The sequence below is a fragment of the Globicephala melas genome, chromosome 10 (assembly GCF_963455315.2).
Source record: "Globicephala melas chromosome 10, mGloMel1.2, whole genome shotgun sequence".
In the NCBI taxonomy this organism is placed as follows: Eukaryota; Metazoa; Chordata; class Mammalia; order Artiodactyla; family Delphinidae; genus Globicephala; species Globicephala melas.
Genome location: NC_083323.1, coordinates 16,743,971 through 16,871,170, shown reverse-complemented (window position 1 = coordinate 16,871,170; position 127,200 = coordinate 16,743,971). Strand labels below are relative to the sequence as shown.

The 127,200-nt window shown below is 38.5% G+C and overlaps 2 protein-coding genes across 5 annotated transcripts; one reads left to right on the top strand and one right to left on the bottom strand.

Annotated features, from left to right (window-relative positions):
- Nucleotides 1-11,370: 11,370 nt before the first annotated feature.
- WASHC4 (WASH complex subunit 4) lies at nucleotides 11,371-63,744 on the top strand. Of its 3 annotated transcripts, none has more exons than XM_030856190.3 (34): nucleotides 11,371-11,586; nucleotides 14,801-14,940; nucleotides 15,878-15,931; nucleotides 16,028-16,093; nucleotides 16,849-16,894; nucleotides 17,362-17,429; nucleotides 20,638-20,720; nucleotides 22,349-22,391; nucleotides 22,837-22,940; nucleotides 23,532-23,652; nucleotides 25,073-25,196; nucleotides 25,301-25,428; nucleotides 26,269-26,429; nucleotides 31,288-31,414; nucleotides 35,341-35,466; nucleotides 37,497-37,604; nucleotides 38,117-38,263; nucleotides 38,388-38,467; nucleotides 39,809-39,914; nucleotides 40,470-40,586; nucleotides 41,739-41,907; nucleotides 42,185-42,339; nucleotides 44,043-44,117; nucleotides 45,815-45,919; nucleotides 48,496-48,630; nucleotides 50,527-50,635; nucleotides 52,734-52,800; nucleotides 53,301-53,387; nucleotides 55,318-55,465; nucleotides 57,755-57,851; nucleotides 58,438-58,634; nucleotides 58,978-59,077; nucleotides 61,017-61,092; nucleotides 62,325-63,744. In XM_030856190.3, the coding sequence occupies exons 1-33, from the start codon at nucleotides 11,526-11,528 to the stop codon at nucleotides 61,082-61,084; spliced, it is 3,522 nt and encodes a 1,173-aa protein (XP_030712050.1). In that variant the 5' UTR covers nucleotides 11,371-11,525; the 3' UTR covers nucleotides 61,085-61,092; nucleotides 62,325-63,744. The 3 variants fall into 3 exon arrangements, 2 of the variants coding, with proteins under 2 accessions (XP_030712050.1, XP_030712049.1); XM_030856189.3 differs by having other exon boundaries at nucleotides 61,431-63,742; XR_004039304.3 differs by having other exon boundaries at nucleotides 11,372-11,586; nucleotides 61,017-61,588.
- Nucleotides 63,745-69,846: 6,102 nt separating this feature from the next.
- On the bottom strand, nucleotides 69,847-122,729 carry APPL2 (adaptor protein, phosphotyrosine interacting with PH domain and leucine zipper 2). Of its 2 annotated transcripts, none has more exons than XM_030856187.2 (21): nucleotides 122,483-122,729; nucleotides 115,895-115,993; nucleotides 105,288-105,347; nucleotides 104,668-104,739; nucleotides 99,832-99,919; nucleotides 96,269-96,310; nucleotides 96,094-96,152; nucleotides 94,845-94,991; nucleotides 91,424-91,506; nucleotides 87,649-87,807; nucleotides 85,982-86,170; nucleotides 84,812-84,854; nucleotides 84,672-84,728; nucleotides 84,483-84,571; nucleotides 79,190-79,345; nucleotides 78,975-79,027; nucleotides 77,154-77,328; nucleotides 73,448-73,484; nucleotides 73,092-73,232; nucleotides 72,246-72,293; nucleotides 69,847-70,968 (listed from the first exon to the last, which is right to left on the bottom strand). In XM_030856187.2, the coding sequence occupies exons 1-21, from the start codon at nucleotides 122,534-122,536 to the stop codon at nucleotides 70,834-70,836; spliced, it is 1,986 nt and encodes a 661-aa protein (XP_030712047.1). In that variant the 5' UTR covers nucleotides 122,537-122,729; the 3' UTR covers nucleotides 69,847-70,833. The 2 variants fall into 2 exon arrangements, with proteins under 2 accessions (XP_030712047.1, XP_069902502.1); XM_070046401.1 differs by lacking the exon at nucleotides 122,483-122,729 and adding an exon at nucleotides 121,432-121,550.
- Nucleotides 122,730-127,200: the final 4,471 nt, after the last annotated feature.

The following is a 127,200-nucleotide window of genomic DNA, read 5'->3' as shown; positions in this document are numbered from 1 at the left end:
TTTTTTTTTTTTTTGCGATTTTCAAACTATTTATTTGCTTATTACTCGTGGCAGAAACCTTTCTGAATGGAAATCTTAGGCAGAGGCTCAATCCATGAAAGAAATAAAAGAGATCCTGAGATGGTGAGTCAGGGCTTCCTTCTTACCCTCCCCTGAAGGCCCCAGCAGCACAGCTGGAAAACCTAGCATTGGGGAGCTTAGCATAGTTCTTGACACATGGAATGTATGTTTATGGAACACAGAAATAAATGAATCTAGTGACTGGATAGAGGCTGAGGAACAGAGAAAGGAGTGACTAGCTCAGTTTCACATCATAAGGGAGGATTTCACAAAAGATTTACCACCCTGCCCACTCTGACCCCCCTCACTCTAAAAGGTAAGTTTTGAAGAGGAAGAGTTTACCAAAAGATAAAGGTGGAAACAGCATCAGAGGTACAAGAAACAGCAAGTAAAAGTAATGAAGGAGAGAAAGAGCACGGTAAGATCAGAAAATGCTTTCTTGATGGTAACTGGGATAACCACTTTTAAACCTTTAATTAGAAGCAAAATACATTTTTTAAAGGAAATATCATGAAAAAGCCCAATACATTAAGAAATAAAAGACAGAGGCAAGGGGATCCTCTGAGTGAAGGAGAGCCTTTAATCCCCTGCTGTGACCTCCAAGGCACTTCCAGGAAGAGACTTTGTTAAGTTCATTTTGTAAGCCACTGGTCTAGAAAGAGTATTCACTGGAGTCAGGGGGAGTAGGCCAAGATGGAGAGGTGGTGTGGGGTCTCATAGGGCCTGTATACCATGCTAAGTAGGTGATGGAAAGCATTGAATCTTTTTCTTCCGCTCATTACTAAATATTGTAAAATGCCCAAATGTATAAGAACAAAAACATCAAATCATCAATCCCACGGTTCAAGGATAACTACTCAACATCTGGGTGTTTTTCCTCACTGAAGCATAGTTAAGCAATACGGGGAGGAAATTCCATTGCATTTTAGGAAAATGCTTTTCTTAACAGTATGCAAGGTGGTAAGTGACACCGGAGGCCGTTTAGGAGAAACTGTAATAGGCCAAACAAGTCATCCCCATTACAGTGGGAAGGACAGAAGGGATCAATTTGAAAGACGTTGTTAAAGTCAGCTGAACCCTGTGACTGATGGATGGAGGGAGAATGAGGGCTTCTGTGGGAAATGAAACCATTTACTAAGACATGGACTGCATACAGGATGAGAAGCAGGTTTTGGAGTGGAAGCTCATGAGTTCACTTGTAGGCGAATTGAATTGGATAAGATGCCTGTGGGAAGTTCCTGTGGAGATATCTAGCTGACTACAGAAAAATCATGAGGGATACACCTAACACCATTGTGAATCTCAAACTTTGGTGATAGAGAAAACTTTCCTTCACACTCCTGAGGTTCTCCAAACCATATTCCTGCCAAGAGAATTTCTTATTTAAATCATCACCCTTCAAACTGATCACCTTTCAAATTTCCCCCCCAGTTTTTTCTCTCTTTTGATAATCTTCATTTTGATTAGAGAAAACAGTTAATTGCATAATTCCTTTGAGAACCTGTAATAAATTATTAAAATCTTAGAAGTTCTTTTATCCTGGAGCCTAAACATATGAAGCATCTAAATAATGAAATTGTTCTAAAAGGAATTTTGAAATGATCTTTTTTAAAAAAAATCATCCTACTGTAATAATCAAATAATTATTTGCTCTAGTACCTGGCAAATAGTGACAGTGTGGTCTGCTTGACTGCAAATGACCAAATTGCTGTTTAATGTAATGGCCATGTAATGCTTTTGCCTCCCGCCATCTAAGCCCTCATCTTGGGATAACAGTACTCTGGTTTTCATGTGAGGATCTATTTCTCCTCCTGTCTTAGGCCATCTGGTTTCTATGAAGTTACCTCTTCCCCTAAACCCCCTTGGAGCCAGGGGTGGAGCACATGATCTACACTAAGCCAATCAGGGCATCCCTCTCACTCTCTTAATTACAATGATTGGTTAAAAATGTGCAAAGTATCCTAGTAAGGCTAGTCAAGGCCTACAAGACAATTCTGGGACTTCTCTTTGAGCTATCAGTTAAGCATGCTCTTTATCTCTCCTTTGCTAGATGTGACATTGTGCTGATATGAGCCTGAAGTTGCCAAGGGCTAGCATATGCAACCTGAAGAATGTAGCAAAATCTGCAAGAGATGGAAGAGAAACTGAAAAGTCAAGACCTGACATCATTTGAATCCTAGAACCAGATGCACAAGAAGGCCAGTCCCACCACTACATTTTAAAATTAACATACAGTAAAATTGACTTTATTTTTGGTATACAGTTCTATAAGTTTTAGCATATGTATAGATTTTGTATAAGGAACACCACAATCAGGATACAGAATAGTTCCATTCCCCTAACACCCCCCCCCAAATTCTTGCCCTATCCCTTTGTAGTCATGTCTACCAACCACCCCTGAACACTGATAACCACTGACATGCTGTCTATCCCTGTTGTTTTATCTTTTCAAGAATGTCAAATAAATGGACTCATGTAGTATGTAAGTTATTAGACTGGTTTTCTTCATTCAGCATAATGCCCTTGAGATTCATGCTAATATTTAGAAATTTTCCATTGTGGTCAGAGAATATAACTGTAACATTTCAATCCATTTAAATGTACTGAGACTTGTTTTATGGCCTAGCATGTGGCCTGTCTTGCTGGGTATTCCTTGTATACCTGGAAAAAAAGTCTATTTTGCTGTTTTGGGGTGAAATGTTTTATAAATATCAATCAAGACAAGCTGGTTAAGAGTATTTTTCAGTTCTATATTCTGTCTACTTGTTATATCAAATACTGAGAGGGACATGTTAAAATTTGCAACTATAATTATTTTATCTATTTCTTCTTTCTAATTCTGTCAGATTTTAGTCAGTTAAAATTTACCACTTGTTGTAAAAAAAAAAAAGTAAGTTCACTGACATTCTGGATTCTGTTACATTCTTAAGAAAATTATTGTGGCTTTAATTTAGAAAGAAGTGAATTTGCCTGGACTCAAACCCTGTAGAGTGTAGTAGCTTATATTTCTGCTTAGTTCTCCATTTAAACAAAGATTTGGCCAATGTTTTTGCTCAGATTATGGGGTTCACCCTCTTCGCTGTTCCCCTAATGATCAGTTTTCCCTTCTAAATGTCAAGCTACTCTCTCTGCTAGCCCTGTCTCTGTTCTCTGCTATCTTAAACCCACAGGGCTTCAGCTTTTGCTGCCTGAGGTGCACATCTGTTGGGGAATATATGTTGTCAGAGGGCAGCAAACACACCTCTCACCCAATGCTATTGTTTTCCAAGGACTCCTGACTGCTATTGCTATATTTCAGCAGGTCCTGCACATGTAGTTGAATGCAGCCAAGGGTTTTGGCAGAGTTTTTACTCGGATTTTGGATCTTTTCCCTTCTGTGGGTCCTTTGTTTCAGGACTCCCTCCCAAGTTTCCAGGTTCTCTTCTAACAACCTTGAACTTAGTTTGCTACCACCTTGAGCCAATAAGACTTCAGTGTTGGGACTTCCCTGGTGGTGCAGTGGTTAAGAATCCTCCTGCCAATGCAGGGGACACGGGTTTGATCCCTGGTCTGGGAAGATCCCACATGCCGTAGAGCAGCTAAGCCCATGCACCACAACTACCAAGCCTGCGCTCTAGAGCCTGTGAGCCACAACTACTGAGCCCGTGAGCCACAACTACTGAGCCCGCATGCCATAACTACTGAAGCCTGCGTGCCTAGAGCCAATGCTCCATAACAAGAGAACCCACCGCAATGAGAAGCCCGCGCACCACAAGGAAGAGTAGCCCCTGCTCGCCGCCACTAGAGAAAGCCTGCATGCAGCAACAAAGATCCAACACAGCCAAAAATAAATAAATAAACATATATACATATTAAAAAAAAGACTGCAGTGTTTCACTCCTGTATTTGAAGGGGTGAGGGACACTGTCAGGTAAAAAGCCACAGATTCATAATTATCACCAGTTGCTGAGTAAATTCTGTGGTTTCTGCCTAAATTCATTGTCTTTCAGATCTTTAAAAAGTTATCTTTATTATATTTTGTCTACTTTTCTTTGTTATTAGCTGCACGTGGGTTCACGTGACTGCTTTAGGCTGCCACCAGTGCCTCTTGAGAAGGACACAGAAGTATCTTTGTGGATTACTTTAATATGTTGATTATAAGATTTTTCTAAGGTAGTTATTTTTTTTAATTAGGTTATTTCAACCCGGTCTGTAAACTAAAACTTATGTAGAAAAACATATATATGTATGTGTGTATATGTATATTGTTCATTTTGCTCTTTTGGAGTTAAAACAAGGGTTGGCAAACTTTTTCTTAAAGGGCCAGATAGATATTTTAGGCTTGTGGGCCGTATGGTCACTGTTGCAACCACTCAACCCTGCCATTGTATTGTGAAGTAGCCATAGACAAAAATGCAAATAAATGGGCATGACTGTGTTCCAAAAAAAACTTTATTTACAAAAGCAGATAGTGGATCTGCTGACTGTACTTTGCTACTCCCTAACTAAAATTATCTTAATAATATATCTTATCAGACAACTGGGCTCTTTGGAAGATTTTAGTCACTATGGTGTATCAAACAGAGAAGGTCCTGATTAAATACTGGTGGAAGAAGTGACTAATTTAAAAAGCCACTTTATTAAGTGATTTTTTTTTTCCACTTACACATTCTTTAACCAACAATGCCACCTCCTGACTAAGAGGAAATAATTTTCCTGTAAAATGAATATTATAGAGCAATTGAAAAAATAATTATTGGTTTATTCTTTCAACAAATATATATAAATATATATAGTATACCAAGCGCTATACTTGGCATTGAACTGTATCAAAGAGACATGGATGTTTATAGAGTTTATAATCTAGTGAGAGAGATAAGCAAAGATTAAGCAAGTAACCCCCAAATAAATAATCCAAAGTTTTGATGAGAGCTACAAAGGAAAGAAGTATACAGTGAATTTCATATAATAGAAGTACCTATTTGGGCTTGTGTAGTCAGGGATGTCCTCACTAAGGAAGTGATATTTAATCTGAGATATCAAAGATAACTGGAAGATAGCCAGTGGGGGGTAGAACTTTCCAGGCAAAAAGAGGGCACAGTATGTGTACAGGCCTTCATGTGAAAAAGAGCTCAGTTTGTTGGAGGAACTAAAAGACCAATGTGGCTGGATCAAAATGAGTGAAAAAGAAAGAGCCTGAAGAGGATGCTGGCGAGGTAGACAGGTTTTTCCTATAGATGCTGTATCTTATTGTAGGCACAATTGGAAGCCACTGATAGTTTTTTAAACAAAGGAGTAGAATACTCTGATTATATTTTAAAAATCAAGCTCTGACTACTAAGTCAAGAATTAGCTAGAGGGGGAAAAGAATGGAAACAGGGAAGTAAACAACTTTATTAGAAACAAAAATAGAAAAGCCTTCATGGCTTCTGGCTATGACTGCCTAGCTTATGTCAGAACAACCCTCTTGCTGAGAACAACTAGAAGGGCTGGTAAAATATATTTTAAAATCTTTCCGGGGGGAGAATTTTTAATTGTGGTAAAAAGCACATAACATAAAAGTTACGTTTTTAAGTGTACAGTTAAGCAGTGTTAACTATATTCGCATTGCTGTGTAACAGATCTCTAGATTTTTTTTTTTTTTTTTCTGCGGTACGCGAGCCTCTCACAGCCGTGGCCTCTCCCGTGCGGAGCACAGGCTCCGGACGCGCAGGCTCAGCGGCCATGGCTCACAGGCTCAGCAGCCATGGCTCACGGGCCCAGCCACTCCGCGGCATGTGGGATCCTCCCGGACCGGGGCACGAACCCGCGTCCCCTGCATCGGCAGGCGGACCCTCAACCACTGTGCCACCAGGGAAGCCCACTTTTTTTTTTTTTTTTAATGGTAGAATTGTAGCAGCTCTTTGTATATACTGGATATTAACCCCTTATCAGATAGATGATTTGCAATTATTTTCTCCCATTCCATAAGTTGCCTTTTAACTCTGTTGATCGTTTCCTTTAACGTGCATAGGCTTTTAAGTTTGGTGTAGTCTCATCTGTCCATTTTTGCTTTTGTCGCTAAAAATCTTTTTGAAGGCATTGGAGACTTAGGTAGGTGAGGATTTGAGAAATCGAGATTCAGGAGAGAAGGTCCAGAGAGGTGAACCTCAAGGTATTTGCTGATTTTTAAGTACCAGAAAGCAGCAGCTGCGAGGTTGAAAAGCTGAGCAGAGGTTTGGCAGGACTTGCCCAGCACCCCTGCAGAGCTACATCCTGGGATTAAGATGCTACAGAAATAGACCAGCCCTCACAAAGACAAAAACCCAGTTTGGAATCAGAACAGTCTAGACTGGGTTAAAGTAGTCTGCCCCTACTCTAATAACCTTCCAGAAGAGATAGTAATCCGCTCCGGAGGAAGATAACACCATCCAGATCCTCAACTTATCTCTGTAATTTTTCATACTTAAAGACCAGGATGCACTAAAAAATTTATCAGCCTTATCAGGAAACAAGACCAAATGGTGGAAAACCAAGAGGGGGAAAAAAAAACCCCACACACATACCAAACAACAGAGTAGAGACATACAGATAAATCCAAATATTGGAATTATCAGAAAAGATGTACTATATGTACAGACGTGAATAATAGACTTCCAAATATGTCTATGTCCTAATTTCCAAACCTATGTTTATGATAACCTATGATTATGTTACCTTACCTGTTTAAAGGGACTCTGTGGATGTGATTAAGTTAAGGTTCTTGAGAAAGGGAGATTATCGTGGATTGTCTGGATGGGCCCAGTGTAATTGCAAGGGTCCTTAGAAGAGGAAGTCAGGAGAATCAGTGTCACTAGTAGATGTGATGGCAGGAGAGACTGGAATAATGCATGGAAGCCAAAAAAGGCAGGAAAGTGGATTCTCCCCTCAGTGTCTCCAGGAGGGACCAGCCCGGCCAAGACCTTGATTTTAGCATGGTGAGATTCATGTTGGACTTCCAATCTCCCCAGGTGTAAGATAATAAATCCGTGCTGTTTTAAGCCACTGAGTTTGTGGCAATTTTTTACAGCCATAATAGGAAAATAGTACATAGCCTAACAGGGGATACAGTTATACAAACATACAATTTCAAAATAAATACTGTGGAGGCACAGGGCTGGAGTGCTCAGTGCAACCCGGGATCCACAGAATCAGGTATGATGGTAACCTACACGATCCCATAATCATTGGTCATCCATGAGTATAGGAATCCAAAAACCCAGCTGAATGGCAGATTTTTGGAATAATCAGGAGGCTGAAACAAAACTTCATTGTATCTCTAATTAAGAAGTTTGATTTGATGAACATAGTACTCTGCATTCAATACTTAAAGAACACCTCTTTTTTTTCAGGCTCACATCCATTTTCTCACTTCACCACTTATTAGGCTACAAATTAGGATATAAAGGAAGTCTCATAATATTTGAAAGAATCGATATCACACAGACCATCATCTCTGACCATATGAAATTGGGTTAGATATCAATTTTGAATGATAAATCAAAAATCCCCATGCATTTGGAAATTGAAAAACACATTCAAAAGCACAATAAAAATAATTACTATGTCAAAGAAAAACATTTAATGAATATTGAACTTAATAAAAATGTCCAGATGGTAGTGAGCTAGAAAGCTCTAGGAGCCGTCTGTAGGATGATGAAATTAATGGAGCACCTCAGGCATCTGAACATCCTGAGAGGAAATTTAGACAATTGGTGAAGACTTTCAGGTTGAATTGGTAAAAACAAAACTAAGCAAACAACATTAAAAAAACCCCAAAATAATTATGCCAGGAAAAACAAAAAGCTTTGCACGGAAAAAATATCATAGTCTACTACATGGCTCAACTATGAGTTGCGTTAATAGAGTCATAACACTGAATATTGACCTACCAAAATTATTATATAACTATATTGGAAAAAGGGTGGGATGGCAGAGATATGGATGGTGGGGTGAGGGGATAAAGATAGTTACATACTCATCTCCCATAGTGGGAAGACAATATATAATTCTCAAAGTTGAAAATTAAAGAATATTGTCATTATGCTATTTAGAGAAACGGAAGTAAGTATTAAAATAATCAACTAAGAGAGATAGAAGTGGTTGCCTTTGGGGACAGGAAAATGGGGGAGGGGGTGGGTGAGACTTTGCTGTTTTTCATAATAAACTTTGTACAACTGTATGATTCTAGACCAGGGGTTGGCAAATCTTTTCTGTAAAGGACTAGACAGTAAACATTCTAGGCTTTGCAGGCCGTATGTTCTCTGTTGCAGATTGGAAAAAGCCTTGTATTCCATCCTATGAAGTGTAAACTCCATGCCAAGGACAATGGAATTCATTGATGGACTTAAAGTGGGGCATTCCCTGATCAGATAGGTTTTGAGAAACTTCACTCAGTGGTGTGGACAATGCAAAGAAAAGATCTGTCATGATAGGTTTAGGAAGACTCAGACTCCTGTCCAGGTGAGAGATTATTTTGTAAAGAAATATATGAATTACCATATTAGGTATCTTTTTGACAGATACACATAGGACTCTGACAAATTACTAAGAGAAATGCCTTTAGTGAATTATTACCATAGATTTTCTATTGTAGGAAACATACTTTAAATGTATATTAAGAAACAAGTTCACCAAGACCTTAGCACTGTTTTATACACACACACACACACACACACACACACACACACACACACACACTCACTATGTTTTGGTACAGAATAAACTGGTACTTAAGTTGTGGGTATAAGGGTTAACGGCAAGGTGCCAGAGGGCAGGCACATTCTGAAGGCAACTGTTCTAAAGTTCTTTGAAGCTCTCAAAATAGCACAATACTTCCCCTTCTAGTTCCAAGCTTGCCTTTCAGAAAGTACTGTTAAGAATGAAGAAAAGTAGAAAGAAGGATATTTAATTTTTCAAAATGATTATTTGCCTTTGATAGCCTAGGCCTGGGAAATATAGAACATCTGTTGTAATAAATAACTTTCAGAGAGCACATTTCAGTTTATAGTGAATGTGCTTTATTTATTTATTTAGGATGTGGACCGTTTTTAATATTTATTTTTATTATTTATTTATTTAGGCTGCGCTGGGTCTTAGCTGCAGCACATGGGATCTCCGTTGCGGCATGTGGGATCTTTAGTTGCAACATGCGAATTCTTAGTTGAGGCATGCATGTGGGATCTAGTTCCCCAACCAGGGATTGAACCCAGGCCCCCCGCGGAGTCTTACCTACTGGACCACTAGGGAAGTCCCTGAATGTGCTTTAGATTTAGTATCTAACTTGTAATTCTCTCATACATTTGTAAATTCTAGGCATGGAATTTGATTTAAAGATATGTAAGTTCAAGACAGGCAATCCCTGACATGTCCACATTGCTATATTTAATATGGATAACCAACTGAGGACCTACTGTATAGCACAGGGGACTCTGCTCAATAATATGTAATGGCCTAGATGGGAAAAAAATTAGAAAAAGAACAGATACCTGTATATGTGTAACTGAGTCACTTTGCTGTATACCTGCAACTATCACAACATTATTAATCAACTATACTCCAATATAAAATAAAAAGTTAAAAAAAGAGGCAATCCCTGAGATTTCTTTTAAAATTAAGGATATGATGAGTCAGAACAGCAAACATTTCTATAGTATGTGGCTGGCACTGCTCTATGCCTCTTACATGTATGAACTAAATTAGTCCTCATAACAATCCTATGAGGAGTTTACTATTATTATTCCCACTTTACAAATGAGGAAATTGAAGCAGAGGTTAAATTACTTGGCCCAAAACCCCATGGCTAGTAAGTGGCAGAGCTATGATTTGGACCTACACAATTTGACTGTAGAAACTTGTGTTTTTGATTATTACATGACACTGCCTCTTGCACTGATTTAATAGATTAGTGGATATGCAGATTCAAATTGCTCTGACCTGTAATTTCAATGTATCATAATGAGCTATTGGGAGATTAATTACAGTGATTAACACAAATGTGAAGAATACAGCAAAGTCAAACTCATGATCACACATAAGTAAAAGGAAAAATGTCTGCCAACCGTGAGGCACTGATGTTACCTGTCATTTTCAAGTTGCCTTTCTTTTTTCCTTTCTAAAATGCCCACTAAGACTGCAAGCACCATAGGGGTGGGACCCACCTTTCTTGTCTGTTTTTTCATAATAATCTCTGCATCTAGCATGGTACCTGGTACCTAGTGGGCACTCAAATATTTGACCTACTGCAGATTCAAGGGCCTCAGGGAATGCTCTTTCAAGAGGCCGTTTACTATCTTTGATTAAGTTAGTTATTTTTGGTCCTTTTTAAGACTACAGAAGACCTTCATAAATTCTCACTGTTAAAGATTTAAAAACATGTAAGTAGACACAATAAAACTTGAAAATTCACTTTCTAATCACCAACACATACTCTTTTCCAGTTGACAACTGTCCTGTTTGGTGTGATCTGAGTTCTCTTTCTATGCATCTACATGCACATATGCCAGTACACGTTTATATAAATATACAAATGTAACCACAAATACACATTTTTCTCCTGTCAGTTTCTCATGTCTCTATAAACCTACTTCATTTCTTTTAACAGTTATCTAGTATTTCGTAGTATGGCCATATTAAACTTTATGTAATTACTCCCTACTCATGGACGTTTACCTGGATTCTTACTAGTATCTATTAAAAACCATGCAGCAATGAACACTGCTGTGCAAATACTTGTAGACACGTAGCCTTACTGGGTAACACGGATCCTTGTTCACCGAAAAGCCAGTTAGTGGGTAGGTACCTTTTAGAACCCACTTAAACAGCGCTTCTTCTTCCCCCCTGCCTTTTTAAGAAGAGGTGGGTAGAGAGCCGGTGAGCGCAATATTAGCAGAGAAGTAAAATTCCTCGCTTAAGGTGTTCGTAAAGTAAACTCCTCCTCTTGCACACGGCTTTTTTTCTCAAGAACAATCTGCATAAGGCGTGCAGAACAAGAGGTCGGACGGTGACTACCGGGAAGACGTAGGATAAACGGGCTTCTGGGAAGAAGCGCCTGGACGGCGACGTTCTAGAGAACCGCGTCTGCTGAGCCCCGACCCCATCAATTTTGCCCTTTTTAGGCTAGACTGAGGGAGCACTTCTCCTAGTATTAAAAATGGCCCGAAGATAGCAGAGCGAAATTGAAGGTATTGATGTGGCGTGAAAAGTGAACTGAACAGTGGCGAGGCCCAAACAGCAACGGGAGGACACCGCGAGGACCACCGCCGGCGCCGCGGCAGCCTCCTCGAGCCACCACGGAGGACTCACTTTCCCAGCGGCCCCCGCGACCCGCCGGGGCAACGAGCCCGGCCGGCCCTCGCGAGTGGGGGCGGGACTGAAGCCGGAAGTCACGTGCGGTTACAGCCGCCCGGGTGAGGCCGCCGTCGTCGCCAAGGCTGTTTGGGGCTGTGACTGTGGGAGGCACCGGAGTGATGGCCGTGGAGACTCTGTCCCCGGACTGGGAGTTCGACCGCGTTGACGACGGCTCACAGAGTAAGGGAGCGGCAGGCAAGGGTTGAGGGTGGACGCTCCCCGGCCCGCCTCAGCCCTGGCAGCGCTCCTGCGGGAGGGCTCTGCGTCGCTGTGGGCGCGCAGCCGTCCGCTTCGGGACATTTTCTGCGCCTCGGGGTGTGAGAGGGACGCGCTCGCGAACCTAACTTTCCGGGTTGGGATCCCCGGCGATGCTGGGTCAGTCCCGGCCACGGCTCGGCCTTCGGGGCGGTGACTGTCCTGGGGAGCCCGCTGTGGCCCGGGGGGGCGCGGCGTCCACTTCGTGCAGCCGGGGGCTCGGGCGGGGCGCGCCCGGGGAGGGCCCGCAGCCCGGGGAGCGGAGGCTGCCTTGTCTCTGGCCGCCCGGGGCTTTCGCCAGATCTTCAAAGCGTGCAGTGGTAGGTGAGGCTGAGGTCCAGGTTCCTGTTTCGGTTTCCTGTCTTTCTTCGTTTTCCTCCCAAACCAACTTTTGGAAGTTTGAGTGTTTTTACCTTCATATTCATATGCTTATCTTCTCTAGAAGATAGCGAAAAAGAACTCATTTCGCGGTAAAAAAATAAACACGTGAATGTCAAGTTTATCTCCTCCCATGCCTTTTATTTACGTTAAGTGGTATTTTTCAAAAGTGATGTCCTGTAGTTTCCAGCGCACCTAAAAAGGTTTCAGAAATTACAGCAAATCTGCTTCCGATTTTACTTAATAAAATTGGATTGTCTCATTTTAACCTAGCAAATTCAGTTCCACGCAGCAAAATTTAGAGGCCAAACTATTTCAGTGAAACTTTACCTAAGATGAATGCAAATTGGTGATCTGTTTCTGACCTTTGGTGATATGAATCTGCATAGGTGATATAAGAGAGATTGGAACATACTGCTTGTGAATTTGTTTTTTTAATGTAGTTTTCTCAAAAGGCGAATGTAATTTTTAAAAATTAGGGGTAGGGCTTCCCTGGTGGTGCAGTGGTTAAGAATCTGCCTGCCAATGCAGGGGACACTGGTTCCATCCCTGGTCCGGGAAGATCCCATATGCCGCAGAGCAACTAAGCCCGTGCGCCACAAGTACTGAGCCTGCGCTCCAGAGCCCGCGAGCCACAACTACTGAAGCCTGCGCGCCACAACTATTGAAGCCCGCGCGCCTAGAGCCCGTGCTCTGTAGCAAGAGAAGCCACTGCAGTGAGAAGCCCACACACCGCAACGAAGAAGAGTAGCCCCCCGCTTGCTGCAACTAGAGAAAGCCTGCGCGCAGCAACGAAGACCCATTGCAGCCCAAAATAATAATAAAATAAATAAATTTATTCTAAAAAATTACGTGTAAATTTTGCATAATTTTACAAAAGACAGGCACATTAGATGTAATTAGGTTTTATTAGCCTTTCAAAGAAGCATGAGCTTAATTCAGGATGGTTAGCAGTTTTTCACAAAACATTCCATAAGTTATAAGTTCCTATGCAGCATGAAAAAATGATCCTGGTGGTATCAAATCTTTCAACTTGTTTACAGAGAAGATAACTGTACTTACTGTAAAAGTGAACTGCACCTTGTCATGTATGAAGTTTTATGGACAGAGGTTCCCTACTTTAGTATCTGCAAAATATTGGAATGAAAATATGTTTTGGGTTTGAAAAATGGTTCAATCAGAATGATCTGATTCACTCAAAAGACTTTTTCCACATGCCAGGAACTGTGGTAGGTATTAGGGATACAAAGATAAAACAAGGAATTAAGTCTGTTGGAAGAGATAAGCATGTAAATAGGTTTTTGCATTTTTTACTCTTGAAGAATCATTATGGAGTTCTTATTTCAAATCTTTTTAACTTTTACCAACTTAAAAATTTATCAGCAAGGAATGTTAATGTTATTACAGGTTTTCTCTTGCCTGCTACTTTATGAATTTCCAAACAGACTAAATGAATAATTCATTGGCATGTTTTTCTAGCATTGCCATTAAGAACTCATTTGCTGTTTAAACGCAGCTTTGGTCATTTCCCACGTAACTGAAAATTAGACATGTACTTGGGATTTCGAGAATCTTAATGCAGTTTTAAAAATTTAAGCTGTAGGGAAGAGAGGACTTCTCTGTGCCTTGTTTTCATTAATTTTTGGAATATGAATCATATCTAGACTAATTTTTTTCCAGAATTGCCTAGATTAATACTATAATGAGATGGGAACCATAATGAACTAATTGATCCACCTGATTTGGAGCATTAGTTGCAAAATAGGGGAGAATGTGAAGCCAGGTCTTTATCCTTAATGAGTTAGAACATACCTTATCTTAGAGTTGCTTGGCATTGCTAATTTGAGGAGAGAAAATTTTTACTTTTTTTTAGAAGACAGCGATGGAATAAAGTAATTCACATCAATAAAAGAAACTGAGTTGGAGTTGAATTTGCTGCCTTTGGAATGAGTAATGAATTCTTATGTTTAATTCTTTATGTTTAATTCTTACGTTTAAAACCTTATGTTTAAGGTGGAATATTTACTGTCATTAACTTCGCTGAGTAGGCAAACTTTTATTGTCCAGTTTATTCCAGTAAGTTCTTAGAGTCATCTATTAATGTGTAAATTCTGTAAATATCAGCACAGTATTCTGTACTCACTGTCCTTTAGTGGCTTTTCCAATTCTGTTATGATAGTTAAATAATTAAAACAAAATATCTTGGTAAATTTGAGGCATTACAGGAATAATATGATGAAGCAGGTCTAAAACCATTTAAAAAACAATATTTAGGTGTATTTTTAGATGTAGTTTACTGTGTAATTAAGCATTACATTTTAAAATTTTGCTTCTATGACAACACAGATTTTTGCACCTAAATCAGGTCATGATTTTTTTTTTTTTTTGCACAAAAAAGTTGTTTATGACTGAAACATAGAATCAGGACATTGAATTGTCTAAGGCATTATTCACATATTTTAGATTTTGGAGTAAACGGTATAGTAACTTTTTCATAGTATTTTAAAGTTGCAGTTTTAAGATGATATCTCTAAGTGGTAACATCTACTGTTTTTTACAATTATCGTATCTGTTTGGAAAAGATTGAAAGTTCAGTTATTGTTTAACTTTAAAACTTTATTTTCAAGAAGTCCAGACATTCCGAAGTGATACATTAACAATGCTTAGTATCTACTTTGCTGTGACTTTTGAGATTATTTGAAGTAAATGTCTTGTAATTCATTACTTATACTTCTTACAAACTTTTAAAATTTAAATTTAGAAATTCATGCTGAAGTCCAGCTTAAGAATTATGGGAAATTTCTTGAGGAGTATACCTCTCAGTTGAGAAGAATTGAGGACGCACTGGATGATTCAATTGGAGATGTTTGGGATTTCAATCTTGATCCTATAGCATTAAAGGTTTGATTTTGTTTTTTTTTTAATTTATGTATACTTTTTAAGGACATACTGTATCTTGAAAACAGTTTTCAAAATTGGGATATGTATTTTTATTATTTGGAATCTAAAAGAACTAAAATAAACTTGGAGAAAAATGGTTAATTTCCGTTTCTCTAAGCCATGCATGTGTTTTTGTTTTCCTTTTTAAAGAATGACACAAACTCAAAGTCTTCAGTGTCAAAGAATGACACGAACTCCAACTCTTTGAGCTAACTTGTTTTTCATTATCAAGAAAATGAAGAGGATTGGAATAGCATATTGAAGCTTTACTTGTTTTTTTTATTGAGGTTATTTTACATACAGTGAGAAGCATAGATTTAAAATACTGTTCAGTGAATTTTACCAAGCACCTATTCCCATGTATCTCATATCCCAATCAAGATACTGAATATTTCCATGATTTCCCAAAAGCTCCCTTATGCTATTTAGGGGACCTTAATATGGGAGTGATTTTTTTAAAATATAAAATAAGTCACTCCTGCTCTGTTCCATTTTGAGGTAGTTCTGTTTTATCTTTGAAACTGTTGGCGCTTAAGTCATAGCTAACATTTATTGAGTACTTATTATGTGCTAGACAACTGTCCTAAGTCGCATGTTGACTTACTTTAATAACAGCTTTCCTGAGATGTAATTCATATATCGTACAATTCTTTGGTTTTTACTGTATTCATAGAATTGTGTCACCATCACCAGAGTCAACTTTAGAACATTTTCACCAGCCCAAAAAGAAATCCCATAGCCATTAGCAGTCACTGCCCATCTGGTGTGGTGCTAGTGCTGAGTACAGGGTCGAACACAAATTTCCGTAGAAGAGAGATAGTCTCTCAGTTTGTGTATTTAGAATTTTCATGATTTTTTTCAAATTAAAAAGAAATTTTATTTTCCTTTGTTTCTATAGCTTTTGCCTTATGAACAGTCTTCCCTTTTGGAACTCATAAAGACTGAAAACAAGGTACAGATTCCTAAACCTAAAAATTTATTTTTAAAATGCTTTAGTTATCTGCTATAATTTACTTTTTTCCTTTTGTGTTTTTACTCATGAAACTAGGTCTTAAACAAAGTCATCACTGTTTATGCTGCACTTTGTTGTGAAATCAAGAAATTAAAATATGAGGTAATTATTTGTACTCTTAAGACCTTAAAAACATGATTTAAAAGCAAATATGTGCTTATATGTGTACAGTGTGCATAAATATTTAGTGAATGTTGAATGAACTGTATATTTATAATAGTAGTAATAATGAGTACCATTCACTGGGTGTTTACTGTGTACCAAACATCATGCTAACCCCGTTAATGCTAATAACCACCCAGGAGGTACGTGAGGAATAGATGAGGAAACCGAAGCTGAAAGAGTGTCACTCAACCTAACATTTTACTGGTAATAATGGTTTGAGTCTGGGTCTGCGTTCCTTCTGTGTTACTTGTCATATATAATGGCTTTCTGGATATAACTGATTTTTTTTTAAAGCTTTGCATTTTTAATATGTTCTGTGTTTCCTCACCCATGAGCCATTAAAACTCTGGTAGAAGATGGTAAACTTCATCTTTTTTTCTCTACCTTTTTGATACTATGTGGTTGCTTTTTCTCTCATGAACTAGTGGGAGGATGTGGGAAATTACAGAGTGGTCAGATAAGACAAAGTAAAGGCTAAAGAAATCAAGAAATAAGGTTGAGTATCAGTAAGATCTTTGGTACTCTAAAGATAAATTACATTTACCTATATTGCAAGCAGTTTTTGAATTTAAGTGAATTTATGTATGTGATGTAGTCATCTGCTTACTATTAAATAGGGATAACTAAGAGAGCTTAGGAATTTAAAAACAAAATAGCAACCTTATAAAATTATTTTAATTTTTTTTAAACAGGCTGAAACTAAATTTTACAATGGTCTCTTGTTTTATGGAGAAGGAGGTAAGTTTTAAAATTTCACATTGTAATGTTGTGATGCTTTTTTTTGCGATTGAAATGAACAAAAAGTTAACTGGCAATTCTAGGACTGTCATGATCATGTGAAGTATTAGTGTGAGAAAATTAACATTCAGATTTTTTGTCGGTTTATATTTTTGTTTGGTAAACAGGTAAAAAAAACCTCAGTGATGAAGCAGCAGCAAATTCTGTATGAAGTTTATTTTGATATTTTTATAAATTACAAAGCACTGTAGCTAGATGAGGATTTTCCTTGAATTCATTAAATAGTGAAACAGATGGTTACTTTTAATTGTGTGATTAATGATTGTTTCATTTTTCTCTTCAGTGTAAAAATTCTGTTTTCAATACTATGCAGATTAGAAGATGTCCTAATGAATAAAAATCACATTTTTTCTTTTGGTGTTGATTAAAATAAAAAATTGAAATATTCTTCATGTTGCCTTTTAAAGCTACAGATTCCAGCATGGTGGAAGGCGATTGCCAAATTCAGATGGGGAGATTTATTTCATTCTTACAGGTAAATGGTTTTTACTTTTTATTGAGCCTTTTCTTTGAAAAGTTTGAGTAAATCACACATAATCAGAAAAGAGTTATGAAACCTTCAAATGCTAAGAATGTGTACTGTGAGGGTAAGATACTTAGTTGGAGATGGATTAAATTGATAGTTAAGGAGATTGTAATTCCTGGAAGATTTTCATAGCATTTTTAGTAAGATAAGCTATCAAAATAAGTTTCTTTGTATAATTTCATTTATGGACAGTTTATCACCATGCCTTTTAAAATAATTTAAATTTTGTACCTGGTAGGAAAGGATACTTTATGTTCGAAAAAGTTGTTAATGGAGATCATTAAGCTGTTATGTGAGCTATGATGAGGTTTAAAAGCAGCAGCACATGATGCTTCTAACCAGATGTTTCAGTTTAGATATGCTTTTCATCACTGCAAAGTTTTAGTTATTCTAGGTCTTTTGGTTTATCAAAAGAATGAAATAACTTCTGTTTCTCTGTTATAAAAGCAATGCTTATATAATATGAAAAAGGCAAAAATCGGAGATAAGGGAACAGTACTCATAATCTCACTTACCTTTTGATGGTTGGATATAAGATTTGATATATTTCATTGAATCACGCATGCTACTATATTCAAATCTTTTATATCTTTACTACTTTTTTTGGTCTTCTTACCTAACAGAGCATTTTGTTGAAAGTATCCTCTATGATGGTTTGTGTCAGTCAGGGTTCAGTCCAGAAAACAAATCACATGAGGTAGGGGAGATTTAATAGAGCTACCATATGATCCAGCAATGCCACTCCTGGGCATATATTCTGAAAGACAGAAACTCTAATTCAAAAAGATACATGCACCCCAGTGATACAGCATTATTTATAATTGCCAAGTTATGAAAGCAACCTAAGTGTCCATCAACAGATGAATGGATAAAGAAGATGTGGTACATATATACAAAAATGGAATAATACTCATCCATAGAAAAGAGTGAAATAATGCCATTTGCAGCAACAGAGCTGGACCTAGAGATTTTCATACTAAGTGAAGTAAGTCAGACAGAGAGAGACAAATATTATGTGATATCACTTATATGTGGAACCTAAAAAATAATACAAATGAATTTGTTTACAAAACTGAAACAAACTCACAAACAGAAAACAAACTTATGGTTGCCAAAGGGGAAAGGTGGTGGGGAGCGATAAATTAGGAGCTTGGGATTAACAGATACACAATACTATACATAAAATAGGTAAACAACAAGGATTTACTGTATAGCACAGGGAACTATACTCAATCTTTTGTAATAACCTATAATGGAAGAGAATCTGAAAAAAATATATATAATTGAATCACTTTGCTGTACATCTGAAACTAACAGTATTATAAATCAACTATACTTCAATTAAAGAAAGAGAAAAAAAAAAGGAGGAGATTTAATATAGAGAATTGGTTCCATAAGAATTGGAGGGCTGAAAGAAAAAACAGTGAGGTAAGCCAGAGGAAGCAGATATCACCTCTACATCTAGGGTAAAAAAGGGAAAAGGTTCGGGTTGCCAGAGTCTGGGAGCTATAGGAGGAGGAGCCCTAGGGAATTAGTATCATACCTCTGAGGAAGCAGTGCTGCCTGGTTGCTGCTGGTAGAGTTTAAAATTGAAGATTGGTTCTGTAGTGCTGAAAGAAGGAGGAGCCTGGGGCAAGCTGCCATTGCTGGGGTGAACTGCTTCTGCCTGGATTACGTTGATAAAAACAGCAAGAAATAGGAAGGATGTCCATTTCCTGCCTTCTAGTCTGCTTTTAATGCCACCTGTTGGCAGAACCTAACAGGAAGTCTGCTGGGCAGGAGTCTAAGAAATGTTAATTTACAAGGTTGAAGTGAATGTGTCAGTTTCTCTAGTTTTGTCAAATTTTGCATTTCTTATTTTGAGGATGTTTTATTTGGTGCATACAAGTTTATAATTGTTCATAATTTCCAGTAAATGGAATCTTTTATTGTGTGGTGATCTTCTTAAGCTGTGATAATAATTATGTAGGTAATATATAGTTACATATATGGTCATTAGCTATAGTAATGCTAATAAAATCTGTTTGATATTAATATCATTGCCCCAGCTCTGTTTTAGTTAGCATTTTTTTTTAAATTCTTTTTATTCTTTCAGCCTTTCAGTGTCATTATGTTTTAGTTGTGTTTCTTTAAAACTGCATCTATCTGGATTTTGCTTTTTTATATAATCTGAAAATTTCTGTGTTTTAATTGGTTAATTCTATTTCTATTTCTGTCTTATATAAATAGTGTATTATGTATCTGGACTTATTTCTGCCTTTTTGTTTTGTGCTATTTGTCCTGCATTTTCTGTTCTTTCCTCTGCTTTTATTAGACTTTTAGAAGTTTAATAAGAAATGTAAAACTAGAGCTGTTTAAATAAAATTGAAATGTATTATTTTCACTTTCAAAAAATTTAAACTGTGGATCTAACAGCTGCATATGATTCCATTTTTAAACATTCAACAAATGTTTTATGAGCCTAGCATATGTTGGAAACTGTTCTTGGTGCTCTGGATACTGCAGTGCACAAAACCAACAGAAATTTCTGCCCTCATAGAGCTTACAGTTTAGAGCAGCCATAAGTTTAATTAGGTTCTAAATATTTTAGGATAGATGTGAGTTAACTAATGACAAACATATTCCTGGGATAATTAATATTTCACTTGATGTGTGCCAAGCCTGTTCATAGATAAGGTTCAAGGTAATAAACATTTGAAGTTATTTCAGAGTGACTTCTGAAGACCCCTTCCCCTCATTGTCATACTTTCTAAACTGGCAGCTTCTGAGCTTCTTCATTCATTCAGATGTTCACTCATTTATTCATTTAATAGGCAGACATTTATTGAGAAGCAGTTGAGGGTTAGCCACCATACTGGGCAGTGGCCATTCAAAGAAGGAATAAGACAGTCTCTGTCAGTTAGGAGTTATATGAGTAATGAAAACAAGACTTAAAATAGAAGGATGAATGAAATGCTGTAGGGGCAAAGAGGTAGAAATAACGTTGGGAGGTGAATTAAGAACTGATTGCTTGAAGGATGCTTGAAGTTGTCTTTCTGCAGGTTAACTGGAGATTTTTAGTAGAAAACTATTTTGTTTAGCATTGTTACCATAAAAATTCAGTCAGAAATAGTGACATTTACTCAACTTGTAACATATACTCAACTTGTCATTTCAGGAACTGTCTTGTTTTGTTACGAGGTGCTATGAAGTGGTGATGAATGTAGTCCATCAGTTGGCTGCCCTCTATATCAGTAACAAGTAATGGATTTTAGAAATGTTTTTACATTTTTAATAGAGATGCAGGAAATGTTTTTCTTAAACTAGCTAAATATCTGAAAGTTTTTCATTTGTTCACTCACTTATTCACTCATTCCTTCATTCACTTATTCAGCGTTCTTTGAACACTCATGATGTTTTAAACACTACTTGATGTGTGTAATCCATAGGTTAGTAAGACAGTTTCTGCCATGGTGAATGAACCCATTATCTGTCTGAACGAGAATGTTGACAGAATAATCTTAAAGAAATCTGATTGTATAGAAAAGGCTAATATAGAATTAGTATATGTACCAAGTTGTCTCTACTTATTTCCTCTTTCCTTTACATTGAAGGGTCCTTGGATTAGAATCATGTGACACTTTTCTTAAACTACAGAATCTTGGGGAGTGGGGCTAGGTAATCTACCCTGAAAAATTTTTGTGAGTAATTCTAATGCTCTTCCAAGTTTGGAGACCACTGCCCTAAATCAAGAAAAAGACCACATTTTCATAGAGCCCTTAGTATTCTTAACCACCACAAAGTAATATCTTGCATTTGATTAAAACTGTATGTTTAAAAATTTTCCCATTTATTACTTAATTATAATGTTACAAAACTTTGTTGAGGTATATGACTAGGGAGTCTTAATTATGAGAAGAGAGATAACTGAAGCCCAAAGGAATTATTTGCCAAGATTCCATAGCAAGTTAGGTACTGCTTTTTTGGTCACCAGTCCATTCATTGTTGTTCTTACTATACCATGCTGCATCTCAACTCTCTTTATAAAGTGAAAGACTGTGTTAACTGTTTCTCATTCTCATGTTTTTCCAGTCAGTCAGTTATTTATTTTATGTTCGTGCTCTCACTGAAGTTCTCCTCATGGCAGAAGCGAATGAGAGCACAGCTCCCCCCAACCCCTGCTGTACTTGGTGTGTAATTCAAAGAGACTCCCCACTACCACACTGCTGCCCTTGAAAGAGGAAATTTGTCTGAATTTTGTGTTTAATTTTTTAAATATTCTATCTTGTGGGATATTTATATATGCTTTGATAAGTATTAATTTATTTACTGTTGAGTAGATTGACTCTCTAGGAAGTAAAATTGAATTATCCTGGGGCTTTTGACTTTGGTATAATCCCATTTGTATGCATTGTTTTTTCAGTAGGAATGAGAATGCTAGCAGTAAATCCAACTGAACAGAGGTCTAGTTCCCAAATGCCAGTTTGGGTGGGATAAAGATTCTAGTTGAAAATTGCGAAATTCTGATAGTTTAGAAAGAAATAAATACCAGTTTTGTTATTTCTTTAGCTCCATCCCAAGTTAGATCCTTTAGGTTTGAATGGCTAAGGGTTATTCATGGGCTGCCTATTGACATATACCTACCCACTGAGGAGTTGGGTGTAGGCAAGGAGAGCCCAGACTCTGTATGTACAAGTTATCTGCTTGGGAAAGTGGAATACGATAATAATTCTTTGGGTCGTGTAAATTTTAGTGACTAAAGCCTAAATAAAAATAAATACATATTAAAATTCCAAGAGCTTCTGCTGTTATGTGTTTTCCTTAAACATGAACTGTGACAAAAAAGGAGATTTTTTTTTTTTTTTAACTTGGGTGTTATTTTATTACAGGATTGCACCCAAAATTATAGAGACAACTGGAGTTCATTTTCAGGTAAAAGTAATTTAACTTGACCTGTAAAATTGTAATTTTTAGTATATTTTACTTTGGAGTTTGTATGATTGGGGAGTACAACAATTATTGCAAGGCTCTTAAAGGAGTTCTTTTTTTTGCTTTTGTTCTCTTTTATCTGTGAAGTTGATGAAGCATTACTGACCCACTATCAGTGTAACTCTTCCTAGTATTGGCCCAATGCAGACTCTCCAGGTGGTCTCTTCAGAGAATCTACAGTATCACGATCAAGGATGAAATATTGGGTGAAGGGTTTCCCAATTTAAGGTTGATGGTTCCATCTGAGGATTAACAGTTTCATCTGTAGTTTAATTTACCCACTGCTTTAATTTAGTAATTAGCCCAAGTGTGTTTAACTTAAAAAATCCACATGAAGCTTAACTTCTAACTAGTGATTAAATGATAATCATTTAAGGTTTTTTGACAGACTATGTATGAGCACTTGGGAGAGCTGCTAACAGTTCTGCTTACCCTGGATGAAATTATTGACAATCATATCACACTGAAAGACCACTGGACTATGTACAAAAGGTGAACCAATTACAATGTTTAAAATACTCTTACTTTGTATAGGTAATGTATTAGTAAAAAATAAATAAATATAAATAGTACAGATCGGTTAGGAGACCTGAAGATCTGTACTTAGAAGAATCTCATGTCAGATTTTCTTTGAAGACAGTAACCATTCTTTTAATTTCAGGTAGGCTTTTTGAGCGTATGATATACTTGTACAAAGCATCCTAATTCTTAAAGTGTAGTTGTTAATTTGACTATCTTAGGACTCAGATTCATTTTTTCCTTGTTCTATACGAATGATAGTTGTTTATTCTCCACTTGGTTTTATTTTATACTCCAGAACTTTTAAAAGTCAAGGCATTTTGTTTTATTCAATCTATAAGCATTCACTAAATGTCTTATCTAGAGAGCACCAGATATCTGAATTTAAGATGATATAAAAAGGTATGATTAGAAAACTAAATATGTTAGGATTGTTTTTGTTCAAATTTTCAAATGTGTAGAGCCAAACAAGTGATACAAATATAAAACTTTGATTTCTGGGAATATTTTTAATACAATAATTTATTAGGCAAATCAAAGGTCTTTCTCCTACTTTTCTACAAGGTTACTGAAATCTGTCCATCACAACCCTTCAAAATTTGGAATTCAGGAAGAAAAACTAAAGCCATTTGAAAAGTTCTTGCTGAAGCTAGAAGGACAGTTACTTGATGGAATGATATTTCAGGTATGAGTGCTGTATCAGGCTATAGTAAATGGGCTTATATTAGTAGACCCATCTCAGAATTGTTGTGGGTCACTTTTATAGCATATTGTTGTGACTATATTTTTCTTTAAAAGTGCTTAGGCTTAAAACATGGTTAATGTACTAAAATATAGTTATATCAGTATCTAGTAGGAAATGAAATTAATAGTATACTGGTTGTATTTGTGATAAGGGTTTTTTAAATTACTTAAAAGGATAAAACTGTTCAAGGGTTAGTATCTGAGTAGTTGTGTCAAGCATTTTGTTTATTGTTAACCTCTAGATTCAGGTTTGTAAGACAGCCTTTTATAAGTCTGTTTTAATTTCCTACTCGGAATATAATTTGCATCTGCACAATCCAGGTAGCTTCTAACCACGTGTGGCTGTTTAAATGTAAATTAATTAAAAAAATAAAAATTCATTTCTTCTGCTACACTAGCAACATGTCAAATTCTTAATAGCTGCATGTAATCTCATTATCACACTGTGCACCTTAAACTTATATATGTTATATGCCAGTGATATCTCAGTAAAGCTGGGAGAAAAGCCAGCTGTGGCTAACAATCATATCAGACAGCACAGATATAAAACATTTTCATCATCACAGAAAGTTCTGTTGGATGGCACAGCTTTGGGTAGTATCCACCAGAAATTGCATTACAGTACCCTTGAACAATATGGGTTTGAACTGCACAGGTCCACTTAAATATGTGTATTTTTCAATAGTAAACGCTATAGTATTACACAGTCCACGGTTGGCTGAATGCAAGTGTGCGGAGAAACCATGGATGCAGAGGGCTAGCTCTAAATTATACGGGGATTAACCCCCACTTGTTCAAGGGTCAACTGTGTGTTCCATTTAAAATCTGATTCAAGGTTACCTTTAATTTATATTTTAGATGATCACAGTTTTTACAGAATGATCACAACTCTTGTTTATACCAACTTAACTGTTAATCTGTTAATTTCAGAAGAATTTTTTTGTTGATTCTTTTTCCAGGAGCCATTTCTACACATAATGTAATAAAGTGTTAGGAAAGTAATTGTAAACAGAAAAAGTCTCCTCTTAAAATTGCAAATTAAAATAATAAAGCATGCTTTCCCATGCTTCATCAGATACACCTTCTGTAATCACTTGTGTGTATCTCTTCATGTAGAATTATAGATTTTGGTTCAGTTTTATTACTTTCACATAAGGGGTACTCAAATATGTAAGTACATATACATTTCCCATTCAGAAGGATTTAGATATTAGGTTAAGGTTAAAAACCTGAGCCTCAGTGTTAGTAAAATCAAAATGATGAATGTAGGAGTTTATCACTCTATATTTAAATCTGTTTAAAGCATATTAAGTCATAATAGCTTATGAGAGTGTAAATTTCTCTAAATGTTTCCTGTCTAGGCCTGTATAGAACAGCAGTTTGATTCTCTCAATGGAGGAGTATCTGTGTCAAAAAATAGCACTTTTGCTGAAGAATTTGCACATAGTATTCGCTCAATTTTTGCAAATGTAGAAGCCAAACTTGGTAATGTAACATGCATTTTTTGGTTTTCATTTAAAAGTTTTAATTTCCTTTAAAGCAGAATTTTAAGTATATTCTGTTTTTCTCTCATGTTATTGTTTTATAAGGCGAACCTTCTGAAATTGACCAGAGAGACAAGTATGTAGGAATTTGTGGACTCTTTGTATTGCACTTTCAAATTTTTCGAACGGTTGATAAAAAGTTTTACAAGTCTTTATTGGACATTTGTAAGAAGGTAAGAACTTGGAACTTCTATTTTTTTCAATTTGAATAGATGGAAAAGATTTGGGATAAAATTGGGTATTTTAAAATGTATTTTATTCCTGCTTACAAAAATAATAATTTTTATAATACTTTGTAATAATAATTACAAAAATAATATCAATATTCATTTTAAAGAATATTTAAAATATTTAAGCATTCCAGAAATAAGTAACATAGTAAATGAAAATACCCCATAATTCCACATTGTATAAATACATATTAGTGGATGCTTTTCCACATTTTTTCCTGTACATTAACTTGCTATTACTACTTTTTCCTCTTTCTTTTCCTTCGCTTTCTCTTCTTGCCACCCATTCTCATTATTGAAGTAGGAAGAAATTCAAAACAATTTTTTTCTCTGTCTTTGCTGTTTCCATGATGTGGCACCTGTTTTCAAAATTGAAAATTTAGATGGTTTATATAATCAAGTGATATATGACCATGAGAACCCAGCCATCTTGGATATTTATTTTGTATTTTTTCACTAAAATAGAGTGAAAGTAAAGGTCATGAAGACTCAAGTTTCTGTTTAATTTTTGCATATTTTTGTTCATCTGAAAATCTGTGAGAGTGTGTGTGTGTTGTTTAATATTTAGACAGAATAAAATTAGTGTCATGCTCCACACCAGATATAGGAATGCCTTTACTCTGTGCCACATTAACATAATTTATCTCGTATTTTAATGAGTATCTTTTTATCATTATTTTTCTTGAAATAGGTTGTTTTCCATTGCATGTTGTAGGATTATTAAACAGTTTGTTGCTTAACCTGCATTTAATGATTTTCCTCCTCTTTCATTTCCTGTTTCAGGTACCAGCCATCACTCTGACTGCTAATATTATTTGGTTTCCTGACAATTTTTTGATCCAGAAAATACCAGCAGCTGCCAAACTTCTGGATAGAAAAAGTCTTCAAGCCATTAAAATCTACAGAGATACTTTCCTACAGCAGAAAGCTCAGTCCCTTACCAAGTAGGTTTTATAAGTACCCATAATGTAAATATTTAGATAGTTTATATTTTCAAATTTTATACTGATTCTAAATATGCAGAAAGCATTTGAATTATAAGATCAGACATAGTTACTCATTACCAGAGAAAACGTTGGGCAGTCTCAAGGAGATTTATTTTCTAGGAGTGTTTTTTGTTTTAAATGTTGTAGGCTTAAACTCAATTTAAGATGTAGGCAAATTATACTTTATGGAAACATAGATATGTATGCATACATTCATGTACTTTTTGTCAGGTGCATTAAATATTTTTGTGTGTAAAGTGAAGTCTCTGCAGTAGATGCCAGTTGATGACATTTAGAACATTGTGTGTACATGACTCAATGTTGATTTTTGCAGGAGTTGACTTTAGTTTAATGCACTCCTTTTTTTTATTTTTATGAAAGTAATGTATGCACATATTTAAGAAGTTAAGAAGTACTAAAGGTTCAGAGGAAAAAAATGATTGTCCTCTGCCCCATTCCCCCCTGTGCCTTCGTCCTGCTTCCTAAAAGAACACTTTTAACTCTTAGTTTCTTCTGATACTTACATCTTTTAGCTTATCTTACTGTGTAAAATTTCAGATATACACAAAATAGAGAAAATAGTATAATGAGCCCCCATGTTCTCATCACATAGCCTTAACAATTAAATTTACTGTACATTGTCACTTGAGTATACTGTTAAAATTTCACGTTGACTGGGATGAAGATTTTAAGTGAAGCGACACAGGACTCTGCCAGTGGCCCTATACTGGACAGTTTTTAACTGTAACATGGTTAAAGGGTAATAGGGATATTTACCTACTTTCTGTTAATCTTGACTATTGAGGGGAAATTGGGTCACTCCTGTACAGTGGGGCAAAGAGGAGTATATCTGGAATATACGAGATCCCCTAAAGCACCTCTTAGTACTCCCAAGTCCTATAATTAAAGTAGGTGGAGAGTGACAAGTCAATTCAGGCAGGACTACTCATGGCAGAGATTTCAGGGCTCTCCAATACACTCTGAAACAGAGTTGAGGAGGGATAAAGACATAAGTTTGGATTTAGATTAAAGAGATGAGCTCAGTAGGATGGAGAGACAGGACCAGGCTTGGTAGCAGTAATTTTAAAAAAGATGTGTATGTTTTAGTTATCAGAGACTTCATATTCTTTAACAGTATGATGCAGTTGCTAAAACTGTCAGTTTGTACTTAGATTACATTAATAACTATACCCAAGTTATGGAAGCTAGTAGTTATAATATCTAGGCTAGGGGAATTGGTAGTTCCATTAAATTCTTATTGGTCAGATTATAATGAGTGTTTGGTGGTGCCACATTTTAAGAGTGTCACAAACGGTAGCATCTTCAGATGAACCTGATCAGGATGTTAGATCTGAGAACCATGACCTTTGAAGACTCACTGAAAAGTCTCTATATAGTTTGGCCTTTAAAAGAGAAATCTGACGAATGATGTTTTAGATTTCTTTAAATATTTGAAGGGCATTCAGGTTGAAGAGGGAACAGATTTGATCTCTGTGGCTCCAGGAAGTTGAATTAGAACCAAAAGATGAATGTGACAGATATTAATAATAATTGCCAACATTATCAAGCTTGTAACTATGTAGTAGGCATTATGCTAAAGCTTTAAACACATTGTCTTTTGTAAACCCTGTAACAGTCTTCTCATATGGGAAATAACAAAGTCACAACTAGTATTTACCCTATGCTTTCTATAAGCCAATAACTATTCCAGGAACTTCATGTGTATCATCTTTTTTAATCATCAGAAAATCCTATGAGGTAGGTACTGTTGTCATGTCCATTTTATAGGTGAGAAAATTGAGACACAGAGGGATTGAACTTACCCAAATTGAAACAACTAATATGTGGCAGAGCTGGGAAGTCTAACTCTAGAGCACAAGCTCTTAACACTACCCTATAGTGTTTCTCTATATTTTTATCCCATTTTCAGGTAAGGAAAATGAGGCTTAGAGAAATGAACTTTGCCAGGTCACACAGCTGGGTACGTATCAGAGCAGGCATGCAAACCCACGCCCGTCCTGCTCTAGAGCCTTTGCGACAGAGTTGTGTAGGCTGCCCCGAGAGGTAATGTACCCTTTCACTAGAGCTACGCAGGCAGAATAGAGATGACCATCAGTCCAGGGTGCTGGAGGAACTGAGTCTTATTATGTAAAAGATTGAATAAGTTGACTTTCAAAGACACCCCTCCCTCCCCCGTGTGATAACATTTCAATATTTCTAAATTCTTTAATTTCAAAAACATACCTCTCTGCAGTCACTATAGAGCTCCTTTGAGCTGAAGAGGGCAATGTCTTTTTCATTCTCCTCATTAACTTCCAAAGAAACCTAAAATTCACAACACTAAAATGCAACCCAGGAGAGAGGAGATGGTGTGATCAGCATGAGCTTTGTCTGACATTTTAGAAGAAGTTGAGGAAGTGACTAAGGGCTGTCCCAGTCAGGCTCCAGAGTTCATTATGGAGGAAGAGGAAACAGTGGGGGACAGTTTTGCTGCCTCCGCACCATACATTAGACCCCACGTGGCCAAGTGCCCCCAGCCACCTCTTTGACTAGGGTCCAAGGTTTGTAGGTTGCTGCATTTTGCTTTTTGTTCACAACCATTTTGATGCTGGGGATACTGCCCTTGGAGGGTAGAGGTATGAACCTTTGTTTCAAACCCCCAGTTGACGTACAAGTGTTGACACTGTTGAGTGCTTTATATTAGGACAGGAGATTTGTTCTTTCTCCCTAGTGTTAGTCCTGTTTGTACTTTGAAATGAAGCTGACAATCTGACAGGACCCTTTTTGGACTCACTTTGTCAATTAACTTGGCTTTTTAAAACTTGAAGCAGTTTCATTTTTATATATTTACAGGAGATAAAGATTATCTGGTGTCTGGATGTAGGAATGATGGGTGGAGTGACAGACCTCTGCTTTATCCCGTGTAGTGTGACCTAAAACTCAGTGATTCTTGACTGCCCTTGACTGTGTATTAGCCTTCTTCTTAATGTTACTGACTGGATTGCCATCAACTTGATTGCTGTTGTATAGGCCTCTTCCTTCTGTCCCTGCTTGTGACTTTACTGTTCCCTTCTGTACATGGTATCCCTGCTTGGGTCCTGATCACAGCCTCTTCCTTAAAGTGCAGGCATTGCCCTAAGACTCTGCTCTTACTCTGCATTCCAGACTTCTAAATCAAATCATCCACAAGTCAAATAATACATTTTAGTGCCATTTGAGGCAAAGCCAGAAGTGCAGCTATTGGTTTCTTTTGTATAATGGAATCCTGGCTCAGAAGAAATAATTTTTATCAGATTTGATTGAATTAATTAAAATTAAACTTAATTTTTTTTTTTTTTTTGCGGTATGCGGGCTTCTCACTGCTGTGGCCCCTCCCGTCATGGAGCACAGTCTCCGGACACGCAGGCTCAGCGGCCATGGCCCATGGGCCCAGCCGCTCCGCGGCATGTGGGATCCTCCCGGACCGGGGCACGAACCCGTGTCCCCTGCATCGGCAGGCGGACTCCCAACCACTGCGCCGCCAGGGAAGCCCAAACTTAATTGTTTTTAAAATAAAAGAAGTATAGCTTAAACAGCTTGTGGGCTAAAAGTTCTCATCTTGAGTAATTTGAAATGCATTGATACAGTGATTTAGTGTTAGTAAGCAGCCTGCATAGTAGAATTATATTATTGATTTAGTTTTTCCACGATGGGAAAGCTTCCTAGGTTTGGGCTGAAGTCCTGGCTCGGCTGTGACCTAGTTATATGATGTTGGGCACATTACTTCTCTGTGTGTCAGTTTCCTCTTCTGTAAAATGGAGATCGTAATACTTAACCTCATAAGGTTAATGTGAGGATTTAATGAGTTAATTTGTGTAAAGTGCTTATAACAGTGGCTGGGCATACAGTAAGCATTCAGTAAATGTTAGCTTTTATATTCAGATTCTGACAGCTTCCATTCATCTCTGGTTCAAGCTGTCATCCCCTTTTTCCTGCATTATCACAGGAGCTTCCTAAGTGGTTTTCCTGCTTTTACCATTGTCCCCTTTATAGTTTATTTTCAACATACCAGTCAAAGTGATATTGATCCTCTTCAGAGTTAGAGTAGGTCACTCTGCCCAAATCCTCTAGAGGCTTTCCACTGAAGTCCTTACTGCCCTACCAGGCATTACACAAACCCCCTTTCCACTCTCCACTTTCCTATTCCTCCACCCTCGCCAACCCCTGTATCTCTTTGATCTTTTCTGTTCTCATCTCTGCCCTCTGTGCTCCTGTGATACTGACTTCTTTGTTATTACTTGAACATGCCAGACAGACTGCTGTTTTGGGATGATTGCATTTGTTATTTACTTTCCTAAAATTCTCCTATATATTTGCATGGATTACTTATTCAACTTCAAATCTTGACTCAAAATCAGCTTTACAATAGGCCTACTTTGATCACTGTGTTTAAAATTGTACTTACCACCCCAGTGGCTCTTTTCCCTGCTATATTTTTTCCATAGCACATATCTGACATCTTACAGATTTCAGTTTCTGATTTCTTTATTATACAAGTCTCCTTTCTAGAATGTAAGCTTCGTGGGGGCAGAGATTTTTGTTTATTGTGTTTACTGCCCTTTTTTGTTTTTAGTACTGAGAAACAGTGCCTGGCATGTATAGGCATTCAGTAAATATTTGCTGCTTAAGTAAATTATATTTGTATATATGATATATGTATATATTGAAAACCAGAAAGATGAAGTGGCTGCTGCAGAGAAATACTCCATCCAGTATGAAGAAATGGAAGTAAATTTTCTTTCCTATGCTGAATAACCTCAATATTTTCCTTTGTTAGAGATGTACAGTCTTACTACGTCTTTGTGAGCTCATGGATGATGAAAATGGAATCTATTTTATCTAAAGAGCAGAGAATGGATAAATTTGCTGAAGACCTTACCAATAGATGTAATGTTTTTATACAGGTAGTTGCATCTTCTTACTTAGAATATTTGGGGGGGGGTCATTTCTTTGTTAATCCAGTGTATAGAAGGTGCACTTAGAAAAAACTGTAAAGGGTAGGATGTGTTTTTGTTTTTAAAACTGAAAATTGATTTGGTTATGTATGTTTGGATCTGTTTGACTTTAATTAATGAATTTAGATTTTCTAATATATGCATTTAAATCTCTACACTCCCTCCAAGGCATGACTTTTTTGCTGTATCCCATAAGTTTTTTTTTGTTTTTTTTTTATCCCATAAGTTTTGATGTGTTGTATTTTTATTATTCTTTAGTTCAGAATATTAAAAAACATTTATTGTGATTTTTACTTTGCTCTCTTGGTAATTTTGAAATAGAATTCTTAGTTTCTAAATGCATGAGGGTTTCCTAGTTATCTTTTTATTATTGATTTCTAGCAGTACTAAGATACTTGCAGTATTTTGAAGTTTGTTGAGGCCCATTGTGGCCCAGCCTATGGACAGCTTTGGCAAACATTTCATGTATACTTAAAAAGAATGTAATTTGCTTTTTGTTGGTTGTGGTGTTATATATATATCAAGTAGGGTCATGTTTGTTAATGATTTTGTCTGAATATTCTATCAGTTACTGAGACAGCTGGGTTAGAATCTCCCACTATTATTGTGGATTTTTCTATTTATCCTTCGTAGCTTTGTCAGCTTTTGTTTTATATATTTTGAGACGAAGTAAGTGCATAACATTTAGAATTGTTATAGTTTACTGGTGAGTCAAACCTTTTATCATTGTGACATGTCCCTTTTTATCTCTAGTAATGCTTTTTGTCATAGGTCTTTTGTGTGTGATAGTAACATAGCTGTACCAGTTTTCTTTTAATTAAGGTCTATATGGTCCATCTGTTGTCATCCTTTTACTTGCAGCCTGTTTGACTTCTTTATTTAATGTGTGTCTCCTATAAGCAGCCTGTATTTCTCCCCAATAAAACCGTTTTCTGTATATGTCAATACTGATATTTAGATTTAAAATTAGCACCTGATTAGTTGTTTTCTATTTGTCTCACTTGTTCTGTGTCCCTATCCTTTTCCTTTCTTGCTCTCTTTTGAATTATTTTTATTACTTCATTCTTCCTTCTATTGGTTTGTTAATTCAGTATTTTACTCTTTTTTTAGTGGTTAATGTAGAGATATTAAGATGCATTATTGAACATTCAACTCCAATATAAATTAGTAGTTTCACCACTTTCCAGACAGTATAAGGATCTTAAGCCACTTGAATTCTATTTATCCCTCTCTCACCTGTGCTGCTGCTGTGTATTTTGATTCTGTATATATTTTAAATCTTATAAGGCATTGTTGCTGTTGTTTTTAATAGTATTCATTTAGATTTACCCATGTATTTACCCATTCTGTTGTTTTTTATCCTTCCTGCATCTCCTCATCTTTCTACTTGCAGTATACCTGTTAGTATTTCATTTAATTTTGTTTTTGTTGAGAAGTCAGCTGTCAGTTTTGTTGCTTTTTCAATATGTGTCTTTGTGTAATTGCTTATAAGATTTACTTTTTGGTTTTTAGTGATATTATTACTTTGATGAACCTATGTGTGGTTTTCTTTGTGTTTGTGCTGCTTGGGATTTGTAGAGCTTCTGGAAAATTCTCAGTCATTAACTCTTTAAGTACTATTTCTGTTCTCTTTCTGTTCTAATTATTTTTTCAGTTACATCTAACCTGCTATTAAACCCATCTGCTGACTTATTTTTTTCTGAGTTCTTAATTTTAATTATTTTACTTTTCAGTTTGTTTCTTTTTTATAGTTTCCAGTTGTTTTCTGAAATAATTTTGTGTTTTATTTCTTCAGCATATTCAACATAACTATTTTGAAGCCCATGTCTAATAATTTCATTATCTAGGTCTTTCTGTTATCTATTTTTTGTTGTTGTTTGTTTTTGGATATGTCTTATATCTTTGTATGCCTTGTTATTTTTAATAACGCATGTTGTACATGGAAAAACTGTAGATATAATTGAGGATCTGGGTATTGTTTTTCTTCCTCCAGAGAGGATTTAATTTTTGCTTCTGATACACAGCTAGTCTAGGACAAGCAGCACCCAGATCACCTCAGCCCAGTCATAGATTGAGATGACTTAAAGTGGGACCTAAATTCTATGATGGCTGTCTTTTCTAGTTCATGCTTACTTTCTAGGGGGAGTTTTTAAGAACCCAACTCAGAGCCTAGGTGATTTGCCAGGACCCCGTCCCCTCCTTGATGGGCCATGGACTCATATTTTTACCCTCCTTCCCTTGTGGGTTTGGCTTCTGTCTTTACTACTCTCTTTGGGAATGGGCAGATGCCTCTGTGGGAAAGCAGCCACAAATGGCAGGCTCATGTCTTTGGGTTTCTGTCTTCTCCCAGGTCTTGGCCTTGTATTTTCTTATTTTCTTGATAGCTCTTTGATGCTTTTCAAGAGATTTTAAAAATGTTTTGCCCAGATTTCCTAGTTGTTTTCTGTGGAAAGGTTGGTCCAAATTATTCTGCAGTTAACGGAAACAGACCCCAGACCTTCCCGCTCCCCATTTAGATGTTTAAAATACATCTTTTGTCAATGTCCTTCACAAATTAATGACCATCAAGGAATGGTGTGGTATTGGCCCGTGAGTTCTCTGCCCCCTTTCCCCCACAAAAAAGAAACTCTCTTTTTTTTTTACCTGCCTTAGAGTTATACTTTTGCTGTTCCTTGTCTCTGCTTTTTAACTTTTCCCAGTGCTGCGCTAGGGCAGAGTCTGGTGTAATAGTCCTGTAGCTGACAAGGTAAGACTTGTGGCTCTTTCCTGCATGTATGCCCCAAGCTTTGGTCTTATTGTCACCTCTTAGGATGCTACCTTCTCTCTCATTTCTTAGTTCTCTTAATTTTATCACATCTCTTCACCACAGAGCTATTACTGGTTCACAAAAATCCCCTCTCCCCCCATTGGGTATCACTCCTTTAGTGAGCCATTGTTACTGACGGTAGAGCAGGAGAAAAAGGTTGAGAATCACTGGCATATAGCTTCTGCCCTGGCTCATTGGATATATTCACAATAACGTAGTTCATCTCTAAACTGTACATGTATCTTTTTTTGGTCCTTCTTTATAAACCTAAAGAATCTCCATCGTTATGTTTCTCTGTGTCCTTTTTGGATCTAAATGAAAATATATGTGAGAGGTAATACCCTTTTTCCTGTTTTGTATTCTATACTGTTTCCCTGGGTTTACTAGCACTAAATTTTTTTTTTTAAACCTTAGAAGACCTGTGGCTTCCTTCATAAATAGAAGGATAGGAGAGAATCTGTTCTTATTGGGCTGGAAAGAGAGAAAGACTGAATAGCACCAGCATAGCAGGGACATGGTAGCAGATGGCTAGTAGAGATTGTCCTGGGTGAAAAAGAAACGGGGATTCGCTTGGAACTGAGAAATACTGTTGGATGTCTGTACTGGCCAGAGAGCAGCTCTCTTTCTCCTTCTCATTTTTCAATTCCTACTTCCTTAGAGTCCTCAGCTCTTGTCTTAAGCTGCAGCAGATAGGAGTCTTTATCCTCTTGCCTGGCAGGTAAGATAAGGATGAATAGATATCTTCCTGACATCCAAATCGTTCCTCTGAAAGTCTTGTTTTAATGGAAAGATTCTTTAACTGTGGTTATATGCTGTAATGTCAACCTTACTAAACTTCTGGTAAGTGATAGGTTACATAACTTTTAAGGGCTGCTTTGAAACTTAACAACCATGTATAACATTGTGTAAGAAAGAATATTTCAGAATCTTAAGAGCTGACTTTAAAATGAACTTTAAAAACACTAGTTATTGGCAAGTTGAAGAATTATTATTACATAGAGAATGAACTCTTGAAGAAATGAAACCTTTTCTTGTGATTATAATCAATGTTTTATATTATTTTTTATAGGGCTTTTTATATGCATACAGTATTAGTACCATTATTAAAACCACAATGAATCTCTACATGTCCATGCAAAAGCCAATGACCAAAACATCAGTTAAGGCATTATGCAGGCTTGTTGAACTTCTCAAGGTAGGTTTTAGATTATTTTACCTTGCCATTATAATTGAGAAATGACCCGAGCTTAAAGCAGGATTTTTTCTTTTGGTTAAGATTTGACTTCTTGATTATGAGAATAAAAAAATTATGGAAAAGTGTACTCATCTCTCAGTTGGATAACGGAACTAGCCACTGAAAGAAATTTCTGAGTAGTTTTCTATGAATGGCCAATAAACTTTATTAAAAGTTAACATGTAGTGAAAGAGAAAAGAAGGAAAATGAAAAGGTATTAGCCTAAGTATTGGTAAAGTTTTACTCACGGAAGTTTTAAGCATGTTGCATGAGTTTTAAAAATACATGAGACAGGCTTCCCTGGTGGCGCAGTGGTTGAGAGTCCGCCTGCCGATGCAGGGGACGCGGGTTCGTGCCCCAGTCCGGGAAGATCCCACATGCCGCGGAGCGGCTGGGCCCGTGAGCCATGGCTGCTGAGCCTGCGCATCCGGAGCCTGTGCTCCGCAACGGGAGAGGCCACAACAGTGAGAGGCCTGCATACCGCAAAGAAAAGAAAAAAAAAAATGAGACGTTAATATTATTCTATAGTATTCTAATGCATATGAGGCTAGTCAGCAGAGGCTGTTTATTTTGTAATTTAGAGAAAGTGTTATAATTTTGGGATTTGAATACTTTTGAAAATGTGGTAAAATGCTTCTTAGCATACTCTGTATAAATAAAAAAAAGAAACTCCTTACAGGCAGGAGAGCCCACTTTTAACCTTTTGTAGAAACTGAAATAAAGATTTGCTAGTAAATTTCTGCTAATAGTGGCTTTAGATTTGCTTAGGAAATAAAGATAGTTTGGAGATTGTGTCTTTAGATTTTTAGCATTTTTTTCTTTAAGGTATTACCAGTTATATTTATTTTTTATGAAATACAAATACAGAAGTATATATATGTATAGATGCATATATATCTTATATCTAATATATAAGCATAATTTTAAAAATAATAAACACTTAAAAACCTATCATCCCACTTAGGAAATAGAATGTTACCAATATTTTCAAAGCCCCTGTGTTGTCCCTCCCTGATCGCATCCTATCCTACCTCCTCAGAGGAACCACAGTCCTGAATTTTATCATTCCCTTGTTTCTTTTTAGTTTGCCACATATGAATGAATCTGTCAACCATTCATTGTTTAGTTATGTTTTTGAAATTTGTATTAATGTATTCTTTGGCTTGGTTCATTTTACTCAAAATTTTTTATTTGAACTTAACCATGTTGGGATGAATAGCTGTAGTTCATTAATTTTCTTTACTGTGTAGCTTTCCTGGGGATGGACTTTTGGGTTTTTTTCCAGTTTTTGCTATTATAAAAATGTTGCCATTTTTGTATGTCTCTTGGTGTAATTGTGCAGAAGTTTTTCTGAAGTATTGTATATCTGTGAGTGGATTGCTGGGTTCTGTGATATGTACATAATCAGCTTTTCAAGATGATGCCAGATTGTTTTCCCAAGTAGTTCTATCAGTTTACACACCTTCCACAATATATTAGACTTCCCATTGTTCCCTAACTGACCAACATTGGTATCGTCGGCCTTTTGTGTGTGTGTGCACGTGCACATTGGTGTTTATAAATGATTTTATACTTAACATTCATTTCTCTGATTGTTAATGATGGTGTCTTGTCTAATACTGTTAACTGTGTTTCTTTTGTGAAAAATATATTCATGTCTTTTGTTCAGTTATCTATTGAAATTTTTGCCTTTTTTAAAAAAAAGTGTTTAATTTGTTTGGTGTCTTTACATATTCTGTGTACTAATCCCTTGTGTGTGGCAGATATTTTCTCATACGTTGGCTTGTCTTTTAATTTTCTTTATAGTGACTTTTGATAAATAGAAATCATTAATTTAATATAGTTGAATTTACCAGTCTTATCCTTTATGGTAGTGCTTTTTGCATCTCATTTACAAATGTCTTACCTAGCTCAAGGTTATAAAGATATGCTATAATTTTACCTAAACGTTTTGAGTTGATTTTCATAAAATCACTTGTGATTCTTTTTAGGCGATAGAACATATGTTCTACAGGAGAAGCCTGGTTGTGGCTGATTCAGTCTCACATATAACACAGCACCTTCAGCATCAGGCTCTTAATTCTATTTCCGTGGCCAAGGTATGAAAGTTCGTATGTATTCAGCATAATTATATCATCTTTCTTTTGCCCTTCCTGGTGTTTTATTTGTGTTTTCTAGTTAAACCTGTGTACTCCATTTCTTCAAACACAGTATTCTTGGTTATTATCTCCATGGTATTTTATGATTTTGCTTAGAGTGATCAGGGTTATCTTTACTCTGAACTTGTAGCATTAATACAGTTCTATTAAAAAATGACATATTATGCATTTTTAAAATATGATGCATCTTCTTTTAAGAAATGATTTTCTTATTACATCAATACGGTAATTTTGAAGTATGCCTAGTAATTTGCTGTCCCTGACAGTGCTCAGCGATAATGTTATGGCAGTAAAGCATCTAACATTATCACAAGAAGCTGAACGGGGAAAGTATTTGTCTAAGTGCTCTTAAATTGAATCATGGAAAAGATAACTGAGAAATTTTTCTTCTGCATCTTTTGTTATTGCCTCGGATTTAAAGCTGATATTTCCTGTTTTCTTTTATCTTTAAGAAAAGAGTAATTTCTGACAAAAAATATAGTGAACAGCGTCTTGATGTGCTCTCTGCTCTAGTTTTGGCTGAAAACACTCTAAATGGACCAAGCACAAAGCAACGACGACTTATTGTTTCTTTGGCACTAAGTGTTGGCACACAAATGGTAAGTGTATTGCTATTATTTATGGAATAAAAGTGAGATCTGAGGTTTCACACTTCCCTTATTACTGACCTAAGAAACCTGTCTTACAAGTGCAATTTCTCTGCCTTTTTCCCCTCCCTGATAGAAAACATTTAAAGATGAAGAACTCTTTCCGCTTCAAGTAGTCATGAAAAAGCTGGATCTTATCAGTGAACTTAGAGAAAGGTAAGTAGGTATATGTAATGATACTCAAAAGATAGGGGTAATGGAAACATCAGGGCTTTTTTTTTTTTTAAGGATAGCAAGACAAGGAATATAACTTAGGTAGACCATTAGTTCCTTTTCATAACTTCTTTAGCGTGACTAAAAGTAGACTGTGACAAGCGATCATATTTCTTTAACTTTGCTTCTACAGTAAGGATGTAGCTTTTGGAAGAACTCACATGAGAAAATATGATATAGCCCTTAGAGCATCCGGCAGACCCTGGAACATTATTGTGATTGTTGTGATGTGTATCTGTGATGGACTTAAAATTGCTGCTTTATAACAAGACTTCATCTATTTGTGAGAGACTTAGAGCCATCTGACATAGTCTTCTGTAATTTTATTTGGGGCATGAATTTGAATTACATTGTTGGGTAGCCAATCACTAAGATGAATTAGGTTTTGGAAGCGTTATTTATATAGCTCCTGTGGCTTTATTGTTTTCTTTTTATTAAGCAAGCAGTAAGTTTCTTAATGGGAAAGTGGGTCTTCTGAATTTTGATTCCCAGCCGAATTAAGGTTTCAGCACAATTTGTATTTAATGCTCATATTTGTAACATGATGTTTTTGTTGTTCTGAGAAGCTCAGATTTTTGTAGTTAGTGGCATTTAACTTTCCACCCTTGGTAGAAATACTGAGCCTTCTTTACTCTAAGATACTTAATGATCATTTTGTTGCCTGATAATGTGTGAGATAGTCACTTAGCACAGATTATAGACAGGTTGAGTGCGACTGGTTTTTGTTGTTGTTGTCATTGTTTTGGTCACAGTTTTTTGAAAAGTCTCCGTTTCAGCTTTGAGACAGGTGCATGTGATGCAGGTCTTGTAAGTCTAGTCATATCAAATAATATTGAAAATAAATTTATTTTAAACTCAAAGTTATCTGTATATATTTTTTAATACCTTTATTGGAGTATAATTGCTTTACAATGTTGTGTTAGTTTCTGCTGCACAACAAAGTGAAAGAGCTGTAAGTATACATATATCTCCATATCCCCTCCCTCTTTAGCCTCCCTCCCACTCTCCCTATCCCACCCTATATTGTTTCTTAAGTATGCTTTAAAACTGAAGTGTATTTGCAGAATTCTGACAGTGTCGGGTATTGGAGTGTTTTGTTACTGTTGTTCAATTTGAAAAATACTTATTTTGTGGCTTTTCTATACTAATTTTGGGTTAAATGATGTAAGGAAAACAAAAGAGTAAGACAGAGCTTTTACCCTTATGATACATAATGTCATTCCTCTTATTATTTTTTGGGGTTACTTCAATTTTGGTACCACTAATTATTACTTTACATTGTAGAGTACAAACACAATGTGACTGTTGTTTTTTATACTGGCATCGAGCTGTCTTCCCAATTTATTTAGACGATGTATATGAAAATGCTGTTGATGCAGCCAGATTACATGTAAGTAAAGAATAATGTAAAGAATAAACCCATCATTTTTTTTGTCACTGTGTAAACCACTTTAATTAATTTTAAAATAGATCATTTAATAAACTTTTAAAACTGCTGATGCTGTTTTTTAATAGTGCTATGCATATTCAATAAAATTTATATAGTCTTAGATAAATTTTATATTACTACTAATGAATTAATATATATTTCACTCTTCTCATATTCCTAATCATTCTCATTGCACTGGGTTTTAGTTTGTGTCAAAATAATATGACTTATTTGTCAGTAAGTTATATGTTGTTCAGATCTTTCCATTTCTTTATGGAAATGAGTGTATTTGAATGATCAAGGTAGGAAAAGGATAAGTTAATGTGCATTTTTTGTATACTTAAAGTATATGCTTCTGAGAATAAAATTTAGCTCTTACTTAGGAAAGTAAGATAGTCATGTGTAAAAAAGCCTTCAGATTGAGGTTTTGTCTTTTAAGGCAGGTGATTAACCTTTGTAATATAATTTAGAAATGTAATTTTTCTAAATTCATGTACATTCTACTTTTCATCTTAGTACATGTTCAGTGCTTTACGTGACTGTGTACCTGCTATGATGCATGCAAGGCATTTAGAGTCCTATGAAGTACTTCTGGATTGCTATGACAAGGAAATCATGGAAATTTTAAATGAGGTAACATATTTTGAGATTGAAAAGCTTAAAACATGTCTAGAATGCAATGTTTAGAAAAACTTTTTGGATTGAAGCAGGCTTTCACAAATTTAAGATTATTATTGTAAATCACAAAGGAACTATCACTATTGTGCTAAATTGGTCTTTAATTCCTAATTTTTAATATAGAAATCCAGGAATTTGGAAAACTTTTTTTTACTTTAGTAAGTAGTATATTTGAATTTAAAGTTCTGTTTGTTAGAAGAATACAAATGGAAAAGTTGGTTTGACTATTGTCTGCAGCTAATAGTCATATAGTTAAGGTAACTTAACTATTAATGTTTTATTGAATTTCATTTGGAAAGCTAATGACTGAAATATTTTATCTTTAAAAGTATAAAGCCTATTACTTGTGTAACAGATAATTTGCAATATAGTACATCCGTCCCTGTTTTAATGAAGTGTGTATTATAAACACTGATATCTTTAAAATTAAATTTCCAACTAGCAGTATTTTTATATGGAGGGAGGAATTAAAAATGAGTAAACTTCACAATATAAACCTTATATAGGTTTGATAAAATTGTGCAATTTTTAAATATAATTTCTCATATTAAATACTTGTATTTAGAAAATAAGATACATGTCTGGCCAGTACTTAGAACCCCGTGGTACACCAGAAAAAATGATTAATTTCATTGCCTTTAGCTCAATGAGTTTTGTGATTTTTTTTTAATGATTATTACAAGGAAGCTTTAAAAAATTTTTCTCTCTTGCATATTCTCAGGACCTTTCCTCCTTTGTTGCCAGTTTCTATAAATTTTTTGCTTCAAATTGTATATTCATGTTCCTTGTAATGAAGCCATCCGACGTTAGCTTTTGATTTCTTTTTCAAGGGTGTTATACTTAAAATACTAATGAATTCATTAGAACTCATCTAACTGCTCCCTGGTCAAAAATAATCATTGATTTCAATAGATAGCAAAATAATTTCACTCTCCCAATAAAATAATATTTTACCATAGAGTATTTAGACTCTTAAACCAGTTTGACACATTTTTTCATCATTGCACAGATATTAAAACTCTAACAGTGAGAACATAGACACCTAGAAGAATAATACAATTAGAATATTACTTTGAAAAATTAAGATAGCAATTCTTTTGTGAATAGCATTTGCTGGACAAGTTGTGCAAAGAAATAGAGAAGGACCTGCGACTTTCTGTGCATACTCATTTAAAGCTGGATGACAGAAACCCTTTCAAAGTTGGCATGAAAGACCTGGCCCTTTTTTTCTCTCTGAATCCAATTCGGTTTTTCAATCGTTTCATTGACATTCGAGGTGAGTGTTCTGGTTTCCTTCTTAGGGTCATATTCTATATCTGTTTGCCCTGTTAAAGAGCAAATAACAAAAACGAAACCTTGAGAAAATCTTTCTTTGTATTAGTGCATTTATTCTTGAATTCCTTTTTGTTTCTTCATTTTTATTTTCCTAGCACCTTATTTTAAAGGAAGAAATTTAATGTTCAAAGACAGGTTGTTTCCTTTTTAGTTTCATTTCTCTTCCTTTCCTGCTGTTCATGAATCAGAAAAGTTTTGATTGGTTTTTTTTTTTTAAGCTTATGTAACTCACTACCTAGACAAGACTTTCTACAATCTAACGACAGTAGCTCTTCACGACTGGGCCACTTACAGTGAAATGAGAAATTTAGCTACTCAGCGTTATGGATTGGTTATGACCGAGGCACATCTTCCTAGTCAGACTTTGGAACAGGTATAGTATAAACTGTTCTTGGTATAGTCTGATTGTAGCATGATAACAGTATTTCTCTAAGAAAAATTCTTTCTTCTTATTTTATTTAGTACATGTTTATATTCCAAGAAAAAACCTCACACTTGAGAAGAATAAAAAATTAGATGGTGCTAAATTGCTTTATGAAAGAATTTACCACAGCCTTCCAAATGTTTATACTTTTCCTTTTGTTGAAAATTTGAAATATACATAGATTTATATACAGCTTTTCGGAAACGTGTCGGGATAGTGAAGTGACTTCTGCCGAATTCTAAAAAGTTTAATCAAGGTGACAGTTAAGGATTTTAAACCTAAATACAATATATAAGCTTTAATGTCTTAGAAAATTGGTTAAATTTATGTAATTGTATTTGTCTTAAAATGAGGAGTGCAAACAAGTATTTAGGTTTACTAATTCAATAAGCTGATTTACAGTATGGCAGTATGTCATGAGTGCAAAGGTTTGTTTTCAGTTAATGTGCATGTAATTCTTTCTAAGATAATCCAGATAATATTTACCAAGAAATCGTAATTCAGTTCCAAAAGTTGAAGATCATAATTTTTCATTCATCTTACTGCATATATAGGGACCAATTGCAGGATCAGTTTGTATATCCTTTCATTCATTTATTTATAAATTTAATATTTACTGAAAACATGCTAGACACTGAACTACATTTAGGGATACAAAAATAAATAAAAACAGTCTCAGCTCATGTGGGAGAAAAAAAATGAGTAAATGAATTTTTAGATTAAAACATGAGAAAATTTATAATAAAAGCTTAATCAAAGGGGTATTGTGATATTACTTTGACCCCCAATTAGAAAAGCTGTGGAACAGTTTGTATGATACCATTAGGTATTAGAGTAATAACTGAAGAAAGAAGGATTCTTGTTAGGTAACTTGTATATTAAAAGTGGTCTAGTATGATTAAAAGAAGCATAAGGATTTGGAATTAGATTTTTTTAAATCCCTGGGTTCTGCCTCTTGCTAGTTTCCTTGCGGAACTCCCTTAGCTTCATTTTCTTCAGCTGTGGAATTAAGAATAATACCTTATATTGGCGAATTCCATATAAAGAACCTTGCACAATGCCTGAAAAATAGTATATATTTTATAAATGTATACTGTTTATATATAATACACATATTCTGGCTATTACATATAGAATAATAGCCAGAATCTGGCTGTTATTTTAGAATCTTTTAGAATCTAAAATAGAATTCTAAAATAATTAGAATTCTAAAATAGAATTTTAAAATAATTAGAATTCTAAAATAGAATTCTAAAATTCTAAAATCTAAAATAGATTCTAAAATCTATTTTTATAATCTGGTCGTTAGTTTACTTTGCAAAAAATATAGAAAAGATCCTTGGGAAGACAAATATTCTCAAGAGTGGTGGCAAAATGATTGTGAGTCATGGATCTTTGAAATTTTAAATTTAACTGTTCCTGTCTACACAAAAGGAATAAGATAACAAGCAGTCAGATTTCCCCAAGCAGATAGTCCTAACTGTACATGTCTGAAGGCTCTTTTTAACCTTTGGTTGTACTTTTTGTATAGTTGTTCTTTAAAATAATTTTAAAATATTGGGAGACTTGATATAAGCAGTAAGTCACTATGTTGATATGTCTGATTACTTTAAACTAATAATAATAGAACTTCTTTGTGGATTGTTTTATAGGGCCTGGATGTCTTGGAAATTATGAGAAACATTCATATATTTGTGTCTCGATACCTCTATAATCTCAACAATCAAGTGAGTGAGTTTCAGAAAAAAATTTTTTTATATCTTTATTGGAGTATAATTGCTTTACAATGTTGTGTTAGTTTCTGCTATACAGCAAAGTCAATCAGCTATGTGTATACATATATCCCCATATCCCCTCCCTCTTTAGCCTCCCTCCCACCCTCCCTATCCCACCCCTCTAGGTTGTCACAAAGCATTGAGGTGATCTCCCTGTGCTATGCACCAGCTTCCCACTAGCCATCCATTTTACATTTGGTAGTGTATATATGTCAGTGCTACTCTCTCACTTTGTCCCAGCTTCCCCTTCCCCCCACACCCATGTCCTCAAGTCCATTCTCTACGTCTGTGTCTTTATTCCTGCCCTGCCACTAGGTTCATCAGTACCATTTTTTTAGATTCCATATATGTGCATTGGCATATGCTATTTGTTTTTCTCTTTCTGACTGACTTCACTCTGTATGACAGAGTCTAGGTCCACCCACCTCATTACAAATAACCCAGTTTTGTTCCTTTTTACAACTGAATAATAGTCCATTGTATAAATGTGCCACATCTTCTTTATCTATTCATCTGTTGATGGAGATTTAGGTTGCTTCCATGACCTGGCTATTGTAAATAGTGCTGCAGTGAGCATTGTGGTACATGACTCTTTTTGAATTACGGTTTTCTCAGGGTATATGCCCAGTACTGGGATTGCTGGGTCATATGGTAGTTCTACTTTTAATTTTTTAAGGAACCTCCATACTGTTCTCCATAGTGGCTGTATCAATTTACATTCCCACCAACAGTGCAGGAGAGTTCCCTCCCTTTTCTCCACACCCTCTCCAGCATTTTTTGTTTGTAGATTTTTTGATGATGGCCATTCTGACTGGTGTGAGGTGATACCTCACTGTGGTTTTGATTAGCATTTCTCTGATGATTAGTGATGTTGAGCATCCTTCCATGTGTTTGTTGGCAATCTGTATATCTTCTTTGGAGAAATGTCTATTTAGGTCTTCTACCCATTTTTGGATTTGGTTGTTTGTTTTTTTGATATTGAGCTGCATGAGCTGCTTGTATATTTTGGAGATTAATCCTTTGTCAGTTGCTTTGTTTGCAAATATTTTCTCCCATTCTGCGGGTTGTCTTTTTGTCTTGTTTATGGTTTCGTTTGCGGTGCAAAAGCTTTTAAGTTTCATTAGGTCCCATTTGTTTATTTTTGGTTTTGTTTCCATTACTCTAGGAGGTGGGTCAAAAAGGATCTTGCTGTGATTTATGTCACAGAGTGTTTTCCTCTACGAGTTTTATAGTGTCTGGCCTTACATTTAGGTCTTTAATCCATTTTAAGTTTATTTTTGTGTATGGTGTTAGGAAGTGTTCTAATTTCATTCTTTTACATGTAGCTGCACCACTTATTGAAGAGGCTGTCTTTTCTCCATTGTGTATTCTTGCCTCCTTTGTCAAGGATAAGGTGACCATAATGTGCGTGCAAGAAAAATTTTTTTAATGTAGAAAGGCTGAGGGGCAAAGAATTGATTCTCAATAGTGCAAGTTAGTAAAATAAAGAAGACAAAAAATAATTGTTTAGAGATCATCTTGTTTATTCTTTTGCTTTGACTGTATTATCATTTTGAATGACTTTTCAATTATCTTTAATAAAATAAAATTGTAAAATTCTTGGGTTAACTGGCCAGTGTTTGCTACTGATTGTGTTTGTTTCATTACAGATTTTTATTGAACGAACAAGCAATAACAAACATTTGAACACTATTAACATTCGGCATATTGCTAATTCAATTCGAACACATGGCACAGGAATCATGAATACAACAGTAAGAACCTTCTGGGAGGGAGGTTGTGTGGGTAATAGACCCCTGTTGAATTTGGTAGTTTGAAAAGTAGTTTTTTTCATCAAATATTCTGGTAAATATACATTATTGCTTGTTTATATTATACCTTAATCTCCATTTTTCTGTTTGGTATAATTAAAATGTCTGTCACTGAAATTGTGTTAGATGTCATGGAAGCTTTGTAATTCAAAAGGCACCTTAGGGACTTCCTTGGCGGGCCAGTGGCTAAGACTTCTCCTTCCAATGCAGGTGGTGTGAGTTTGATCCCTGGTCGGGGAGCTAAGATGCCACATGCCTCGCAGCCAAAAAATCCAAAACATAAAACAGAAGCAGTATTGTAACAAATTCAATAAAGACTTTAAAAATGGTCCACATCAAAAAAATCTTAAAAACAAAAAAAGGCACTTTAGAATGTTTTACTGTCTTAAGATCATCATTATAAATAACATTGGAGATTTGAGGACATCAGCATTAAGTATATATCTGGGTGGATTGTTTGATATTTTCTGTAAGTTGCTTCTGAAAGCAAATCATTGATAGTTTATTTAACATCAGTCATGTTCTTTTTTTGGGAGGGCGTTTACTAGTTATTTGATATCTATAAAAATAGCAATTTTCTGAAAAAATATCTTGAATCTTCTTAGAAATGGGCATTCAGTCACTTGCAAGAATCATTTGAGCTTATATGCTATGTTTCCTTCAATGGAAAAAGAGAAGTCTTTAAATTTACCTGGTTTTCAGGCCACAGTTTCTCCTTGAGGAAAGAAGAATGCAAATGTTTAAACAGTAAAGTGTTCTTAAGCATATTTGAGTAAGGGAATAGGAAGAAGTTACATGACTGGAAAGTTACATAGGGACCATTTTAGTGTAGTGGGGAAGCCATTGAAGTCTTTGAGCTGATAAGTAATGTGATTGGAGCTCTGTTAGTGGTTATCAATAGAGGAAGGGGCCATAGGTAGTCAGAGTTTCAAATTTAAAACAAGGAGTTATCCATGTAGAGATGTCTGAGCCTTTCAGGATGAATAAACTCTGAACCTTTAAGGATCAAACTCTTCTTTGACCTCATCTGTCAAACACTCATTCATGTAACAGATATAATTACGCTCATATTTTATGTGTCTCAGGCACTGTGCTGGGCACTGGGATAAGAAAAACAGACATTTCCTGCTGTCATAGTAATTGTACTCTAGCAGGAAAAACAGTTGTTAATCAGTTAACCACACTAATGAATGTAAATTCCTGATGTCTGGTGATGATGAGGTGAGCATAGAAGAAATAAGAGTTACCTGGCAGAGTTACCCACTCTTAAGAATGGAAAGGGTATGGGCTTCCCTGGTGGCGCAGTGCTTAAGAATCTGCCTGCCAGTGCAGGAGACACAGGTTCGAGCCCTGGTCTGGGAAGATCCCACACGCCGCGGAGCAACTAAGCCCGTGCACCACAACTACTGAAGCCCATGCACCACAACTAGTGAAGCCCACGCACCATAGAGCCCGTGCTCGGCAACAAGAGAAGCCACCACAATGAGAAGCCTGCGCACCACAACGAAGCGTAGCCCCCGTTCGCCGCAACTAGAGAGAGCCCGTGCAGCAACAAAGACCCAACGCAGCCATGAATGAATAAATAAATAAGTGTATGGAAAAGAATGGAAAGGGTAAAGAAGAGACTACTAAGACTACTACTGCTGAGGAGATCAAGAAAAAGCAATGTTTAAGCCACAAGAAAAGTTCTGAGAAAGCACACATTTATATAACTGGGTGATGAAGACTGTTACAAAGGGCATACTTGTGCAAAAATAATTAGTAATATTTGAGGGTGGTGGGGATGGAAATTAGTACAAGGCTTTCATCTATAGGTCAGAATTAATCTTGTTATTTTGACTTTAATCTCAGCTCCAATCCTACTTTTTCCAGTGTTTTCTGAGTCTAGGTCAGGGCCTTTTAACCCATTCTCAGAACACCTATACTTCTCATTTTAGAAATTATTGCAGTTGAGATATAATAGTTTATTTAACATATACTTGTCTTAAAATGCCTGTCCTGCTAGAATATACACTTCATGATGATGACCATGTCTAGCATGAGAGCAGGTACATTGCCTTGTACATAAGAGGTGCTCAAAATATTTATGGATAAATAATTGAATGTTTACCCTCTTCCTTCAGGAAAGGTCTCTTGCACCATGTTTCTTACTTTAGTATCGTTTTAGACATGTAGATTAGTAATAAGTAATCTTATGAATGGTGGAACATAGAAGCTTCTGAGTGTGGTTTATGACTTGAAAACTAGAGCGTCAAATCTGGTTTATGATTCTCACTATAGCTCTTAGTCTTATTATGAAAGTATTTTCCATTTTTTTAATTTCTTTTTTCCTTTTGTGTCATAAAAATAAGGGGAGCTTTTAGAAAGCTCTGTAAACTTGGGCAAAAAAAACTTCATTTATTTAAATAATTCAGGTCCAACATGAATTAGACTTTATAAATAGATTATTTTATTCAGTAATATTGATTTGAAATTAATTTTCATAACATTCTCCAATTTTTGAAATTTTAATTTTATAGGTTAATTTCACCTACCAGTTTTTGAAAAAGAAGTTCTATATATTTAGCCAATTTATGTATGATGAACATATCAAATCCAGATTGATTAAAGATATTCGGTTTTTCAGGGAAATCAAGGACCAAAATGATCATAAGGTATTTTTATGTCTTCTTTTTAAGGTAGTTTGATTTAACTGTTGAGTATATAAGCATACCTTACATTACTGTGCTCTGCTTTATTGTGCTTCTCAGATACTGCCTTTCTTACAAATTTGTTTGTGGCAAACCTGTGTTTTCAGATGATGGTTAGCATTTTTTAGTAATAAAGTATTTTTAAATTAAGGCATGTACATTTTTTTACACATAATGGTATTGCACACTTAATAGACTGCAGTGCAATGTAAACATAACTTTTATATGCACTGGGAAACCAAAAAATTCATGTTACTTTATTGCGATATTTGCTTCATTGTGGTGGTCTTGAACCAAACCTGCAGTATCTCCAAGGTTTGCCTGTATGGCAAATGTTTATGCTAAAATTCATTTTGGGTTTTTCTTCTCTTGGGTTGTTTTTTTCTTTATTATTTTTCACATAACGTCTCCTTGATTTGGCTTCCTATTTTCTATATTTTCCCTTGCAATTTCTTACTCTTTGCATTCACTGTAAACAAAAGTGTAAGGAAAAATTAAATGATCAATGTAGTCAGGTGTTACCTTTCTTTCTTTTAAAGTAATACACAAGCAGAACATACTCATTTTGAAACATTTAGGCAATATAGAGTGCATAAACTAAATCTCCTCCTTCATTTCTCTTTCCTTCCAGTTCCATTTTCTGGAGGCAGTTGCTATTAACAGTGTCATGTGATGCCCTCCAGATGTCTGTGTGATAAACATGTATTTGTGCATTACAAATACTGCTTTTTTTTCTTAACAAAAATGGACTAAAACTAAACATACTGTTTTGCGGTGTGCTTATCACATGTCAGTACCTATAGGTGTACCTCATTCTTTTAAAGAGTTGATAGTAAAGATGTATACTGTAACTCCTTTAACCTTCTCCTACTGAGTGGATATTTAGTTTTTTCTGTGTTACAAATGGTGCTACACATAACATCTTCGAACATTTATCTGTGTGTTCAAATATTTTTGAAAGATTCCTTGAAGAGGAAAAGGGCAAAGAATATGAGTATTTAAAATTCTGATACATATTGCCAAGTACTCTAAAAATACTGTACCAACTGACAGTCCCATCTATAATTTATAAGAATGTCATTTTCCCTTCACCCTCAGGGCTAAGTTTTCCCATAGTGAAATGAAGAATTGCAAGTGGTAACAGTACAGAGGCATATAGCCATGTGGATGGAGAACCAACAGGCTTAGATGGATCTTAACGTTTGATGTGCCGCATCCAGAACTGTCTTAAGCATCACCTAGTTCCAGGCCTTTTATACACTAGTTTAGTTCTTTTCAGTGTCAGAGCGGCAAAATATTACTTTCTGGTGAAATAATTATTAAAATTACAGATTACAGTTATCAGTACAAAATTATATTCACTCATCTTTATTGGAACAGAAGTTACTAGTGTTTAGAGAAATAAATAATAATACTGTTGTTGGATAAGTATTGTTTCCATTTTTTATTAATATAAAATGATTAATTTTCTAAATCTTTTAATGGGCTAAGACTTGAAAAATTATAAACCCCTGATACTTCTCAGGCCATGGAAACTTGGTCACACATTTCTGAACAAATGTTTCTAGGAGGAATTGATTTCTTTTATCTATCTGACAGAGTTGTTGGGTCTAGGGAGACAAATAATGTTGGTGGAAAACCTAAAGTTGGTGGCATTAATAATTATTCTCCTTATTTAATTTGTATTTACCTTGAATATTGGTAGTTTTGTGCTATAAATTTTTTGTCATTAGACTTCAGTGACTTTTTTTAAGCACAATGGAAATACAAAATTAGAAAGGACAGTGGTATTGTCATGGTAGGCATTTTATGTTTTAGGGGTCTTTGTTAATAATGGTAGTCTTCAAATTATCTCTCTAGTATCCTTTTGAAAGAGCAGAAAAATTCAATCGAGGCATCAGAAAACTTGGAATAACCCCAGAGGGACAAAGCTACCTTGATCAGTTCAGGCAGCTCATCAGCCAGATTGGTAAGTTATTGTAAAAGTGTTGTTGGGAAATAAAGTACAAACCCCAAGAATCTATCGCATATTTTAAGTATCTCATACGAATAAACTTCAGTATGTGAGTGCCTGAGTTCAGCTTTATCCCACTAATAATTTCCTTTTCTTACTAAAAGTTTTTCAAGTATGATTAGACTGTTGGTGCATAATAATTAAGAGATTGTGGATTAATTTAAATAAATGAAATATTTATAAATAAAATAATATAAATATTTTTGTGGATAAGCTCTTCAGTTAAATTAAAAATATAATAACTAACTCATCTCAAAGGCCATACTCATGGTAAATAGTCAACTGGTAACTATTTATTGGGTACCTACTCTGTTCAAGGCACTGTTTTAGACTTTTTAAAGTTAAGCCTAAATGCAAAGGTGTAAAATGTTTATGTGAAAAGTTAACTAATAATTTTTCTATGCTACATCATTTCATATTTATATATAATTTCTTGAGTTGTCCTTCTGCTTACAAGTAGAACTTGTCTTCTGAAATGTGTAATACTATATTTAAAAACAAGAACTGCATTTAAAAATAATCCTAGATTAAAAAAACTTTATGCTTACTAGAGCTTTTCACATGTATTATCTCTATTAATATCCACACAGTAACCCTTGAGATTGGCACGTAGTCATGTTTTTAAAGATGAAAAAAGAGAAACACAAGAGAGATAAGTGGCTTTGCTGGGACTTTTTTGGCTCCAAGTCCAAAGGTGTTTTGTATTCTTCACAGTTGCAGACACCAAGCAGTTAGTAAATTCTTACTGACTATAATTTGGTAAAATTGTGCCTCCTGAGATTCATTCATTCATTTATCAAACATTTATAAAGGCTCTGTTATACCAGATATTTTTCTAGATGCTGAGAATACAAATAGCCTTTGTTCTAAGGGGCTTTAAGTTTACTAGTGGGAAGGGTGTTATAAGCATTTAGCTAGGTAGTAAAGTCAGTGAGCACTAGCTTAAGTTTTATAAATTAATTGGTTTACATATTAGGCCTTTCTATTTTGTATTAGTACAAGAACTTAGAGAATTTTACCTTAGTAAATTTTTAATTTTAAACAATTTAATAATGAAGTCAAATAAGTACTTTTTTATTCATAGTAATATTTGATGACATATTAGATTGTAAACGCTTGGAGCAATAGTTTTTAACCCTTTCTGAGAATCTGATGAAAACTCTGGATTGATTTTTGTTTTTCCCAGAACAATGCCCATATGCACGTTCACGTACATTTTTGAGTATAGTATACTGGAGTTCAGATGCTCAAAGTCAGAGTCCATGGGCCTCAAATTAAGAGCTGTTTTTCTGGAGCAGTGTTACTTAAAACTTCACTTAATTCGTACACCAGTATGAGTTTTTTCCCCCATGTGAATACTGCCTGGTTGGATTCTGGCTACATTTTGAAGGTAGAGCCAACATAATTTGCCCATTGATTAGATATAAAGTGTGAGAGAAGGGAAAGAGTCAGGGATGACTTCAGCGCATTTGGCCTGAGCTACTGGAAGGATAGAATTGTCAGTTTCTAAGGTAGAAAATATAATTGGGGGTGAAGATCTTGAGTTTGAGTTGAACTTACTAAATTAAAATTTCTCTTAGACATGTAGGTGTAGGCATTGGATAAAAAAGCCTAGAGGAGTAGCCCAGGTTGGAGATATTAGTTTGGGAGGCATCAAATAAGGATTTCTGAATATCACTTCCATCTGTGTGTGTGTATGAGAGTGAGAGAGAGACACAAACACATACTTAATGTGAGTGAAGAAATTATTGATATAGTAATATATTAAAGTGATTTTTTAAAATGTAGTCAGCATTTAATGACTTTACAAGTGAAAGTTACATTTATTTTAAAAATATTTAATATAGATGTATATATATACCTTTATATTTTAAGTGCACAAATATGTAAGTTTTATTTTTATGGAGCAAAAACTGAAGTGTAAAATACAGCAAAATCTCTTGCTACTTAGGAGTGGAAACCTTGTAATTGCTATAAATAACTGTATTCCTGATTATTAGAACTTAGAGTTATTTGTATAAACATCTGATGTTTTTTGTGTGTGGTTTTTAAGGTAATGCTATGGGCTATGTACGGATGATAAGATCTGGTGGGCTTCATTGTAGCAGCAATGCCATTAGGTATGGATGCAAACATATTTTTGCCTTGTTTATGCCATTTAGAAATTTTATGTCATTTAAATATGTCTTTTTTATAAGTAATATTGTAGAGAGGGTTTTTTTCTTTTTTGTTGATACATTTTGAGGTCAAATATGGAAGAAAATCATTAGTTGTACTAGTTAAATTTTTTCTCAAATTTTAAGACTACAGCAGACTGTTGAAAAGCTTTATTTAGTTAACTTATAAATAAAGCTTATAGTTAACTTAAAGTTATAATTTCTTTTATTGGTACAGTTTGTGAATGGTTCTATAGATTACATGATTTTTAAGGATAATTTGATTATTCATATATCTAAAATTCAATTGTGGAACTAAAGTGGTTATATTAATAATATAACTGAAATGCAAAATTCTTTCCAAAGATACAGTTGAAAAATTTAGAGTCTTACAGTACTGCGTTCATATCTGTGCCAGTTGCACATATTTAACTTAATAAATTCCTTCCCAAATTCTTATGTAGATTTGTACCTGATCTTGAAGATATTGTAAATTTTGAAGAACTAGTAAAAGAAGAAGGTCTTGCAGAAGAAACATTAAAAGCAGCTAGGTAATCTAATTTTGGAATAATTTAAATTTGGAGATTTGAAAAGTATATGTTCATTTAAGTGTTAAAGACAAGACTAGAGGGTAATATATAAACTTATATGTCAGTGTTTTTACTCTGCAAGTAATGGTCTCAGTTTATGAAATATAATTTTTTCAAGACTACAGTATTCTGATGCCTTTCCAACTTCCCTAAAAGGAATCTTCTAGACCATGGGTTTCTAATACATGTGACTGTTGAACACTTGACACGTGGCTAGTCCGAATTGAAATGTGCTAAAGTGTAAAGTTCATAACTGATTTTGACGATTTAGTGTTTAAAAAAGAATGCCAAATATCTCATTAATAAAATTCATTTCACTTATTTCTTTTTACTCTTTTTAAATATTTCTATTTGCCAACTAGTATTTCTAGAATACTAGTCCTTCCTTTCATGTAATCTGTAGCAGCAGTGTCCAGTACAGTAGTCACTACCACATGTAGCTGTTGAATACTGGAAATAGGGCTAATGGGACTAGGGAACTGAATTAAAATTTTTATTTCATTTAAATTTAAATAGCTAATGACTATCTTATTGGACAGTGCAGATCTACAGACTATGAGTAAATGGTGATTTTGGTAAACAATTTAAAACTTGAGAGAGGCATGCAGAATTGTTAAGAAAGTCTTTAGAAAACTAAGTTGTAGTATTAATAATTGTAACACTTATTGAGTCAGGCATGAAAGAGCACCACTGGGCAAAGTGGAGACAATTTGAATATCAAAAAGAATAATGGTAGAAATTGCTTATAATACATTGAATTTAAAAAAGAAACCGTGAGTATAGTGATAATAAGAAAAGTTGGAGAAGCAGAGGGAAAGTTCCTTTTTACAGTGCTAGCCAGCTAGTAAATACAGAAGGGATGAGAAAATTTAGGAAAAAAAACAGTTTTGCAACCATCACTGTAATACTTGAAATGAGACAAATCGTCAGTGGGTTCTCAAACATTTTTGGAGAACAGAGTATTCATTCACTATGAAAAAATTATCTCAGAAATTGATTATTAATCACAAAGGGAAAAAACATCTTCACAATGCAGAGACTGATGTATTCCACCTTAACCAAGTGATCAAACTTAGCATCACCAGTAACAGGACATGCTGACATTACAGGGCCCCCTGATGTAATGTAATGGCAAGTACCTATTTTGTATTCTCGCCCAAAATATTTACTCATCAAGTGAAGGAAAGTTCATGGCAGGTGAAGTCATGGAGTTATGAGGTTATGATAATGAATTGATTATCTAAGTGGACATTAAGTCTTCCAGAATGATGAGGAGAACTGGAGTAGGTCTCATAGTCCAAGATAAACACATGTAGAGCAGTGGTTAAAACTGTTATAGATGCCTGCTTTCAGGAGGGGGTAGTTGGGTATAGTTGGATCATGAGTCTCAAAGGAGAGATTTCTAAGACCGTCTAGTGGTGGGGGAATAATAATTTGAAAGTGGTAATAGCTATACATAAGGGATGTAGGAGAAAAAGCAGTTAATGTTTCTGAAGGTTAAGTGGGAAGCTAAGTTCTTCAAAAGGAGATGGGTTTCAGTTGAGGTAAGGAGGTATAGAAGAAGTGTTAGTGAAGAGATTTAAGATGAAAACGAACTTATTCACAATGAAATGGAATTCTACAGGGCTCATTGTGAGAAGAAGAAATAGAAAATTCTATAAAGTTCCAAGAGGCCCTACATATTCTGTTTTAGGGACTAAGTTAATTAAATCATTGATTAGCCTCTGTCCATAAAAAAATGAGTTCATTCTGAACCCCAAGGAAGTTTACTTAGAGATGTCTTATATTTCACATTTTTGAGTGCTCTCATCTAAACTAATGAGAAGTGGATTTTAAAAGCCACATCTTCTTTTGAGAAAGGAACCAAGTAAATAATTTTTTTGCATTTTAGGCATTTGGATTCCGTCCTCAGTGATCACACACGAAATTCTGCCGAAGGCACAGAGTATTTCAAAATGCTTGTGGATGTTTTTGCTCCAGAATTTCGAAGGCCGAAGAATATACATCTCCGAAATTTCTATATCATTGTTCCACCTCTGGTGAGTATTTTAGTACCCAAAATGAATTTTTTGAAAAAGTATTAATAAATAGATCCAGTTTTTATTACAGCAGGAAATGCAAACAGACTATATTGTTGACTTTCTGGTTGTAGATAAAACTAAATGTGGTCTCAGTGAATGCGGCCTAGAATTTTTACTTATTAGCTATGTAGAATGAGACTTATTCATAGTTCAGATAGATTCTTATTTGTTCATAACAGCCAGAGAAATCCTAGTGTGATTTAAATTACTTGAGCATACACTATTTTATACACACACACACACACACACACACACATATATAATCTTTGGGCTGAATTATACCATATAGTCATTTTAAGTGATTAGTGTAGACTGTTACAATATGAAGTATTTCTTAAAAGCATACTATTTGAGGACAACTTCTTTCTTTTTGGTAGTAAATACGAACATCTAAGCTAAAATTTTAGTGCTTTCTTGTTGTAGTATATGGTATGTTTTGCTCTAATTCTGTAGTTGGCATCTTAAAAATAGCTCAAGTTAACCAAAATCGCAATATAAAAACAATTGTCACAGTGGGGAAAATGGAGTTAAGAGATGAGAGAGGTAATATATAGCAATAAGAGTTATTTTTCTATAAAGGTTTCTATAACAAAGCTCTTAAAAAATTTGTAAATGGATAGCTCTAAAATCTAAATATCACTGAGCAGACGTAGCTTTTGATTACATCTAACTTTGATCTAGTTATAACTTTTCACGTTGCTGCCTGAATTAACACATATGTTCTAACATATTTGAACCATTATTATCCATTGAAAGCAGCTGATGGTCTATGGACAGCTTTTTTCTTCACGCATTTTCCTTTCTACTGTTTTTTTTTTATACGTTAATTGTTAATGCTCTCTTATAATAATTGTTACGTAGCAAAAATGTCCACAGTTATCTGATAGGCATTATCTTTTCACCTTCAGATATGAATAGAAGTGTCAGATTGGAGGCGAGTCTATCTTAGTTATACTTTGATAATAGTGTAGTTGACTCATGGTGAGTTCTCACCATCTTTCTTTAATTTGAAGTCATGGTAAACAGCAATGGCAAACCGTTGTGGGATTGAGGAAGAGTCTAGTTTTGCAGAGCTGCTGTCAGATTTCAGTTAGTGATGGAGAAAACAAGAGGGATTACGAACACTACAAAGAAGAGAAGTATAGGACACTATTCTTGTGTCCTTGAGTTTATAATCTAATTCCAGAAAGAAGACAAACATAAATGAGATATCTAAAGATTTGAGTAACAGTTGACAAAGATTTTATAAAATGTCATTAATTGCCAAGTAAGTTTTACAGGCAAAATAAGTGGAACTTGATAATCTTGTTTACAGTGTAGGCTATTATAGTACTTACCACACTGTACCATAATTATTTTTAAACAGGTCTCTCTATATCCCAGTGCTGTGCTATCCTTTTGTAGCCCCTAATGGCTACTTAAATGTAAATTAGTTAAAATTTTATGAAGAAATTCAGTTCAGTTCCTAAGTTTTACTATACACATTTCAAGTGCACAGTGGCCACATGTGGCTGGTGGCTTACTGTATCGGACAGTGTAGATACACAGCATTTCTGTCATTGCCAGGAGTGCTGCTCTGTAGAGTGTGAACTCTTTGATGGTATTCATTTTTTTATTGTAATTATTTAATAATGCCTGGTATTATTATTAAGTTTCAGTAAATATTTGTTGAATAAATGCTATGATTAGATAAGGTATTTCAGAGGAGCTAAACTTTTAGGGAAGTGCTATTTTTGGGGGGAATTTGTTTATCCAAATGACTACTAAGCCTTTTAAACTGAGAATATGGTAAGAACTACTATTGTAAAATGAATTGGGTGGGCAGAAGTAAGGACTGCCATGCTTAAGAGTGCTTAAGCTTTTAAGTAAAGCAGGCCTACTTTTCTGACTACAACCTTGATTTAGAGTATGACTTTAGGCAAGTTACTAAACCACTCAAGTCTCAGTGCCTTCATTTGTTAAATGTGCATAATATTTTAGAATGAACCATACACAAAAGCGCTGTGCTTGGGTTAAGTGGTGATTGAGGGAGTGCTCATATTTAAAGGACTTGGAAAGAAGAGCCATTAAGAGATACTTACACAGATTATGACCTCACCAAGAGGCTATTTATATGAGGGAAATGTTTCAAACCAAAAGGACAGGAGCTTAGAAGAGATCCTGTTTATAATTTTTGAAATGTCTGTTTTAGGAACTGAAGATTTTTTAGCACAATTCTTTCTCTAATATGTTGTTGTATCTTTTTAGACCCTCAACTTCGTAGAGCATTCCATTAGTTGCAAGGAGAAATTGAATAAAAAAAATAAAATTGGAGCTGCCTTTACTGATGATGGCTTTGCCATGGGTAAGCTTAGTGGAATTGTTTTCTCATGAATTTTATGTTTACCTTACAATGGATTTTTCAGAATGTTTGCTTGAGAATAGAGCTGTGTGCTCTTTGTAGATTTGTTTTTCATGAGCAGTGTTTACTGTATTTTTTGGCTGGGTCATCTGATTGACCATTATTTATACTGTTGTTCATGCTCCTTTGGTATTGCTAATCACTTAGAGTGGTTGGACCTAATTATTTAGGCTTTGTTTTTGTTGTGGTTTTATTTACAGTTTGAGCATCTTGTATTTAGTTTCCTGTAGCTTCCTAGTTGTTGTCTATTCAGCAGTGGAAGTTTTTCCCCACCTTTACAGCCATATGTTATCTCCAGGTGATTTTCATAGCCATGTTATTTCTTCTTGATTGGCCTTTTTTTTAGTTCTTTATATGTTTTTAAGGAGGAATTAAGCCATGTTGCTAAACTTATTCATTTGTGCTGTAAAATGTAATTTGAAAGAGGATTAATTCAAAATGGTTAGCTTAATTTTAGGAATTATTGGTGGAGTAGAATATAACTTGTCTACACATTGTAATTTCGTTTTGGTTTTGCTGGTGACTCTAGGTGTGGCTTATATTCTGAAGCTTTTGGATCAGTACCAGGAATTTGACTCACTTCACTGGTTCCAGTCTGTTAGAGAGAAGTACCTGAAGGAGATAAGAGCAGTTGCTAAGCAACAGAATGTGCAGTCAACTAGTCAGGATGAAAAACTACTACAAACCATGAATCTCACTCAGAAGCGACTGGATGTTTATCTACAGGTAGACGAGAGTAACAGTCAGATCTGCTTTGACTTCTTTTTTTTTTTTTTGCTTTGACTTTTTAATATCCATTACTTGATCATTGAAGAAACATAAATCATATTGAAACTCCCATTTTAACAAGTGAGATGAATAGTGGTCATAAGAGTATATTTTTAAATGAATGGTATTTGGAAGCCATTTGACTCATATCTTAAAAAATGGGTGGATTACACAGTTCAGTTTCTGTATTTGCGATTTGCACTCACTAGAGCTTTTTAGAAATAATGAGATATTAAATATAAATTTGATGTTTTACTAAAGTATTTTCAGCTTTTATTTCTAATTTTTTTAATTTACTTAGGAATTTGAATTGCTCTGTTTCTCACTGAGCAGTGCAAGAATTTTCTTCAGAGCTGACAAGACTGCAGCTGAAGAAAACCAAGAAAAGAAAGAGAAAGAAGGTCAGTGAGTGGCTTAAATTTGGAAAGACCAATAAATCTGTCTTTAGTAGTAGACACGAATACCCCATTTTATCTAGTCAGACTTTTATTTTTGAAAAATAATATAGACCTAGAAATGTCTTTTTAAAGAAGTAAAGCCTAAGGGGATCATTTGTGAAACTGAAAAGAAATGTAACATAGATTATGCATTTCATTCTGAGATAACTCTTTATTCAGTTCATCTCTTAATTAAAAAAAATTTACCAAGTTTAGGGTTTTTTCTTTCACCCTTCAACTGTATCAGATAAGAAGGAACAAATTAGAGGAGGAGACTAAATGTTGGCTTAAGTCAGAGCTGCTGATGACTAGACACTGACTGAATGTATGGGACAGGTGATTAAGGAGACATAAAATAGTCAGGGCCATTTTAGTGTCACAGTAATAACCTCCTGTGCTCCTCCATAGCCATGCCTTGGAGAATTAGAGAGCAGTAGAGCCATAATAGCTGATAGTCATTAAGGAGAGGATTCTGTCCGTTATATTCTTTGTGGGTGTAAATCGTTCAGCATTTCATACTCAAGGGTCCCTCATGGTACATTTCTCTCAAATTTGAAATTTAGCAACAATTGTCTTCCCTGAAGAATGGATATTTCCTTTTTTCTGTTATGGAAATTATGTAACTTAGGTTTCCTCTTTGGAAGCTTAAAACTAGGTACAGCAACATGACAGGTTTCATGTTTGCTCTTTTTCCTTTTTCTTACTTGTATTTCACAAATCAAGAATAAAAGATACTTCATAAAACATGATGTTTTTATTAATCTTATTTTGCCAGTTAGATTTTAAAATAAATATGTTTTTCACACTGAATAGAGGTGATTCATTTGGGTAGACCACTTATATCAGTTACCCTATTCCCTGTTGATAATGTTCCATCAGTATTACTTATTAGCATGTGCAGGCATTTTTGGAATCTAGACTGAATAATAATCGTGTTCTTGAAGAATGACTGCCGGCTGTTACCTGGAAGATACTAAATATTTATTAAATAAAAAAATATATGTGTTATGTTTGGGTTCATTTAAAAATAATATTTAGCAAAGCCATCTGGAAGAATCTGAGTCAGTATAATCTAAATTGTGAAGAAACTGAGTTATTGCTTACGTTCTGCTCAGGCCTTTCATGATGCCAGAACCTTGTCTCCAGCCTAGGTAACTGGGAATATTCTGCAGGTGGATTGGCCATTTACTTTAAGGCCTAAAGCATTAAGACAAAACAGACATTTCAGTCTCAGTGGAGCTCCTTGCTTTGGACTGCTGTTCTTAAGGAGCTTTCTAGGGTTTTGGGTAATGTATGTCACCCACGTGCCTGATGCTGGGTGGTGGTTCTGTTTTAGGACTCTATTTTAGCTAAAGTTTGCTCAGAGATGTTGTCAAAGTTGCTGAAAACATTAGTTTTTCTCTGTTAATGAAATATATATATATATATGACATTTTTCACAAAAGGCAGAAATTCATTTTATTACAGTCATAATAAAAACTGCATTTAAAAATAAATTATAAATACAGTTGGAAAGTTATTCATTCTGGACAATTTTATATGTGAATTTGTAACCATGTTTCTATCAATAATAGCACTACAATTTCTTGGCCCAGCTGGGGGAAGGTGCAGTGTGAAACCCACCTCAGATGCAGTTTTGCTCTCTCACAATTCTCTACCACTATTACAAACCAGTCAAAACAATTACATTTGCAATATTTAGCCTAGATTTCTAAAAAATTAAGGTAAATAAACTACATATAATTTGTGATATTAGAGAAACATTTGGTGGATGTAGCATTTTCTTAATTTGAAATTTAGCAGTATAGTCCTTCTTAATTTTTTTTTTTAGTCCTTCTTATTTACTTAATTCACTTTTTAAAATGAACATAAATATGTCCATTATTTTCACTCATGCTTCCAGAAGAGACTAAAACAAGCAACGGAGACCTGTCCGACAGCACTGTGTCTGCAGATCCTGTTGTCAAATGATACTGATGGTATGCGTTGCCCCTATGAAATCATCAGAATTGTATATGAAATGGATGTTAATAAGCTAATAACCAAGTGTTTCCTGGGTCACATCTCTGGGAAATATTTAGATGCTGCAACTCTCTAAGGCAGTGCTCTAAAGTTAAGTCCATTCTTCTTCTGAAGGCTCTACTTTTCAAAGGTTGAGAATGAGATTTTAAAATCAGATTTTTGTCTGGACTTTGGCTAGATGTACCTGGGAACAGTTATTTGAAATGAAGTTTTAGAAGGGTTAACTTAAATTCCTAAACTGCCACCTCAGACCTCTTGTAATCTACATGAATGTTTATAATTTGTATTTGTATAGGTCTTTGATCCATATTTGTCTCAGTCATTGGAAATTCAGTGCATATACTATGTACAGCCAGTAATGTTTAAACAAAAGGAATTGAGCCTGAAATTCATGAAGCATACATATCAATATTCTTATAAAAGGGATATATGAAGATGGTTTTGATACTAGAGGTGAGGCATAAGTGTTATGTACCCTTTTTGTACAGTGTGAACTGATTCATTGTTAATTTCATGTGGCTCACTAGAGCTGCTGCTGTCTGTGGTGAGATATTTTATAACTAGTTTACATTGCTTTGAGAACATTTAACCTCCAAAAACTGCTTTAAATTTAAGATTTACTTAATACTCAAGGGGGAAGAAAATACAGATAAAGCCATAGAGTCCTGCTTGAAGCTTTACTTTTGGCTGAAGGCATTATGTATGATAGCAGAGAAAATTGAATGAATTCTTATTTCTACATCCAAACTCAGGTTTCTTCTACATTAGGTTGAACTGAAGTCTTGATGATGGTTTGGGCAGACTTTTTCTTTAAACCAAGTATAATCTAAGAAATCAGATTAAGCACTGTGCAGGCTTTTAAAAAATTACCACTGTGAGAATAAAGTTCTAATAAACTAAACCACTTACTGATTTAAAAGGTACAGAAAGATTTTGAGTAAATTTAGTTCCTGGCAAGCTATTAGCTTTATTTTTGTAAAGATTATATCAGTTAAATGGTTAATCATGGCCTATAATCTTTTAATATAATACAGTGATACCTTTACAGTGAAAACAAAAAGGTTTAAAACTTTATGTGTAATACTAACATCATTTTAGGAAATACTTGATTTTTCCATTGCACTTGCCTATTAAGCATTTCTTTGGGTAAATCCTGCAAGTAATTCTAACATTGTTGTTTGATTTCCAGCTTTTGGAACGGGTGTACAATGCCCTGTCTGTATTCATTGATCACGGTCAGGGTAACTTTCCCAGCTCAAGATAACACTTTCACTGTTAAAATTCAGAAGAAACAGAATAGGTAGGAAGTGTTTTTTGTTTATTATGTAAACATGATTTACAGAGTTATGTACAATGGATGGATTAAAGGCATTTAATATTTGTAATATGTACTAACTGTAGAAATGGCCCTAAAGCATGCTGCATAATTAATAATTTATATTTTCATTATTGTAAATGTTTATATTAATGATCTTGCATTTGATTGTATCAAATTGGTCACCATTTCATAGCAACAGTATTGTTTTTTCTGTTTTTCTTCTCTAACTTCCCTAAAATCATCTCCTTTAATAGAGATAGAAATTCTAAATAGAAGAGAATCAGATGTCTCTGTCATTATCCCCACACTTGTCAGTTATTTTATCAATACTAGATAGAGTTCACATGCTGACTGCTTGGATACCTACAATTGAGAAAAATGTGACAGATTATTATTTTGCCTTTAGTTCAAAATAATGTCACTGCAGTCTGGATGAGGTATAATAAGTTTACTTATTTGAAATAAAATCTCTGAAAAGATTAAGCATATTTAAATGCTGTTAAAAGTGCAGAGCAACAGGGCTTGAGTGTTTTACACCTAAGTTGATGTACACATTTAGATGACAGTTTTCCTTGCTGATGTATTGTTAATATTCTCATTTTTTTCAGACATACTGCAGTTTAAAAATCAGTGTGAGCATTTGTTGTAAACTCACAGAAAACTTAATGTTCAAATTCTCAGGAATTAAGGACTAACCATAACATTGTCAGTTCTAATTAAATTTTATAAAAGATGGCAAGTTTGTTATCTCCGTTAAGTGGGGCTTTCCTCTTCCCCAGTTCTAAGAGAATACAATATGCATTGATATAATAGAACATTAATAAATATAATTTCAAAAATTTACTTCCTCTGGATGTTTATGTTCAAAATTGAATGTCTTAACCCCAGTAGTTCTTATATTGATCTTTTTGGAGTTCCTTTTATCTAATAGTGTGTGGAATCTCTTTAAAAAAATACTTGCGTGCACATAGGCAAAATTTCAAGTATAAAACTGGTACTGGCTCCTCTTTGTGTATCCCAGGTGGACTTTCGTTTTCTTTCCTTTTTATATTCTTAATCTTTCTGTTGCTTGCTATTTTCAAATAAAAGAACCCACATGAATGTTTAATTTTAAATCTTAATCCTGGGAAGGGATCTTTAGTTTGCAATGCTGTAGTGCCATTTGCAGTCATGACTTGAACTGAAACAGTCGTAATAAAGGAAAGCCTTTTAAATACTGTGCTGGAGAAAAATGTTCTTGCTCAGAAAGTCTGATTGCTGCTCCTTCTGAGGAGAAAAGTTTGTAAGGTTGTGGGAAAGATGAGACAATACCATCACATACATTGTCACGTTACTCTTTTCTGTTGGATTGGCCAAACGTAAAAGGTAGACTTTAACCAATTTTAATAATTTTAGTTCTTCTTCCAGCTTAAGGTGCAGAAGTTTCAGACTGATGGTATACCTTTTCTTAACAGAGACTTAATGCTACAGTTTTTTGTTTTTAGATATTAGGAACAATTTAACAGGTTGTCAAAGACTTCAGTTTTAAAAAAGGAATCCAGAATAAGTGGGTCTATAGAGATTACATGAAGTCATAGGACTGTGCAGTGAACTCAGAGATGGTGACAGTAAAAGGAGAGTTTGGTTTATACGAGAAGTTCCTATGTACTGTATGAAAGGTCGATTTGGACAAGTATATGGATATTTCCCTCTATTGTAATAGTTTGGTTCTTCTTTACCACCTAGTTTACCGGATAGCGCCGGTTGTTCCTATGAGTGGAGACATACTCAGGAAAGTAGATGAAATTTATCTCCCAATCAGTGCAGATCTGATGTCGTAATTCTGGGACCACCTTTAAGGACTGTACATTCTGTAGTGCAGGTAAGATCTGTGTGTATTGACACATTCTTTGGTAGTGCCCTCATTGTTATTAACGTGAGGGAAAAAAAGTTAGCACTTCTGTACCCAGAAGCACCAACTATATAAAATTAGTATTACAGTAATCATTTCAGAATGTGTACAAAAGGTAATAAGGCATTAAAGATGCACTTTTAAGTTGATGTGATTACTGAATATCAGAATAATCTTCAAAGATTAATGTATTGAGAGAAGCATTTGGAGATCGCTTTGTCTCTGGTTTTCTCTGTGTGCTAGTAGTATAGCACATAGTGGTTAGAAGTGTAGATTTTGGAGCCAGACTGATTTGAATCCTGATTTGCTGCTTACAAGGTTACTTAACCTTTCTGTGCTTCATTTCCTCAGGCATAAAATGGTGTAATAATATAGCTCACAGATTGTTTGAGGATTTAATTTGTATAAAGTACTTTATTAGGAAACTACTATAAATATTAGCTATTATTATGATTGCTCTTACAAGCAGAAATACACTTGGCATATAATTATTAGCTGTTGAAAAGTTTGAAGATAAACTGTCTGTATTTGAGTTGGTCTCATAAAAACTATTTCTTTTTAAATGGCTCAGCTAAGTGTTGACAATGTAAGGCAGGTCCTGCTCTTCCCTAACGGTAATTCTGACAGGTGGCTAAACAACCAAAGGCAATGCTGGGAAATGAAAATTGGTGAGGCTAGCTTATTTATCCCAGGGATGCAAGGATTCTTCAATATATGCAAATCAGTCAATGTGATACACCATATTAACAAACTGAAGGAATAAAAACCATATGATCATCTCAATAGACGCAGAAAAAGCTTTTGACAAAATTCAACACCCATTTATGATAAAAACTCTCCAGAAAATGGGCAAAGAGGGAACCTAAACATAATAAAGGCCGTATATGACAAACCCACAGCAAGCATAATATTCAGTGGTGAAAAACTGGAAGCATGTCCACTAAGATCAGGAACAAGACAAGGATGTCCACTTTCACCATTCTTATTCAACATAGGTTTGGAAGTCCCCTAGCCACAGCAATCAGAAGAAAAAAATAAAAGGAATACAAATTGGAAAAGAAGAACTGTCACTGTTTGCAGATGACATGATACCATACATAGACAATCCTAAAGATGCCACCAGAAAACTACTAGAACTAATCAATGAATTTGGTAAAGTTGCAGGATACAAAATTAATGCACAGAAATCTGGCATTCCTATACACCAACAACGAAAAATCAGAAAGAGAAATTAAGGAAACACTACCATTTACCATTGCAACAAAAAGAATAAAATACCTAGGAATAAACCTGCCTAAGGAGGCAAAAGACTTGTACTCAGAAAACTATAAAACACTGATGAAAGAAATCAAAGATGACATAAACAGATGGAGAAATACACCATGTTCTTGGATTGGAAGAATCAATATTGTGAAAATGACTATACTACCCAAAGCAATCTACAGATTCAATGCAACCCCTATCAAACTACCAATGGCATTCTTCACAGAATTAGAACAAAAAAATTTCCAATTCGTATGGAAACACGAAAGACACCCCAAATAGCCAGAGCAATCTTGTGAAAGAAAAATGGAGTTGGAGGAATCAGGCTCCCTGACTTCAAACTATACCACAAAGCTACAGTAATCAAGACAGCATGGTACTGGCACAAAAACAGAAATATAGATCAATGGTACAGGATAGAAAGCCCAGAGATAAACCCACACACGTATGGGCACCTAATTTACAACAAAGGAGGCAAGAACATACAATGGAGGAAAAACTGCGTCTTCAATAAGTGGTGCTGGGAAAACTGGACCAGCTACATGTAAAAGAATGAAATTAGAACACTCCCTGACACCATACACAAAAATAAATTCCAAATGGATTAAAGACTTAAATATAAGACCAGACACTATAAAACTCTTAATTAGAGGAAAGCATAGGAAGAACACTCTTTGACATAAATCACAGCAGCGAGATCTTTTTTGATCCACCTCCTAGAGTAATGGAAATAAAAACAAAAATAAACAAATGGGACTTAGTTAAACTTAAAATCTTTTGCACAGCAAAAGAAACCATAAACAAGACAAAAACACAACCCTCAGAATGGGAGGAAATGTTTGCAAATGAAACAATAGACAAAGGATTAATCTCCAAAATATACAAACAGCTCATGGAGTTCAATATCAAAAAAACAAAAAATCCAGTTAAAAAACGGGCAGAGGACCTAAATAGACATTTCACCAAGGAAGACACACAGATGGCCAAGAGGCACATGAAAAGATGCTCAACATCACTTATTACTAGTGAAATGCAAATCAAAACTACCATGAGGTATTACCTCATGTCGGTCGGAATGGCCATTATCAAAAAATCTAGAAACAATAAATGCTGGAAAGGGTGTGGTGAAAAGGGAACCCTCCTGCACTGTTGGTGGGAATGTAAATTGATACAGCCACTTTGGAAAACAGTATGGAGGTTCCTTATAAAAACTAGAAATAGAACTACCATATGACCCAGCAATCCCACTACTGGGCATACACCCTGAGAAAACCATAACTGAAAAAGAGTCACGTACCACAATGTCTGTGCAGCACTATTTACAATAGCCAGGACATGGAAACAACCTAAATGTCCACCAACAGATGAATGGATAAAGAAGATGTGGCACATGTATACAATGGAATATTACTCAGCCATAAAAAGAAACGAAATTGAGTTATTTGTAGTGAGGTGGATGGACCTAGAGTCTATACAGAGTGAAGTCAGTCAGAAAGAGAAAAACAAATACCGTATGCTAACACATATATATGGAATCTAAAAAAAAAAGGCTCTGATGAACCTAGGGGCAGGACAGGAATAAAGGGGTAGATGTAGAGAATGGACTTGAGGACATGGGGAGTGGGAAGGGGAAGCTGGGGCGAAGTGAGAGGGTAGCACTGACATACATACACTACCAAATGTAAAATGAATGGCTAGCGGGAAGCTGGTGCATAGCAGAGGGAGATCAGCTCCGTGCTTTGTGATGACCTGGAGGGTGGGAGGGAGGGAGGCTCGAGGGAGGAGATATGGGGACGTGTGTGCATATGGCTGATTCGCTTTGTTGTGCAACAGAAACTAACAGTATTGTGAAGCAATTATACTCCAATAAAGAAAGATCTATTAAAAATAAAATGCATGCTTAAGTCTTCAAAAAACTCATTTTCCACCCTCCCACCTTTCATTTACATGGCACTTATCTTCAGAGGGCCTTAATGTGCATTAACACACATTTCAGTTAAGTTGAAAGTCACGCAGTCTTTCTAAACTTAAAAATTTTATTTAAAAACATGATGCATGTACAAGAGTATATAATATGTACTGTTTAGGGAATGAAAATAGAATGCTTGTGTAGACACCAGGTAGGTTAAGAGCTTATTGCTACCACCTTAGGTGCTGCCATCATTCCTCCTCAGGTCTCGGCTCCCCTTTCTACTGCAGAGGAAACCACAGTGCACTGGGCTTTTCTTGGGGGTTACAACCATCTATATTTTTAAAAACAATATGATGGTGTTTTGCATGTTTTTGTAAAGTTAATATAAATGTATTCTGACTTAATTCATTGTCATTTTTTAAATTCATCAGTGTTGATGCATATAGCTATATAGTTTATTTAGCTGTATTTCCCTCATATTGTGTTACATGAATACACAGATATTTAGTCTGTAGGTAAGATTTGGGTTATTTCCAAATTTGGGATACTATGAATAGTGCTGCTGTAATCGTCATTGTACATGTCTCTGGGTACGTGTGTTGAGTTTCTGCAGTGTGTGTCACAAGTGAATCTCCTAGGTGGTAGGGCCAGGTGTACCTGCAAGGTCGTTGGAGAGAATGCAAAACCGTGCTCCCATCCCAGCAGTAGGTGAGGTTATTCCTCATTGTTCCATCCCTACCAGCAGCTTAATTTCTGCAGTCTGTAGTCAGTATCTGTGTGGTTTTAATTTGCATTTCCTTGATTTTTATATGATTGAACATATTTCTGTTTAAGAGCCTTTTTTATTCTATAAAATGCCTTCATGACTTCTATTTTTCTTTCAATTTATCTTTTTCTTACTAATTGTAGGAATATTTTGTATATTCTGGATACTAATTGTTGTTGGTCATATGTGCTTGCTGAATATGCTGTTAATTTTGTGTTTTCATTGTGTTTTTTTGTGAAGTTAGTTTTAATGTATTGGATTTCAGTCTTTTGATTTTTCATGATTTGCAGGCTTTGTGGCTTAGTTAAGCCACAGTTTTGTTTTTTTTTTGGTAATACAGTCGATTTACAATATTGTGCTAGTTTCAGGTGTACAGCAAAGTGATTCATTTATATATATCAATTTTTTTTCAAATTATTTTCCATTATAGGTTATTACAAGGTATTGAATATAGTTCCCTGTGCTATACAGTAAATCCTTGCTGCTTATCTATTTTACATATAGTAGTTATATATATATACTAGTATTTGTTATTCCCATATTCCTAATTTGTCTACCCCACCCCGCCTTCTCCTTCGGTAAAGTTTGTTTTCTTGTCTTAGTCTTTTTCTGTTTATAGATTTATTTTTTAGATTCCACATATAAGTGATACCATATGATATTTGTCTTTCTCTGACTGACTTCACTAAGTATAATATCATCTGGGTCCATCCATGTTGCTGCAAATGCCAATATTTCATTCTTTTTTATGACCGAATAATATTCCACTGTGTGTGTGTGTATTTATATATATGCACACCACATCTTTCTAAGCCAGTTGTCTGTTGATGGCACCTGCGTTGTTTCCATGTCTTGGCTATTGAAAATAGTGCTGGCACCTGCGTTGTTTCCATGTCTTGGCTATTGAAAATAGTGCTGGCTGCATGTATTTTCTAAAATTAGTTTCCATCTTTTCCAGATATATACTCAGGAGTGGGATTGCTGGATCATATGGTAGCTCTGTTTGTTTAGTCTTTTTGTTTTCCATAGGCCACACATTATTAAAATTTTTTTAATTAAAAAAACTGATTGTAGTTTCTAACAATGTTGTTCTCCTCCCATCCTGAACAATCCTAAGCAAGAATTCAGGGGACTGTGGCTCTTGAAGCCTGTCAGAACTTACTGATCTACTGTGATTACGATATAGAAATTTATAAGATATTAGTTAACACCGAACTGATGATTTTATGGTGTATAATTTCATACTGTTTTGACTAGCTCACTGTGTCTCTGACAGTGCATACATTATAGAAGTGGATTCCTCAGTTAAACCCTTTAACCTAATTTTGAATTGCAAAAGTTATTAATCCACCATTTTAAGAGCAGCACCTTTTAAAAACTTGGCATTGAGATCACATTATTCCACTCATGTTGCATAGTACATCCCCTCTGCTGTGATTTCATTATGATGTCCTGGTTTTCTTTTGGGAATTAACTGTTAAAGGTACAGAACCAACTTTAGTTTTTTTTTCAGGGATGTTCCAGAAAATAACCGCAAAAAGCAAAAGAAACAGAAAGACAGTTTTTATTTGCTAGCTTTTATTGCTAGGTTAATTTATTACAAAGAAAGTGATATTACTGTTGAACTTCATTATAATTAAACATACTGTACCAATTAAAGATCATTATACTTGTTTCCTAGTGGGCTGGGATGCCTGGAACCGTCTATGTCAGGATGGAAATTGGAACTTTTATACCAAGCCCCATGGCCAGCTGTGCTTCAAGTGAGTTTTAAAGTTAATTGATCCCTTCTTTAAGGAGGGTCTGGCTCAGAAGAAACAGGAATTGGTAGAGCTGCACCCTGTCCATGGTGATCCACCCCTAAAAACAGTATCTAAAGGACCATGAACTTCTGAATGCTGGTTCATTAAGGTTCCACTGTAAAACTAAACATCTTTTGTGGTACTCATCTGCTTGTCTTTTTATTGCATGATGTTTGGACAATTACCAAAACTAGACCTGCATTTCTGCTAGTGCTTGAGCCTCAAAGCACAGGGCTCATCACCTAACTGCACAAATTAATGCTGTTAGGTCCAATTATGAGACAGACTTGATTATAAATATACAATTTTCAGAATGACAGGCACTTAAAGCTCATTAAGTAAAATACAAAAATAGATTATATTAATAGGAAATATTTAGTGTTTATCAAATTATAAATCTAGGCTTTTACCATTTTTTGAAAAGATACTGGAAACTGAAAAGAGATGACACTGAAATAAAGTGAACAATGCATTTTTCCCATAGCTTTCATTCTGAGCGCTGAACAATGCAATCTAAGAAAAGGACTTACCACAAAGCACCTAAAATAACATTTGTAGATGGGTATGTTGTCAACCATTTCTTACTGTTTCCCTCCCAAGTCTCAGTATCAAGGCATCAATAGTACGTTCCACAAGCAGCTGTCAGCATTCTGAAACCAAGTGGTGCGCCTGTATCAGAGAAGTTGAAAACCCTTAAGGAGGTAGCTCTCCTTCCTGGGTGCTCTTCACCCAAAGGCGCAAGAAGGTTATGCTTCAGATTCTGCGCCTCTGTTTTCACTTGGACTTCCATCATTGTCATCTGGTTGATCGTTTAACAGTACATATTTTCCATCATTGGTTAGTGGTATGGACAGCATTAATTGAGCCAATGCTTCTGGATCCTGAAGTTATGGGAGTTTAAGAAGGAGAAAAGAAAATGCTTAAAATGCACTTAAAACCCCTTTGGCTTGGCTGTCATTATGTTCTGTAATCTAGCCTCATCCCTTCTGACTCGTCTATGTGCGCCTTCAGGTGGGTCTCCTTGAATCTCTAAAGAAACCCTCAGTTGAATTACTTCCTCCAGAAACTAGGCCAAGTTTCTACCTCTCAGCCAAAATATCATTACAGAGCCAGCTCAGAATCATCTTTCTGGAAAGAGTCCAGAGAGGAACTTCCCTCACAACTTTGACCTTGTCTTTAAACTCCTTTTTTTCCTTTTACTGTATACCAGGAGTTGGCAAACTATGGCCATTTGGCTCACCGCCTGTTTTTATAAATGAAGTTTTACTGGAACATAGCCATGCCAATTCATTTACATACTATGGCAGCTTTTGTGTTAACAACAGCAGAGTAGGGTAGTTGGCAACAGAGACAGTAAGCTGAGAAAGGTTTATTATCTGGCCCTCTACAGAAAGTTTGCCAACTCTGATCTACACCATAAAGTACAAACTTGCAGGGCTTGCTGTGTTTTCATTATGTTGGTCTTAGTCCTTGATCTGTCTGCCCCTCCCTGATAGATTAGAACTGCACAAGTATGATACCCACTAGCTATTCAATACATGTTACTATTTACATTAACTAAAAATTTAAAATCCAGTTCCTTAGTCACACTAGCCACATTTCAATCTGCATATTAAATAGATCCTTTCCATTACTGCAGAAAGTTCTACTGGACAGTGCTGAACCAGAAGCCCCCTGTTCACTGCCGCAATTCCAGGGGTTTTCTTATACAAAATTTAATCTCAAAAATTAGTTGGGTAAATGAAAGATTGCAAACTGCTGATAGGTCTGAGAGTCTTCATTTCCAATAAGCTTCCAGGTAACGTCTCAGTGTTGCTGGGCCTGTGACCACTCTGAGGAGGAAGGCCTTAGAGCATGTGGTAGATGCTGAGGTTTGTACCAGCTTCATTTGAAAGAAAGGAAATCTAGCCAACAACAACAGCAACAAAAAAACTGATAAAACAGTAGGAGGTGCAGCAGTGATACTTACTAAGAACTCTACGTGTTACCAGTGACCATGGAACTAGCTGATCAAAAATGCCTGGTAGTTAGAAGGCTTAAAAGGAAATCCCAAACTTGGCCACCCTGCCTAGTGAGCACCATTTCTCTTTTTGAGAGCTATCTAGGTGTAAAGATAGCCTTTGAGTTGTTGTTAAACCAGCACTAAAATGCACCTTACCTTCTGAACCTCAATGATTTCTTTTCCCAAGTTAATAGCATAACATATCTGCAAAAGACAAGAAAAGTAGTGTTTGGCAAAGGCAGAAAAGGATAAAGAATTTCAGAAAGAAATGTGATTATGAGAGTACAACGAGGTCACTGTCTGCTCACGTCAGCATGGGGACAAAGGACCTGGCTGTAGGAGACTCATCACACAGGGCTCTGAACACTAGCGTCCACCCGTCCTGGTCTCCTGTTGCCGGTTTGTGCGTACAAAGAATATCCAGGTTAAGTGAAAACTGAAGGTATTAAATCGTTTAAAGTTCTTACCGGGATACTTTTTTCCTTTCTCTCTTAACCATATTTAACCACTGCACGTTCATACACAGTGGTAAACAGATACTTCCTGAAAGAAGGGTTGATTCATTTTGATTAATTCTAAGTAGTGAATGCAGTTTTTCACACTAAAGAACAGTTTAGATATACTTTCCTGACATCTGCTTCCTTGGTTTGCTCTCTGAGAATAGATTTTCTCCATTGTAACTTTTGCTTTAATTTTTTAAAAAAGAATAAATTTGAGGGGAACTGCTTTAAACATTTCCGGATAGCTCTACTAAACACTTATATTTCACCATTAAGTTCTTCATTCACTCTATTTTGGTTGATATGTATTTTCCACAGGGAAATTATATTCCAGTTTTCTTTCGGTGGGGCCTTACTAGGAGGTATTATTATCTAAACTACTCAATGGGGACCTGAAGAATAGTCAACTAGCTATCCAAGGAGGTTGTGTAAAATAACCCTTTAAGTATCTTTGTTTGGGCTGAAATATTATGGAATCTTAAGATGAAGAAAATAACAAGACCTTTTCGCCTTCTGAGTTGCTTTCAAAAACATATGTGCTCAGGGACTCTCCGCCTGTGGATTCGGGCATGCGGACCACAAAGCCAACCAGTCTCTTGTTTTCTTGATGAGCAGCAAACTGGGTGACACTGGTGAGTTCAAACTAGAAAAAAATAGGAATAGACCTAATATCACACAACAAACTGGAATTAAAAAAGACAAGATCATTCTCCATGGCAAAAGTCATGAAAAAAGTACACTATTAGTGACATTTAATTTGGCAAATAAAATTTACTAAGTGCCTACTTTGTATTTCAGGTGGCTACAAAGGTGAATTAAGGAGTAATCACTAAAATTAGCATGCATGAGGGTACTTACATTGGCCCTTGTTACTTGAGTCTGAGGATCTATCAACCTGAAATTTTAAGAGATTCACTGTATCACAAATGTTGGATAAAATTATATCCTTAGATGAGTTTGTACAAGTTCAGAATAAAATCACACAAAACCCCTCGAAATATGAAAATATAAGACCTAGTTGAGGGCGAGGTGAGATCGCTCCATGTGACGATCCAAAGGGAGCATGTGCCATGACTTCTGCCTTTGTTGAACCTGTGTAGTTAAACCTCAGGGTATCTTTAATGGAAGATTATAGCAAATAGAGAATTTCATAGTATTTTAGTGCTTAGCCAAAAAGGCTGCATTATAATTCTCTAGAAAATTCTCCAGAAAATTAATGTGGATGGATCTTATTCCATATAGCCTCCATCTCAGCACTTACTATCAGTCTGTTTCCCTTAAAGTACTGGATAAATGAATACTTTTAAGTTTAACAATTTTTTTTTTTAAACATGGGGTAGAGGTGAGACAACAGTGAAGGGATTTTAACAAAACTATTCCCTATCAGTTTGGGTGTAGGAGGAGTAACTTTAAGAAGGTATTCTAGATAAATTCTTTAACAACATTTTAAGCATCATCAATGTCTCTGAGGAAATTAACTGCATTAGAGAATTTACTGCTATTTTATATATAGATAAAAATTTCTACTTTCTAACACATGCTATTGTGTATATAAATTATTATTGATTTGCTGTAAGTTTCGTAAGTGAAAGCAAAAAATCTGTTAAAAAGATGGTTATAATTCTGTTTAAATGAAATGTCCAGAATAGGCAAATCTATAGAAACAGCAAGATTAGTGGCTAGGGCTGAGCAGGTTGCAGGGGAAAAGGGAATGACTACTAACAGGTATGGGTTTTCTTCGGGGGGATGATGAAAATGTTCTAAAACTGTTTGTGGTGATGGTTGCACAAATCTGAATATACTAAAAAACACTCTAAAGGGGCAAATTGTACAGTATGTAAGTTATATCTCAATAAAGCTGTCCCCCCCCCAAATGGTTACAATTTGAAAGGTATGCAGTTATACTTGTTAAAGCATGGTGTATTTTATAATCAGAGGGCTTAAGACTGAATTCCAACCCGGCTACGTATTGATGATCTTGTGTGAGTCACCCTGACCTCTCTCAACTGCTTTGTAAAATTGGGATAAGAACCTCCATATTTCAAAGAGGTGGTTAAGAAAACGAGAAAATGTGTATGGAATTTTAAGCTACAAAGCTAAATAAATAAATTTTTATGTCCCTATAAATGAGTATGAATTTAATGAGTTTTAAAATTTACATAATCAACAATTTCCCTCAAGTTGGGATAACTTTAAATATTTTGTAAAATTTTTCTATAAATGAAGATTTAAACCATTCATATCATATTTTGTGAGTAACTTTTAAGTTTGCTGTCTACATCAGGTAACCTGGATTTGCTTAAGATCTGATTTTCTGTGTGACTTCTAAATTGTCTCAAAACATGAATTCCCATACAAGGATATGTATGGTAAAATTACCATTATTGATATTTAACACATCACAACGTTGTACAACCATCACCACTATCTAGTTCCAGAACACCTTCAGCACCTCAAAAGGAAATTCCATCCCTGTTACAGCATCGCTTCCCATTCAACTTTCTTCTCAGCTCTTGGCAGCTTCTCACTGATCTGCTTTGTCTCTATAGATCTGCCTGTTCTAGATAGTTCATATAAATGACCGTACAATATGTGGCTTTTTGTGTCTGTCTTTCAATTAGCATAATGTTTTAAAGGCTCATCCATGTTGTAATATGTACCAGTACTTCATTCCTTTTTAAGGCTGAATAATATCCCACTGTATGTATATACCACATTTTATCTATTCATCTTTTGATGGACGTTTGGATTATTTCTACCTTTTGGCTACTACGAATAGTATTATTATATGAACACTTGTTTTCAATTCTTTTGGGTATCTACCCAGGAATGGAATTCTATGTTTAAGTTATAGAGGAACTGCCAGATTATTTCCCACAGTGGCTGAACAATGTTATATGCCCACCAGCAATGGGTTCCAATTTCTCCACATCCTTGCTAACACCTGTTACTTTCTTTAAAAAAAAAAAAATCCATAGCCATCCTAGTGGGTGTGAAGTGGTTCTGGATTTGATTTGCATGCCCTAGTGACTCATGACACTGAGCATCTTTCCATGTGCTTGTCGGCCAATTATATATCTTCGGAGGAATGTCAACTCAAGTAGACATTCTTCCATTTCTTACCTGGGTTCTTTCTTTGTTGATTTGTGAGCGTTCTTTATACTGGGTACTATACCTTTATTAGATAAATGATTTGCAGATGTTTTCTCCCATTCTGTGGGTTGTCTTTGCACTTTTTGGGATAGTGTTGTTTGATGTACTATGGTTTTTCACATTGCTTTTACATATATTTACTCTGATCTTTTTGGTGGTGATTTTAAGAAAGATTATCATAAGCTTTGTAGCTTATGAAAGCTTTCAATGCCTATGAAAGGTCCAGGACATACTTAGAGAAAATCTTTAAATAAATATAAGGCTTTATTCATAAGAACCTCATTCTCAGTAAAAGGTTTATAACAAATGAAAAGGACTGATTTTAATAAATGGAAGAAACTATATTCTGATTTTTGCCAAACTGCTAATTAACTTTTTTGAAACTATCATTTATTACTTTCTGTGTGCCCATCACAGCTGTAAGTGTTTTACATGAATTAACTCACTTATTCCTCATGACAATACTATGGGGTGTGGATATGGTTGTTTTCATTTTATAGCTGAAGAAACCGAGGCACAAAGGTTAAGTAACTTGCTCAAGTTCATACAGCTAATAAATGCCAAAGTCAGGAATAAGGCTCTAAAGCAGTGCTGCTCTGCTGTCCCACAGAAATTTAGTGTCAGCCTCATATGTAATTTAAAAATTTCTAGCAGCCACATCAAAAAAAGTGAAAACAGCTGAAATTAATACACTTTAATAAGTTGAAAATATTACCAGCTAGGTGCATTATTAATTTAAAAATTATTTTGCATTCTTTTTTTGGGGGGATAGTATGAGATCTTAAATGTTTGGTATGTGTTTTACACTTAAAACACTTCTCAATTCAGATGAGTTAGGTTTCAAGTGTTACATGTAGCTACAGTATTGTACAGCGCAGGTCTTAATGCCCATGGCAGCCACAGCTTGACTGTCATTTGCCATCATTCATATGGATCTTATTACTTGAAACCACAAATCATGTAGCTAACATGACTTGGCTTCTTTATTTTCAGCCCAACAAATATTAATCAGATTTTCCTTGTGGTGGTCTAGTTATCTCAGGCAGGCTCATGTTCTGTTTTCATAGTTTTTAATTTTTATAAATAGTACTCTCAGAGATGGAAGAGAAAAAACAAAAACACTTCCACTTGCAACCTCTGAGATACAGAGAGTAACTCTTGAGTGATGGCATCTTTACGCCCAACAGGGTAGAATTCACTCACCACTAAAGATACCAGTTGCTAAAAATATCAGCTCATATCTTTAAGGGCACTTCGTCTAGCCAATGTATCTTATAAAACCAAAATGTAAAAAACAGCAGAAACATGAGTAGCATCTTTACTTACTATGAACATTCTCGATGGTTAAACGTGCTTTCAAAGGGGAATCAGTCAAAGCTGTAAGAAAATCTGAAAACGAAACTGAATGTACCTCAGAGCTTGACTGGTGACCATCAGATGGGATTCTGTCATACGGAAGATGTTATGAATAGCCCGAGCAGCCAATACTTGTCTCATCGCTTCGTAAATCACTTCAGTAGTGTTGTCTGTTTTAACTGCCATTGATCCCAAAAACCGAACTATAAACATCTGTTGCAAAAGAGAATCTGCAAGAGAGCATTTTCTGCTCAGGATCATTTCACTTCCTGCCTGTCGATGCGCATACCAGAAGCACATGTGCTGGTCTGAGAACAGGCTGAAGACCTAGGGTTTGCCTTGCTTTCTGGAGGGCTTTCTACCAAAACTTCTGAATACTCTGCTTTTATATAAGCCACAAATTGCCAAAGCTCTGAATCTCCTATTGTCCATATTTTGTCTGTTTGGAACTATTCATTAGACTAGAAAAGCACCTCTTTTTCTTCATCTATAAAATGAAACCACATGAACATCCTTCTAGCATGAAAACTCTAGGTTGACTACACGTAAGTGGCAGTATATGCATCTTACTTTTTCTCTGAAAATAAGAGCTTTTCCACTAGACAATAGAAAACTCATTCATTACTTTGGCCCGCTGTAAAGTCCTCTTATAGAAGGAAATGTATTTGAAGAAATAAGACCTGATGTTGGGTTTCATTCAAATCATGCACATCATTTATTACTGAAGGGCAGTGATGACGTTCCATAAACTAATGGAGAATGCAGAACTATCAGCTTATTTGATGCTAATGAGCTGGCAGTATTGGCTTCTTGATAATGGCACGTAACCTGACAAACTGAATAACAGCAGCCACACCTGGAAGATCATGAAGAAGGTTTAAAAGATCCTTTTTTTTTTTTTTTTCTGTAAGAACAGTAATTCACTTATCCACCATTTGAAACTAAGAAGGCTACTTTTTCTTCACTTGTTCTCCCTATGAGTATCCTTGCCCCTAAAAAATAAGGGTTAAAAAAACTTATTAGGAAAATATAACTGATATGTTGTAAATGGTTACTCCCATATGAAGCTCGTTTTTACAAGTTAGAAAGTTTTTTATGTAGACAGTTAAGAAACTGGACTGTGTGAGAAGTCAGCTAGATAGAGAGTCAGATTTGATGCAGAGCCTATTAACATCATTTTTTCTTTTTTTACCTAAAGCTGTAAGGAATGCCAGTTCTCAAGTCCTACTTTTAAATTTAAGTAAGTGGCATTTCATTCTAATGACATTCTCAGGCTTCAGTCAAGGGCTGTGTTAAAATGAGGTCTTGCCCGCACTTCTAAATTGCCTTGGCTGGGAAGTGTAGCTCTTGGGAGTAGCAGGTTTTGGTCAGCTCTACTGAGTATGTTCTTATGTACCTTGTAAGAATGTAAATCAAACACCAAAAATCAGAATCTGAATTTGAACAAATTAAATACCATATTTTTTTCATGTCATCTTCAAATTTAAGAATGAGTTATTTGTGTTTTTGGTTTTCTAAAATGAAATAGCAAGTCTGTGACTCACCCAGATTTTATCCTCTTGGACTTTGTTTTGCAGTAATGTTATAGCAAATTTAGATTTGGCAGCATTTCTCTGCAGGAGCTACAAAAAGGGCATGGATGTGGCTGATGGTAGGACAGCTGCAGGAAATCTGTCAGCCTCCCCTTAGTGTTTATGCCAGGATGGTCCTAACTGCATGTGTCCTAGTGAGTCTGCAGAGAACACACATCTGTGGATCATAATTTCAATTCATATTTCAAGTCAAAGCTCTTTAGAACATGACTTCACATCTTATTTCAATGGCCCTGGTCATTTTGTGCCGGGGAAAGAATAAGAACACAGAACTAGCCACTTACCTTCTGTTTCTGGAAACGTCTCATCCTCAGTTTCACCAAAAGGGTTGATACGCCTAGGGGAATAGCCAGAGTCAAACATCCTGACAGTTTCAGCTAAAGGGACATGTGACACTTGAACTCTAAGTCAGAAGGTGATAGTCTCTGGAGGTGGGTAGGGACACGAGATGTTAAATTTATTTTCAGTTCTCCCAGAGATAAACCCCCTTAGCCCATACCTGCTCCCTCTGTTCTGATCAAGGAATTCTGTAGCAGGAAGTACAATGTCAAACTGAATAGGTGTTCCAGGTGCAATTAGTTGTTCAGCTTCAGGTATGACTGCTGCTTTGGGAACAATCTTGTCATTTTCCACCTCTGAATTTTTCATGTTCTGGCTGGAGTACAAAATAGGAAAAAAAAATTTTTTTTAAATCCCTTTTAACCTTAAGCTTTTACAATCAAATGAATACTTGTTGAATGCCGATGTAACTTTTACAAGTAGATAAGGGAGAAGATTTAACCCACTCTACCAATAAATCTTCGTAAAATGTCATTTACGTCCATGGTTAAAATCCCTCAGATCTCCACATTACCTATAGCTTGTTCTGGTGCACAGCATTCTGCATTGTTAAGACTACTTATTATATTACCTGTTAATTTCCTGTTTGTATCTTTCTCTCGTTGAGACAGGTTTTTGAGGGTGGGAGCTATATAGCTAAATCATATTTATTACTTGGTACGTAGTAGGTACTCAAAACCGTTAGCTGAATGAATAATACATCTTGGCCTAGCATTCAACCACCTGGCTGTCCTTTCTCCTGAAGGTCTCCCTCTCCCCTCCCTTAATGCATCCTCCACTAGAGCTACACCAAACACCCACGTGCTTCTCATTTCCAGCTCCATCGCAGGTCTGCTGCTCACTCACTCTCTCCTGCACTTCAAACACCAGCTCAAATCGCCACTCATCCGCTAGGCCTTTCAAGCCAGCCTGACCCTCTCCTTCCTCTGCAGTCCTGTGGTTCTTCTCAGTAAGCCACGAGGACAGTCTTGGATCTCTATGTGCCTCCTGAGCTTAGCACTGTGCCCACATGTACTGTTTTGAGACTGTGGCACGTAAAAGGAGAGCACGGTCTGTAGTAATTAATGTGCCTCCATGTTTCTCTTCCAGTGTCAGAATGCTGTAATTTAACCTTTCATGTTTATAATCTTTTCTCCCCAGCTAGAGTGTAAAAACCTTTGAGGGGCAAATCGTGTAAAAGTATTTTGATTTCTTACATTGTTTGAACCATAAGAAGACTCTCAATATCTTTCCATTCATTTGATATTTTGTATATCAGTATTGCAAATTTCTCAAGTATGTCAATAAGTAAATAGGTTGTATGGGGCTTTCCTGGTGGCACAGTGGTTGGGAATCCGCCTGGCAACGCAGGGGACACGGGTTCGAGCCCTGGTCCAGGAGGATCCCACATGCCGCAGAGTGGCTGAGCCCGTGTGCCACAACTACTGAGCCTGCGCTCTAGAGCCTACGAGCCACGACTACTGAGCCCACGTGCTGCAACTGCTGAAGCCCGTGCGCCTAGAGCCTGTGCTCCACAACAAGAGAGGCTACTGCAACAAGAAGCCGGCACACCACAACGAAGAGTAGACCCCGCTCGCCACAACCAGAGAAAGCCCATGCGCGGCGGCGAAGACCCAATGCAGCCAAAATAAATAAATTAATTAATTAAAAACAAATAGGTTGTATGGAACTGTTATAGCATCAGCTGACGAATGAGCATAATGAATGGAAAATGGATACAAGCACAATAGACAGAATGGTAGACGGTCACTGCAAGGAGAGATGCTTAGTTTTAACCTCCGTTATTAACAGAAAAGGAAACCGAGGCCTCTAGAGAAGTTGAGTGGTAATCCTGAAGGCACTCAGTTACCTGGGGTCAGCTAGATTAAGAACTGAGGTCTCCTCACTGCCAGCACAGCGCTCTCCCACAGTGTCACACTGCCTCAGTAACCAAAATCAATCACATCTGCTCTATGGTCCAGTCTTTAAGAGAGGAGTATGACACAGTAAGTGAAGCACTGCAGGAAGGGGTGAGTAGAAGCTTCAAGGGAAGGAAGCGAGTCCCAAGATTTTGGCTCCCTAGTGGGATGAGGGGAGACCACACAAGGAAGACAGGACGGGGCCAGGCTGTTAACACCATCAGGTGAGGTCTAACTTGACTCTGCATGTAGGCGGCCACTGAAGACTCTTTGAACAGAGGAGTGAAATGGTAGAAATTAAAGCATCACGTGTGCTCTGCATGTCACCAACTCGAATGGACACTTTGGGATCATCATCCCGTTTGATCTCCCAAAGCATCTAACATAACTGACCTCCTCCGTGCAATTCTCCTTTCTTGGTTTGTGCTGATGCCACACGTTATAGGTTCTCCTCCTACTCTTCTGCTGTTCCTGCAGTGTTTTTTGCAGGCTCCTCCTCTAATCCACATGTTGGAGCTTTTTAGACTTCTGTCCCAGGCTCCACTTCCCTCCCTCTACACTCTCCCTAGCTGACCTCTTCTACCACCACTTCCGTGCTGATGGGCTCCCAATTCAGACTCAGCCCAGACATTTTCTTTGCCCTCCAGACATATATCAGTTGACTACTTGACAATTCACTGGAATGTCTCACAAGCCTCTCAAACTTCTGTCATAAACCGAACTCCTGATACTGACTACCAACTCTTCATGTCTTCATGGTGGTGTCATATCGCCACCAACTGCCAAGGTGTTCAACCCAGACTGTGGTCATCCTTTGTTTGTTCCTTTCTTTTCACTCCGCATCTCACATAACAAACGTCCTACAGATTCTGCCTTCAAAGTAAGTCCCCAATCCACCTACTTTTCATCTCCTCTGCCATGATCCGTTTAAGACACCATCGTGTTCTCCTGGACTATTGCTACAGACTCCTCACTGGACACCTGCTTGCCCAGCTCTGCCTTGTGTATCCTCCACAGCAGCCAGAGCTGACCTTGGAAAATGTAAAGTGGATCATCTCTCTTTCTCTCACTCTCTCACACACACACCCCTACCTCTAAAACCCTTCCAGAGCTCCCCAAACCCCTGCCCTGACTTCCTTCATGATCTGTCCCTACCCCCCTCCCTCCCAACCTCGTCTTGCTCTATGACCTCCCTCTGCCGACCACTGTCTAGTTACAGTGATCTCCTTTCAGTTCCTGAAAGACACCAAGCTCTTCTCTGCCATTCAGCCTCCACAGCTGGGATCAGGAATGCACTGCCTCTGGCTCTTTGCAAGAGAGGCTACTTCTCATCTCTTACTTCTCAATTTAATTATCTCTACAGACAGGCCCTAAATAGGTCTTCTCCTTATTCTCCATGACAGCACCCTCATCTTTAACATAATAGTGCTTTCCTGTATTTTAACTAAGTATTTGTTTACCTTTTGCCTGTCTTCTCCTACAAGTCTGTAAGTTTCACGATCTAGCTCAGCGCCTGGAAACATACATCTGTTGAACAGCTGGATTAAGTGAATGAATATTACATATAAGTAACCGCAGAACGAGGGAAGGCCACGTAGGAAATCTGCTTGGAAGTGAACGGCAGTTTGTTCCCAAGAGCAGAGTTTCTCTGCTTCATTCTCCCACTGTCATCAAAACACCTCTTTATTCCTAATGAGCTGACCCTAAGAGAGATGCTAGCCCGGCCCTCCACTGCTCTGGGGCCATCATCTGGCAGCCACATCTGTCACCCTTCCGATCTTTGCATTGATTCAGCTGTCTGGCTACAGTCATTTTTTTTTTCCTAGGGATTCTTCTGTATCCCTTCTATGGGTTCCTTTCTAAGCATGTGATTTACTTATTCTATTGTAGAACAGAGGAGAAAAATCAGTTACTGAATAAATAAATCTGAGCTGCAGACTGTGTTTTTAGAAAACCAATCACACCTTCTGATTACACCCCAGAAAGACAGCATTTTAGAGCTGGAAGAGGCCTTGGAGGTGGTCTGATTTCTCTCATCTTATATCACAAAGTTGAGGAGACAGAGGCCCAGAGTGCTGACGGCCCACTCAAGGACATCTAGCTGTGTTCAGAGCTGTTATTAAGACCATGTCTCCTAACTCCAAGTCTAGTGCAGGGTTCTCCACTATGTCCCTCTAACACTCGTGTGGCTTTACAGAGAGAAGACAGACACATTTAGCCAGTACAATGCTCCCTGGTTAGCCCCACTGGCCGGATCTGTATTTCCATTTCCATTTATAAAGTGCTTTCCTTAAAGCTGCACTTAGTAAACATGCTACTTTTGTGTAAACTGTTACCCTTAAATTATGGCACTGGAGTGTTCTCAGACTTGTTGCCCCGTCCCCATTTTTATTCCCTTTGCTCAGGTTCTCACGTTCTGTTTCTCAGCTACTATCACAGGGACATCCCGTGGGGCCTCGCTGCCCTCCCTTCTCCCGCCCCACCCGCTCTCTCCCAGAAGGTGCCGCCCAGCAGTCTTTCCAGCCGGTTCTGACTATGCCTCCCCTCTTGTCAAAGCCTGCAGTTCTGTTCCCCTGCCTGTGGCTCCTCAGCAGGGCACCTAGTTCTTTCACCATCGGACTCAGCCTATTCTCTGCTTTCTCTCGGGCTGTTCCTCCTGGCGTCCCAGGGCTGGGTGTGCGAGCGCTAGCTCCACACTGCACCGCACTGAGACCCTGGGAAGTTACTCAACCACTCTGAGCTTTCTGACAACTTTCTTCTGGAGTCATTAGACAGTATCTGTAAAACATGTAATGGGATTCTTTCTACCATGCCACTAAAGATGGAGGCCTAATACAGTCATGATTTCAACTTGCCCTGTGATGCCATGCTTTCATTAGCATAACAGATAATACAGCCTTCTATTATTTAATCAAATGGAAACTCCCATTAAGATGGCATTCCTGGAATAAATCCTAAAGCAGTATTCAAAACAAGAGGAAAGCTGTATGTGTGAAAATGCTCACTATAAACAACAAGAGCAAACAAAGGAAGGGGAAGCAAACTAAATATTCACATAGTCAATAATAATAAATGATGGATAGTGTGTAAAGGAACAATTACGAAAAATGTGAAAATATGAAAAATATACATGTGAAATAAATGCACATATGATAAGGCCTGCACCATAACATGGACACATAAAAGGTGATTTTCTTCCTTCTTTAAAAAAAATTTTGTTTTGGTTTCATGATTTTGTTGATGCTGATACGAAATGTGGGGAGAACTCCTGACTAGCAGGATACTCAGTGCATGTCCTATGTGCTCAGGCTGCAGCTGCATGGTCCAGGGGAAGGAGGTGGACATTGAAAGCAGACAGCTTTGAATTCTGACTCGGCCCCTCACTTGTGGTGTGAACATGGGCAAAGTATTTACCCTTTCCTGGTCAGAGTTACTGCTTCTGTACAACAGGGCTGAACACCACAGTGCTGTAAAGATGAAATTCCTAGTACAGGTGAAATTCCTAATACACAGTTTGGCTCCACGAAAGCTAGTTTTTTTCTGTCCTTTAGTTACCTGGGGCAAGGGCTTTCTTGTTTTTTTGCAAAACTTGTAATTGGAGTCACTGCTTGCAGAGCCGTCTGATTCAACTTGATGGCGACTGCCTAAAAATCCAGAGGAAGACAGGCTCAGTTCCAAGAGGTGGACGCTTACCTTTCACATTGAGAAAAGAGCTGAGACGCATGTAGGGCAGCTGTGAATTACCTCTGGGTTGTCAGTCAGGTAGATCTGTCTGGAGATGTTGTTTATTGCACATATCCACTGTAGATGACATTAAAAAAACGTGCTGAATCCCAAAGTCACCCACTATACTAGAACAGAAGTGAAATAAACAAAACCTTTACCTCTTCGTTTTCCTTTCTGCTTTCCGCCTGGAGGATTATTCCCCTGAAATAAAGTACATCTAAGTAAGTGCTTCCTGGACCTCAGTGACTGAATATCTGCATGCAGCGGGCCAGGAATAAGACACAAACAATTCTGCTCTACTTCTGCGAAGGCGTCACTCTTAAAGGGACTCCACACCTGCCAGTCCCTTTGTTCCTCATCTCATCTGTGGGAGGTGGGGAACATGGACTTTATCCCTATTTCTTATCTGAGGGAACCAAGGCCCAGAGGAGTTAAGTAACTGCCTGGGACTGTGACTAGAATCCAGAAGCTTCGTTCCCAGGTCATTTACCATCACCCAGAGAGGAAGGATGATGTCTAAAAATGCTCTGCCATTCTGGGAGAAGAGATGGTCTACATCATACCAACGCTGCCCCCCCCCCCAAGAATGTGCTATTGTTCAAATAAAATCTCAACTCAGAAGCCCAACAGAGAAAGCAAACGCAAGCAGAGCAGCTCTGAGAATGGGGCCACTCCTCTCCCTCAAGCAGGTGAAGCCTGGAGCACTTCATGGGGCTCCAAACTCCTTGGAGCAGTTTGAAACCACTGCTCTAAGTGAGAGGGGGTCCCCCTGGGATGGGATCTACTGTGATGACACACGGCTGCCATTCTGCAAACATGGCCTCTCCCGGGCCCAAGGTGCACGGCAGATGTGGGGACAGAGTGCTGACGAATAACTCTGCTGCAGCGGCATGTCCTGTTCACATCTCCTGTGTCAGCTGGGGAAGCGGACTCCTCAGGCAGGCACCCACTCTCCCCGTCAGCCCCCAGACCCCGTGATGTGGACACAAAGGCTTGTCTAGAACAGACGAGGAGCGGCTATGGCCCCACCCCTCTCTGAGTCTCCGCTGACAAACAGCTCCTATCGCCGTCTTACACGTGGAGGTCACCTCTTCTCCATAGCCACAGACAAATCCTCTCTGGGACCTCTTAGATAAGGCAGGCTGGATTCCATATGGTCATGTGTGCTTGCTTAAAGAGGACATAAAACCACCCTCCCGAAAGGTCAACACCACCCAGAACGGGGCCTCCCCTGTGGAGGGCTGGCACAGAGGAGTGACCTAGGAGGCCCTTGGCAGAAGTGGGGTCCCTGCACCTGTTTCCTCCCACATAAAACCCGTGTGGCCTACGCTTTTCCATTGGGAGTGGTGATCTGGAAGCAGTATCGTCGGTCTTCACAGTCCACCGCCATCACTGAGCAGTTGTCCAGGTCCTGGATCAAGCCTCCAGCCACGGCGCCCCTGGGCTGACACATGAGATTCCCGCCTTGGGTGAAGAAGTAGAGTCTCTCCCAGGTGGTGGTGACCAGCCCTGTTTTACTGTAAGAATTGTGTTGTGAAAAGCTCGTTAGTCCTAGGAAGCATAAGAGGCACCTCAGTCTTGCTGCCTCTTTATGGGTATTGGTAGCATTTTAGAAATAATGTGTTGCTTTACATTAAAGCAAAACTTCTCTGAAAAGAATTCAAGTGCAAAGAGTAGCAGGAGAGGCACAGGTTAGCTTGAATGAGCTGGGAGCTGATGGGCTCTGCTCAGACGGGAAAGGCTGGTCCACAGCCAACTCCAGGGTGGGGGCAGGGGGCGCCCACCCCCACTGCAGCCAGTCTCTGGCTTCTAAAGCCAGGATCTGGAAACAGAATTAGTCCATTACCATCGGGAACTGAAAACCTGGAAGATCATTTCTCACATTTAAGATCATTTCTTAGAGCTGAACTGCTCTAAGTCTAGTTAGAGTGACCAGGGTTACCCCGGCCACGGCGCACACCCCAGAATCCTGGGCACTTTATACCAGACTGGGTTCTGCTCCAGCTACATGTTATGCTTCTTCTGTGGGCTGTTTACAAGAGAAAAATCTAGTTCCTGGCAAATAAAACCAGAACCTTGTGGAGTTTTCTATCTGTACAGAACTAAAGGAGACCTCTGGCTTGTGATCTCAACGCGCTTTACAGACCTCTGAAAGGCTCTAACCTGGTAAGAAAACAGCTGGCAATTCCTCTTCACACATCCTCCACTTGGGGGCTATCAAATATATTTATTTGATTCGGTATTTACTGAGCAGCGACCATGTATGGGGCACTAGGTTTCCTGCCTCAATAATGGTAACAGCTAACATTTGAGTACTTATACCTGCTAGGAATTACCTCACTCAATCTTTGAGACAACTTTATGAAGTAGGTGCAATCTTCAGCTCTATTTTACAGATGAAATGCCGGGGCAGCGGGGCCCAGCTGGGCCAGGATGTCTGACCAAAGTCAGAGCTCACCACCACACCTGACAACAACCCCACCTGCTCTCAGACACAGTCAAACCTGGGCACCTCTTTAATTCACAGTGAACATCTGAAACCTGAGGGTTAAACATGGGGTTCAGTCTATATGAACCTAGATGATTCTGGAAGCTTCCTGGCCCTCAGGCTCTGGCCTCAGTGCTGCATCACCGGCACACTGCTCTCACCCATCAGGGGGTCTGGGGAAGGGTCTCAATGGTCTAGGATGGTGACAGTTAAGAGCAGTCTATGTCAAACGGCCACGGTGACCAGGGAGGGGCGGCCTGTGGTGTCTTGGGAGTCTACGCACTGACTGGGTTCTTACTCACACGACTGTTTCAAGCCCCATCTCTCAGTGCAGTTTGGGACCTCGGCCCAGACACTTCCTATGTCCCAGGCAGGAGGGGCGCTGTGGCGGGAGCTATAACCCAACCTCACACACCCCCGCCCTCTGATGGGGCACTTAACAGGTGCTTTTTAGCCACTCCCAGGGAACACAGATTTTAGAAAAGGAGGCAGGCAATGAACTCTCACTTTCTAAGGTTAAGGTAACCAGCCTTCTGGATGAGGTTCCTGTTGATCTGGGGTGCAGCCACATCGAAATCTGGAGTGTAAACAGCTTCCTCAAGAGAAAGTAATTCTTGCTGGGATGCCTGCATCTTCTCCGCTTCCGCTTCCAGTTCCACCTGGATGCTTGAGACAGAAGGTGTCAGGTCAGTCACTTGTCACAGCAGATGGTGGAGCCTCCCCATGGCTTCCTGCCTCACACAGGGGGGCACGACACTCCACCTCCGAGGCTCTGAAAGCTGGAGATCACAGGGACTCCGGTCTGTGCTACCAAATTGTTTATATGACTGTTGTTTTCAAACAGAGCATAACGAATACCACTGGACGATGCCTGAACCCAGCTAAATAATTTCTCTGTTGACACAGTGGTATCCAGTCTCAGACTTGCCGATGCAAGTTTTAGAAGATGAACCCATCCTCAGGAGCCGCGTGTGCTGGCAGCCTGTGAAAGAGCCAGAAAGGCAAGAAGGAAATGGCAGTGATTTGTGGCCCCCACCCCCAGGTTTAGGCAGGAATGGTGGGGACGGCCACTGGAGACCGGAAGGTGACCAGGAGGTGGTACCAAGGCGCGACAGCAAAGCCAAGAGCAATGCTTTTCCTTATATGAGAGCCTCACAACTGCCCTGAGGCGGTGCAGGCTGGCCGGCCCGTCTGCCCATGGTCTGAGGCGTGGAAAAGCTGGAAGCTTTAGCTTGAAATAAGCAGCTGCCCTTTCTCCCTATAACGTGAGGCCTCAACAGCTACCCCACCCAGGGGTGACAGCCTGGGTGACAGTCCTAAACATAGTCTGCCAAAATGCGCCCTCCATCCGAGAAAACAAACTCTAGAGGCGTTGTTCCACTTCTCCACTGTGTAAAGGAGGTAGGACTGAATTCCGATGTTGAAATCGGGAGGCACCCTAGGGGCTAGCGAGTCTAGTGTTTTACAGAGTGAGCTCCTCAGCATTTCCTTTCAAAAGCGTTCTGTAGGTGAGTGAGATTGGGCTTGTGTGTTCCAGATGCTCCTCTTAGAGGTTCACAGTGTATACCACCTGTATCCTGTTTAATGCGACCCTAAGGCAAGCCGTCAGTCCAAGTTAATTTTGGCTATTTTGATGTTTGAATGGAACGATCTGGGGCTCCACCAACAAACTTCATTAGTTTAACAGGGTTGTCATTGCCAAGGCTGAGAATGGAATGAGAAAAAAGAAGTTAAGCTGTACAGAGGTGGACGGAGGGAGCCAGAAGTATACAGAACCGCTTAGGTCCTTCAGCTTTTGTGAGGAGCCTCTTTGAAGATCTGATGAAAGGTAAGGATTGTCTCCCCCAGAAAAGCCCTCATGTGAACCAACGTGACACCATGCACACAACTCCAGGGAGTTTTTAGTAACTGTACCCCCTCTGCTCCCCGATCCATACAGGGAGGCTCAAAAACTGAGCTAGGGCTTCCCTGGTGGCGCAGTGGTTGAGAGTCCGCCTGCCGATGCAGGGGACGTGGGTTCGTGCCCCGGTCCGGGAAGATCCCACATGCCGCGGAGCGGCTGGGCCCGTGAGCCATGGCCGCCGAACCTGGGCGTCCGGAGCCTGTGCTCCGCAACGGGAGAGGCCACGGCAGGGAGAGGCCCGCGTACCGAAAAAAAAAACAAAAAAAACAAAAAACTCTGAGCTAATCCAAGCCTCCCAGAACTCAAAGAACAGGGTAGAAAAGTGACTCCCTTCAACTGTTCCCTTCGAAGATTTTTATTTTAAATCATGTTTCATTTAATTAAAAAAAAGTGCGTGTGTGTGTGTGTGTGAAGGAGCCAAGAAAAAAGCCTGAAGTGTATCACTGTGAAGTAGGGACTGAAAGGAAAGCCCCTGGAACTGTGGGGTGGTGTGAAATGACACCCATCTGGGTTTAGGCTGGGTTCTGAGTCCTCTCACACCCTGACGCAGTGAGACCAGGCATCCACCTCCCGGGGAAGGACTGCAGAGCCCAGAGCCACCACTAGACGTTGTTCCTTGGCCACTCGGGCTGGCTGGCTGCTGATGCCCAGCAATGTGGCAGCAAGACCCCACCTAGTGGCACAGGCGCAGCAGTATTTATCTACTCACCAGGGTACAATGTAAGGGATAAGAAAACTAGAATTCTTAGCTGAATGTTTCAGCCGTTTGAACCAGGAGGTTCCTGTGCTCCCAGGTTCCACTGGGAGCTCTGCCTGCTGCCCCTGTAACAAGATGTGCCTGGTCAGGCAGCAGAAGCACGACTCACAGAACTAGACCCGGCCCTCGGGAGCAGGCTGTGTGGCCGGGGCTTTCAACGCCAGTCACAGAACTGTGGAAACAGCCGGTGCTGCACTTTGGTGGCCTAGTAACGGCTCAGAGAGACACTGACAAGGAGAGAGGACACAGGCTGCAGGATGCGTGGAAAGATACACACTGCAGCATCTCGGAAACGGGCATGAATGTCCTGCCACCGGTTAATAAAAAAATCTAGTACATGAAAAGAATCTGAAGCACAGGTAGTTCTCTCAGAAACAAAAACCATGGGATTCTGAGAGTTAAGGAAGGTAAGAGAAAGACAGTGAGAGACAAGGGAGAGAGGGTTTTTAAATGACAATTTAATAGGCTCCCTTCTCTCACTTTCTCCTAACCCTCCAGGGGCTAACAATCAAATTAAAAGGCAGGAAACGGAGCTCGGATTTCACAAATTGCCTTCTAGCATAATTATAAATCTAACCTGCATCCAACGATCAGGAAGAAAACAGCTCAGGGACTTTCAGGCAGGAATATGTGCTTTCCGAAACCACAACTCTCCCCTCGTGCCTGTATGATGCTCAGCACTGGTCTTCCTTGGGATTCATTCTCTATCTTCAGCATTTTACGGAAACTTCTGTCTAAATAAATTTACTGCTTGGCCTCCTTAAGGTATTTTGAAATGCAACATCCTCAAGAAAATGAACAACTTTCTCTTCATTTTTCCACACAAAATCCTATACTTATACTTGCTTTGTATATTTACCTATCAACTACACACGTATATACAGAGAGACGTTATTTCTATACTCCAGGAATCATGAGGAGTACTCAAGGAACCACACGTCTGCGCTGTTAATGAAATAAGCCTGGTGCTGGCAGCGCCTGGGCGCCTCCCGCAAGCTCAGTACCGCAGACGCTGATGACAGGAAGCAAGAAGACTCAGGGCAGCCCCAGCCTTAATTAAACGTGGGCAGGACAGTCTGCAGAGATGACACTGTATTTGTTAAAAATAAACATTTGCAAGGCTGAACTGCAGTTTGTTAAATTAATTCAAAAAAAGGCTTAAGGCCTTATTTATCTATTATAAATCAATGTGATGTTAAGTTTCCTGAAAAGTTGCAGCACTTCTGGCCGCTAACCCCATTAGCTCTCAAAGAAAAAAGCAAGCATCTCTTCTAAACTGGACTCATAGGCTTATAGCATGTGAAATGTGAATATTAACAAAAGGAGATCCTAAGAATAGGAACTTGGACTTAATGGGAAAGTACTCCTGTGGACATTATAATCTTTTATTTAGTCTTTTAATGTAGTAGATAGGACTCTGGCTCCACACGGGTCAAGAACTGCAGAAATCATGACTTTTCAACCACACCAAGAGCAGCAGCTAAGAGGAGGGCGCTGTTCTGAGCGTTCATGGAGTGGAGGGGGCAGGGGGCTCTCTGGGGCCCTCCCCCCACCTCCCAGAGAGACTGATTCAGCAGGAGAGGCAAAAGGCACACGAGATGTAAACCGGAGCGCAGCATTACCTTTGAACCATGTCTGCAACGGAGGCTAAGAAGCTGTCCATACTTTGGGAAAACATCTCTGCTCCCTTCTTAAAAAAGTTAATCTGAAAGATATAATTATGATATTCTGAAAATTGTCTAAGAAAGGTGATCGATGAATTCATGACATGTGAGACTAACAGCACAGGGGCAGCAGACACTGGCTGGCCCCGCCTCACGCACTTGCTGCCTCTCTGCTGAGCCCCACCTCACTGGCTGAGATTGACTCCCAAAGCCCCTGGTGTATCTGTAGAGGGAGGAGGGTGAAGCCTCCTAACTTGCTGCAAGGCAGTAAAGACCAGGGATAATATAAGTGCTTGGTACATACCACCTCATCCATAATTACTACTGATAATTATTTTGATATTATCAGCAGCAGCCTTTCTCCTGTGTGAATTCTAGACAGTAAACGGTTTCTTGAGGGCAAGGATTAGGTCTTGTTCACCTTTGCATCTCCAGGGGCTAAACTGGTGACCAATGACATGCACAGCACCAGCAAGGAGCAGACAAGCAGCGTGCGGCTCTCAGTGAAGTGAAGGCCACCACCGACTGCCCCTGCTCATCGAGCCACGTGCGGCTCTGAACACAGGCTGTGTGGATGGCGGTTTGGCTGCAATCTTGCAGAGGGAAGACCGGGCAGAAGATCCTTAAAAGGCTCTTCCAACCCAGACATCAACTTCAAAGTGACTGTGTATGAGGACACAGCAGGACTGCACAGGTGCTGGACACGGGGGACAAGGCCCCTGCTGCTCCCCAGCATTCTGATCTGGAAGCAGCCCTGGCCCTGGGTGGTGGGCATGGAGATCGACCTCTCACCTCTAGAAGGCTAGTAGGTGTCATCAGCACAGTCTGACTCCTTACACCTGGCTCCCCAGACACCCTGGGGAAGTATGTACACCAAGGTACTTAGTTTTCACAGTACAGAAACACGATGATCATGATTATCCTAATGCAAGGTATACCTGCAGGGAGATGTTCTGGCCCCATGATCTTTGAACCATACAGAGATCAACACTGTAAATGCCATCCTGAGTCCCTGAAATGTTGAATATCAAGGTCTGTTAAATAAGCATTCTACATTTCTAAGTGCACAACATCAAGGTGGCTTTTTCTCTCCTTCCCCTCCCTGAACTCCTTGGAATTTATACTCTAAGTCCATGTCTTAGCTCCTCTACTACTCTGTAAACGCCTAGGGCAGGGGCTCATGCAATCCCTAAAAAAAACCTGATGAATGAACGGATGAAGGAAGGGATACGACACTGGCTTCTACAGCCACATTATGTAGTACTTACCCTGTAAATATGACACTAGGGTTCATTTTTGTGTTCTCATGAACCTGTACACAGATAACAAAACCTCAGTTTGTATGAAGGCCTGAGGAATGAATCATGGTCTAACTGGAAACCTCTTTAATGAGGGCCACGGAAGGAAGAAATGGAGTCAAACCACCTCCACTAAGGTGGGTGGTGCTGAGAAGTCTCGTTCAGTGCAACATCATCCAAAGACCTAAGTTCATGGCCCTTTGTGAACAGCAGGAAGTACTATGGTCATATGACCATCAACTGACAAAGTAGATGCTCAATGGGCATTGGTTAAAGAGGGCTGATGAGGCAGTAGGACAGCAAATGCTTTAGAATCATCCCAAAGATTCATGGTGTCAGACAACAACCTGGTCTTTAGGAAGGAACTATAGTTTTCATCAGGATTAAAAAGTCTGCAGGGTGAGATTTTTATTTGGTCTTCTGTCTTGAAATCTGCATACTTTTCATATGAAAAATGACACATGCCATCCTCGGTCCTCAAAAATGCTGCTGCCACCACCCAACAATGACGGTGTGCTCTGTTCTGACTTCCTAGGCATGGGGGCTACACTGGTGCTAATGCACCCAATGTCTTGTCCTCCCCACTGTGTCCAGGCTGGGAGAGGTGGTGGAGTCCTTGGCCATGGAAGCGAGTGAAACCAGCCAGTATCAAACCCATCCTTTAGGACTTGTGAAGACCCTCCTCTAAACAACCAAGCTCCCTAAGCACTGATCCATCAGGCCTGGAGCAGTTCATCCTTCTGAGATGCTGAGTCCAGGTCCCTCCCTGACTCAGGGTCTCCAACTGAGCAGGAATTACTGCTTCAAAGGCAAGAAATGTCAATCAGGGAGGACAGATGTGAAAGGAGGTATTAATCACAGAGAGCAAAGGAGTACTGGCATTCTCTAACAAAGCAAGGACATCGGCAGGGGCACAGGTGCAACAGGAGAGGGGAGGGTGACAGAGAGTGAGCGAGTATACACGTGTGGACACAGTGCCCATTATGAGGAAGCAGGGGAAGCTCCCAAGGATTTGCTGAGGACTGAAGCCCACAGCTGCACAGTGCTAGTTTTTGGTTTAATCCAGCTTTACTCAGCTGACACAGAAAGATTTTATTGCTCTAGTTAAATACTACCTCTAAAGACACCAAGCTGACCTTAGTGTCCCTATCACTCAACAATAAAATAACCATATGAAGAAGACAGACAGCTGAGCTTAGATGTTTAAAGATCCTCTCTTGTTCTCCTTTTCCCTGAATGAAACTGTATTCTTTTGTAATATATGTATTTTTAAAATGTATTTAAAAAAATAGATGCTCACATGTGGGTTTTTTTAAGTTGCTTTTTTTCTTCTCAACATTTTGCTTCCTCACATTCCTTTCTGTTCCTAGATTGTCAACTGAGAGAAGGTTCCCAGCTGTGTTTCTCACATGCCCAAGTGAGGTTTTGGAGTCAACCTAAGTGGGGCTAAAGCAGGGCAGGGATGGAGGGTGAGGGCTAGTGCCGCATGGTCAAGGGCCCATCCCAAAACTGGAGCCTCCCTGCAAACAAACGTTCAGTAGCCCACAAAATGGGAGGAAGAAGCCAGATAAATATTCTACAGAGACTTCATCAGGCAATGGCAACATTTCCCCACGCCCCAGATGCCCAGGTGCCAGCAATAACCTCAGCAACGTATCTTTAAAGAACAGCCCAGCTGAGGGTGACCCTTACCACACCGAGCAGCAAAGGATCGTGCGGAGTCCTGGGTTGTAGGCCTAGCTCCACCAACCTGGGAGTCAGCTGCTTCTCAGGAAACTGGACCAGGCCTGGCTTTCATCTGAATCCGACACAAAGGGTCATGCCAGCTCCTCCCCATAGGAGTCTTGAGATCAAAGCCATCATTTCCTGCACGTATAGCCTAGTAAGTCCAACTAATGATGACCCAGCCCCTCTGGAAGCTCTCCAAGTGCTGAATCTCAGAAATTTCTAGGGAGGCTGTGCACCTGTGTTTCTTTCTCTGATGATGCCTCAGTATCTCCTAAGGGCTACATCAGCAGAATGCTATGCTGTTCTCCACAGCTGGCTTAGGTCTGACGCCTCAGGGAAAGGGATCACCCTACCTGTCCGTGGGCAAAGCCTAGCATGGGCTCCATCATGGCCACTCGCTTTCTGTACTGCAGCGCGTTGAGAGCACAGTAGTACTGAAGGGATGAAAGATGCTGTTTCCGCCGGGCAGCTGCCACCTCCTTTACAATTTCAGTCTTCACCTGGTTAAAAGGGGAAAGGAAAACAAACATCAAGTTGTCCAAAGCAAGTGGCAATTCTGTAAGAGCATGCAACTTCAAAACATGTTTGTTTATTCATTAGAACAATTTTTGTGACAAATAAAAAACAGATGAGATTCCACCTCAAGTTTTTAAAAATTCCAAATTAAAAATACCAAATTAATGGCATCTCAGTGTTTGTGAGGCTGCACTGGGGTGAAGACAATACTTTCTGCTGGTAGCACTACAAAGAGCTACAATCCTTTAGGAAAACAATATGGCAGCGTGCATTCGAAGCCATAACTATTTTGGTTCACTCATAAGATTGTACTCTCAGGAAATCATGGAACAGAAGTAAAAGCTATATGCCTGAAAATATTCGATATTATCTATAGCAGCTAAAAAGCTAGAGAGCATGAGTTAAAAAATCAGAGTCAACATTCAGGGCAAGGAGTTCAAGTGCCCAAGTATATGTGAGTCAGATAACCATATGAGCTATCAAGCTTAAGTTAGAATCATTATGTGATTATCATTTTACAATGGTTCCAAGTTGACATTTAATAAACCAGTTTGAAAAAAGCTAGAACAGAGAAGAAGTCTACTTACGAGATTTGGAATAAATATTTTAAAAATCCAGGGACTTCCCTGGTGGCAGAGTGGTTAAGAATCTGCCTGCCAATGCAGGGGACACAGATTCGATCCCTGGTCCGGGAAGATCCCACATGCCACGGAGCAACTAAGCTCGTGTGCCACAACTACTGAGCCTGTGCCCCAGAGACCGCAAGCCACAACTACTGAGCCTGCGTGCTGCAATTACTGAAGCCTGTACGCCTAAAGCCCATACTCCACCAAAAGAGAAGCCACCACAATGAGAAGCCCATGCACCACAACCAAGAGTAGCCCCTGCTCGCCGCAACTAGAGAAAGCCCATGCGCAGCACCGAAGACCCAACGCAACCAAAAATAAATATATTATTTTTTTAAATCCATGTACAGGAGAAAAAAAAGAATTCATCAGGACACCCTCAATGCCACAAATTCACAATAGGGAAACATAAAAGAAGCTTAAGTAAATGAAGTGAAAAATGGAAGGTAGGTATTCGTACCTTTTCATTCTCCTTTTTTTTAGGAAGCCTGCTATATTTTGCCATTGAGAGGTCATGCTCTAAAAATAAAGAGATATTTTAGCACCTAGATGGGCTGAAAGGCAAGAACATTCATTCAGCATCTCCTCCCACAGACATACTAAACTCACATACCAAGAACAGAGAAGATGCTTACCATTGCTGGCGAGTCCAAAAAGATCCTTTAAAGTGCTTACTTCTGAACAAGAGAAAAGAAACATCTTAAAGCAAAGAAAAATAAAATATGCTAACCTGGAGCTCTGTGCTTTCCCAAGAAAATAAAGGTATGTGCGTGGAAGGGGGAACCTCCGCCAGCACCCTCGGGTCCTGGTGCCTGGGGATGCTTGTTTTAATGAAAGAAATCTGAAGCAATCTAGTATACTGTACTTGCGACAAGCCAACACCAATAAATATTACTCCATGTGGGTGCCACACCCATCATGCACAAAGACGGCTTAACAAAGTCTAAGACCAAAAAAACAAAAAGTTAGTGAGAGCAATGACTGTCCAAGGTTAAAAATTTAAAAACACAGAGATATTTAAAAGGAAGTGACACTTTCTTCGATTCTAAAACAATCCATTTTTACTTTGTCAAACAGAGCAAAGCATTTTTCACATCTTCTACATTGTTTTTTGATCTGTTTCAAAACTGCCTCCAGCTTTTAAATTTCTCTTCACATTTTTCTTACTCTTTCTGATAGGGGGCTGCTTTCTGCCTTTCTCTTCTTTAATTTTTCATTTCTTTCTCATCTTCTACTTCCTGATGGAGCAGTTTTAGAGTTTCTTCCTCATCAATTTTAAATAGCTTCCTAAATAACTCTTGTATTCTCTTCATTCAGATTATGTACTTATATTGGTGGGTAAATGAAAAAGGCAACAAAATGTAAAATAAAACACCACTCCCACTACTGGGCATATACCCCGAGAAAACCATAATTCAAAAAGAGTCTTGGGGCTTCCCTGGTGGCGCAATGGTTGGGAGTCCGCCTGCCGATGCGGGGGACGTGGGTTCGTGCCCCGGTCCGGGAGGATCCCACATGCTGTGGAGCGGCTGGGCCCGTGAGCCATGGCCGCTGAGCCTGTGCTCTGCAATGGGAGGGGCCACAGTGGTGAGAGGCCCACGTACAGCAAAAAAAAAAAACCCCAAAAACCCAAAAAAACCCAAAAAGAGTCATGTACCACATGTTCACTGCAGCTCTATTTACAATAGCCAGGACATGGAAGCAACCTAAGTGTCCATCAACACATGAATGGATAAAGATGTGGCACATAAATACAATGGAATATTATTCAGCCATAAAAAGAAACGAAATTGAGTTATTTGTAATGAGTCTGTCATACAGAGTGAAGTTAAGTCAGAAAGAGAAAAACAAATACTGTATGCTAACACATATATATGGAATCTTAAAAAAAAAAATGGTTCTGGGTCCTGGCCTAGGGGCAGGCCAGGAATAAAGACGCAGACATAGAGAATGGACTTGAGGACACGGGGAGGGGGAAGGGTAAGCTGGGATGAAGTAAGAGAGTAGCACTGACATATATACACTACCAAATGTAAAATCGATAGCTAGTGGGAAGCAGCTGCATAACACAGGGAGATCAGTTTGGTGATTTGTGACCATCTAGAGGGGTGGGATAGGGAGGGTGGGAGGGAGGGAGATGCAAGAGGGAGGAGATATGGGGATATATGTACATATACAGCTGATTCACTTTGTTATAACGCAGAAACTAACACACCATTGTAAAGTAATTATACTCCAATAAAGATGTTAAAAAACAAAAGCAAAACAAACAAACAAAAATACCACTAAGCGGAGGGGATGCCAGATTCTAATTTGGTTCTGATTCTGACTCAGGTATGACCCAAGCTGTCTTGGTGTCAGCAGAAAAGTATACCTTGATTAACTTTTTTCATAGATACTAAGAGCTTCTCCTTTTACTACTACTAGATAGTTTTATTTTCTTAAAAAAAAAAATCATCATCCTGCGTAAATATTACTGATACTACTAATCCACAAGTTGAGCCCTTTTGGACGAACAAAGGCCACATCATCAACACGACTGGGCATTCTCAATCCTAGGTTCCTATAAACAAACCTGAAAGACATCAATCTGACAATACAAGTCTTAGGGGGTAATTATTTTGCTTCTAAAAGACTTGGAGTTTGTTTTTTAAATGATATCCCCACACATTTCTAATGTTTTCATTTAGAGAAAATCTTTTTTAAAAATGCACGCAATGAGGCTTTCAGTTACTACTGGATAATCAGCACATGACTGCATTTAAGTTTGGGTTTTACATGCAATTACAGACGAGTAACACTAAAAAACACTAAAAGCCCTGCTCAATCAAGGTTTCTCTTTATACAAGCTTACATATTATTTATTATTTTTTATTTATCAAGTGTTAGTGCTATCACTCTGCCCTTGGGTAGAGTTTATGCCAGTTCTGCTATTTCCCCCATAGGCTGCAGATGACATGATCACAGGGGATCTCAAAGTGAGGGGAAAAAAAGCTTCATATTTAAGATTTGGCCTTCCATTTACTGCATCTTTTCTGCCTAAAAAGAAAGTTTTAAACTTCCTGTTTTTAAACAGGAAGTACTATACTGAACAACAGATATTTCAGCACTCAGGTTTAGACTTTTTTGGTCAGCAATGTTTTATAATCAGTGTTCTAGAAAATACAATTCTTTATTCTCTATGCAATGAATATTTTCAATGACATAAGAAAGGACTAAAGGACTAGAAAATCTGCATTCCCTTCTGTAATATCAACTAAGTTTTATCAAGATTATTTATTTATTTATTTTTTTGCGGTATGCGGGCCTCTCACTGTTGTGGCCTCTCCCATTGCGAAGCATAGGCTCCGGACGCGCAGGCTCAGCGGCCATGGCTCACAGGCCCAGCTGCCCCACGGCATGTGGGATCTTCCCGGACCAGGGCACGAACCCGTGTCCCCTGCATCGGCAGGCGGACTCTCAACCACTGCGCCACCAGGGAAGCCCTTATTTATTCTTTATATTTAGTTTTTGACTACCTTGATTTCAAATGATATAAAATTATTCTAAAGTTTTATTTTAGTTGAAGAATCAAAATTAATCCAGAAGATCAACTAGGCTCTCTGAACTAGTCACAGATACTCCCACTCACTAAAATGGAGCTCCATCAGAACAGGGACCCTATCTACCTTGTTCACAGCTGTACCCCCAGAGTCTCGCAGAGATAAAGCATGGTCCCCACTCTGTCCTTTCTTCTCCAAGCCTCCCACTTTACATTCCAAAGTGTTCATGGCTCCTCAAGAACAGCACGCCTTTACAAATGTCCCCTAACCTGTAATATAAGCCTGCCGTCTTTGTCTACTTAGTAAACATTTATTTATCAAAACACAGCTCAGAGATCTTCTTCTCTGGGAAGCCTTCCCTGGCACCTCATCCTCAAAGGGTAATCACGCCTTACTGTGTGCCATTTCTATTCCTTGTACATCTCTGTCCTGCTGCCCTCATCACATAATATTACAGTTGTCTGCTTCCAAGTCTGTTTTCTTATTGGCCTGTGACTTCCTTTAGGTGAGCCAAGAACATAGTGAAGATTTAATAAAAGCTGAAAAAGAGGGCATTTCTCAATGATCCACACAGTTAAACAAATAATTGCAGTAAAAATTACTATTAAATGAATTAATATTCTTAAATTATATGGCACTGAACTCAGTTACTTTACCTGTAAGGTCCTTTTCTCGAAACTGTATAATAGGTAGAACCATTGTGTCTGCCAACTGTTTAGCCAGCTCTGTATGGAGAACATTAAGCTGAAAGAAAGAGAAATCTACTGAAGAAAATTATACCCACTATTACTGACACTGTCTTATTTCACTGAGGGATCACACTGAACACATCCATGTGGTTAAAGAGCTCAGTTACACTTCCTTAGCAAATAAATACCCTTCACAAAGCAGTAAATGACATAAGCTAAGAGGTATTAAAAACTAAATGCAAGTTTCCAGCTGACCGGGGCATCAGTTAAGTTTGCTAAGAGTCTCCGAGCCCACAGTTATTGTTTGTTAACTGTACAAGATGTGGCTCTGTGCTCTTGATGTGAGCCACACCCACCTAGACAGGGAGAAAGCTCTGATGTGCTCGCAGCACAGGTCAGCACTTTGCTGGGCCTCTGTGTGCTCCCACCTAAGAGGGGGCTGAAGTCACCCCTGAAAGACAGGCCTGCTGGGAACCTACTAACCCTGCAACTACAGACACTGGGGGCCCGGGAATTGCCGTGGAGAAAGAATGTTCCCCGCAGAAATAACTCAGCCAGATTTCAGACATCTGACCTTTCTGAGCACAAGAAAGCTGTATTCAAATGTGCTCCTCCTCACTAGATAATTTTAACAGCCCTTGATTCTTTCTCCCCTTCTACCTCAAGGCCTTAACTAAATCCTGTCTTTGTAAATCGTCTAGGAGAAATAAAAATGATCGCCATCAGCACTACCGCTTTTGAGCTCTTTCTGTGTGCCGCCTCTACATGCTTTATACCACTCAGTTCCCACCTACTCTGTTAGATGGCTGTTAGTTATTATCCTCATTTTTACAGGAGGGCAAATAAATCGCCAAATCCAGCGAGCAACTAAGTGACACACCTGGGATTTTAATCCTGGGCTACTGGGATCCAAAATCTATGCTCTTTCCAACACACTGTTGGAAAGAGAGTGTGTCTTTCATGCTCACAAAGCTGCCACAACTTTAAACACGTGGTAGTCAGTAATGAACACAGTGCAAGGCCCAGACTTCCGGATATTGTGAGGGTGCTCTGGGATTCCTGCTGGGTATATAAGGGGAGGTCACCCAGCAGTCATCTTGTGGAGTAAACATTTGGCAAAGTTTTCTTTCGGCAGCGATAGCAGTCACGTGTCCGAATCCCCCTTCTGCACACGGATCTCCCCGCAACAGATCTGGTCCTTCAGGGTTGTGCTTGCACAGGCTGCTCTGACAAGCTTAAAGACTGGCTTCAGGTCAACCATCTGTCGGGCCAGGGAGTGACAGGCCAAGAAGTCAATGCTCTCCCTATCTTTCAATCAAGCCAAAGAATGGCAGCTTTTTCTGAGGGGAACACATGAAGACAGCCATGCCAAAACATGCATTAGGATATAATGTGTTAACTACTTTTCCTGAATAGCTTCAATAAGAAATGTACTGTTTTTTGTTTGTTTTTTTTTACTAACAGTTAATTAGATGAATTGGCTCTGCGCCGAATGCTCTGATATAATTATTTAATTTAACCTTTATAACAGCCTAATTTTGTAAAAAATTGTAAAAAACAAATTTTGTAAAAAATTGTAAAAAAACAAAACTCAGAGAGGTTAAATGGTTTTCTTTCCAGTGGTTATGCACTTCAAGAATGGCAAACTTCCTAGCTACTCTACTACTGCTTCTTAAGGATCAAGTGGTCCATGTCACCAACTTTTTGCCTTGGGGCTCTGAGAGGTAAGGGATGATCACTTCCAAACACAGCACCTTTGCTGAGGAGAGTGCGAAGAGCACAGACCACCTCTTGGCACTTCAGTATCGTCACACAGAAAATGGGCATAACAGCATCTTCCTTGCATGGCTCTTTTGACGATAAAACAAAACATGAATAGGAAACACTCAGAGCAGAGGGCCTGACACATAGTGGGCAATGAAATCCATAATGTCAAAGATTTCCTGTCTCAGATGCACTAAAAGGAAGTAATCTAGAAACCTTGCTTTTGGTACAATCACCAAGGATAAAAAAATCTCTGTATGCCTAGGACATTGAATACCTGAATCTAATGCATTCTATTAAATATAAGCAACACAAATCTCTACTTTTAGTTGGATTTTTCAATTTCTGAGTCAAGTTACTTCTCTTGAAAAATTTTCAACCTGATGCAGGCCCACCTTTTGAGAAAACCACCTCAAAAGCTACTCCACTCTTCCCACCTGAGTTAACTGCTTTCCCTGGCTTAGGTCTTGACATCAAGAGGCTTGTTTAAAAACTCACAGTGTTAAGCTTCCAGGAGGCCATGACACTGCCTTTAAACCACAATTCTAGGCTTCCATCCTTCTGGAATGATTCACCCCCCACTAAAGGAACTGTCATTAGCTAATAGGCAAATGAAAAGATGCTCGACATAGCTAATTGTTAGAGAAATGCAAATCACAACTACAATGAGGTACCACCTCACACCGGTCAGAATGGCCATCATTAAAAAGTCTACAAACACTAAATGCTGGAGAGGGTGTGGAGAAAAGGGAACCCTCCTACACTATTGGTGGGAACGTAAATTGGTGCAGCCACTAAAGAAATCAGTATGGAGGTTCCTTAAAAAACTTAAAAACAGAGTTACCATATGACCTAGAAATCCCAATCCTGGGCATATATCCACAGAAAACTCTAATTCGAAAAGATACATGCACCCCAATGTTCACAGCAGCACTATTTACATGGCCAAGACACGGAAGCAACCTAAGTGTCCATTGACAGATGAATGGATAAAGATGTGGTGTGTATACACATACACACACACACACACACACACACACACACACACACACAAAATGGACTACTACTCAGCCATAAAAAAGAATGAAATAATGCCATCTGCAGCAACATGGATGGACCTGGAGATTATCATATTAAGTGAAGTTAAGTCAGAGAGAGAAAGACAAATATCATATGATATTACTTATACATGGAATCTAAAACATGATACAAATGAACTTATTAACAAAACAGAAACAGACTCACAGACATAGAAAGCAAACTTATAGTTTCCAAAGGGGAAGAGGGGAGGAATAAATTAGGAGTTTGAGATTAGCAGATACAGCCTACTATATATAAAGTAGATAAACAACATGGTCCTACTGTATAGCACAGGGAACTATATTCAATATCGTGTACTAAACTATAACAGAAAAGAATATGAAAAAAAGATACATATATCTGAATCACTTTGCTGTACACCAGAAACTAACATTGTAAATCAACTATATTTCAATAAAAAATTAATTCAAAAAAAAGAATCATCATTCCCACTTATGAAAATACAGCTCTGAGTAAATATCTTAAAGTAGAAATCCTGGTTTAGGGTTTTGACAACTAATCACATCTCCTGAGCAAATCTCCTCTAGTCAAGAAAACACATAACTTCAGTGGGTGTAGACTACTGCTTCTCCCCCTGGGTTATTCATTCACTGTTAATTAAGAAAAATTCTTCTCCCCACCTTCAAAAAAATTTACTTTCTGCTCCTCTCTAATTCCATTCTCCATTCATCCTCCTCCTCTTCTGGAATAGATATGCATCCATATTATCACACACTTCAAAGAGCCACAGCAGTGGGACAGAGGACAAAGTTCACAAGGAAGTGGACAGTTTGTATCTATATCCCCGGTGCCTAGAATTGCATCTGCTAGATAGCAGGTGGTCAGTAAATGTTTGTTGAATGAATAATGCCTCGGTGAACGGATCTGTTGAATGAATGAACAGGCATCTGGTACAATTTCATATGAACGTTAATTTCTCATTTTATGAACTGAAGATAGCATTACGTTCGTATCAATGATTGCACAGTGAAATGGCACCTGTACATTGCCTTTTTTGCTTATTCTCTACGGTGATATTCTACTGTAGGTACTACACACTCCTTGGAAGGTGAAACAGTTCATACCTACCTAATTTGGCAGAGGTTTCTGCCCAACACCTGTAGCATCTGAGCTCATGTTTTTTACAATTACGATTTATGTACTTTTTCTATAACAATACCTGCTTTTCACAAATATTCCAAATGTATTATACAATACAGCTACAAAAACAGTTGTAAGAAATCTCTCTTTAGTGGGTTCAATCGCACTCCCCCCAAAGATATGTTTATACCAAACACCATGTGAATATCTGGGAAAAGGGTCTTTGCAGATTCAATAAAAGATCTCAAAAAAAGACCACCCTAGGTTATCCTGGTGGGCCCTAAATCCACTGACAAGAGCTCTTATAAGAAGAAAAGACACAGACAGAAGAGAAAAAACACGAGGGTGGCGTGGGGAGAGAAGGCCATGTGAAGTCAGGGGCAGAGACTGGAGTTATGCTGCCACAAGCCAAGGAACACCCAGAGTCACCAGATGTTGGAAGAAGCAACGAAGGATTCTCCCCTAGATCTTTGGAGGGAACGTGGCACTGCCAACAACTTGATTTCATACTTCAGGCCTCCAGAACTGTGAGAGAATAAACTTCTATTGTTTTAGGCCACCTACTTGTAATTTTATTACAGCAGCTCTGAGAAACTAATTCTCCCTCTTTAGGAAACTGAAATCTTAGAAGTCTTTCTTTCAGTCTATTGTTCATATATATACCAAAGCCTTTTCCCTCAAACCAGAAACAAATGGAACAGCATACAACCTCTTTTATGAAATGAACCTTGGAAGATAAGGTTGAGATACCTTCTCAGATATTTAAGTAGATATCTAAAAATAAAAAGTGGGCCAAAATAAAGATGAAAGAAAGTTCAAAAAAGAATCAAATAAAATGTTGCCATGTGGCTATCTTACCTCATCCACCACTTTGGAAAAGTAGTGGAGTGTAGAAATTACTTCTTCATCGCCTTTGCCAAGAGCAAAATTCTACCACCAAAGAAGAAAAGCAGCAGGTGTTAACTGAATGCTAGGGAATTCAGCACCATAGCGTTACCCCACAATACCCTGCCCTCCACCTCGACTTCCTCTCTTCTCCCAAGAGCACATCATGTCAGAGCGTCTGCGGAGAACTAGAGCTCTCCCCTTGTTCTGCCCCAGCCACACAGTCAACCGCCCTTCCCAGGCTATTCCTTTGTCGGTCAGCACCCTTCTGTTGAGATATAACGGTATCTTTCAGTTTATTTCCTGGAATTCTTAGTGTTGATTCACTTGTATTCCCTCGGAAAATATGAACCCTCAGGGCAGTTGATTACTTCTGTAGGCTAATAAGAATACATCATAAAAACTTTGGGATAATCATCAGAATTTATCAGTGGATAGGAAAAGGCAAGACAAAAGAAAAAATGGAAATTGCCTATGGAAAAAAAGAAAGGAAGGAAGGAAGGTCTCTAAAGGTTGCCTCTAGAGAATTCCTTTATAAGAACTCCGCTTGAGTCCTAAGCACAGCATTATATGCCACATATATATCAAGTTACCTGTTTTTCATATGCCAGCAGTTGCTTAGAAAGCTGTTGAGTAGCCAGGCACATTTCATTCTGTAGGGAGAAGAGAAAAACAAGTAAGATTTGTCCAGTGCATACACAGTCACTGAAAAATGCCACCTCAGAGACTCACTTAAACATAATATGTATGTATCTGTAAAATAATAAAATATTTTGTTCAGAAATTATTTGGAAAACAAGACCAAAACAAATTAAAAGGTTAAAGCTTGCTTTTTCCTCCCCATCATTTATAAACTGACGTTCCTTCTGGTCATTCAGTCAGTAAACAAATGTAGTGAACAACTAACATGTCCCAAACCTCCAGCAAAGACGTGGTCCCTGCCCTCATGGGGTTTACTGGGGAAGCAGACACTAAAAAATAGTTACAAGCATGAGAACCACAAAGGAAATACTGCGTGCAGTAGGAGGCTCTGCCTGGAGGATCTGCATGGTCCTCCAGAAGACCATGGAAGAGATGTTCTAAGCAGACCCCTGGAGAAAGACCAGGAGCTAGCCATGGGGATGAGCTTTCCCCATGGGACAAGGGACAAGCATGTAGTAAAAGCACCCTGCCTGTCTGAAGAGCTGTAAAGCAGGGCATAGCTGGAACATGGGGTGCAAGGCGTGGAAATGAGACAAGCCTGGCAACATAGGCAGAGCAAGGGCATGTGGGGCTCCATGGCCCAGTTGCAGACTTTAAGTGCAGTGGGAATTTAAGCAACATTATGACACAGTCAGATTCTACCAAACTTATAGCACTAGGTCAGTAATGATGGATGGTAACACAGAAGCACAGCTACAATGCCTGGGAAGGCCCTTTTTGTGCTGTTTTTCACTGACCAATACTGTCCACTTTCTTCTTCTCATATTTATCCCTCTGATCTCCGGCTACACAGCAGCTGTCTACCACTATCCTCCCATCATCAATACATCCAGCCTAGAAAACGTGTCTTACGTTTCTAAAGCTCAGTTAAGGATTCTTTTTCAGTTCAGGGTGTATTCCTAAGAGAGGGAGGGAGCTACTGGGTCTGACCTGGAGCAGATAAGGGGAGGGCACTGGCCAGCCTTGGCCTCCACTTCCTTTCTAATTCCCCTGGGTTTGCTGTTCCTTAGGGGTAAGGCCTGAACTCTGCTGGAGCTTGTTTTATTTTTCATGGGCCTCCTTTGCAAGACCCATCAGAGCCTAATCCTATGTTTTTTGAGCCTTCTTTGCAGATAACTGGTCAGCCTGTTCCCTGACTTCCTTCATCTGCCCCAAGAAACAGCCATCAGTAGACCCTGAAACGTGGTGCTCTCTCTTCTCCCCCAGAATAAAGTCAGGCAAACATAATGATAATTCCTGGCTTTGGCACCCTACTGGGGTGCCACCACTTTGAAAACTAACCAGAGCTGGCAGTCACAAAGCCAAGAGGAGGGCAAACAAACAAGTCCAGAAGTACTATGTCCTGGATCTAGACAAGAGCATGCAACCATTACCTAGCACAGAGCAGGCACTCCACAAATGTTTGATGAATGAAGGAACAAACAAGGTTAGAAGATTCATATAAATTTCAAGTTTTTAAACAATACCTGGAATCATAGTGTGAGGGGAGAAATACTTCTTAACCCTGTAAGGCAACATCACAAATGGTGGGAAATAAAATACAGAGTGGACCGGCATAAAGCAGTCAGCCAGGAAACAGCCAGTTGACCATCTTTAGCAGTGCTGTTTTGAAGATCAGGGCGCATGGGAACAAGGGTCTTAGCCCATTCACTGAGCTGCTACCCTGCTGTATCAGAAAATCCCCATCTCCTCTTCTCTGAGTTCGCAGCAGTGCGTTTAAGATGGATTTGTTCAAGTTACCTTGGCATCTGCCTCCCCAAGCAGCCCCATGTAGACTATGATTTGCAGACCCACAGAATCATCCTAACAACAGCAGCTAACATTTACACAGCACTTAATTCATGCCAGATACCAACTAACTGCAATCCAGGCATTATGTCATTTAATTCTGACAACCCTGTCAGGCATGTTCTAATTAGTAACTCAATTTTACAGAAGAAATGGAGGCACAGAGATGTTAGGCCACCTGCCCAAGGTCACACAGCTAGTTAGTAGCAGGGCTGGGATGTGAATTCACGTCTGTCTAAAATCCACACTCTTAAACACTACTCTCTAAGATCCCAAGTCCTGCTAAGAGAAAAGACCTGAGAAGGCCATTGCCTTAGGCTAGAGTTGACAAACTTCTCCTGTAAAAGGCTAGATAGCAATTATTTTTGGCTTATGGGATATACAGTCTCTGTCACAACACAAGAGCAGCCATAAATAATTCATGAACAAATGAGTATGGCTTCGTTCCAATAAAACTTTATTTACAAAAATAAGAGGCCAGTCCAAGGGCTGTAAAGTACTGATCCTGCTTTAGACAGTAACTGTCTCAAAAGAGCTGTCCTCTGCCACAGCTCCCTCAGGAGGCTCTCCATGAAGCTACAATCCTTCAGATTCAAGAAGGATTGAATTCTACTCTTCTACTCTTCTAGTTTCTACTCTTCTAGTCCATTCTTTTCTTTATTTTAGCTAAGTCTAAAATATTACTCCCCCATATCTGTATTCTTTAGAGACCGGTCAACAGATACGAGAACCGCCCTCCGTGCTTTCATAACAAGCAAGTGCCACAGGCTACTTGAATTCTTCTCTCCTTTAGAAGGTACTGGCAAGCACCCCACGTGTAGTGGACACACCTGCCAGGGAGCTGCTGGCATCCGACTGTGCCCAGGTCAATGGGGGGCACTCGTGTGCCATGCGCACAACTCCACTGAGGCCAGGAAGAAGGGGCACAGCACACAACAGACAACTGCTCCCAAAATTCCTGTGTACAGTGGACTCTGCCGGGTCTCCCCTAGAAATACTTTCTGAAAGTGCTATGTACTTCAGATGTGTGTGATTTCAGGCAGCAAGATTCTGTTCTACCAGCATGATTCCACTGGGTACAAACAATACATGTACAAAATGGCCTGTCATCTGCCCTGAAAAGAAATGAACCTCTCCTATACAGAGCACTTGACATGAAAAGTCTTTTAAACTAGACCAACTTTAATCTTACTCACTGTAAGATTCTACTGTACACAAAGGTTTTATGAAATGCTTTACCTAATTAATATACACCCTGTGAGGTAAGCCTGCTTAATTATCTCTTCAATAAGACTTGCAAAACTGGAACTTGCGTGAAGAGTAAATATTAGCAGTAACAATAATAAAGATAGCTGCTAACATTTACTGAGTCTTTTTTAGGACCTGACATTGCTGTTAAGCACTTTTTATATATTATTACATTTAATTCTTACAAGGCACTTATGAGGCAGGGTATATTCTTACCCTCATTTTACAAATGAGGAGAAAAAGGTTCAGAAAGGATAATACCTTTCTATAATTACACAACTAGTAACTGGCAAGGCAACGATTCAACTCAGACCTGTCAGACTCAAAATCTAAAGTCCAAGTGCTTAACACCATACTATTCTGATCTGAAGTCCAAAACTGTATTTAATAGTACTGTACTCAGTGAGCAGGCCTCACAGGCGCTACAGATACCAGCATAAATCCCATACTTTTCTAGCTGTAGTCCAGCAAAAGTGGTGGCGTAAAATGTAGATTCTAAATGGAGTTCTGCGAGTAAGAGTCCGACACCCTGGAAAAGCTCTCTGGTTACTATCTATGCTATTGGGTACCTCACAGGAAGCCTTAAGAGATGACCTGACGAAGGGTTTACCGACAGAATATCCTATGTTCATCAGAACTTCCCAAGGCTGGCGCCAAGGCAGAAAGACCAGTGGTTAACAAACCCGGAAGGAAAACTGAGCTCTGGGCAAAGGAATGTTTACCTTATGGTGGCACAGAGCGCTCGCTAACTGCAACTGTCACCTGAAACTACCCAAAGGCCTCTGGGCAGGAATGGAGAGGCCAGGAGCAGGGGCAGAGGAAATCCACTAGAGTCCGAGTCACAGTGTAGGCACTGCTTTGATCTAGGCTAAACAACTGGCCAGAAATGTTACCTAAAGCCAAGTGGCTGAGAGTCTGATTCATCACAGCACTACCCCAAAGCTGGGGTCAGGGGGTCGCACTGGATCAGGAGCCCCGGGGGGGGGGGGCTGTGCACAGAGGGAGTGGCGAGGAATGTAGCAAGGACAGAGGCTGGAGAGCTGTGTTTGGGGCAGGCCGTGTGGGGATGCTTGCTGAGGACTCTGACATTATTCTGCCAGCACCAGGGAAGCCCCAAGGAACTTTGGCAGGAGAATGACAAGGTCAGATGTGAGCAGAAGAAAAATCATGAATGGCTGTGGTGGAAAAAGAGGATGACGTGAGGGTCAGGAGACCACCTGAAGTCGAGTGAGAGAGAAAGAAGGCTGAGCCCAAGCCAGAAAGTAGCAGAGATATGCCTGGTATCGCTGAGGCAAAAACAACAGGCTAGAGTGAATGAGGAAGGAGGGGGAGTCCAAGACGAATGGACCCTAGACTGGATGACCCATGATGGCAGTGCACCGAGCTAAGGTGCTGACAACGGGACACAGATCTGGGAGGGACAATAAATCGCACAGAGGGGGTGTGCCGACGGTCTGGTCGAGGTGGCCCGGATGCCGTCTTTCATTTAACACCTATTTATCAAACACTGAGCGGGGCCACGGAAGGTGCTGGCCATTGGAGACAAAGACAATCTGCTCTCAGAGCTCACAGTGCACAGGGAGGAAAGAAAATCCCCCACTGTCCCTCAGTGCTCTGACCAACAAGAGTGCAGGGCATCTGGGCACACGGGTGAAGGGTGCTTTCGTCCGAAGGGAGAAAAGGAAGAAAGAAAAGGTGTCAGACACCTCGGACCTGAGGTCAGTCTTAAAAGCCATTTGCTGGGAAGGCCATTTGCCAGGGCAAGGGGTCCATGTGGAGTCCTGGAAGCAGGAAGGGCATAGCAAAGTCTCGAGATGTGCAGAGGGCCTGGCACATTCTGGAACAGCCAAAGACGAAGCTAGAGGAGTAGGCTGAAACTCAGCTCATGAAGAGCTTTGCGTGCCTTGATGAGGAGTTTTTACCTCTGCCTGTGGTTACAGGGAGCCACAGAAGCAGGTGAAGACAGGGAGGGAAGGGAGGTTTGCATGTGGCAGCTCGAGAGTAAAGGATGGACTGAAGGGGAAAACAAGCCCCTGACGACAGGAAGACTGCTTAGGACGGTGCTGCAATAGCCCAGGTAAGAGCTGAAAACTCACTCTCCACAGTGACAATAGGCAAAAGTCGTTTGGAATAAGGACCTAGAGACGAGGGCTAGAAATAGATTCTGAATGGCCAGGCTTTGCTGAAGAAGTGACCTTGCCCAGGAAACGAGTAGAGACTAACCAGAGAAGGACTCCTGTGGAATTTTGGAGAACACCAAGACTTAAGGGGCAGGCAGCATAAGGGCGCCAGGAAAGGAGAAAAATCAAGAATGGTGGGTAGAGACTCGGGACAGACACTGTCACAGGAACCAAAGAAGGACAGTTTCGAGGGGGTCATTGTTAATAGCATCCGGTGCTACCTGGGATGGAGGGTGGAGAGAGGCTATGAACCAGGCATTAAGCAGCCTGTGCTGCCAGTGGGGGATCGAGCCCAGACTGAGGTACCTGAGGAGCAAATATCAACTACACAGTGAGGAAGTGAGCAATGTACAGACTGCTCCTTCAGGAAGGTCAAGATCAGAGGACCAAGCTTCTATTTAACCCAACTAGCAGTCCCAGGGTACAGTGCTATCATAACTACTATTATTCTAAGGCTTAGAAGGTGGTTACGTTAACAGTGAGCACTTCGTGCCAGGGACTGATCTTATACTTTACAGGTATTAGTTCTAATAACAACCTATGAGGTGGGTATTATTATGGCCTGTTTAACCAACAAGGAAACTCAGGCAATCACGTGACTTGCCCAAGGTCACACAGCAAGTGGCCAAGTCAAGACTGGAACTCAGATCTGATGCATCTAAGGTCACATACTTAACCTCATACCTAATGAATGAGCCTGGCCCAGAATAATCTTCCATACTAATCTGAAAGCCTTCAATGGCAGAATGAGGGAAGGCTGTAGATCCCACATGCAAATCAAGTGCAAAAACTCAGGTCTCTGAAGGTGCTTCCAGAAACCACTCAGGGGCTCTCTACTCCCAAATGCCTTAAGCTACACACATATTTCTCTGTCCCTGTCACAGAAACCTCAATTTGACTGTTTTTGAGAGCTGTTAAAATGCACTGATTGAAACCATTATGGATAAAAACCAATTAAACAAGGGAAGTTACTCTGGGATACAAAAAGGAGCTGGCTCCCACCCATAACACACTACAAAGCTGTTAGGCTGATAAGTGTGGGTGTTCTATGGTGACAAGAACAACCTTTGAAGACTCCCACTTCCTTAGCCTCTGCTGCCATTTCTAGAGACCAGTATGTCAAAAGAGTACAGCAAAGGGGTTCAGAGTGACAGTGGAGGTTTTGGAGTCAAAGACCTGAGTTCAAATTCTGTTCCTGCCACTCATCAGCTGTGTGACCACAGGCGAGTTACATAACCTCTCTTATATAATAATACCTCTCCTTTATTGTGAAAGCTAAATGAGATTATACACAGGTGGTGCCTTGCCTAGTGTGTGGTATGTTTATGTGCCTAATAATATTTTTATTATTAAAATATACAGTTCTGATCCTGTCTGCCTCCCAAATCCTTCTCTCTCCCCTATCACAAGCTCACACTCCTGGATGCCCACTACTCTGTTTCCCAAGAGGAACATTAACTTATTTAGCTTGATATCTATATATATTATCATTTCTAAAGAAAAATATTTTCTTCTTTATAATACCAAATGTATGCATATCTTCCCTTCAAGGTATTTTACTCCTATCCCCTCCCACGGTCTCACCCCAGTTTGAAAAGATACTACTCCCAACTCCAATGCGGGCTTTTACATTTCAGGATCAGGAGTTCTGCACTCCCAAAGGTCTGGTTCAGAGCAGCTGCAGAGATGAGACTGTGTTTGTGTAAGCCTGCTTTGCTGAAAGGAAGTGAGAGCGCCTGAACCACGGTTCTCACTTCGAAAAATTCCATCCAAAATGTACTTATAAAAAAAAAAAATCAACAAAACAAACAAAAAATTCCATCCAGACTGAAGGCACCAACTACAGAGGCTTGTCATCTTTTGGAGGAGAAAGACAGGTTCCAGGAGATGCCAGGTTTCACTAGTACTGCTAGGAACACCATTTGACCTTCCCATTTTCTCAATACAATGTCTGAGAGGAGAAGTAAGAAATTTACGTAAGTAAATTTCATTGTAAAACCCTAAAAAATCCATTTCGAAAAGATTTTTTAAAATTTTAACCTCTCTAGGAAAGAAACAAAATCACGGTAGATATACAGAATCAAAACAAGTATACCAAATGTATTAAATGCAAAATTTGAGCAGATTTTACTGAATAAGTATACCCATGCATCTATTCAGACACTATAGAAGTTTTAAATTTAGTCAATAGTTTGAAAGATAGCAGAGCTTTCTAAGTAACCCGTCTCTTGCTGCATGAGAAGTGTGTACGGCTTCCTTCATTCAGATGACCCATGATGGAGTACTCAGTTCCCCCATGTGCAAAGGCACATCTGACAATTAGGAGACCAGATGTGACCAGGGACTGCTGTAAAATGCTGAAAACAGCTTATAGCCTATAGCTTCATTCTACTGCTTAAGCCAAATAAAATTTAAAATCTCCCCCAAACTAGCCAAAATCAGCAAAACTGTTTGTTCACAGAACTTTCCTCTAGTTCTTTTTACTCTTCCTCTTTCTAAAACTAAGGTCCAAATAGTATTCACTATATCAGAATCCAGAAACTTACCATGTGGCCTGATTTTAAGTATCTTTTATGAACATTTATCATTTATCAGTAGCATAAATCTGGTTTAAAAAATATAATAATGAAAAACAACATCTTACTAAGTGCCTCTGTTTTTAAAAATGAAATTATAAAACTCTATTAATGCAATTTAACACAACTAGGTGTAAAATATTTAAGGAAGAATGTTAAATAAAAGCAGGTAAACATAACTTTGGGGGAAAAAGTTGAATGAAAACATTGGTAACTCTTTTCTTTCTTTCTTTCTTTCTTTCTCTTTCTTCCCACCCTCATACATATAAACAACCTGATCAAAGAGGAGTTAGAAAGTTTTCTTTTTAATTTAATTGAAAAGAAACAAAACAAAACATGTTCAAATGAACCTGAAAAACAACTGACCCTGACCCAGCCGACCTGAATGCCACTGACCACTGCTTGTATCTGTCACTGAGTGGGCAGCACTAGCCAGACGTTCTTGCTAGCTTCTGCTGCAGGAAATGCCGAGGCAGAAGGAAGGGCTTCTGCCAGTAACCCATGTGATGATCATGTGATGTGAAGTAAAAGCTGGTTACAGCCTCGTGGAATGCAAGACCCACTTAATTTTGGCAAAATGCAGTTTTCTGGCTCAAAAGAAAAAAACGCATAAGAGAGCATCTGGACATCTCCAAGTAAATGATTCTGACAGACATGGAAAGGCAGAACAGAGACTCTTGGGAGTGGTGGAGTCACAGTCCGTAAGTCTTGGGACTCTTAAACATGAGAAAAATCATTTAATAACAATATTCAAACTACTAAAGAGCAGGTATAAGCTCAGTAAAAAATTTTCTGTTCTCTTAAATTTTGAATAGTTAGGGAAAAATACAAAAACATGTAATAGAAATAAATAGGGCTTTAAAAAATCGCCAAAGTATGTCCCAGTTTTTAAATGTTTTACCTAAACAAACGAGCAAAATCACAAACGTGCACATGATTCTTTTGGTCGTTAAAATTAGTTCCAATTAATCAAGTTACACTTCTATAATATAGTAGTTTGCAAATATCTATCTCCAGCCTGAACTCTGGACCTGAACTTTCAACAAGATCTCTTTCCCCACTCTTATGTCCCATGGACACCTCAAAATCAGCCTCTCAAGAAAGAATTAAGGGGAATTCCCTGGCGGTTCAGTGATTAGGACTCTGCACTTTCACTGCCAAGGGCCCAGGTTCAATCCCTGGTCAGGGAACTAAGATCCTGCAAGCCATGGTGCGACCAAAAAAAAGGAAAGAATTAAGATTGACATCCCTGCCATTCCTGCCACTGCCACACACACACACACACCCTGCTCCTCTTCCTGTATTCTCCCAACTATGCACCCTGTTATTGAAGTCAAAGACGTGGGCATCATTCTTGATTCATCCTTCACCCATCCAACCCCTTCACATAGAATCAGTCACCAATCCACTTCTTCCCAATTCCACTGCCGCTTCCCTAGCTCAGGCTACCACCCTTATGCTTAGTAGTTAATTGTTTGGGCTTTGGCTTCAGGTTGACTTGCTCTACCATGTATTAATGGGGTGGAATTGGAAAGTCCTTCATCATCAGAATCCTTAAATCTCCTGACCTATAAAATGAAGATATAATAACAACAGCCACCTCAGAGTTGTTAGGGAATTGAAGTGAACTGATTACATGTAAAAGCCCCTGAAACTGCACCTGGAACCTATGAAGTATTCAATAAGTCTCAACTATCATAATCATCCTCCTTTTGGGTGCCCAGCACAATTCCTCCAGGTTAGGTGACCCTTCTCTCCTAGCACCTCTAACACTCTTTGGTAATTATTTTTGTCTGTCTCCCAACCCAGTTGTAAGCTCCCTAATGGCAAGAGCTGAGTTTTTTCCCCATATAGGATATGAATGAATGATTAATAAAACCATGATAATAATAAATGATTATATATGAATATTAAGAGCTATGTAAAATAAATGAGTATACATGATTATTGATATATTATATTATTATTATACACTGAATGTGGTATTTATTTAGAGATCGTCAATGAGAAAAAGGAACATATTAACAGATACAGGCTTAAGTCAGCAAGGAATCAATAATGAAAAGTATTGGTTGCCATAATATTTTGATGTGTAACATAACAAATTTTATTTTTAAGTAACTCACAAGTTTTCTCTTAGAAAGTAACATACATGGGCATTTCTTGATCTTAAAAAGATCCACTTTTGCTACTCAGCAATTTATTTTCCATGGTTTTGCAAGGCAGAGATATTTGTTCCTCAAAACAAAGAAGCCACCCAACAGTTCCAGAACTGTGACTCAAGTCTTTTCAGAGGAAGCCCTTGAAAAAACATCTCTACTCGCCTGCACTGACATCTAAGACTGACCATTTATGAGAAAGACAAAGAGCCATGCCTTAGAATACTGAACCCACTCATTCACAAGTAGGAAGAGGAGACTCAAATGTTTCCCTTTGGAGTAGAATTTTTTAAAAATTAAAAAGCAGTTATGTGGTACCTTTCTACTGGGTCTACTAGTTACAGAAAAATTACCCTATTTCTTAACCTGTGAAAATGAACTGTCCTCAGTTTTTTGAGGTGAACAGAAGAGAAAAACAATTGTGATTTTATTTCAAAAGTTTAAATGGTGGTGTTCTGACTCAAATCTCTCAACCTCCTGAGAGAAGTTCAAGGTGGGCAGAGGGCTCCCACTCTGTTCCTCTCCAGGTGAGGGGGCAGGAGGATACCTGGGCTCCATAGACGCGTTGCATCGCCTGGAGCAGCTGGTTGGTATAATCCGTGAGAGTGCCAGCATCTTCTTCAAATACACTCAGTAAAGAGCGAGTCTGCAAGAAAAGAAGTCAATTTTATTTCTAAGTGGAGAAGTTACAATGGAGGTAAAACAAACACACGCACACAGAGATATGGAGAGGGAAGATGTCTGTTGTCTGGCTTTACTTTTTTATTGCTAATACTAATATAAGCTGATTCCTAGAGCTTTAATTCAGAACTTCTTTTCTAATCCTTTAGACTACATTGCGAGGGCAAACTGAATACAGTTTGAGTACTGGGGCCAGGGAAAGAAAGCCAATTTTTAAAGGGTTAAGAAGACTCAAGGGCTATTATGTGTCTTGACGTTAGCCTCTACCTAAGTACCAGTAAAGTCCATAAGTGTTAAAAAGGGCAGTCTCTCCCTTCAAGCCCATAAACTGAACTCAATGTCTGGCCTGTCTGTATACCTGGGGTGTGGTCACCCAGCACTGCATCATCACAGCAGTTAACCATCTGTCCGGTTTTCTGCAATCCTGGAAGTCTTGCAGGGGTGTGTCATTCTTTCCACTTAAGATACTACAGTCAGGCTCCATGTCTTTCGTCATATTCTATTCAACCAATTTTCAAACTCATGACCAGGAAATTTCATGTACCATGGGCCCACCAGTGGAAGCTCTGGGCACAAAACTCAAATAGCAACTTAAGAATGCTAGCTCAGTTCCTTTGGGAAGACTACTCAGTGCTTCGAGAGCAGCTGAGCAATGTCTTAGATGAAAGGTATTTCCTCTCATTTTCATGCGTAGTGCCTGATACGCTGAGCACTAAAGAAATATTTATATGTTGGACGGTGCCTAAAGAAGTATCAAGGGACCACATAAGAGACCATATCTATTCAAGGGACTTTTGTTAATGTGTCCAGCACAGTGGGAATTTAAAATACTACATTAGTGATAATGGGATCTACATTTCAGAAAATAACCCATTAGGCATAGAATGGAGAGTAAGCTATAGAAATGTCTTTAATGAGATGATACCAAAGGCACCTTACAAAGAACAATCCATTAAGGTTCGTTATTTTCCTGCAAATGAATTTCAATTCCTTCTTTCTTTTTCTAACCTATCTCAGGTAAGAGAATAATAACTGACCCAAAAGCACCCCCAATAAACTGGAAGAGGAACCCCGACATTTGAATCATTCTACCTTTGATTTTGTTGACAAACTCTGGTGGACTTCACAGTAGTACATGCTTATCCTGGTTTTGCCCGAGGTCTTTAAGGCTAAAAATACCTGCTCTCAGACCAATGTACTCTCTTCAGTACCAATTCTTATCAACAGAAGGATCAGAACAAACAAAACAAAAATCATGGATGTGACCCACTGGATCTCATAACCCATTAATGGATGTCAATGAGTAGGTGAAAAACATTGGTTTAGAATTCTTTATTACATCTCTTTAAAATACACTACTTGAAAAACAAAGATTGTTAAAAGACGTTTTGAGAACCTACAGTGATTGGTCTATCACTCTACATTCATTCATGTATATACTTCTGCCTTCATCCAATATTTGATGAAACGTTGTGTTGGGATCTGAGATTCAAAGGTGATCAGAACCAACTCTGTCTTCCAGGAGCTTACAGTCTACTGGGGCCTCTCAAAGGATCTGGGATCCCCTTGGGACCGTGTCAATCCTGGGTCCAAATTTAGGCTCTAACACTAATTTGCAGGGAACACTAGAGGTAATGAATTACATAAAGTGCCTACCAGTGCCTAATACACAGATGCTGCTGATTATGAAGAAGATAATGAACTTTGCTTATAACATGTTGGACACTAAGGGTTTCACATGTTACGATTTCATTTCAACACTAAAGCAACACTATTATCTACACAGTTATCTATAAATGTCATCTAATAGGAGAGAATCTTTTGGTATTTGTGGTGCCAATGCTGGAGAAGTCCTTCTATGTTTACGATGATTCTCGTTCCTTTCTTTGCTATAACAGTATATCTAAGAGAATGAAAAAGAGTGATACAACTGGATTGAGGATATTTAATTTTTTAAATACTACTGATGTCCATTTTGTTGAGTCCTATTTATTGTTTTTAATACTCTTAGAAATAAAATACATAGAATGGAAAATGAGCCACAGGATGAAAAGAGAGGGCTTGTATAAATGTCCTCCATAAAGAGAGTAGAAAGAAAACTAAAACTACCATTTACTCTGTACTTCCTATGTGTCCGACACTGTGCTGAGCACTAAATATTACTTCATTTAATCCTTCTGACAATTTTATGAGGTAGACACCACAGTTACATTAATCCCATTTTAGAGATGATGAAACTGAGGCTCATCAAGATTAAGAAACTTGCTCAACCTCCCACAGCTGGGAAGCAGCAGGGTTGCAATGTAAACCCAGGTCTGGCTGGTACCAATGGCCATGCTTTCTCCACCGCAGGAGGCTGCATCCACCACCTAGCAAAGGTGGGTCTCATCAGTGGGCATGCTCTTTGGCCCACAGCCCACCATTCTGTCTGGAGGCAGGATGCTGACTGCTTGGAGCTGACTTCTCTTGGGTCATCCTACTATCATGCTCTCACCTGTGATAACTGCCAAAACTACATCACAAGTTTTTTTTTCTTTATATTCTGAACATGTTTACCATGACATCCATTGGAACTGACAAAAACACTCCCGTCTTCCCTTTCTAACTTAACTAGGCCATGATCATCCTTGAAAAAAAATATACCCAGCTATCTCAGACACTGTTTTAATATCCACATTTATCAGCTCCGCATCTGCTTAAACATATTTGGAAGAACAAGAATGTTCGGAGACCTAAAGCAGGAATAAGACCAAGGACCAGGCAGGTATACCAGTTGCTCGAAAGTTCCACAAAAAAAATCCGAAAGACTGGTGCATATCACTTATAAAGACAATAACAGCAATCATTTATGGAGTTACTATAATATGCAGGCATGAAGATACTTTACATATGTTATTTATTCTTCATAAGAATTAAGCAACTATTTTTATTCTAATTTTACCCATGTTGAAACACAAGCGGTTGTGTTTGAGTAACCTGCAGAATCAAGATTTAAATTCCATCCTTTTTCTACTACCCTACACTCTCAAGAGTATGCATGGACAGAAAAACAAAACCAAACACCTTAGCCTTAGCTCCACATTACCCTCTATCTTAGAATAAAGAAACTGGGTGTCATCTAATAAACTAGTTCTAGACATTTTTCACTCCTAAGAATAGCATCTAGTTATATAATGGCACAATTTTAACAGCTGTGATTGTAAAATATACACACGCACACACACGTGTATATTTTATATATATTTAAATATATTTTAAATGTTTTAATATTTATCATATATAAGTATAAATATTATACATATATATATTTTTTAAGGTAAAAACAATTAAAACTCTTATTCCCATAGTGTGGGAGAGGGAGAGAAATGTCTCAGTAGAACCAAGCCTACTGAAAGGAAAATGTATCATAAACAAAGAGTACAGCAGGACAAAAGCCCTCCACAATGAAGACAAAACCACTAGGTAATGTTTTGAGGCATCCTGCTTGAGTTAAAAAAGGCCTGGTTTCCCAGCTGGACCTCTCACTGAATAATCTCAGAACTTAATCTTTAAATTCTCTGTGCTTCAGCTGTGCCAACTGCAAAGGAAACAAACAAATATCGTAACAAAACAGCAAGCAACAGTGCTACACTTTATCTCAAAAGCACACTACTTACAGGAAAGAGAATAAGCCCCTGGAGAGGTGTGAACTGCAGCAGCTCAAAGCAGCATTTGTGTTCCTATCACAGCAGCATTCACACAGTACTGCAACTGCTGCTTTCCTTATCTGTCTCCCAGAACAGACTGTGAACCAGCGGAGGGAAGGCATTCTTATCTTATTTGTCATTACATTCCCAGCATCTAGCAGCACCTAGCGAGGAGCAGAGGCTCGCAAACAGCAATGGAGACAAGTAGCTTAATCCCTAAAACATTTCATCTTTCATACACCAGAGGTAACCAGAAATAATACATGTATGCACAAAGACTTGTCTTATAATACACTGTGCAGCACTGTGAACTTAAAAGGGCATGAATAGATGTGTATAAGGTCAGTCAACTGCTATTCAGCTCTTCTTGGGTCACTGAGCTCAAATATAAAAGCTTTTGTGTTCATTTAATGAATCCTGTGCAACCAGGTTACTGGAGCAACCCTCATAAATACTCTACATAAAACAAGAGGAAACAATAGATGGTTTCTTAAGATCACTTCCTTTTAGTGAAACATTTTAGGTCACTGATGACAGAAAAGCCAGGTGCTAGGTAGCTGGGCTAACTTGAACAACATAGGCCGACTGCCTGGGTTCCAATCCCGGCTCTGCCACTTGATAATGTATAATCTTGGGAGCAAGTTATTTAACTTCTCAGCTCCTTGGTAATTTTAATACAGTACCTACTTCAAAAGACTGTTGAAAGGATTAGCTAAGTTAACATATGTAAAGCACTGAGAACAGGGCCTGGCACATAAAAATGCATGTATGACACAGGTGTTTGCTATTGCTTTTATTCTTTACAGATAAAACTAAGGAGTTGGATTAGATTCCTTCCAGTTACAAGTCTATGACTCTCCTTGGCAGTAAAGCTGCATTAGGCACATACCCCATACAAAAGAGCTAAATATGTTTTGATGGTTATCAAGGACCTTCCTGGAAGTTTGCTTCCATTCAAACCTCACCAAGAACCCTCACAGGGTGACACCCACGTCTCAAAAGCAATGACAAATTCCCTACATAAAGAGGAACATTAAATAGAAATGACAATGCCTCTTAACCTCTTCTTCCTCATACAAGCTCAGTTATAAATCATGCAGATATGTTAGACTTGTAAGCCCCTTAAATATTATCTGCTCCGTGACCCTCATTCTGCAGATGAGAAAACCCAGCCAGTCACAGGATGAGGATGAGTGACTTGCCCAAATCAAATGATAAGTTAGTGTTAGAGCCACAATTAGGACCCAAGTGGCCTGACTCGTTTGCCAGTCCGCTGTCTCGTACCTCATTGCTGAGCACATCCTATAAACAACTCAGAACCAGTGCCTATTCACTGATGTGAGAGCCAAAAATTCCAAATGTAACTCCTCTGTGAAGGCAACATGGAGAATCAGTTAGTGCCACTTCTTTAACCTGGCTCAGCCATCACCATGTCCAGTTAGGAAAGCAATATATCTTTGCACCTCAGTTTCTCCAACTACAAAGCAAGTGGAAACCCCTGTTCAAAATGATATCATTAGAAATTCCACAATATTATCTTCAGATCGCACGCAACAGGTGTGAGAATGGACAAAATGACTTCTACCCAGGGTTCTGATCTCATTAAAATGCCAGAAGTTTAGAGGCTTCAGAGAGGCCTTTGAGAAGTCAATCAGACCAGTGGATAACAATTAAAAAAAAGAAAAAAATCACAGCTTGCTTACACTTTCTTACTTGCCTATGTAAAGAAGATCACAAAGAAATGGGCACAAGGCAACTAAGCACACAGTCCTTTTGACTACTAATTCTGAACTGGAGAGATGCAGAGTGGGTGTAGGTAAGTCCATCAGAGGATCATCCCGGGCAGGCACAATTCACTAAGAAGAAAATGGAAAGGAAGCACAAAGGGATGAGAAACGGTGAAAGGAAAAGAGGTTACTCTTACTCTAATTTTTCAAGAGTTGAGATACTAGGGAATAAAGAGAGGTATTTAAATAGCCCAAGGATGCAGAGCCTCTAGGGCAGATATGAAGCTGGGGAAATGTTAATGAAGAACAAAGGTTCCCTGGGGAAAGGTGCACTGACTTATGAAGTAATGTCATTCTGCATACATTTACTACATTTGCACACCAGCTTTCATCTGCAGAGCTCAAAGGGCTTGATTCTCATCTCGGGTGCGCTAATGAAGTTCCCCTGTGCGGCAAATAGGGCAGGTATTGTAATTTCCTCTTCACGAATGGGAAAACAGGGCCAAAGGGAGGTCTGACACCGCTGGGGAAGAGGTCTAGGCTCTCTGTATCCCACTCCGGTCCTAAATCCACCAGGTCCCATCATATCAGTAGTAGTAATAATAAGTAAGACTGACTTCTTATTTTGTACCAGACATTGCCAGCGAACAACTTGACAGGCGTTTCCTTATTTAATTCTAACAACTCTAGGAGGCAGGCACAATTATTCCTATCTTACGACAAAGCTGAGGCAAAAAAAAAGATTATTTGCCCGGGGCACTTGGTGGAGCCCAAGCGTAGGCCGAGCAGCCTCGGTTTCAGCTGAGTTTGGAAAGGGGTCGGGACACAAAGACTCCGGCCGCGGGGGGCTTTCCAGACGTCTCCAGCCCTTTCTGAGGGATGCCGGCTCCCGGAGCATCCCGGACTCAAGACACAGGGCCGGGCCCGCCCCCTCTTCGCCCCCGAGGGGGCCCGGCGTACTCCCAGCCTCCACCCCGGGGCTGGTAGGGCCTCCTCGGCCTCAAGCCCTCGGGCGAGGGGGACCCGGGCGGCGGGAGGTACCTGGGGGCTGTCCTGCAACGCCTCCTCTAGCAGGAGCTTGTCCACGGCGGGCATGGTGCCGCGCGGCGGGGCCGAGGGCCGGACGAAAGCACGGAGGGCAGGTGACGCGGCGGCCGAGAGTGCTCGAGGATCAGGCGACGAGGCGGACGACGCTCTGTGCCCAGGGCGGCCCCGCGTGCGCCCACGCCTGGCCAGTGAGTGACCGCCGCCCGCCCGCCGGCCCTCCTCTCCGCCCAGCCCTCAGCGGAGCCGGATCAACAGGAAGTGTGGCGAGCGCCCGACCCGGACACCGGAAGTGTGGCGGCCCCGCTTTCCCCCCGCGCCCACCTCTCGCGGGAAACCGCAGACCCCCACGGGTCAGCCAGGCGCCAAGTGAACGTCTAGGGTGTTAGGCTCAGCAGTTAAGGGGCCGAATCTTATGCCGGTCAATGCATCTAAAGCCCAGGAGGGGGAACTCAAGAGCGGAAAGATAAGGTTTTATCTACTTGTGGCTATCCAGATTTTTTGAGTCAGGGAGATAGGAGCTAACAGTTTTGCTGATTTGAAAATCTGTGAAATGCTGTGTGAAAATCCCGCGCTTCCCGCACCACTTTTTCTACGTAAATCTCAGTGCCCTCGTAACAGCTCTGAGAGCAGAGAGATCAACTAGTTCTAGGGGAAAAAAAGGGGGTAACTGAATCATCTGTGATATTTAGAAGTAACTTTTTGGGAAACCACAGCTATTTAATTTGGCCAATATGATTAGGGCTCGTCCTCGTCGATTGCTGTGTTTTGTCATTTTGGAAAGTTTCATAATCAAGTTTTTAGAAGTGGAAGGGATAGATAATCTAGTTCAGTGTTGTCATTTAGAGATTAAATAATAATAATAATCAGGGACCCAAAGAATGAAGTGATTTGGTCAGAGTCAGTTAACGAAAGAAAGCTAAAGAAAGAAGAGAAGGAGGTAAGGGGAAGTACTTGACATCTTTTAATACCAACGGCAAGGGTTTCAGAATCTCCTTCTTTAGGAATCTGTAAGATTTGCGTAATAGGACACGCAACCAAAAACAAACAAAAACGGTCAGAATATGGTAAAATAATACAAATTCTGTGTTTTATAGAAACACTTAGGTATATTAAGGCACAATCTGAATTGCAAACACCTCTGAAAGTCTGATCACATGCTGCCTGATCACTTGAAAACTCCAAGACCATTCATTATTCCCTGTCTGGCTCTAGATCAGCACTAACCTTTCCTGAGCCATCGTGTAGGCTCCATGGGGAAATCATCCAGCATCCTTTCCCCACCATATTCTTTCTTCTTCTGGGGTAGAACCATGCTCACACCGTGTTTCACCCTTTTTCTGTATTTTATTTTATTTTATTTTTTTGCGATACGCGGGCCCCTCACTGCCGTGGCCTCTCCCGTCGCGGACCACAGGCTCCGGACGCGCAGGCTCAGCGGCCATGGTCCACGGGCCCAGCCGCTGCGCGGCATGTGGGATCCTCACTCACCAGGGCACGAACCCGTGTTCCCTGCATCGGCAGGCGGACTCTCAACCACTGCGCCACCAGGGAAGCCCCTTTTTCTGTATTTTCTATCAAGTACCATTCAGTTAATTTCACCTCATATACTCTCCCAACTCTTTTCTCACTAAAATACTCTTGCACAAGGTCAGACTCAAGCACTTCCTGCTCCCTTCCTGGCCCCAAAGATCACTGAACAGGCATCGCCTTGATTGTCATCCAACATGACTTACCCAGTAGTACTTTTTCTTTCTACGTGTGGGTCTTACTTCCTGTATAAATAGTAAGCCTCTCTGTGTCACCTTCCTTCTATTCTGAATACTGAGACACATAATAACAAATACAAGTTTGCTGTTTATGACATGTTCATTTCTTCCAACTCTTTTCCAATTAAGAGAAATTTCCCTCGACCTTCCATCTTGCTTTGTTCCTACCCTTCCATCCAACTGGAAACTCAACATTTGTTAATTGCCTACCAAGCAAACAATAATGATCATGCTGATAAGAATAGTATAAGACTGTGCCAAGGGAGAGAAATGCATGCATTTTTATTTGAAAATAGATGTAAAAAGGAAACAGTAGGGCTTCCCTGGTGGCACAGTGGTTGAGAATCTGCCTGCTAATGCAGGGGACACGGGTTCGAGTCCTGGTCTGGGAGGATCCCACATGCCATGGAGCAACTAGGCCCGTGAGCCACAACTACTGAGCCTGCGCGTGTGGAGCCTGTGCTCCGCAACAAGAGACGCCGCGATAGTGAGAGGCCTGCGCACCGCGATGAAGAGTGGCCCCCGCTTGCCACAACTAGAGAAAGCCCTCACACAGAAACGAAGACTCAACACAGCAAAAATTAATTAATTAATTAATAAACTCCTACCCCCAACATCTTCTTAAAAAAAAAAAAAAAAAAGGAGATAGTACCCTCCAGAACACTTGAAAGGTCTCAGAAGTCCCCTTTGGAATTACCACATTTTTCATGCACCACCTCATCTCCTAATTAAAGTTACTTTTCCTCAATCACCAGTATTCCAAATTGTTTAAACCGCATTCTGACACAATGCCATTACTTTTCTACATTTTATTGCTACACTATAGGCTAAACAGCCTTAGTGGGATTTCTTGGCACTTAAGTACCATTTATAAAATTGTTTCCGTGGGAAAATGCATCCCAAATTCAAACCAACTAAGTTACAAAACCAATTCTGGGAATACAACACATTTGCAAACTGTTAATTTAATTAATTTCATTCATTAATTCATCCATTTAATAAATATATTAAATAATATAAATATATAAATAAATATATATTTATATATAAATAAATATAATTTATAAATATTATTCATTTATTTATTTATATAAATTTATATATAAATAAATATTCATCCAATTATTCATTCATTTAAATATATAAATATTTTTTAAATATAATAATTAAAAAAAATATGCTCGATGTTAAGCACTGTATCTCTCACTCATTTTACTGTCTTTATTATGACCCTCATTTAAATTCTGAAGCCAAATATTCTCCTCTTCAACAGATAATCTGTGCAAAACTATGTAAGAGGAATTTTCATGTAAACATGAGAAATTTTAAAAAATGTTCCATTAAAAATATTGGTCCCTATTAAACTATTGTGAGGGTGGATTTCAAACATCCACACAACTATATCTGAAATCCCTGGACAGCTGTGAGGTTGACGACAAGAAAGTACACAAATGAACAATTTAGAGTTGCCATGTCCTCTGCGGAGAGAAAGGATGAACTCTATGGAGCTATACTCTTTTTACCCATTGAAGACGAATGGGGAAAAGTACACTGGCTGTTTCCATAGGTACCTATCCATGTGTCCTGTATTAATCAGGATTTTTTCAGTTGCAACTGACAGAAACCTAACTCCAGTTTGCTTAAAGAAAACATAAAAGTCTGGGAGAAACTGAGGGGTGAGAAGACTGTATTTCTTAGATTATTTGTACACTGATGAGGATAATCCAATAGAGTAGGGAGGAAAATTGAAGATACAGGAGGGTGAAGGGACAATTGCAGGATGAAAGTCCTTGAGCAGACAAAAAGGAGTGGGATACAAGTCACACATGATGGAAGCAGGGACAGTGCATTCAGGCTGATACATGAGACAGTAGGTTGGTGGATGAAATGGAGGAGGCTGAAGGAATTCTTTTCTGATTGCTTCTGTTTTCTCAGTCCTTATTTCATACATCTTTATTTCTTTAACACCAAGCTCAGGACCTGGCTTTTAATTGACTTTCAATGAAAATTTGCTCAGTGAGTGAAGGAATTCAGTAACGGTATCAGTTAGGGTTAGATTTGGCTGTAACTAATAAGAAAAAGATAATAGTGTCAAGCACCATACAAGTTTATGTCTCTTCCATATTTAAAAAGCCCAAGGGGGTAGCATGGCCTTCCATGGTGTCAGTCACAGATTCCTTCTATCCTGTCCTCTGGCTTTCCTTCCCAAAGTCACTCCATGGCCCAAGATGGCTGCTGGCCTTCCAGTCATTAAGTCGACCTTCCAAACCAGAAGGTTGGAGAAAGCGACAGAGGACATGTTTCAACCAGAAACTGCACATACCACTTCTGCTTACATCCCATCCTATAAGCCAGAACTTAGTTGTGCGGCCATATATAGCTACAAGGGAAGCTGGAAAATTGACCTTTTCCCAGACTTAGTATGCCCAGCTAAAAACCAAGGATTCTCCTCATATACTGCTGGTGGGAATGTAAAATGGCACAGCCACTGTGGAAAATCGTTTGGCAGCTCTTCAAAATGTTAAAGTTATCATATGACCCAGCAACTCCCTCCTAGTGTAAACCCAAGAGAATTGAAAACATCTGTCCACACAAAAACTTGTACATGAATGTTCAGGGTAGCATCATTCATAATAGCCAAAAAGTGGGAAACAACCCAAATGTCCATCGACTATAGATAAACAAAATATGGTATTATGGTATACCCATACTATGGAATATTATTTGCCAATAAAAAGGAATAAAGTACTTATGCATGCTACAATGTGAATGAACCTTAAAAACATACTAAATAAAAGAAGCCAGACACTAAAGATCACCTAATATAAGATTCCAACTATAGGAAATGTTCAGAATAGGAAAATCCATACAGATAGAAAATAGATTAATGGCTGCCAGAGAGGATGGAGGGAGGAGAGAATGGGGAGCAACTGCTAATGGGCATGG

Coding starts and splice junctions, on each gene's coding strand:
- WASHC4 (XM_030856190.3), top strand. CDS start 11,526: ATGGCCGTGGAGACTCTGTCCCCGGACTGGGAGTTCGACCGCGTTGAC. Junction 16,895..17,361: donor CTTGTTTTATGGAGAAGGAG/GTAAGTTTTAAA, acceptor TGCCTTTTAAAG/CTACAGATTCCAGCATGGTG. Junction 31,415..35,340: donor GATGTAATGTTTTTATACAG/GTAGTTGCATCT, acceptor TATTTTTTATAG/GGCTTTTTATATGCATACAG.
- APPL2 (XM_030856187.2), bottom strand. CDS start 122,536: ATGCCCGCCGTGGACAAGCTCCTGCTAGAGGAGGCGTTGCAGGACAGC. Junction 115,994..122,482: donor CGTTGCAGGACAGCCCCCAG/GTACCTCCCGCC, acceptor CTTTTCTTGCAG/ACTCGCTCTTTACTGAGTGT. Junction 104,740..105,287: donor TGCTGGCATATGAAAAACAG/GTAACTTGATAT, acceptor CTTTGGTGGTAG/AATTTTGCTCTTGGCAAAGG.